At 48.6% G+C, this 140,093-nt stretch overlaps 6 protein-coding genes and 1 non-coding gene across 21 annotated transcripts in view; 4 read left to right on the top strand and 3 right to left on the bottom strand.

Moving 5' to 3' along the window:
* Positions 1-34,227: 34,227 nt before the first annotated feature.
* Positions 34,228-48,555, bottom strand: UNC5CL (unc-5 family C-terminal like). Of its 4 annotated transcripts, XM_066359466.1 has the most exons (10): positions 48,440-48,552; positions 44,107-44,215; positions 42,889-43,311; positions 42,153-42,453; positions 40,899-41,161; positions 40,066-40,167; positions 38,650-38,717; positions 37,738-37,838; positions 37,465-37,578; positions 34,228-36,087 (listed from the first exon to the last, which is right to left on the bottom strand). In XM_066359466.1, exons 3-10 carry the CDS (start codon positions 43,271-43,273, stop codon positions 35,859-35,861), a joined length of 1,563 nt encoding a protein of 520 aa, XP_066215563.1. In that variant the 5' UTR covers positions 43,274-43,311; positions 44,107-44,215; positions 48,440-48,552; the 3' UTR covers positions 34,228-35,858. The 4 variants fall into 4 exon arrangements, with proteins under 4 accessions (XP_066215563.1, XP_066215561.1, XP_066215565.1 ...); XM_066359464.1 differs by lacking the exon at positions 44,107-44,215 and having other exon boundaries at positions 48,440-48,555; XM_066359468.1 differs by lacking the exon at positions 44,107-44,215 and having other exon boundaries at positions 48,445-48,552.
* Positions 48,556-51,590: 3,035 nt separating this feature from the next.
* On the top strand, positions 51,591-52,723 carry TSPO2 (translocator protein 2). Its single transcript, XM_066359469.1, has 3 exons — positions 51,591-51,763; positions 52,127-52,268; positions 52,500-52,723. The coding sequence occupies exons 1-3, from the start codon at positions 51,591-51,593 to the stop codon at positions 52,704-52,706; spliced, it is 522 nt and encodes a 173-aa protein (XP_066215566.1). The 3' UTR covers positions 52,707-52,723.
* Positions 52,724-59,693: 6,970 nt separating this feature from the next.
* On the top strand, positions 59,694-59,769 carry TRNAA-CGC (transfer RNA alanine (anticodon CGC)). The gene has a single exon. It is a non-coding gene; the product is annotated as a tRNA-Ala (tRNA).
* Positions 59,770-63,431: 3,662 nt separating this feature from the next.
* Positions 63,432-74,839, top strand: APOBEC2 (apolipoprotein B mRNA editing enzyme catalytic subunit 2). Of its 2 annotated transcripts, none has more exons than XM_066359479.1 (3): positions 63,432-63,725; positions 71,537-72,086; positions 74,423-74,839. In XM_066359479.1, the coding sequence occupies exons 1-2, from the start codon at positions 63,592-63,594 to the stop codon at positions 72,078-72,080; spliced, it is 678 nt and encodes a 225-aa protein (XP_066215576.1). In that variant the 5' UTR covers positions 63,432-63,591; the 3' UTR covers positions 72,081-72,086; positions 74,423-74,839. The 2 variants fall into 2 exon arrangements, with proteins under 2 accessions (XP_066215576.1, XP_066215575.1); XM_066359478.1 differs by having other exon boundaries at positions 74,407-74,788.
* Positions 74,840-76,670: 1,831 nt separating this feature from the next.
* OARD1 (O-acyl-ADP-ribose deacylase 1) lies at positions 76,671-83,394 on the bottom strand. Of its 5 annotated transcripts, none has more exons than XM_066359483.1 (6): positions 83,283-83,394; positions 82,348-82,427; positions 81,146-81,290; positions 79,756-79,814; positions 78,656-78,768; positions 76,671-77,327 (listed from the first exon to the last, which is right to left on the bottom strand). In XM_066359483.1, the coding sequence occupies exons 2-6, from the start codon at positions 82,384-82,386 to the stop codon at positions 77,225-77,227; spliced, it is 459 nt and encodes a 152-aa protein (XP_066215580.1). In that variant the 5' UTR covers positions 82,387-82,427; positions 83,283-83,394; the 3' UTR covers positions 76,671-77,224. The 5 variants fall into 5 exon arrangements, with proteins under 5 accessions (XP_066215580.1, XP_066215577.1, XP_066215579.1 ...); XM_066359480.1 differs by lacking the exon at positions 83,283-83,394 and adding an exon at positions 82,948-83,184; XM_066359482.1 differs by lacking the exon at positions 83,283-83,394 and adding an exon at positions 83,031-83,181.
* NFYA (nuclear transcription factor Y subunit alpha) lies at positions 83,242-113,350 on the top strand. 7 transcript variants are annotated; one of them, XM_066359472.1, is made up of 10 exons: positions 83,242-83,369; positions 93,078-93,224; positions 94,925-95,011; positions 98,402-98,548; positions 102,755-102,886; positions 103,081-103,186; positions 104,515-104,681; positions 106,161-106,334; positions 107,599-107,700; positions 110,819-113,350. In XM_066359472.1, exons 2-10 carry the CDS (start codon positions 93,150-93,152, stop codon positions 110,870-110,872), a joined length of 1,044 nt encoding a protein of 347 aa, XP_066215569.1. In that variant the 5' UTR covers positions 83,242-83,369; positions 93,078-93,149; the 3' UTR covers positions 110,873-113,350. The 7 variants fall into 7 exon arrangements, with proteins under 7 accessions (XP_066215569.1, XP_066215570.1, XP_066215571.1 ...); XM_066359473.1 differs by lacking the exon at positions 83,242-83,369 and adding an exon at positions 83,516-83,791 and having other exon boundaries at positions 94,928-95,011; XM_066359474.1 differs by lacking the exon at positions 83,242-83,369 and adding an exon at positions 83,516-83,791 and having other exon boundaries at positions 104,533-104,681.
* A 21,552-nt stretch (positions 113,351-134,902) lies between these two features.
* Positions 134,903-140,093, bottom strand: part of TREML1 (triggering receptor expressed on myeloid cells like 1) — a 5,382-nt gene continuing 191 nt past the window's right edge. The window contains exons 2-6 of the mRNA XM_066361423.1: positions 139,210-139,542; positions 136,814-136,937; positions 136,324-136,409; positions 135,787-135,839; positions 134,903-135,446 (exon numbers count right to left, since the gene is read on the bottom strand). Of these exons, the coding sequence (XP_066217520.1) occupies positions 135,135-135,446; positions 135,787-135,839; positions 136,324-136,409; positions 136,814-136,937; positions 139,210-139,542 (908 nt within the window). The 3' untranslated portion in view covers positions 134,903-135,134. The remainder of the gene's footprint in view (positions 135,447-135,786; positions 135,840-136,323; positions 136,410-136,813; positions 136,938-139,209; positions 139,543-140,093) is intronic.

Here is a 140,093-nt window from a genome sequence, read left to right as displayed (position 1 = left end):
GCAGCACGAATTGCCTTGGGGGAAAGAACCAGGTGCTGGGAGAGAGAAACGGGAGAGATCCTTTTTGCAAACCTTTTAGTGCCCTTTCCATTGTTACGCACCCTGACACATCACCTAGTCCAAAAAGAAACCAATTTAATTTTTTAATTGTTTGAAAATGTAACCCCGATGAGCCAAGACACAGAATCCATGCACTTGACAAAGCCGAGGAGAGCAGGACATGACAGCGGCCTCAGGAGAGTCGACTCGGGCAGCCAACCCCTTAATGAGAGGTTCGGAATGGTGTGAGCTTCATTGCTCCCTCCCCCTAGCTTTAAAGAGGCAATCCTATCTCTTCATTCACTCTCGGCAATGACATCAGCCCTCCCTGGGCACTGCCAGCGCCAGGGATCAGGCCACGGTCCGTCGCCATGTGGACACGGGTTCATCAGGATCAGTAGCCTTCACGTCCTCACCAGCACTCCCACCTGTCTGGTCGTGAGGCCCACCAAGGCCACAGTGGTCATAGCCAAGAGAGAAGTCGTACTCACCAAGCATCTTATCAACAAACTGGGACAGAGTGTGAAGCCCGGCCCCTCTCACCCGAGGGGAGGCTCGCCCGAAAGCCTGGAACATACGCAGACTTCCAGCCCAAGCCCTCCCCACCTCTCCTGGCAGGTGTTGCCCCTCCCTCGGGCCTCCTCCCCCGCAAGCCTCCTGGACCGTCATGCCGCACCTCCTTGGCCTTGTGCAGTGACCCCTGTTAGTGAGAACATAGAAAGCCGTGAGACCCCAGTGTCCCGGAAGGACACCAGCCCTCACAGTGAGCCAGCACGTGGCCAGGGTAGGCTTTGTAATGGCCTCTTGATGTCCCAGCCCCCCTCTCTTCCCAGCAAGGGCCCTGGAGGCAGCTCTGATCCCCCCCAAAGACCCCTCATCAGTCCTCAGCTCAGAACCAGCACATGGAAGACACCCAGTACTAATTATTTAGCCAACGCTGAGTGTGTAAGGACTTAGCGGTGCCCCGGTTTATTTAATCCTGATGTCAGCCTTAGGAGTCACGTGCTGATATTCCCAGATGGCACTTGAGTCACAAAGAGCTTAAAGTAACTTGTCCAGGAGCCCTCAGCTATGAAATGACAAAGGCAGGACTCAAACCCAGTTGGCTCCAGAATCCATTAGCCTAACCAAAACACTTTCCCATGATCCATACAAGAGACACTGTGTGTGTGTGTGTGTGTGTGTGTGTGTGTGTGTATGCGCACGCATGCGTGTGTGTGCATGTGCGTGTGTGTGTGTGTCGAGGTGAAGATGGGCGGGGGTAGAAGGAAAAAAAAGAAGAGGATAAATAGAAAGAAGGGAGAGAGGACCAGAGCTCCCTAGGTCCCAGGCCCTTGCTGTCCAGTTGGAGAGGCAGCAGCAATATTCGGTCAGTGCCCTGGGGGGTCAGGACTGACCCAGGCTGTGCAAACCCTCAAGAGACTCATGAATAAACCAGCATATCAGTTAGTTTCCGAAAGAACTATAACTTCCAAGAAAACTAGGACCCCGTGCCCACTGGTGGGAAGCCAGCGTGTGTGGGAAATGAGTTATCCTCCCCGGAAACCTGGGTAGTAAGCAAGGACTCGGTGCCGCAGAGCAGCGGGGTGCCTCTAACGGCTCGTGGCGGACAGTTATGACGCTCCAGCTCCTCTCAGGCCACCCGTCAAGCAGAGCAGATGCTTCTGCCAGCCAGATGGGCCCGCTTCGTCCAGACAGCACAGGAAAAACACTGACAAATCACCGCTCCTCGAGGTCCCCTTCCCTCGACGATGCACAGACCACCCCCTTTAGCTAGCATGTCTGTTTCCCAGACCACACATTGTGATCGATTAGATTTCACAATTGATTAGGTTTCACAGTCACAGATGCTTAACTCCATGATGCATAGATTCTTCTTACCAGCGCTTCTCGCAGAGGATAGCAAAATTCTGCGGGGAAAAAGGTGGGGGGAAACACTCTTCTGATCTATGGGCTGATTATACCTTATTCTCAGGCCTGTCGCTGCTTTTGGTCCCCAAGTTTGTTATGGGTCCCCATTCCAGGAAAGACTCCAACGTATGTCCTCCCAGTGTGAATATGCTGGGCACTGGTTGTAAATGGAATGTGATGGGATGAGGTGGAAACCGTGCCTGGGGTGAGTAGGCAAATGAATGAACTGTAATTAAAAATAATTATGTCTCCAGCTTAAGCGAGTCTGATTTAATCCTGGCTACATTAAGGCTGAATAATATAAGAGATTTTCTCTGGTATGAGAACAGACTCAGACTCCCTGAGCAATAGCAGAAATTTCCAACACCACCGCTAAGAGTAATATGTAAGTAAACTTACCGAACACCCTTCATGTTCTAGATGTTATATGACAAGCTGTTGCATGCATGTATCAGTTATCCATTGCTGTGTAACAAATTACCCCAGAATTTAGCAACTTAAAACAACACTCATTTATTGCCTTATAGTTTTTGTTGGCGCAGGTACAACTTATCTGGGCCCTCTGGCTCTCACAGGCCTACAGTTTCATCTCAAGTCTCAGCTGGAAGGACCTACTGTCAAGCTCGCTCACTTGGTTATCGTCCAGATTTACTCCCTCCTCAGCTGTTGGACTCAGTTCCTCTTGCAGCTCTTGTGATATTCTGGCCCGAGATCTCCACAGTTTATTACCCTGAGCCCCTTTCTACAGAGCGCCTTCTAACAGGGCAGCTTGCTTCAGGAGAGCCAGCAAGTGAGAGTTCCAGGGAGAGAAAGTGCTAGCCAGATGGGAGTCACAGCCTTTTGTGATCTGATCATGGAAGTGACACCCCATCATTTTGTCGCATTCTGTTGCGTGAAGAGCAGGAGGCAGGGATTATTGAGAGCCATGTCAGAAGCACGTGATCTCTTTGAGACTTGGTCATAGTACATGATCTACACAAAGCAATCCTAAGAGATACATGCTAATGTTATTCTCTGCATTTCACTAGTACAGAAACTGAAGCTCAGAGAAGCTAAGTAAAGTGTGCAGGGTCACACAGCTCATTGATGGTAGAACCAGAACTCAAACACAAATCTATTTTTGTAACCATTCACGGAGATTCCACCTGGTCGGGGAGGAATCTGTCGTCAAGTGGTTTCAAGATCCTACCAAAAAAAAAAAAAGGCCACCCATCCTGTCATTAGGTAAGGTTGGTTGTCTCTAACATAGCACAAGACTAATTTGAAGAGAACCCAAATGTTGATGGTCAAGCATCAAGACCAGCATCAAGACCAAGATGTGCACCTTTCCCGTTCTAGGCTTTTAACCTCAGACCTACGGCAGGGGTGGCCTATGGCCTCTCCCCCGGCTTTGCTGGCAAAAGGCAGTGCCTGACTTTTGGTCACCACCTCATCTCTCTAGCCTGTCATTATTGCTTGCGAATGTATGTAAGTTACTCACCTTGGCAACCTGCCCAATACAATGACTCTGTAACTTCCTGACTTAATTCAATAATATCTTGTAAACATTATTAAATACTACCATGTGTCAAGCATTGAGTGACACAGGGGAAAAATCAGACACTATTCTATCTTCAAGAAATTCACAGAATTTCTTGAATCAAGCACTGCGCACTGTTCCATAGAGTAGCTGTTGGCCATGTATGGCTACGGAGTACATGAAATGGGGCTGATCTGAAAAGAGATGTGCTGCTACTGTCAGTGGATTTCAAAGGCTCATATGAAAAATTATATCGCCTGACCAGGCAGTGGCGCAGTGGATAGAGCATTGGACTGGGATGCTGAGGACCCAGGTTTGAAACCCTGAGGTCGCCAGCTTGAGTGAAAGCTCATCCAGCTTGAGCGCGTGCCAGCTTAAGCATGGGATCATAGACATGACCCCATGGTCGCTGGCTTCAGTCAAAGGTTGCTGGCTTGAAGCTCACGGTTGCTGGCTTCAGCAAGGGGTCACTTGGTCTGCTGTAGCCCCCTAGTCAAGGCACATATAAGAAAGCAATCAACGAACAACTAGGATGCCACAATGAAGAATTGATGCTCCTCATCTCTCTCCCTCCCAACCTGTTTGTCCCTGTCTGTCTCTGCCCCCTTGTGCTAAAAAAAAAAAAAAAAAAATCTTTATATACAAGTATAGGTACTTGATTTTTTTTCAATCATTTTGGAGCAGTAAGGTAGGTAATTACTATTATTATTTTTTTGTAAATCAATCATAATTATACCTATTTTTTTTTTTTGTCAGATTGGCAAAAAACTATATCCTTTGGTGTGCCGCAGAACTTCAGTCATTAGTTTATGTGCCCCATAAGGTGGAAAAGGTTGAAGCTCGCCACGGTACACTGTCCCTGTGTGGTCTGCATACTCTGCATCTTTCCTGAACTCTGTGGTTGTTCCTGCCCCTTGGCACGGTTGGCCGTGTTCCTCCCTGGGCCTGCGATGCACCCTCCAGCCCCCTCTGCCCCTGGGCGACCTTGCCCTTCCCTCGGGACCAGAGGACATGAGGTGACCTGTGGCACTCAGCAGGCATCGCTCCCAGCTGAACGGACCCCCTGCCCCCTTTCAGCTCTCAGCGGCTGTCCCAGCTGAACGGACCCCCTGCCCCCTTTCAGCTCTCAGCGGCTGTGAACTTTCGTGTGGTTCTCATCCGGCCAGGCTTCTGTGGCAGCCCTCCCAGGCCTGTGTGGTCCCCTGTTCTGGAATGAAAGCTCACAGAAGCAAGGACTGCATGAGAGATACTCCCTGTTGCCGTCCTTTCAGACCCGAGCTCTGCTACTCGCTCTGTACCTAGGAGGACGTGTCCCCGAATGTGTTTGAACACACCACAGCCGCTCGTCCCCGACCAAGACCAGCGAGCCGGCCTGCCGAGAGGGCATCGCCACAGTGCCGTGCGTCTGATGCCACGTTAGATACCAGAAGAGAGATGAGTAGCTCCTGCCGCTGAAACCGATGTCATGTGCGGAGTCAGCCGAAGGGCAAACAGGCCACATACAACTCTGTGGGGAACGTATGTGTGATCAGGAGTGTGCGGATCCCTACAGTCCTCTGCGCAGTCTCCAAAACTGAGTGCGGAGAACGGATCTCAGCTCTGCCGAGATAACTCATTCTCAGCCCATGGGCTAGCAAGGGAGGCCCGGGCTGGGCTGGAGCCATCCGCCCCAGGCGAGCTTCCCAGATAGCATTTCTGTGTGTCCATGATGAGAAAAAAGGCTTGAAATGGCCCACATCAGAGCCGTCAAATTCCTGGACCCCTAAGGTCTAGCATTTGGGGCGTTTAATCCTGCAAAGCGCTTACACTGTCATAGTGATGACAAAGGGATTTGTCAATGAAATGAGAAAAGATAAAGATGAAAATTGTAATGGAAGGTTGTGACAGATCGTAAGTAGAATGGGCCGGACGAGAAGCAGTGAGGACGGGGCAGGTCTGGCGTGAACTGTGGCAAGAACAAGAGGCGATGGGTCAGCAAGGGACTGAGTGGGACTGGGCTGAGCCAAGGCCCTGGGGCTCGGGCGGGCGGCAGGCAGCTTCCGCAAAGCCCAGCGGGCTTCCTCCGGTCTCCCTCCCCCCACCCTCTCAGCAGCCTGACTGATGGTCGGGCACAGAGGAGCCTGGTTCCCCGACATCAATGTCCAAACAACACGACAAGATCTGCCCTGCCCTGTTGCCTCTATTTAAGGCCATGTTTGTGATCGATCCAGTTCGGGAAAATCCCGTTTATCATGAAGATCTGATCCTTCATGACCTTCTCTCTCTCTCTCTCTCTCTCTCTCTCTCTCTCTTCTGCTTTACTATTTCCTAGCACTGCATGTGACTTGAATATCCCCCCTACTTTTTAAATGCGCCATGTCCGGCGGCTGTCTCCACACCGAGCTTGCCCTTTCTCCTGCAGCCCTTCCCAGGGCTGTAAAAGAGCCACGTGGCTCAATTTTTGTCAGTTCTTTTTCTGTCCCTGTCACCACGGGGCCTTCCACCCTCCGTCTCCCTCTCTCGGCAGCTCGGTGTCCTTTCCAATTTAAGCTGAAATCGGACTTCTTCTGTCTTGCCTTTGCTTTTCCACTTCCCGTGGCCTCTTTTGTCATTTATTATTTAACTCAGTCCACCCTATTCTACACGCACAAGAACTGTGTCTAAATACAGCCAGTATGAAAAAAAAAAAAAGTTAGAATCCAAACCGGAACCAAGCATACCTCTTCCCCACCCGCCTCCCCGCGGCACCGCCATCCTGCTCCAGACCTGAGCCCAGTGCCCCCAGAGCGCCAACCGGTGGGCACAGCCCTGGCTGACAAACCCTCCAGCCCGATTCACTTCTCAGGTTGGACACAGTGGAAAATTTCCGGACAGCTACTTAGAGATATGCCTCAGTTTATGTAAGAGATGTCTTCCCAAAGGCAGACGTTTGGGTGAAATCCATACTTTAATTCCAAATGCGATAAAGAGAGCGGAAAACACGTAGGTTCATTGGTTCAGTGACCCATGTTCTGTTCCTCAGTTAATGCTCACCCTCAGCTGACTCCCGGACTTTGAACCTCTCCACACCTCAGTTTTCTCACCTGCAAAACCAGGAAGCTAGACCATGGTTCCTCAAATCCCTTTCAGTGTCAAAGTTCTAAAAATCAGATTTCCCCCAATGAGCCACAGAATTCAATTATAGATCTATGTCCATCATTAAAATTCACCTCACTCCTAATCAGTGGGTAATAAGGAGTGCTTGCTACGCTGCGGCTCGTCATTAAAGGGGGCTGTAGATTAACCTGGTGAACCCCGCATTGTATAACTGACGAGGCCCGAGCCCAGAGAGGAGAAGCCGCTTAACCCAAGATCACACAGCCAGTGAGGCAGAGTCAGCCTCGAACTCACAGCGCCCAGCTCCTTGTGCGATGCCTTAAGTCTGACTGTAAATATTCTGACCCACTGGGAGGTGGGTCTATGTCCCCGACTTGTCACCTGCCGGGCCTCTGACTGCTTCCGCCAATGGTGAACAGTGCGTAACGTCGTTTCTTTCAACATGGTTTTGTTAGAGGTGATGAGATGCCGTAGGACCTCAACTGTTGTTTGTATCAGTGGTAAAATTGGTTTCATTATATGCCGTTTTGCTTAAGCCCACAGAGCCTATCGATGATGTTAAGTGAGAGCTGGATGAACACAGACGTCCTGCTATGTGGCTAAAAGGGCTGTGCAATTTCTGCCACGCCCCGAGACAAATGACTTGCTCTTAGAGCTCTGAGCCTCCATGTAAGAGGTCTGACCATCCTGAGGTCTCTGTGCTGGAAAGGCCACATGGTCTCCAACAGCTGAAAGCACACCCACAAAGTCCTACCCTCACCCCCGTGGTGACCACAGACACCAAGGAGCAAAGAAGAGCCATCCCCTGTGCCCTGGTCTAACTCCTGACCCACAGAAGTCTGAGAGCATGGTGTAATGGTGGTCGGTTTATGCCCTAGATCTGGGGGTAGTGTACAAACATTTATACATAGCCACAGATGACCTAAAGAATTGTAAGCTCTCATACTGGCTAACAGCCTAGCTCGTGGCTCCCTCCACTGTGTGACCAGTGCTGGAAGTCTGTGATTCACGGCACCTGTGCCAAAGGTGACATCTCACAGCCCAGGCCCCGCCCTGCCTCCACTGCAGCCATTCACACGCGTTCAGCCCACCCCTCCAGGCCAGTTCTCTCTCCTCCCACAGTCCTTTGTGTCTGTCGAGAATGTCAGGCTCATCATGCTGGATAACAGCTGACTTATTTATGTCTGTCTTCATGAGACTGAGCTCTGCGGGGCACAGCTGTGTTCTGTGCATGTCCCAGGCCAGTGCCTCGCACAGAGTGGGCACAAAATCGACGTGCATGGCATGAAGCTGTCCACGACTGCGTAGAAACAGCTTACCCTACCCCTGGCCCTGTTAACAAGCAGCAGGCTCAGAATGCCTCCTTGTCATCCTCCACAGTTGTTTCCTCTCCAAGCAGGTGCCATCTGCTTCCCATCGGCCCCAGAGCCGGCAAGGGGCATCATCTTGTGCGCCGGGGGTGGAGGGGAGGGACAGAGGAAGCCAGAGAGAACGCAGCAGCTGGGACCTGCACCAGGAGAGAATCGATCCGTTCTGGAGAGCGTGTTTTGTTCATTGTTGACTTTATGAATGTACCTGTCCTGAAACCCTGGTTAATTTTCTTGTTTAAACATTGGTTTGAAATTGTCAGCTCCAGCAGAACACTGTCATTCAGCAGGTTCCCTTCTCAACTTCACAACTCCCAGGTCTGAGGCAGAGACGAGCTGAGAAAGTTCCCGGTTGCTAAGAGACCAAGAGAGCAAATTACCAGCTCACAAAAGACCCACCTAAGACCAGTAAACAAAACAATACAAGGTAGGAAATGGGTTTCCTCAAAATCGAAACAAGGTGAATAAACGGGCTAGAAAAAAATGATTGGTAAAGACAATTGTCAACTGCCCTGGCTCTGAAATGTAAGGACGCGCTCTGGGTAGCTCTACTCTGTCTTTGTGTTTTTGTCACTTGAAGGAAACAGCGGGAGAGCCCCTGTCCAGTCCTGAAATCCTGTCTGTGAGTCAGAGGAAAAAACAAACTGTCCCAGTTGATAAGGAGGAAAAAAAAAAAAAAAAAACGTGAAATAAGGCTGCCTCTTTCGTGGGCCAGGGAGAGAGAATGGGCTGCTCGCAGCTGTGGCCCAGAAACATCCCCGAGGCAGAACAAAAGCCTCCGCCCAGAAGAGGTTTCCATGGCGGCTGGTGTGTGCCGCCCCCCAGGGGAACAGGACAGACACTTCGGGTTCCAGCCTGGGCTTGCGGCGAGGGTGAGAACCGCGGGGGGCCGGCCGTGGGAGGAGCAATGAGAAAACTTCCCGGCGGGCCCCGCGCATTTATTTATTATAGTTAAAGTGCCTCTATAAACATAATTTTTAGTCCCTTCTTTTCTGGCCGGATGATTGAATAAAATATTAAAATTCTTTTTAATGACGAAGAGAAAGAAGCATGCGATTCTGTTTCCGGGTGAGTCAGCTCTGCGGTAGAAATTCAACTCCTCGGACAGAAAGACTTTCTAAGGCCCCACCGTTCAGCGGGACAAGAAGTCGGAAAATCTCCTAGGGGAAAACTACCAGCCTCTTGGGAGACGAGTTAGGTGACCACAGAGTCACAGTCATCTGGGTTTTGGGGAGCGGAGAAGAAATGGAGTGGGAGGGAAGAGGGATAGGGGTGAGAATGGGGTCTCGGGGAGGCGGGAAAGCGGAGAATATGAAGCCGGCCAGGCGGTGGATGTCCAGGAGTTCCGGAGGGATGTGGCTAATAGCTGCGGGCTGAGCAGTTTCCGCTTATCAGTACTGGTTGGGCAGCCAAGGGACTTTAGGATATGATGGATCCAGCAAGCATGAAATAATCTTTAGGGGGGAAAATATTCAATTCCGCACACGGCAGCTTCCCTCAGACCTTTCCTGACAGTCCTGCTCGTTAGGCTGGCAGCAGCACGCAACCACTGTGTCTGGGGCGGAGACCGTAACCTCCCGTGAAAGACTGTATTCTTGTCCCTGTATTCTTGTCCCTGTATTCTTGTCCTGCGTATTCACGGGGAGAAATTTACACCTCCACTATGTTGTATGTAGTCGTGTCCATGTGTCTTGCTTGGGCCCCTTGAGCAGAAGTCACACAGGTGACTTTTGGGTCTAAGTTCTTAGAGCTATAGCACATGGTTTTCCGTTTTTTGTTTTTTTGTGTTTTGTTTTGTTTTTGCCCTGCAAGCATGATGACCATTCATGTGCTAGATCAGGGGTAGTCAACCTTTTTATACCTTCCGCCCACTTTTGTATCTCTGTTAGTAGTAACATTTTCTAACCGCCCACCAGTTCCACAGTAATGGTGATTTATAAAGTAGGGAAGTAACTTTATAAAATTTATAAAGCAGAGTTACAGCAAGTTAAAGCATATAATTGTAATTACTTACCAAGTACTTTATGTAGGATCTTCGTTAAGTTTGGCAGAATAAATCTTTATAAAACAACTTACTATAGTTAAATCTATCTTTTTATTTATACTTTGGTTGCTCTGCTACCGCCCCATGAAAGCTGGAACGCTCACTAGTGGGCGGTAAGGACCAGGTTGACCAGCACTGTGCTAGATGATGCCTATTCTAACAGCCGTTGTCTCCCAGAAGAGGAAACGTGGAGTGGAGCCGTAGCCGGGTCACAATGGACGTGTGGCACAAGTGAGAAATGAAGCTCCGTTGAAAGCCGTAGAGATAGGCCCTGGCCAGTGGGCTCAATGGTAGAGCATTGGACCTGCATGTACAAGTCCCGGGTTCGATTCCTGGCCAGGGCCACCCTCTCCAGAGTCCCAGCTCAGCTATGAGCTGAGGGACAGGGTGGGGAGAAGAGTTGAGCTGGGTGTGAGATTGGAGTTTTGATTTAAGCTGGTCTGGATCTTTCTATGCCTGAAAGAGGGTTAAACAGCCAAAATACGGCTAGTTGTCATAACTGCTGTAGGCTCTGCCTGAGATCAAATCAAGATTAAGGAAGAGAAATGCAACAGAGGGCTTGAAAGCAAGAGCTGGGGGAAAAATAAAGCCACTTCCTCATCATACTGCTTGGAGTCAAATAGGTAAAATGAATGAATGAATGAATGAATGAAAATGAAAACCCTCACCAGGAGGGGAAATTTACCAACTAGAGAAATGCTCTCCAGAGAGTGTGCACCTTGAGCCACTGTTATTGAGGAGAGTTGCTGAAGGATGTGGGACATGTGATCCTCTGTGCCGTCAGGGACAACAGGGCCCCCGACGGGGAGAAAACGGGGCCCGAGAAGGGAAGAGCAATAAATCTTAGCTATTGCAGAGTTTTGTGATCCTCAAAAAGTTCAACCCTACCCAGTAAAATGTTATGACTTAGTGTTTAATTTACGGAGGCCAGAGAAGAATAAAATGAAATTGATGTCCAATTGTCTCGTTAGGGGAACAGCAGTGAAGAAAAGTTCAGAAACGGTGGGATAGAGAGGCAGACAACGCGCCTCGCCAATCCAGAGCTGGTGCGCGCACAACACTTTCCTGGCTCCACGTTACGCTGGTTTCCCTGAATCTGCTTTGATGTCCTGCCATGGGACATCATCCTGCCGTGGACGACATCATCCCGGGTCTCTCGGGCGTATTTCTGCGAGGACCCAGAGGACAACTTCCTTTCAGGTCTCACCGTGAAGAAAAGCGGTGCTTCGCCTGGATAGGTGGTTTGTTTACCTTTTATGTACACTAGAAAATCTCCAATTAGATCAAGTTTCCCTCTTTGCTTCAGCCACAAGGGGGCTCAGGGCACCTCCTGCAACATCTACAGAGCAGGAAAATATGCAAATCTGAGACGTCTTAACTTGCGTCTAGTATTTCTCTACGTGTAACTCTGCCATAGTTGTCTCAGCTCTGTGTTAACTTTTTCCCATTTCACGTATTTTTACTAACTGCCTAAAACCCTTTGAGCAATAAGTGGGGTATAAATAAATCAAGAGGAACACTTCTTCCCTGTCCTGCAGGTCTCTCCTCCACTCAGTTACCGCGTCTCTCTTAGGCAGTTGCTGTTTTGCCATCGGCTCGGTGTAGAACTGACGCCTACCCCATTCATTTTCGTCCTGGTTTTCCAGGTAGCAAGATCCTCTTGAAAACTGAGCCTGTGCCCCGATGCATTTTCCAGTCCTCTTGGCATTGCGTCATCGTGGTGTCCAGGAGCACGCCCTCCGTGTCTCCATCCCAGTCAGCGGTAACAGTGTCAGAGGTCACAGCGAACACAGGTCCCTGTGGCATGCCGCTGGAGACTCCCTTCCAGCCAGTACCTACACATCAGTCACCTTTTCCCATTGATGTGGTTGGACCAGTGTTTAGTCTCTCACATTTCTTCTCTCTGTCCACTGGGATGGCTAAGAGACCCAGTCAAGCACCTCTCTGGACTCCAAGAAGCATCTGTTTACCCACAACATTCCTCAGACCTGTCATTCTCTTTTTTTTTTTAAGTGAGAGGAGGGGAGATAGTGAGACAGATTCCCCCATTCACCCCGACAAACCACCTGGTAACCCCCATCTGGGGCCAATGCTCGAATCAACTGAGCTATCCTCAATGCCAGGGGCCAATGCTTAAACCAATCAATGAGCCCACTGGCTGTGGGAGGGAAAGAGAGAGAAGGAGGAGTGGGAAGGGGAGAGATACAGATGGCCACTTACTTCTCTTGTGTGCCTGACCAGAAATTGAACCTAGGACATCCATACGTCAGGCCAAAGTTCTATCCACTGAGCAAACCGGCCAGGGTTCAGACCTGTCATTCTTCATACCTCCCCCAACGGGAACTAGATTAGCTCTGGATGCCGGGAGCTCAACCCTGCTGCTGCTATGTCTGATAGGAATTTGACGTGGTATCCCTAAAGCCAGAAGCCTGGGCTACCAGCAGCACCAGTAAAATGCATACCCCACGCAGAGCTTTGTACCTGCTTCTAAACACAGCCTCCTGGGGGCGCTTCTCACTGATGAAGCCCAAGTCACATGCCTGACCCCAGCTACAGAGGATGCTAAAAGCCTCGATTCTCTCGGTTCCGTCTTGGGACAGCAGTTTCCACACGTCAGGAACTCCAGCAAGCCCTAGAACAGTATTCAAAGGGTGCCAAGCAGGCAGACAGCATGACACCTGTCCCTACAGCCCGAACAGTGGAACAGGGCTGTCACGCAGAGCCTGGGCTCTGCCCGCAGATCACAGGCCGGGCCCCAAGCACCCCGGATAGGGAACCTGATTGGCTGACCTTGGATCGGATGTCTCCGCAGGCAGACTAGCTGGGCCGGGGCTGTTGGGCCACACAGCGTGTGAAGGGTGTCAGTACGCCACCTGCGTCCCCTCAGAGCCCTTGACCTGCTCCTGGTGTGCGTCCGCCTGAGCCAGCCAGCCCCTGAGTCTCTCTGTCAGAGGACCGTTCTCAGGCCGCCTCACCCCAGGGAATTCACCCCCACCCTGACATGAATCAAAAAGTGACAAAATGAGAAGTAAGCATACTGCAGTCCCCTCCCCGATCAGGACAACTCTGAACTGAGACACACTATTTACAGATGTCCCTGTGGGACGGAGCCAAAGCTTCCATGGACTTTGTTTTCTGCTTCATTCTCTCCCCCATCCCACTTCCCCACACCAGGAAAGGTTTGTCCCGAAACCCTTTCCAACACTTCACACAAAGACTTGTCTCGGGTCTGCTTCTGGGAAACTGGACCCGGGACCGACAAACACGGCTGCCGGAGAGCCACAGAGGTTTTTCAGGTATCACTGCAGAAGGAGCAACGAGCAAACCCCTTACATGCCCATCTTCCCCCGGTTTTGACCCTTTCCAGACCGCCCTGGTCCTGAAAGTGAGGACCAAGCATCCAGATTTCTGCCCTGGCCCTGCCCCAGTCCAGGGCCAGAGCTGGGACTCAAAACCAACTTTCTCGAAGGTGCACACACCTTCCCACACCCCTGCTGGCGACGGCGAGAGCATCCCAGCCCGCTGCACTGGGACTCCAGGACTCACCCTTTCCCCCTTCTTGAATGTCAAGAGCACATATGCCCATCTTTTATTTTTGAGCACAAATCCCTTCCTCTATAACAGTGGTTCTCAACCTTTCTAATGCCGTGACCCCGCAATACAGTTCTTCATGTTGCGGTGACCCCAAACCAAAAAATAATTTTGGTGGCTACTTCATAACTGTAATTTTGCTACAGTTATGATTCAGAATGTAAATACCTGATATGCATTATGTATTTTCCGATGGCTTTAGGCGACCCCGCCGGGGTCGCGACCCACAGGTTGAGAACCGCTGCTCTATAAGTTATCAAAGAGTAATGACGGTGACCCTGAAATCACATCAAGTCCCCCCAGGGCCACAGGATGTAATTCATCAGGTGCAGAGCCCCGAGCTCACGCCTGCTGCTGCAGCCGGCTCCCCTACCTCCAAACCTGCCCTTAACTCCGGCCCCCTTTCCAGGGCTCCCCGCACCCTCCCCGATGGAAGGCCCCCTCTTCCTCCCTGGGGAAGGAGGAGGTAAACTAGTCATCGGACGGCGTTGCCCTCACGTTGTCTTCTGCCCCGAACACTAAATCGTTTCCTCAGAGCAACAGCTGCCCTTAATCATTGCGCGTTCAACAGGGACACGTAGGATTCCTCACAGAATTCACAAGTCTTAGCTCATCCAAGGCGTTAGCCCTCCTGCCTTGGTTCTTACAAATAAGGACACATGAATGGATTCAGCCCTCGCCCTGTGTCATTTAGGGGTTTCTGAGGGACCTTTTACACGAATCTAACCTCCACGGCCACTTCTGAATCCCAGACTAACTGCTTTGGGACCCAGCATGCTGCTTCTTTTGCTGACAGTTTTTTTGTTGTTGTTTGTTTTTGTTTTGTTTTGTTTTTGGTGACAGAGACAGAGAGACAGAGAGAGGGACAGATAAGGACAGACAGGAAGGGAGAGAGATGAGAAGCATCCATTCTTTGTTGTGACACTTTAGTTGTTCATTGATTGCTTTCTCATATGTGCCTTGATCGTGGGGCTACAGCAGACTGAGTGATCCTTTGCTCACGCCAGCGACCTTGGGCTCAAAGTGAGCTTTGCTCAAACAAGATGAGCCCGTGCTCAAGCCAGCGACCTCGGGGTCTCAAACCTGGGTCCTCCGCATCCCAGTCCAATGCTCTATCCACTGCGCCACCGCCTGGTCAGGCTGTCTGTTCTTTATCCATTGTCATCTCCCTCCTTAAGCTTCTGTCTAACAGTTCGTAGTCACCATGTTTGGCCCATACTCCAACCCACTTTGCCTTAATTCCTGAAGGCGGGGCTCATGAAATCGCCCCTTCTGTCACTTTGGGGGGAGGTGCACGGGTCCCCACCTTCAGGAAGCACTCATTTCCTGCAGGGTCAGCCCCCTCTGGCCTGCGTGTCCCCTGGGTCCCCTGACTTCTGTTTTACATGTCCCTCCATTTCCTGCTACTATGTTTTCTTTCATTTTCGTCCTCTTCTCTTTCAATTCTAGACCATATGGGAGATTCCTGTAGTGTCTTTCAGTGAAAGTCCCCTTTTCTCTTCTGCTGGGTCAACGCAAGGGAGAGTATAAAAGAACCTAACGAAAATACTTATCGGCAGGAGGTGCATAGAAATATAGTGGAAACAGTAAAAATGAGACGCCTTCACATATATTCCTTTTCATGTATTTTTATCAATCATCTGTTTTACATGTTTCAAAAATAAAATGAAATCGGCCACTAACTCTATATAAAATCTTAGTGAAAAAAAAACCCTAATTGGCGTAATTTTGCACACAGCGCCCTCTGACTTCACACCTTGCACGAGATGCATTCTAAAGCAGTGGTCCCCAACCCCTGGGCCGCGGACCGGTACCAGTCCATGAGCCATTTGGTACCGGTCCGCAGAGAAAGAATAAATAACTTACATTATTTCCATTTTATTTATATTTAAGTCTGAACGATGTTTTATTTTTTTAAAATGACCAGATTCCCTCTGTTATATCCGTCTAAGACTCATTCTTGACGCTTGTCTCGATCACGTGATACATTTATCCGTCCCACCCTAAAGGCTGGTCTGTGAAAATATTTTCTGACATTAAATCAGTCCGTGGCCCAAAAAAGGTCAGGGACCACTGTTCGAAAGAGAAGAAGGACTGTAGCGAAGCCTCCAATCTGACTGAGTGGGTCTGTCATTTGTGGCGTTTCTGGGGTCATAATTCTAGAGTACGTTGTGCGGACTGTTGGCTAGAGAAAATCAGTAAGTGTACTGACATCGTTGAGAACCAAGTTCTCACGGGGAGGAAAAAGGCAACGTCGCTGTGGAATGTGACAATGGGAGGTGGGCGCCATGGCGCTAGATTGGAACTGGTAGTAACAAAGTGAATTCAAGGTTCGTTTTTCTAAAAAAAAAAAAAAAAAAGAAAGTATTTCCTAGCTCTGTCCACCGGAAAGGCCTAGAAACAACAATCCCCCAACTATAATGAGCACACCGAGTCCCCGGGTCTTGGATTTTTAATACTATTCTCCATTCAATGAAACCAGGCAGCGTTCCTTGAAGAAATGACTGATTCAAGTCTGCAGCCAAAGTACAAAGTGAGCCTAGAATATCAAGTTATACTAAAAAAAAGATTTTTTTTAAATGGTTAAATTTGAATGAAGACATGTCAAAGAAACACAAAAGCCAATTTGAAGGGGCTCCCACTGGCAAAATTTGGGATAATTTAAGCTTTAATATTTGTGATGAATTATGACATATTGAATTATTTTAAAGTTCATGGTGACATTCAAAAGGATGGAAAAACTCTTTTTACAGAAGAAAGTGTCAAGGAAGTAGAAGAAATGATAGAATTAGGAGAATTACCACTTCTCACATTACAATATAATAATCTACTCAGCTAAGGATCATCAGTGTACTTACTCTCCTACCAGTGAGTAAGAGGTTGGTAAGATGTTCACACTGTCAAAATATAATCCCCTGAGATTAGTTGTTAATGGAATGGGTACAGTGGGGAAATACGGTGGATACCACTGATCAGCTTGGCATGACAAACAGCAGGACCAATAACATGAAATGACTCCCACTGCTCTGCATGGCAAGTGCAGCCCCCCTGTGCACTGTTCTTACCAAAGAGTGGACCCTGGAGTCAATCAGAGGAAACAGCCAGAGCTAACCAGAGCATGGGACACTCCCCCTTAGAAATGGTATGGAGTCTTCAAAAATGTCCAAATGTCAAGAAAAGCCAAAAAATATTGGAGGGCACTATTCTAGATTCGAAGATAAAAAGGAGACATGCAATGCAGCATCCCTGATTGGAAGGGGGGCGGGGAAGGGTGTTATAAAGAATGTTTCGGGGGAAATAGAGGCAATTCGAATATGTGGTATATTAAATAATAGTGCACCGGTATTCCATTTCTTGAGTATAATATTGTATTGCGGTTATGTGGAGGAGTATCTATATTTAAGGGGAAGTATTATAATGTCTACAAATTAACTCAAACAACTGTGTTTAAAACGTATCTGAAAAGAGAGAGAGATTGACCTGTGCGACAAATAGACTCGAAAGTCACTAGGTGCTCATTGTACCCTTCTTTTAACTCATCTATAGATTTGAATGTTTTTCTAGATTCAGAGTTGAAGTAGGGGATGTCTGGTCCCCACCTCAACCATTTCAACCAAACTCGCTAGCTCTCCAGTAGTGTTTACCACACAGGTAGCCTTGAGAACTGCTGACCTACATGATTCATGATGGCGACCTTGACCCCCACCATCCGCCCTCAGCCTCTGAGCTCTGGAAATAGGTCCCTGCCAGGTCACAGGGGCATCTGGTCTCAAGCTGGCCTCAGCAGCTCTGGCTCAGAAGCTGGAGAAGAGGAGGAGATAGACAGAGTCAATGGAGAAGCCTCGACTTCACACAAAGAAGCCTGACCACAGGAAATTGAGGTTTGGGTCCACCTGGCTCCCCCTAGCTGAAGGCCTCTCCTCCTTCAAGGAGCTCTGTGGTCAGCACCTCTGCCCTGTCCCTGGGGGCTGCCTTGGAGAACCCCGAGGCCAGAGGTCGTATCTTCCTTCCCCTGTGCTCACATAGCCTCCGGCCAGGGTCTGGCCTGGCACCCCTTCAGGAACCATGTGCCAGAAGGGTTCATGCACATAATTCTCCCCATCCCCTCCCTGGGGAGAGGTGAAAAAGCACATAGTCTTAAAAGAAGGAATTTTTACTTGTCCCTAAAAGCCCAGAGGCAGAAGGTCAGAAAAGAAACAACAGAAAGGTGGGACCTGAGAGTCTCCTCCAGGGAGCAGACCTCCCTCGCGCCCACTGGGCCCTGGCTCGGAGCAGCAGACACGGCAACAGGGCTCTGCCCGTGGTATCTCACGAAATCCACCCAAGAAGGTAGGCGCTACTGTCGTCCTTGTTTTATGCCACGAAAAAGGAGGCCTAGAGAGGTTAATTAACTTGCCCAGCATCACACAGCTTTGACAGGGGAAACTCAAGAGTTAAAACTTTAGCTTGAGTAATGGCAGCTTTGGTTACAGTCACTGGGCATGATGGTTAATGCAGGTAGAGGCTTTGTTCCAGGAGCTGGGATGCCTGAGCAGGACTGCGTGACTTCACAAGATCTGCAAGTCGTCCCTTTCTATGCCCCGGGAGTCTGCACGCAAAGCCTTTGTACTCCAAGGTTAGAACACCCCCTGTCTGAGACCCAATTAGCTTTGACTCTGATCTGACTCACTTGAAATTCCAAAACTCTTGCCTACCCCTTTTTTCCCCTTATAAAAAGGTTAGGCTGGGATGGGAAGTTGAGACGACTTTGGGAACATAGCCCCCATCTCCTCAGATCTCCGGCCATCTGAATAAAGCATCCATAAAAGATTCAATTCCCATCTCCACTTACTTGGCTGAAATGGTGACAGACAGCAAGAACTCTGATGTTTCCGGTTTCAACTTCAACCCTAGCAGCCCGGGACCAAAGCCCGCATTCTTAACCACTGTGCTATCTATGCCTTACTGCCTATGCAGGGGGCTCTAAGGGAAGGGAAGGGAAGCAAGAGCTGACATTTATCAAGCACCTGCTAAGGCATTATCTTGTTGAACTCGCCTGCAGCTCCATGAAGTAGCACTTATCTTCTTCTTTGGAGGAAGCTCCCCCACTGGACTGTGAGATAAAGCGATTCGGTTCTGTCATGTTGCAGGAGGGCTAAAAGCCGCCACCCCTGCACTGTGTTCCGTGTGGCTGACACACAGGGTCTGACAGAGGACCAGACGCCTCCTGGAGCTCTGCGATGCGGGACCCAGATTGTGTTGCCCGGGGTTACACGGCCGGTTAGCAACCGTCCCAGGATTTGATACCAGGATCTCTGGGACCTCAGCAATCTTTAGTGCTCTCCTGGCTTCTCATAGCATGGCATCCCTTCTCTTGCTCTCATTCTTTCATTCTTCCGTCCATTCAATAAGTATTTATTGAATCACTACTATGTTCTAAGCACTGGGGATGCAGCTCTGAATACAACAAAGTCTCTGCCTCCATGAAGCTTACATTGGAAACAAACATGCAAATAAGTATATATATATATATATATATATATATATATATATATATATATATATATATAATGGCATTAAAAATAGTGTCCTCCGGTGACAGAGATGGGAAGCAGCTGCCTGGATGAGTTTGAAGCTCAGCCCAGAGAGAGGGGAGATCAGAACCATGAACTCGGGAGTCCTTGGAGTCCAGGTAGCCTTTGGAGCCACGGGGCTAGATGAGATCATTGAGGGAGGAGATGAGGGGGAACCAGCCAGAGGGAGAAGGTGTCGCAGAAGCCCAGGCTGGAGAGGTCCATGAGGACATGGGGAAGAGGGGATTGGAGAGAGCGAGTGTAGATGGCCCCCGGTGTTAGGGCTGCTCACTTCAGATAAGTACCCCAAATGCAATGAGAAGCCCCCAATGGCATGTGTGTGTTTCTTCTCTCTCTGGGTCTCCCCAACACATCACTAGTTCTCTGTCAAAATCTTCTGAATTGAAATCAGTGAAAATGTGCTTCTGGATTTAGGAAAGGCCAACAGGTACGGGAAAAGGTGCTCAGCATCTGTAATTACTAGGAAAACAGTAATTACAGATGACACAATGAGACATCACCTCACTCCTGTTAGAACGACCATCATCAAAACACAAGAGGTAGCAAATGCTGGAGAGGATGTGGAGAAGAGGGAACTCTTGCACACTGGCGGTGGAAACGTAAATCGGAATTTATACTACGGAAAACAGATGAAGGATCCTCAAAAAATTAAAAATAGGACTACCACATGACCCAGCAATTCTACGTCTGAGACTAGATCCAAAGGAAACAAAAACACTAACTCTAAAAGATATCTTCACCCCATGTTCACTGCAGCATTATTTATAACAGCCAAGACATGGAAACAACCTAAGTGTTTGTTGATGAATGGATAACAAATACACACACACTCATGTGCTGGAATATTATTCAGTCATAAAAATGAGGTAATCCTAGCATTACTGACAACAAGGATAGACCTTGAAGGCATCATGCTAAGTGAAATGAGACACACACACACTAAGATAAATACTGTGTAAAGCCAGCGGCCAAGGCCAGGGCCACTATCATATCACAGCAGCCGCCTGGCCCATGCAGGTTCGCATTGGATTCGGACAGTCGGCAAAGAAACCATGGAGCCAAAAACTGGTGGGCCATAGCCTTTAATCCTACCTTGCACCCGGCGGGCAAGTAAAAATACACACTGGGCTCCAAAACCCAGTCACATTCAGTGCTCACAAAGCCACTGACTTATCCGAGTTTCCTAGAATCAAAGGTTTCTAGCTCACCAGCCTTATTCTCCTCAGTTCCCCATCTCCTTCCTTATCCCAGATACAAACTCTACACAAACTGGCATCTCACTCAGCACTCCGCCATTATGGCTGCTTCTCCTGGCCTCCTCCACATGGCCTCCTTCTGCTCTCCTCTGCTCTCTCTTCTAATGATAATCTCAGGAACCAAGAGCGCAAAATCCCGTTTTGCCCCCACTTTATACTGTAGCTTCACAACCTCTAATCCAATATACAAAGTAGGGAAGTCTCCAACCCAAAGTCACAGTCTGAGGCATGATTGGATTGCACCACCCCACATCAAAAAGGGTGGGAAAGGCTTAATCCCAAAACCAAGCCCCAGGCTACAAGGATTCCGCCTGCCTTTAGCCCACCCCAACACACATTAATATCACCTGGGCGACGGCTTCCTCGTGTTATCTTTAACAAAGTGAGCATAATACATTTTATCTGCCCAACATACTGTATATCTCACTTACGTGGAATCTGACCGGGGGACAGAAAAAGAGACCAGCCTTGTGGCTGCCAGAGGCAGAGAGTGGGAGGATGGGACACGGACGAAGGTGGCCCAAAGGTACAAGCTCCCCGTTATAAGTGAGTCCTGGGGCTGTAACATACAACACGGAACACGGTGACAGGAGCCAACACTGCGGTGTGACATAGAGCAAAGCTCTTGAGAGAGTAAATCCTACAAGCCCTCGAGTCCTCATGACAAGGAGAAATTCTTCTTCTTCTTTTCTCCCTTTCCTTTTTTTTTTTTTTTATCTCTATAAGGTGATGGATGTTAGCTGAACCTATTGTAGTAATCATTTCACAAAAAGTGTAAGTCAAACCGCCATGCTGTGTGCCTGAAATGTATCTAATAACATACGTCAGTTGTTTCTCAGTAAAAATGGGGGGAAAGGTCCTTCTGTTTGTGGCCGGGTATGTCCCTACTTCTCAAGCCCCTGCTTCAGGCTCCAGAGACTCCAGGGCTGGTGAGTCACCATCTCCCCTCCCCCTCCCCCCCTCCCCCTCCCCCCTCCCCCTTACAGTGCTCTGTCAGGAATGTCAGCACCTGTGTCCTGTGAGGCCTTTGATGGCCTCACACAACAAGAGAGTCCTGTGGGCACTCCAGGATCCCCAGTTAACCAAAGAAAGGAAAGAAGAAATGAAGGAGCAGGGGACTTGGCTAAAATGGAAGAAAGAATTAAAGTCATTGAACAAAATAACAGCAACAACAATAACAACCATTTACTGAGCTCTGGTTCCATGCCAGGCACTGGGCCAAATGCCGTACATGTGCTGACATCGTCTCTCTGAGCTCGGCTTGTCTCCATTCATCCTCGGCCATACCACGAGGATGACATTCTAATCCCCACTTTCCAATGAGTAGCTCTCTCTGCCAGAGGTCACGCAGTCAGTAAGTTGCAAGGCTTGCCTTTCTCTACCACCCTGCAAAGGTTCTATTTTATCATCGAAAGGAGGAGAGGATGGGTGTAGGAATATCGGAGGATAGAGACAAAGCCACCTCCCACGTCACCAGTTCCTTCCACGTCTTCAGCCCCATTGCCACCAGGCTGACCGCCCTTCCCAGCATCCTCTTGGCTGGTGGGATGTTCAGGTCAATGGGTGGAGGGCTGGGGACAGCGACTAGAGAGCCGTCTGTCTTAGACACTGCTACCACAAAGGCGGAGGCTTCTAAACTAGCTCCTGACGCTGTCAGGACCCCCTCAGCCAACCTTCTCACGGTGGCAGCTGCTTCCACAGTGTGCTTTAAGAGGCAGAACACACACCTACATGCCTACACCGTCTCAGAACGATCTCTCCCACGGGATAAGCTTGGCCCCTGAAATTCCACCGTGTTAAGATCCAGTGGAGATCCATGGAGTTGTTACTGTTTATCACTATGAACACTGCACCTCTGGGAAGCTGAGACTTCCAAAGCGAAGAGCTGAGACAAAGGAGAGGTCAGCTGTGCTGGTGGAGGGAGGAGGAGATGCCACAAGGTGAGTCTTGCCAGAGAAAAGGCAGCCCCAGGCAGATGAGAAGCGGGCAGAGGGAAGGTCAGTTGATAGGGTGGAAACCAAGCATGGAAGAGAGGAGGAGTCAGAAAGGTCATTCTCTGCTCCCCTGGGAGCTGTGGTTTGGGGCGGTGATTGAGTATGGGATCAGACAACCAGGGCTCAGCTCCCAGTGATGCCACTGGGTCCTAAGAAACTAAATCCCATTATCTCCACTCTGTATCCTTAAAATGGGGATAATGACGCTCCTCATTTTGCAGAGTTATCTGGAGGCTTCAACTAGGTAATCCATGTAAGGTGTCTAGCATGGTGCCCGGCACTGAAGAAACGCACACTCTCTGTTTAATATCATTAATATTTAGCAAAAACCAGTGGCCTGTCTCCACCACCAACATCTCCAGCTGTGAGCTTCCTTTGGAGTCTTTCAAGGATCTTGGGGTTCATTGATGCTCTGGGTGTGAATCACTTGTAAGCAGATGCATACGTGTCTTTTGTTTGGGGAAAGCATCTCCCCTTTTTCAAGCTGCAAAATAGGAAGTGACTGCCCTGGTAGAGGGAAGGGCGGAGAGCAAGAAGACAGGGAGTCTCTGCCGGGGAGCAGAGCGAAAGGAACGTGTCCCAGGGCACATCCCCCTGTCCTTCAGTCCTTGAGCGGGGCACCTGCTCTGGATGTCAGGACACAGAGGAAGGCGCCCTGGGGACGTGGACATTGACATAACCACCACAGAGAGCAAAGGGCTAAGAACTTTCAGATTTTCAAATGCACATCCCACCTTTGGCCCAAAAATCTCACAACTATGATTTTTTATATATATAAATATGCTCACGTAGGTGCAGAAGGATGTCAGTGCAAGGTTATTCACCACAGTATTATTTGTTCCAGCAGAGATTGGAAACGATCTAAATATCTATTCATCTGTTCAATAAATGATGGTTCATCTATACAATGGGATATTATGCAACTGTAAAAATAAAATGTGAAAAAAAATTCCAATGAACCGATTATGAAAAGAGCTTAAGATCCATCATGAGGTGAAGAAGCAGAGCCCAGATCGATGCGGGAAACAGTAATACACCCGTCTCGTTACTATGCCCAGAGTGACTCGGAAGAACACTCAACAAATGATAATACTGTCTCCAAGGGGGAGAACCAGGAGAGCCACTGACCTCCCTTTTACACATTTTAAATTTTAAAATGCTGAAAATACATAAACTTTTGTTTAAGAGCATAGACCTGGATTCAAAACCCACGTCCTCTGGTTGTGTGATGTCAAGTAGGGTCATTTTAGTCTCTTTGAGCCTTGGTTTTTTTCTATATGGAAAGGATGAGAATAATGCTCACATCTCAGGGTTGTTGTGAGTATTCCCTGAGACGTGTCAAAAAGAAAAGAAAGAAAATCCCCATGTAGAAGTGGCTACAGCAAAGATAGCTTTCAATAAACGTAAGACGAATCTGAATTTATGCATTTACTTATTTATTTTTGCTCATTTGTTTAGTTATAATTTTTATTAAATCTATTGGAGTCACATTGGTTAATAATATTAATCAATTTCAGGGACACAACTTTATAATATGATATCTGTATGTCATGCTGTGTGCTTCCCACCGACATCCAGCCTCCTGTCGTCTGGAATTTGACCCCCTTTGAGCCCTCTTTGTCCTCCCCACCCCCCTCCTCCTCTGGTAACCACAATTCTGTTGCCTGTAAGATGCATTTGAATTTCTTTTTTCCTACATGCCCAGGAGAACATGGCAGGATGAGGTTAGGGACTGACCGTGGATGGAATAAGAGAGAAGGAAAGTGAGAAGTATCCATCCCACAAGTAGTGGAAACAGTAGGTCCCTTTGTGCATGTGTGCTGCTCACAGTGCCATGGTTTGCAGTGATCAGTCCCCACATCCCAGATCATTGGATCCTCACTAAGGATCCTGTGACGTGAAGAAGACAGAGATGCATAGCGCCACTGTAGAGATGACACTGTCCCCGGAAGCTGCTCTGGGCCTGATGTTATCCATCCTGCAGACACCCATGGAGAGGCGGCACGTCGAGGTGCAGAGCACATCAGTTCTGGGGAGAACACACAACAAATTCTGGCTGGCCAACAAATGGCCTGGGCCTCGGTTCCTGCATCCACAACATCATCACAACACCTGCTTTGCAAGATGTTACATGAATGAGAACTTCAAGCACTCTGGAAGGACATGGTAGGGGCTCAAGCCATGAGAGCTATCATTATTCATGTGGGGTTATTATTTGGGGAGGTTAGCATGCATGGGTACCCAACAAGTGACTTAACAATTCAAATAGAGAAGCTTTGCCTTCAAAGAGCTCACAATCTAAGGAGAGATGTTAATAGGACCACAGTAATCTCTCTCCCGCCAAGTTCTCCATAAATAAAATCCTGATTTGCACATATGTATTTCTGTGTACTATGGTCTCATGTGTGCAACGCAAGTTGCTCCCATTGGCAGCGATTTTAAAATAAGGAGGCGGGGGTAAAGAATAGAGAAAATAATAAGGCCAATGCGAAACAGGGGCGCAGTTTTTCGCAAAGATCTTTGGGAAAATAAAGAAATATGGGCAAGAGTCCAAAGGGGCCTGGGAGGAGCTTCCTTTACACCTTTCCGTAGCATCTGTGAGGGAGGGCAGCCCTCGGCTGGGAACCGTCTCACGGCAGCTTCCCGGCAACCCGGAGAGCAGGCACGGCTTGCATCGTCCCCATTCTCCAGGCGGAGAACACAGGCTCCGAAAAATGCAGTTATCCTTTCTGTTCACGGCCACACAGCTAGCCACCCCGTGGAGAAGTCAGATTCCAAACCAGACCTGGCTGATGACCCAGGCTCTGTCTCCTCCCCACAGCACCGCCAGTGTTTCACATACTTGTTCCGGCCATGAGGCAAAAGATACTGAGGTGTGGTAAAATATCGTAGAATTATGCACAAAGACGTAGAAAACAATGAGCGCTTGTGAAAGTTAGTGAAATCCAAGTCCGGTCTGCGGTCTGGATGATCGCGCTTCGCCAACGTGAATTCTCGGGTTTGGGTGACGCACGGTAGTTAGCAAGATGCCACCACTAGGGGGCGCGGGGGGTGAGGCTATCAGAGCTCCCTGGACTCTTGATGCAACTTCTTATGAGTATACAATTCCTTCAAAGCAAAAAACTAAAAAAAATAAAATAAAAACAAACGCACATAGAAACATCCTGTTGAAGATCCAGCACCAGGGTGGGTGTGGGGAGGTGGCAACAGTTCCCAGCGAGTAAAAAACAGACAAGAACAAGAATCATGCAGTAGGAGCCCTCATTCCAAGCATAAGAGGTACAAGATGTCATAGCCGCCCCCTTACTTTGTAGACTCATTTACGTTAGGGTAACCCTAGTTTTCCAGCCATCTCTGTTGATAGAGGGGCTCACAATAACAGCCATCCTCCCTATTTCAGCAGTTTCTGCTCCTACTCCCTATTACAGAGCTCCCACCTCACCCCAAATCTCAGCCGGTTATTACTGGGGACCTCTGGAAGTTTCTGGCACGAGCCCGCCCGTCTCCCGCTGTGTTCTGCTGCTCTCTGTCCCTTCACCTGGAGATGTCCTCTGCTCTCAGGAGCTCCGGGGCGCTGCCTCACTGGGGTGCCTCTACCAGGCAGGGGGGTCACGAGGGCGTGGTTTCAAAGAGCTACCTCTCAGTATCAGCAAGCCTGCCGCTGGGTCCACTGGACTCCCCTGGCCTGAAGCCTCTCCATGTCCCATGTAGGAGGGTAGATGCCCACTCCAGGACATGCTTGGTCCCCTGGGCACAGGGACAGCAGCAGGGCAGCCCATGTCCACCATTGTGAAAATTGCTCCTGAATGCTCCACTCAGAGACTCAGAAAAGAATGTGAAGTTCGGATACACGAATAGAATCACAGTACGAGGGAACATTTACTGAGCATTTACTATGTGCCAGACCCCATGCCAAGCAGTGGATGTGGGTAAACTCATCTAATCCTAAGTAGGCTAAGCAGGCTGCTGTCTCTACAAAGAGACCCAAGAATAACCCAGTGGCTTAAATAAACTGGAAGTGTGTCTCTCTCTTGCATAACATCGGAGGGAGTCCTTCTGGCCGGCGACAGCCCTGCTGCAGACAGAGAGTCCGTGGCCCAGCCTCTCTCCAGCTGGCCTCCCCGCCACCCCCCACGAGGTGGTCCTCGTCCTCACGGTGGAAGCTGGGTCGTCGCCGTGCCCGTCTCCAGCCAGTGGGAAGGAGAAAGGGAACGTGGGGGAGGCACCCCGATTGCCCTCAGGCGCTGGGCCTGGCGTCTCCTCCCTCACCCCACTCACGGTCTGTTGGTGAGAACTTTGTCACACTGCCTCAGCTAGCCGCAGGGACCCTGGGAGATGAGTGCCCGATACAACTCATCCACCGTGAAGAAGAGGGAGACACGTTTCGTTGGACATCTGCCAGCCTCCACTCCGTCGCACCCACAGGTGACCCTATGGATAAACATCCGCCCTAGGGGAGAGCTAGCTCATTTGACAATTTTAGCCCCTGATAGAGAGCTGGATCCCCTCCAAGACAAAATGTCTGTTTTGTATGTTTTGTTTTTTAAAGAGAAGACTCCAGTTGAGCAAGTCTTTAGTTTGAATTAACTTTTTTTTTTTTCATTGATTTAGGAGAGAGAGAGAAGCATCAACTCATTGTTCCACTTATTCCGTGGTACATTCATTTGTTGTTTCCCGTTATATGCCCTGACCAGGCATCGAACCCGAGACCTCGGTGTGCTAGGATGACTCTATCCACTCTGCCACCTGGCCAGGGCTCGCAAGTTCTATTAACAGGGACCTAGTAGAGATGCAAGGCTCAGCTCTAACCGGGGTAAGGATTTGGGCAGACTTTTCAAGCAGCGTCATTGTCCAAGGTTCAGAAAAAAAGAAGCTTGGGTTTGGGTCCAGGGCCTTCACCAGGGAAAAGTCACCAAACCTCCCTCTCGGCTCTCAACTCTCTGTAGAACAGAATCCAGGGAAAGAATGACTGTGGCATGGTCTGTTAAGCTGAAAAGTGTTGTCACATGTCAAGGGATTATTTCTGGTCTGAGGGGATCCTCACAGCCTACTAACACAGCTGCCCCCTGGGAAGGGCACAGGTGGCGCTGTCCGAGGTCTGGGCTGCAGATGGACAGGTTTCCACAGGTGAGCCGGAAGGAGCTCGGCAGGAGCGCGTGTGGCTGCTCAGCCAGCTGGGCCGCTAATCATTTATCCTCACGGATGACTTGATTTTTGATTGAGTTAACAAGTGCCTATTGAACACGGTTTCCTGAAGGCCTGCGGTAAATTGGATGCTGCACAGGAACCCTATAAATTTTTACAACCCTGCATTCTTCAAAGATTGGGATCCTATAAAGACAACTGGGAAGGAAGGGGAGAGGAGGAGGAGCCATGGGGATGTGGGTGAGACCAGAAGGGGGAGGGTTGATTGTCGTGCTTGTTTCTAAACATCAGAGAGTGCTTCACCAAAGAGAGAAACCAACCCACTGTGCAAGTCACTAAAATACATATTCATGACAACAGCTTACGTTTGCTGAGTCCTTAGTAAGTGTCAGAGACTATCCTAAGTGTTTTATAGACGCTGCCTCATTTAACCCTGACAATCCTGAAGACCGACGCCATTAAATGGAGGCATTCTTCTTAGCCCCATTTTACAGATGCAGAAATGAAGGCAGACGGACAGAGCAAGCAATTCACTCAAGGTCACACAGCTAGGAAATGGCAGAATCAGGTGTGAAACCCAGGCCTGTCTCTTTCCTGACACTGTGCCCTTGATCTCTGTGCCTGACTAACCAACGCCTTGCAGCCATAGACCTCAGTCTCATTTGTGAAACGGGGTCACTACCTCCAGCCCTGCATGCCCTATAGGGTTATTGTGAGGATCCGCTGAGAAATGATTGACAAGGAGTACCTTGAACTTTCAAAGCCTTCTGGAAGAGGTCAAACAGCCTTGCTCCGAGTTTTGCTAAGATGATCCTGCTTTAGGCAGCTGGAGAGCAAAACAGTTAGAATTAGCCTCCCCGCCTAACCAGGCAGTGGCACTAATTTTGGAAGTAATTCGTTATACAGCAGCAGGTAACTAGGTTATTTCATAGCTTAAGTAGAAGGTTTCTGAGTGTTGTACTGGACTCTTGGTTCCAAGGGAAACCAATTCTGGCTAATGTAAGCCAAAAGGGAAATTTCTGGGAGGGGCCCCTGACAATCTGGGGCAAAACAAAACAAAACAAAACAAAAAACCCCATCCTGAATTCAGAGAGAGGAATACCCAGCAGGCCCACTAACCACATCCTCAGGATACTTGAATAGAGTCCACAGACCGGGGGGCTCACACAACACGCATCGGATTTCTGCAGCTCGGGAAGCTGGGAAGTCCAAGGTCAGGGGGCCAGCGACCTGGCGCCTGCTGAGAGCCCTCATCCTGGCTTCACATGGGCATCTTCTTACGTCTCCACATGGCAGAGAGCAGAGCAGGGAGAGGGGGAGCAAGACCTCTTGGGTCCCGTCTCATAAGTTCACTAGTCTCAGTTACGAGAGCTCTCCCCCCCACAACCTGGTGACCTCAAAGGCCCCACGTCCTGATGCCATCTTACTGGGAGTTTGTATTTCAAAATAGGAATTTTAGGGAAAGATAAGCATTCAATTCAGAGCAAGTCCTCAATCTCCTATCCCAGGAGTCAGTGTCCACAGTGATGGCTTGGATCATGTCCCAGCCGCTGCCTACACCAACGGCAGGAAAAAAAAAAAATCTGTCTCTTGGGTATTGTCTGCCCCTAAGATTACTCCCAGCTGGGAGAGATGATTCCTGAAAGGAAATTGGAGTGATGTTGGAGAGGGGATGGGGTGTTCTACAGCCAAAATCAATAAATGACCTCAGGGGTCACCGCAGGGTGTTACAAAGAGAAAGACGTCAATTATCATTGCACCAGACCCAATGCAGGCAGTGGGCTGAGTGTTTCACAGTCATGGTCTCATCAGACAACAGTCTTTCAAAGAGGTTGTTATTGTCCCCATCGTCCGGACAGGGAGCTGGAACGTCACACGCCGTGATAACTTGCCCAGGTCTTCATGGAAAGTCAGAGAGCTGGTATTTAAGTTCAAGTCTGCGGAGTTTCAGGGTCCTTCCCGTGTTCCGTATTACCAGGCTTCCAAGCCTGGGCCTCAGGGGAATGGAATCACCTTCTGCTTTGGAGAAGTGAAATACCTGAACAGAGTTCAGGGAATGAGACAAAGGCGGAAGGAAGGGGGTCACCTGATCTGCCCTCATGGGGATATGTCCCGGAGTCTTATCTGAGCAGCTTGGCCCAGAAAGAAGGGGGTCGTCACAGCAAAAAGGATAGCCCAGACACACACAGAAGGAGGGTTTCCAGAAGTGGGAGCCTCAAAGGGCTCAGACCATGGGCACAGAAGGTTGTCCACCTCTGCCACCGGGCCACACATGGCCTCCTTATCCCCAGCTTGAGAAGCCCAGCTTTGGGGAAGCCATGGGTGGGGATACGAGAGCACAAGCCAGATGTGAAGGTTTTCCTGGTCGATCTCTGAGATGACTGATGCCACTGGGCCCCTTTCTCTGTCACACACACTTCTCCTGACTCCCAGGGATGGGAGGACCGACCCCTCCCCCGATCAGGGGCTCAGTTCTTCCCCATCACCATCTCTACTCTCTACCCCATTCAGGAATTTTTCTAAAATCCCTTCTTCCCCCACTTTAGCATTTCCTAAATATTCGTCTTAATTTTCTGATTGCGTCCTCCCTAGTTGGTGTGAAAAATAAACCTATTCCCACCCGAAGGCTGCTATCTACTATAGAGCATATTCCTGTCCTCGGGCTAATGTCTTTATGACATTCTGAGACTAACCAGCTGGTATGGATGCTCGCTGTTTGTTGGCCAGGAGCCACAACACCCCCACCAACAAGAAAGTAAGGTAGGCTAGAATTGAGACAGCATGAGAAAGATAACCCAAAAGATAAGAAAATAAATTAAGGGAACACCAGGATCCTAAGCACATAATAAGTAGTCAAATATGTGCTGAGTAGATGAATAAACAGACCCGTGCAGAGCTGTAGAAGGTTAAGGATGGTGCACACCTCATAAGAGAGCAGTCCCGGGCTTCCGTGTGTCAAAGAGGAAGCATTAGTTTTGTTTTAATTTGGGGAGAGGGAAATCGACACAGGATTCCTAACATTTTACGTGGCCAAGTAATAACATTGTTAGAAAACTATCATCCCTATCACCATGTGTTCATAAGATAACAGACCCTCTGACACCAACCAAGAGAGCAGGGCAGAATCACAGAGTCAGGGGCGGTCTCTCCAAAGGAAGAATCAGGGCACATTGGGGAGGGGTCTTCGCTGGACACTGTAGACCCCCTCTCTAGCTAGTTGAAGCAGAAAATGTGCCCTTATGGAATCTAGATATGCCCAGAATAATTAGAAGGGCTGAAGGAACAAACTTGAAGCAGAACTTCCCCAAACCTTGTCACAGAACCAGGCGACCTAGGAAGCTGCCCCATCAGGAAGGTGCTGCCCCACCTGCTGGGCCTTCGAATCCAGCTCCTCAAAACAAATTCCCGCTTTGTACCCTGTTCCCTTCCCCACACTATTTATGTTTAATGCCAAATCAAGGCCCCATGTGAGATTGGCTGATTGGCAGACCCTAAACATATCTAGATCCCCCTCTGCCAGGGAGGCTGGGCAATGGGGGCTTACTTTTCAGCCTCTTCCGTACGAAGTCACGTGGGGCTGGAGAAGGCAAATCAGTTCATTACTATGGCTCAGCTTCTGCAGCATCTCCTGAAATATGTCAAAGTCTGCTTCTGGACTGGGCAGGGAACAGAGGGGTGTCCTGAGGGATGCGCGCAGTCCTGCTTTACTGGGGAGACTCTGAAGGTTGGAGAATAACATCAGCATCTGCGGAAGTCATGGCTCTTTCTGTGAAGAGACTTGGCTGCCTGGGGCCACAGCATCAGCTACACCCTGGCTGTCACGGAAGCCTTCGGATTCACGGTTGTCCATCAACTTCTGAATACTTCTTTTCATATCTGGGAATATTTGCAGGTAATGAATCCTACCTTCCCGATATTAAAGTCAAAGTTCAAATTTCCAGACTCCTTTGCAGCTAGAATTCAGCATGCAATCAGGGCACTGACAGTCCGATGCCCACGCTTGAGACTGATCCAGAAATGGTTAGCCAGTTCAGTGCGTGGAGTTTCCAAGTTTGCTAACATGGAGAGCGGCAAAGGCCTCAGCTTTCAGAGCTGGTTGGTGAGGTCTGATTCCCACACGGCCGTGGCAGTGGTGGGGCAGGAGAAGATGCAGTTCTTAAGATCTAGTGCTCGCTAGCCGCAGCCATAGTAATACCAGAACCTCCCCCTTGGGCTAGTTCTACACGGCATAGATCAGGGCATCATTGACGGAAAACTTCACCTCAATTTTATTTCCCTGCCTTCCAAATTATTTATCCTTCAGAGTAAAATCCCCTGCCTGCCTCACCAGCCAGAGTGAATTATGTCGTCAGCAGCCGAGGACTCACCTGATGTGCTGGGTGAACCGGGAGCACCCGACCGGGTCCCCGACCTCTCTATCACGCCGCAGTGCGAGCCGCACCGGCAGCAGAGACGGTCTGCCTGGGCCTCATCCATTTCCTTCCTGAGTCAGGTGTGGAGAGGGATGGAGGAAAAGTGCCCTGCTCGCTGATTGCCACCATTCCTGGAGCCCCTACACAAGGAGAACGCTTTTCTCCATTGAAATTTATCACCGGCACTTGGTGCAGGGCGGGTAGTCAGCAAACATTTGATGAATGAACGAACGGTCAAGCACACCGGAAAGTTATGCCCAGGTGAGTCCAAACCCGTGCCTGCGCTGTCCGTTACAGCCCGACCTGCCGCGGAGCTACCGAGCGCTTGAAATGTAGCCGGCACTGTTGAGAGACTGTGTTTTTATTTTATTTTGATTGATTTAAATTTTCAAAGTTATACACCTAATTTCATTTTTGGAATACTTTTTAGCTTAACTGGTATATGTAAATGTACTCTTTTCTGCTATAAATTTTATGAAAGCTAAGTACGGATCAAGTATCTCCAATAAAAATTTAGCACATTTTCAATGCAAATTGAGATGCACTGTAATCGTAAAATACACACTAAATTCCAAATACTTTACAAAAAAAGGGGGGCCCTTCCTTTTCCGGCATATTAAAATATGGCATTATTAAAATTTTTTATATTGATTACATGCGGAAATTATAATACTCTGGATAGATTAAGTTAAATAAAATACACTATTAAACTGACTTCACCTGTTTCTCTTACATTTTTTGATGTGACTACTAGAAAATATAGAAGGAAATGTGCGGCTTTCATTCTACTTCTGTTGGACGGCGCGGAAGGACCCTGGCGTGAACGTCCCCTCAGCGGCACGCCGGGTGCAAAGGCCACATGCTACCTCAGATCACTGGAACCTCTAACCTCCCAGACTGAGGCTTGACCTCTCCTGCTCATTCCCCTTCCAGCTCTAAACCCAACAGGAACAAGGTTAGGCATGGCCTTCTGCAACATGCATAGAAAAAACAAGAGTCACAAATTTCGTGTTTTCAGCAGATAACCTACCAGGAAAGGGCTGGTGGTAAGGCCACAGGCAGTGACCAATTGCTCCATTTAAAGACAATACGCAAAGAAAAATCCCCAGGGGTGTGCCCCCTGGGGTCACCAGTGTGCATGCCCTCTCTGACTAGCCTGTGGAATCAAAAGGAGACCCTTGGAGAGCCTGGAACATAGCCACCTAGCCGCTTCTTTCTAAGGGTAAAGAGACGGCAGCCAGACAGCTGAGAGCTGTTCTCACTGGTGCTCCAGCCAGGGCTGAGCTCTGAGTCTCCTCACACCCCCAGAACACGTCTCTGCTTTAGGTGCCGGCAAACACATCTGCCCTACAGGAAGCAGGCAGCCTGCCACCTACCCCCAGATCCCCAAGTCTCCCTTTCTCGGCACTTTGAGTACAAAAGAATTAGGGTCGGGAGGGGCCGGAAGGCATTGTTCCGTCACAGAAACCCTCATGGCCTCTATTCACATTTCCAGAAGACCTGAAACTCTTAAAATGATTTCATTTTCAGGGTAGGGAAGAATACAAAATAAAGTTGCCTTTGTCTAGTGTGGAAAGCAAGGAAGAGATGATGGGAGAAGAAGGGGAAACCGTGCTGGGATTCCAAGGAAGAAATGCTCTTAGCCAGTGGTAGTCAACCTGGTCCCTACCGCCCACTAGGGGGCGCTCCAGCTTTCATGGTGGGCGGTAGCGGAGCAACCAAAGTATAAACAAAAAGATAGATTTAACTCTAGTAAGTTGTTTTATAAAGATTTATTCTGCCAAACTTAGCAAAAATCTGATATAAAGTACTTGGTAAGTAATTATTATTATATGCTTTAACTTGCTGTAACTCTGCTTTATAAACTTTATAAAGTAAAGTTACTCCCCTACTTTATAAATCCCCATTACTGTGGAACCGGTGGACGGTTAGAAAATGTTACTACCAACAGAGATACAAAAGTGGGCGGTAGTTATAAAAAGGTTGACTCCCCCTGCTCTTAGCAGACCCAACCTGAGCCCAGTGCAGACGAAGGAGGCCAAGGCACCAACCTGGAGCAGCTGGCGGCCCCTGGTGGGGTGGGAGGGCTAATGAGAAGGACGGGAGAGGATGGGAGGGGCTAAGGAAAGAGGGCGATGGTGGGAGGCACCCCTCCCGCTTGCTTCTAATAGAAGGAAAACTGCCCTGATTTACCACTCTGGACCCAGACAATCCACAAAACGCTTCCTCCAACCTGCCCTCGTCAGTACAATTTTACCAAATAAAACCATGCATACCCACAACCAAATGCATCAATCTGAGCAAAATAGTACCAAAGAAAGGCAATTTTCATATTTTATTATACAATATTGTTCATCAAAAAAAGGGGGGTCTTAATGTTCGTTAGTTAAATACAGAAGCAAATCATCTCGTGTTGCCAGAGAGATTGTTCGCCTGCCCTTGAAAAAAGTTAATACCTGTTTGCAAACAAAAGAATTGCTAGAGTGTAGTCAAACCCTTTGTTCTCTGTTCAGGACCCAACTATTAATCTCTTTGCTACATAGTGTCTAACACGTAGTAGGTGCTGAGTAAATATTTGTTTGACTGGCAGGACGATCTTGAAACCCTATCCTTTGTTTCCTGACCCTGCGCTGGATCTTCAGTCATGAGGTAAAACCCCACCCATTCATTCCTAAGGTAGGCCAGTGCCTTTCAACGGCCTTTGACAGAGAACATTGCTTTAGAGACACTTGCTTGCCTGAGGGGAATGACTGAGGGTTTCAGAGAAAGAAACACACAAAGGCAGGCACAGCGCGAGGTAGAGACAAAAAGGGGCCAAGGAGAGACGGATTCAGGGAAGGAGACCGCAGGAGACAGTGACAGCAGAAGGAAGTCAGAGAGACTGCAAACTCACCCAGTTTGGAATAAAGAGATGACAAGGTTGGGCAAGAACGATAATCTCGAAGTTTCTTTGCGGCTTTGATGTCTTATAACAGACATAATGGTATCATAGAGAGAAAGACGAGGCTGGATACAGAAACAAAAGAAGGCAAAGGAGACAGGTGGACAGCAACCTTTAGATCTGGCCTGGAACCCTTGGGGACCCTCTCCTGACACCCGTGCGGCCGGGCCCTCCCCGTTCATTGTTGGCTCCAACTGTCAGCCCAGTCACCATGTCCCCCTAAGCCCACCTACATATCTCTGGACCACTCTGTGTGTGTCCAAGTCCCCTCTCCAACGTCCTCTCTGCTCCAGCCCATACTCAGCTCCCTCTCTTCTCAACCCCTAAAACAGTGCGTTCATACCACACCCACAGGCCCTAACCACAGGACAGACAGGCTGGGGCAAAAGTAGGTTTGCAGTTGTTCGTAGGAAAAATAATACAATAGTTAATAAATAATAATACAATAATAAACTGTGTCACACACTCCCAGCTGTATGCCTTGCTTTAGAGTTTGCCCTCAGCTCACACCCAGCGCATCTTGACTCCCACGAGAGAACTGGGGGCTTGTCCAGGCTCCAAACTCTCTCATCTAGTCCAGTATTCTACATGATACCCGGTCCACTCCTGGGCGTCTCCAAGTGCTCAGTGAATGCTGTGGACTGACCAGCCCCCAAGGGGCTTCAACACCACAACCTAACAGTTCACTGGTCTGTTGAATAGCTTCCCCCGAGGCTGGGCAGGCAGGGCCATCTCCTGGGCTCCTGCGCCCCCTGCCATCCAGGAGGAGATCTGCAGGCAGGACAAAGCGGGTCACAAGGCTGGTCCTGGCCCTGGGAGACTGGCGATGGTAGTCCAGGCTCACAGTGTCCCCGAGCACTGTCTGAAGGTTCTGATGAGGTTGGTGGGCACAGCGAGGCACATCTGCTACATTCTTGCTAGGTGTCCGGACACAGCCCAGTGCCTAGAGTGCTGCAGACCACAGCCCGCCCCGCCCCGCCCCAGGGGGCACTCAGAGCTTCTCATCCAGCTCCAGCTCCAGGCCCTGGTTCTCCCAGGTGCCCCCGCGGACCGGGGCCGGGCTGCCGCCCTGCGTCCCGGTCAGGTAGCTCTGGATGACGGAGGCGCAGTCCAGCCGCTCCATGTGGGTCACGAGGTAGTGCAGCTCCTGCAGGCTGCCGTTCTGCTCCTCAAACAGCTCCAGGACGGCGGCTGCCGGGCTGCGCTGGCAGGACAGGAACCTGGCCGCAGGGGGCGGGGGCGGGGCGAGAGGGCACTGCAGCGGATCCGCACCCTCCACAGCTCTGGTCCTGACCCTGTTCTCGCCTGCCTTCTGGGAGCCCCAAGGTGGCAGGCAGGAGGGCCCAGGGCTTTAAAATCTGAGATTGCCCTGGCTCCAACTTCACTCCTTTCTAAGCCTGGGTCTCCTCTTCCTGCACCCAGGGCTTCGATGAGAGGTCCTCTCAGGTGGCTTCCAGCTCTGACCTCCTGTAACTGTCCCCTCTGCCACCCACCCACCCCCTCAAACACACTCCCCCTTCCCGTTCCTCTTTCCCAGGCCACAGCATCCCGCCACCAGTGGAGAAACAGCTGTTCTGAGCCATGGCTTTTACCAAGACCCTCCCCTGCTCGAACACCCTCCAGCCTGTTTTGCCCACTGCCCACGCTCACACCCTCCCTGACTTTCTAGCTCGTCCTGCTTTTCTGACTGTTTCTTCCTGTTCCCACCCTGAACCTTCCTTCTTCCACTCACCATCGACCACTTTGCACACAGCCCACCACCACCTCCTGCTGCTCTGCCCAAACAGAATGGCCGGTCCCCCTTGCCACCTCCCTGAAGCCCTTTCTAATTCCCACCTCCCAGGGGAAGGAGATCCTCCTGCTCCCCTCTGTTCAGACTTCTGATCATAATCTCCGCAAGTTGCTATTATTCTTGCTCTAGCTATATTGTGCTTCTATCTGCCTTCAGCTTGCTCTGCGATGCGGGATACATACAGTAAGGCACAAGGAACACTTGCCTTTATTTTGTGAAGCTCTTTGTGACCCTTATTAGGCTGTGAGCTCATGGGGGTTGGGACCATTCATCTTGTGTCCCAAAGCTTAGCATAGTTTTCCAGGACATAGTAGGTACTTGATAAATATTTAATAAATAGGTGATTTTAAAATCCACCCTGTTTTCAGCTGGGCCCAGCTCTAGTCCCATCTCCTGGGTGTAGTCTCCCCTGTGCTCTGCACTCTTAGTCTGGGTTCTGGGGCTCAGCTGGGAATCATTGTTCTCCTAATGATTTCTCTCGACAGAGGCCACGGTGGCATTGCCCCCGTTATTGCCAACATTTATTAACATGTGCCAGGCACTCAGCTACAGGCTTACTCACATTACCTTACAGTCTGCCGTGCTACCCCTCAGGGTACAGCATGTCAAGCACTCAATATGTAACTTACATGCTAACTGATTTATTTTCAAGTATTTATTGCGCACTTCTTAGAAGCCAGGCATCATTATAGGCACTAAGAACACCATGATGAATGAAAACAGCTGCCCTTTTGTGGTCAGTCGGATGGGAGTGGCCACCGTCCTGAGAACCCGCAGACCCACCCGCAGACCTAGTCTCTCTTACCGGATCTTCATGGCGCAGAGCCCCAGGTGAGAGGCCAGTCTCCGCCAGTCATTGCCTGTGATGCTGCTGGGCTCCAACAACATCTGCAGCTGCTCGAAGAGCTGGGGGGGCAGCCTGAGGTCGGGAGACAAGGTCTTCTCAGAGCAGAGGGTCAAAGGCACCAGTCTGGTTCTACACACCCCCAAATGCTGTTCCCGGCTGTAGGCGCTAGGCACTGGGGTGGGCGTCCCGAACCCCCCCTCCAGGCAGCAGCTCGAGCAGCGCCCCCCTCACCTGTTGCAGGGGGCTGGCTGGGAGACTGTGGGCGGGGCTGCCCAGGAATCCTCCTCTGATGCCTGGAATCTGAGGATTTCCATGTACTTGGTCTCCAAGCCCTGCACCAACAGAGGGGCCGGGAACTCACTTAGGGATCAGAAGACATCCCGGAACCTATCTCCGTTTCTCATGATGTCTGTTGGCCTGTCACTCAGAGCTGCTTACCAGGAGGTGCAGCCTCGCCCCACCCAGGAGCCCCCCACCCTCTGCATCCCTCTCCCCGGAACCTCCGGCCTTCGTTTGCCTACTGAGCTCTTTGGGACCTGGGACATGAAGACCAAACAGAGTGCATCCTAAGACACCGGGAGAAGTCCTGGGTGGTCCTAACAGGGGGGAATTCGTCTAGAAATAGAGACACTGATCTCAGGCGTCCAAGTCCCCTTCCCTCCACTCCTCCTTTCTTTGGCTCCTCCTCCCCAACGGACACCTGAGGGGTGTCTGCCTGCTCTTCACGAAGCTGCCACCATGGTTCCCCGCAGTCTCTCAGTCCTGATTTCTTCATATCTCCCCTTGGGAGAGTAGGACCCCTACCCCCCATCCCGCCTACTGAAGACCCCCTGCTGGTCACGCTCCACACCGAAGATACACGACCCGCTCTCTCGGACGGAGACAGTCAGCCTTGCAAGAGCCCACTCCTTCTTGATGCCCGAGACCCCCTGGGCTGAGGGAAGGCTTGGTTCTTTCACCCTCCTACTGGACTCACCCCTGACCAGACCAGAGAGAGTCAGGGGTGGAGGGTAACTCAGAGGTGCCATCTTCATCTGCTTGATTACATGATTAGGGCCATACTGACGGGGTACCAGACGCCTCTCCCACTCTGCCCAGCACTCCCCCAGGGCCTGCTCTTCCTCTGCCCTCCCGGCAACTCACATCCTGGAAGGTGTGCATGGTGACAATGATCTCATTGGTCAGTGCCGAGCAGTCTTCATTCTCGTTGGCTACACAAAGGAGAGGGCAGGGCAGGTGAGGGAGGGAAAGGCCTGGCATGAGGGGGCGGGAGACCCAGAGGAACCCCACAGTGAGGCTTTGGAATCTGAACAAGCTGGACAGGACTGACTCCATCTTTCTCTCTGCAAAGATCTGTTTGGCTGCTCGCCTTGAACAGGTCTGCATGCCGGGCCGAGTGTGGGGCTGCAGAGCTCTGGGGTGAGCAGGGGGGGAGTGGAGGGGAGAGAGGAGAGAGGAGAAGGGGGAGGGGAGAGGGGATGGAGAACTGAGAGGGGAGGAGAGAGGGGAGAGAGGAGAGAGGAGAAGGGGGAGGGGAGAGAGGGGAGGGGAGAACTGAGAGGGGAGGAGAGAGGGGAGAGAGGAGAGAGGAGATGGGGGAGGGGAGAGAGGGGAGGGGAGAACTGAGAGGGGAGGAGAGAGGGGAGAGAGGAGAGAGGAGAAGGGGGAGGGGAGAGGGGATGGAGAACTGAGAGGGGAGGGGAAAGGGGAGAGGGGAGAGAGGGGAAGGGGGAGGGGAGAGAGGGGAGGGGAGAAGAAGGAGGGGAGAGAGGGAGGGGAGAACTGAGAGGGGAGGAGAGAGGGGAGAGAGGAGAGAGGAGAAGGGGGAGGGGATGGAGAACTGAGAGGGGAGGAGAGAGGGGAGGGGAAAGGGGAGAGAGGAGAGAGGAGATGGGGGAGGGGAGAGAGGGGAGGGGAGAACTGAGAGGGGAGGAGAGAGGGGAGAGAGGAGAGAGGAGATGGGGGAGGGGAGAGAGGGGAGGGGAGAACTGAGAGGGGAGGAGAGAGGGGAGAGAGGAGAGAGGAGAAGGGGGAGGGGAGAGAGGGGAGGGGAGAACTGAGAGGGGAGGAGAGAGGGGAGAGAGGAGAGAGGAGAGAGGGGAGGGGAAGGGAGAGAGGGGAGGGGAGAACTGAGAGGGGAGGAGAGAGGGGAGAGAGGAGAGAGGAGAAGGGGGAGGGGAGAGGGGATGGAGAACTGAGAGGGGAGGGGAAAGGGGAGAGGGGAGAGAGGGGAAGGGGGAGGGGAGAGAGGGGAGGGGAGAAGAAGGAGGGGAGAGAGGGAGGGGAGAACTGAGAGGGGAGGAGAGAGGGGAGAGAGGAGAGAGGAGAAGGGGGAGGGGATGGAGAACTGAGAGGGGAGGAGAGAGGGGAGGGGAAAGGGGAGAGAGGAGAGAGGAGAAGGGGGAGGGGAGAGAGGGGAGGGGAGAACTGAGAGGGGAGGAGAGAGGGGAGAGAGGAGAGAGGAGATGGGGGAGGGGAGAGGGGATGGAGAACTGAGAGGGGAGGAGAGAGGGGAGGGGAAAGGGGAGGGCAGGAAGTGGACTCGGGCGCCTGGACTACCTGCTTTTCTCCGGAAGCAGAAGGAACGGAAGGGGCACTTTCCATGCCAGATGTGGAGATGGGGAACCACCTGGCAGCTACTGTCATCCACATTCTCCCAACCTGGGGAGAGACAGAGAGCAGAGGGCCTCAGAGAGCAGGGCCCTCCAAGTGTTTACGGAAGCCCGCTCCGCGGCAGGTGCCAGGCTGGGTGCTGCGATGAGGGACCAGGAGAGAGCAAAGTCAGGATGGGGGGTCTCAAGGGAATGGGAGTCCCCAGAGCCAGGGCAGGGGGCCCTGTGAGCGGTCTTCCTTCTACCGCCCATACTTCCTATACACACCCAGACCCCCACCCTGTCCCCTCACCCTCTCATCCACCGCCCCCAGACCATACTTCCTATACACACGCAGACCCCCACCCTGTGCCCGCCCCTCCAACCCCTCACCCTCTCATCCTGTGCCCCCAGACGCAGCTGTGCACGTGTGCCCATACAAATGCCCTAGGCCCCCGGGCAATCCCCACAGCCTGTGCCACATAGACAGGGACTCCCTCACACAGCTCCAGCCACGTGGAACAATAGAGGCCTCCCCCGCCCTCCGGGGGTGCCTCACCTCTCCCCCCCCCATCACCCTGACCCCCCAGGGAGAGTCGAGGGCTGAGTGAGCCACAGGGAGAGGAAGAGGGCAGAGCATGGGGGCTCCCCAGGGCAGCAGCAGAAGCCAGAGGGCCCGCCCAGAGTCTCCCCAGGAGTCTCCAGAAGGAAACTGAGGCCCCCAAATGCCCACCCCATGGGGAGGCCCCGGCCCCTCCCTCCCTAGCGGGCTCCCTGTCGCCCCGCCCCAGCCGCCCTCACCCTCAGAGATGTACTTGAGCTTCAAGCACTGGTCCCCGCGGGCCCCCGTGAAGTCGAAGAGCTGGCAGGGCCCGCGCAGGCGCCCGCCGTGGGGCTGCTCGTTGGTCAGCGCCCACTGCAGGGCACAGGGCGTGTTGTTGAGGAAGTAGACACGCAGCTGCAGGTGGGTCTGCCCTGGTGCCAGCGGCGAGCAGAACATCGCCAGCTGCAGCCACTTGCGAGCTTCGTGGCCCGCCGGTGCCTCCAGCACGCAGGTGTAGAGGCTGCGGAGCAGAGGGGAGACAGTGTCAGGGGCCGTGCAGGGGAGGCTGGGACGCCAGCGCATTGGCTGCTGTGCGGGAGGCCTATGGGGGGGAGGGAGCCCCCAGGGAGGCGAGCAGAGCAGGCCAGGGCCTGTACAGGAAGGAAGTGGGGGGGAGGGAGCCCCCAGGGAGGCCAGCAGAGCAGGCCAGGGCCTGTACAGGAAGGAAGTGGGGGGGAAGGGAGCCCCCAGGGAGGCGAGCAGAGCAGGCCAGGGCCTGTACAGGAAGGAAGTGGGGGGGAGGGAGCCCCCAGGGAGGCCAGCAGAGCAGGCCAGGGCCTGTACAGGAAGGAAGTGGGGGGGAAGGGAGCCCCCAGGGAGGTCAGCAGAGCAGGCCAGGGCATGTACAGGAAGGAAGTGGGGGTGGGGGATTGGTAAAGGGGTGAAGAGTGGGTCACATGTGGTGACCATCACAGAGTGTGGAGAAGAGGCAGCAGTCCGCCGGCCTATGACAGTAGGAAGGTGGGCTCAGGGCCACCGTGTTTGGAAGGGCCCCCCGGATGGCTGGTTCTGTTCTGACTAATGAGTATCAAGGAGAATGAGAGGAAGAAGGGCTTAAGATTCTAGAAAAACAGAGCCAAGGGCAGACAAGAGATGAGATGGCGTCTTAGAGCACTAGGGGGGTCAAACAGCCCTAGACGGTTGGGGGACAGTTCTGAACAGGAGAGCAGGACAAAGACAATCTTGAAGATACAAAGGTGGAGATTGGACAGGACCCCTCCAGAAAGAGGGCTGAGGTTAAGTCAGACCCTTCTAGACAGGCAGAGACACCCTGGGGGGATGTCAGTCCACAGGGCCGAGCGACACAATGTCAGGCACTTGGAAGAGGGGCTGAGGAGGGACACGGGGGAATGAGGGATTTGCAGGCCATCTGGGACAGATAAAGGGGCAGATCCACGCAGAGAGAGGAGGATGGGACAGACGGAAAGGACAGGCCACGGGGCGCAGGCTACCTGAAGTGGGAGAGGTGGATGCGACACTCGTCCAGGGAGGCGTGGACCCCCGACTGCCCCAGGGGCTCCCAGGCCTTAGCATCGAGCAGGTTCGTGTTGCTGCTGTAGGTGCGGGCGTGGCGGGGCTGCTGGGCGCAGTGCTTGAAGGTGAGGGTGCAGGGCTTCAGGAAAGAGGCCCCGTGGGGTCCGCACGCCACCACGGGGCTCACCAGCGCCTGGGCTCGGGACAGTGACGGGCCGTCCGACAGGTCCCACACCAGGATCAGTGACACCCGCTCCTGGCGGCCGACAGCCACAGCCCCTGGGGAGACAGACAGGCGTGACATGGCGGGTGGGCATGACAGGTAGGCACACCCTGCCGCAGGGGAGCCCAGGCCAGGACGGGATGGTGCGCAGGAGCCCAGGGGAGACGGTGCCTTCCTCACGGAGCTGCCACCAGCCACAAAGCGCCTGTGTGAATGTGCAAAAAGTGCTCTTCCTCCACTTTACTTTCCCTTATTGGAGGATTGTCATAACACACTGTTCATTAGAACAAGGCGCTTTGTGTCCACCTGCCAGGAAGTTGTCACAAAAATATATAATACATCCGTCTTTGGAGCCGATCAAGTCCTACTAAAAATACGAACAACGTTCAGGCTTAGGAAGAGATCCGTGAAGGACGCGTCCGTCCATGCGGCGCCCTGCACCACACGCAGCCTGAACAGCTACGTGCTGAGAAGCGAGCGGGCGCTGTTACCTGGCGGGATGAGCAGAGAGATGCCCGCGTCCTGGAGGATCAGGCAGCCGCCGCGGTGATCCACGTCCCGGGCGGAAAACACCAGCAGCTTGTGCATCAGCTGACGGACGACGGTCTGGCCCTGGGTGGGCGTGTGCAGCTCCTGGTAGAAGGCGGCCATCTCCGACAGCGTGGCCGGCGGGCACTGCCTTGGGGACTCATCTTCTGGTAGGGCGGCGGGCTTGAACTCCGTCTCCTCGTGGGTTTCCAGCTTCCAGCGGGCCCGCAGCGGCCAGCGAGGACAGTGCCATCGAAGGCACTGGACCAGAAGGAGGGCACTCGCCACCAGAACCCCCAGCAGCAGTAGGAACTGGGCTGGTTGGAAGGAAGTCTCATGGGAGCACATCTGCCTGGTCACTTGATGCTGCCTGCTCCCCTGCACCCCTGTAAGAGCCAAGGCCAAAGGTGGGGGGAAGGGGTCAATGCCAGGCTAAGCCTTTTCAATGTTGTAGGGGCCAGACTTGGCTTCCAAACGACGGCAATGAGGGAGCGAGTGGCCCGTATTCCCGTGCGCCCCAAACACCCCAGACGGGTCAACTCCTCTAACAGAACTCCGCCTCTCTCTCACTCAAGAACCTACCACGGCTCCTTGTGACCTAAACGTTTAATTAAACTGCCCTGAGGCAGAAAGAGCTGGGGTTTAGAGGATGTGAGCTCAACTGCCATCTTGGTCACTGGCTGAGTGAGCTTGTCATGTTGCCTAACGTGCCTCGGTTTCCTCATCTGTCAAAATATCTACCTTGATCTGCAGTTGCTGATACAGAAAAATAATCTTTAGGTAGAAAAGCAATTTCTACCAGGGAGCAAGACATCCTCTGTTCTCATTTATGTAAATAAGAAAACTATATACAAGTATAGATACCTATTTTTTGAGTGTCTATACAGGGTTCGGCGAAAGTAGGGTTACGCCCTGGCCAGATAGCTCAGTATGTTAGAGCCTTATCCTGAAACCCCAAGGTGACAGGTTGGAACCCCTGGCTGGGCACACTCAGGAATCAAGCAGTGAGTGCATGGATGGGTGGAACAACAAATCAATGTTTCTCTCCCTCTCTTTCTCTCCCTCTCTCTCTCTCAAATCAATCAACAAATGTTTTTGAAGTAGGTTTACATAATACAAATAAATAATACAATAATTGATAACAAATAATAGTACAAGAATAAACTCTTTTGCATACTCACAACTATAGATCTACTTCTGACAACCTTGGATGTTAATCACAGAGAAAGAGCTGGAGCAGTGACATGCAGTAAAAATATGATGTGAACCACATACGTAACTTGAAACCTTCTAGCAGCCACATTAAAAAGGTAAAAAGAAGCAGGAGAAATTAATGTTATTAATATATTTTGTTTTACCCAATATATTCCAAATACTATCATTTTGACAAATAATCAATATAAAATCATCAATGAAAAGTCTACATTCTTTTTCCACAGGAAGGCTCTGCACTCTGTGTGTTTTATACTCAGAGCACATGCCCTGGCCGGTTGGCTCAGCGGTAGAGCGTCAGCCTGGCGTGCGGGGGACCCGGGTTCGATTCCCAGCCAGGGCACATAGGAGAAGCGCCCATTTGCTTCTCCACCCCCTCCCCTCCTTCCTCTCTGTCTCTCTCTTCCCCTCCCGCAGCCAAGGCTCCATTGGAGCAAAGATGGCCCGGGCGCTGGGGATGGCTCCTTGGCCTCTGCCCCAGGCGCTAGAGTGGCTCTGGTCACGACAGAGCGATGCCCCGGAGGGGCAGAGCATCGCCCCCTGGTGGGCAGAGCATCGCCCCCTGGTGGGCGTGCCGGGTGGATCCCAGTCAGGCGCATGCGGGAGTCTGTCTGACTGTCTCTCCTCGTTTCCAGCTTCAGAAAATATACTCAGAGCACAGCACCACCGGGACTTGCTCTAATTCAAACACTCCGTAGCCACATGGGCCAGTGATTCCTGTCTTGGAGTTTAGGGCTGGGAGGGTACACCCCAGCCTAGTCTCACTGGTTACTACTGAAAGAGACAAGATATTGAGAGGATGAGAGGTGTGAACCAGGACCTTCAATGTTTTGTTTGTTTCTTTGTTTTACTTTACTCAAGTGAGAAGCAGAGAGGCAGACAGACAGACTCCGCATGTGCCCCGACTGGGATCCACCCATCAGGGGCATTGCTCTGTTGTTCGGCAACTGAGCTATTTTAGTGCCTGAGGCAAGGCCATGGAGCCATCCTCAGTGCCCAGAGCCAGCTTGCTCCAACCAAGCCATGGTTTCAGGAAGCAGAGAGAGAGAGATAGAGAGAGAGAGAGGAGAGGGGGAGAGTTGGAGAAGCAGATGGTCACTTCTCCTGTGTGCCCTGACCAAAAATCGAAGCCAGGACATCTACAAGCTCGCCAATGCTCTTCTGCTGAGCCAACCAGCCATGGCTGACCTTCAATGTTTTTAAACACTCTTTTTTCTGTATCCTTTGAACTTTTCACACCAGGCATTTATTTTATATTAACTTAGCAACTCTTTTGAAAATGCTATTACAAGTGGGAAAAAAATGGCCTCTCCAAGCGATCGTGAGGCTAACATGAGATCATGTGAAAAGCATCTGTAGATGATAAAGCACTATCCAAATAGGCTTGTTTATTTATGCCCCGCCTTCTTCCAGAGAGGCCAGAAGGGAGCTCACAGGGATACGTGAGAGACAAGAGTAACAAAAGCGAAAAGTGAAAGAACAGAAGTGGGGGGCCCCAGGGAGGCTGGAGTGGGGCAGCGCTAACGCATAGGCTGACCGTGGCCCACCTGGCTCCACGGCTCCCCGGCCCCCCACTGGGGGGGGTCTCAGACTGGGCCCCGGGCCTTCCAGTAGCCCCTGCACAGATGCCAGGGCTCCGGAGGCCCCCCGGAAGCTGCTGCCTCCCCCCCCCTGCGTTCCCTCTTCCTCCCTTGATCTCTAACACTCTCCACTCCAGCCGGCCTGAGCTCCTCACACCTCATCAGCTCTCACCTCTGGCTTTCACTCATGCTGGTCTGTTTCCCTCCTCACCTGTGCTCCCCACCTGCCTCTTCTCCAGACCTGGGCCTCTCTCGCTCAATAAGCCCCCACCCCCCACCCCCGGCTCCCCAGCCCTAGACAGTCTTCTGCCTCTACAATCTCTCTCCACTACCATCCCCTTATACTCAGTAACTCCTGATTTAATGTTGTCACGTGTGGTTTTGCCACTCAAACATTTTCTGAGGACCAGCTGTGTGCCGGGCACTGTGGGACGTTCAGTCTTACTCGGCTCAAGGAGCTTCCGGGGGAACGGGGCTCATTCACTCCCTGGTCCATTCACTTTCCTCCACACGCCCTCTTCTCAGATTTCCCACGGGGAGCTGGGCTCTCCTAGCCTCCTGGTTCCCCACTGTCCACCGGCTTCCTTCCTCCCTCCCTCCCTCCCTTCCTTCCTTCCTTCTTTCCTTCCTTCCTTCCTTCCTTCCTTCCTTCCTTCCTTCCTCTTTCCTTCTTTCCTTCCTTCCTTCCTTCTTTCCTTCCTTCTTTCCTTCCTTCCTCCCTCCCTCCTTCCTTCCTTCCTTCTTTCCTTCCTTCCTTACTTCCTTCCTTCCTTCCCTCCCTCCTTCCTTCCTTCCTTCCCTCCTTCTTTCCTTCCTTCTTTCTCTCCTTCCTTCCTTCTTTCCTTCCTTCCTCCCTTCTTTCCTTCTTTCCTTCCTTCCTTCCTTCCTTCCTTCCTTCCCTTCCTTCCTTCCTTCTTTCCTTCCTTCTTTCCATCCTTCCTTCTTTCCTTCCTTCTTTCCTTCCTTCCTTCCTTCTTTCCTTCCTTCCTTCCTTCCTTCCTTCCTTCTTTCCATCCTTCCTTCTTTCCATCCTTCCTTCTTTCCTTCTTTCCTTCCTTCTTTTCTTCCTTCTTTCCTTCTTTCCTTCCTTCCTTCTTTCCTTCCTTCCTTCCTTCTTTTCTTCCTTCCTTCCTTATTTCCTTCCTTCCTTCCTTCTTTCCTTCCTTCCTTCCTTCTTTCCTTCCTTCTTTCCATCCTTCTTTCCTTCCTTCTGAGACCCACAGAGCCTAAGCCCCCCTCTGAGCTGCTCCCAGACAGAGACAGAAGCTCCTCCGTATCCTGAGGATTGAGGACTGGGGTGGGATCTGTCTCCCCGTGTCCTGGTTGAGAACGTAGGCAGGAAGGGAAGGTTGGGCACCATTCCCTTTGCCTTGGGACCCAACTGTGCAGACAGCGCTGCGGGCTGCTTGCAGGGCACACAGGTGAAGGGGGTGAGTTGGCAATGCCCCGAATTTGGTGGGCACGGGGCCGGAGCAGCAAGCTTCCCTTTGTGTCCCACCCACGCCTGTGGGTTCTTCCACTTTAAAGATAACAGGAATCGTGACTGATAATAAGCGCTAACATTCGTGGGGCTGTCCTCCGCACCACGGTGTGAAAGCACTCTACGTGGCCTCTCGCCCTGGGTCCTCCCTGCAGCCTCACGAGCTAGGTGTTACTTTTATTTCCACTTCACAGTGGAAGCAAGGAAGCCAGCTTTTCTCCGCACAGTGAGGACGGGCAGGAGATTGTTAAGCCACAGCAGAAGGCAGAAGGGAGGATGAGCAGGGACGACAAGGACTTCTAGAAATGCTCCCTTTCTCTTCCTGCCCCTTGTTTTCCCCTGGGGTCTCTTTTTCTGCTTCTAGTAGAAATGAAGTTGGAAGAGAGAGAAACAAAAATAAAGTGAAAATAAAGAGAAGGAACTGAAGGCACATCCTTTGTGCCCCTTCCCCGCCCCTGCCCACCGAGGTACCAGAGGCAGAGCCTGGGCCATGTGAAAGGAGGGCGTGGCTCTGCTCTGGTTTACAGCAGTCACATTCCTGGGGCCTCCAGAGACCAGAGTCCAAATCCCTCACCCCACTGCGTGGTGCAGCCGAGTCCCCCGGCCCAGCCTCCCAACCTGGAGCGCTGGGGGGTGTTGCAGCTTCCCAAAGCCCCGCTGGGCTTCTCCTGTGAACCCCTTTCACTACCTGGCCCAGGACAGGTTGGCTCCTCCCCCAGCACAGCCCCCTCCTCCCGGGCTGACAGCTCTCTGCAGGCTGCCTCGGCCCTCACTCCGTCCTCCCCGTTACCCCAGGAGGGTCCTGAGCGGACAGCGTGGCAACCAGGTCAATGTAGATCAGAGCTTCCCAGCCCCATGCCTGACCCCTTATTACCCACGCCTCCAGCGCCCCAAGATGAGGGTCCTCTGGAGTGCAGCTGTTACCTGTCCTGAGAAAGCCACCTCGCCTGATCCCACATCACTGGACATCTCCAGTCCTTGAAGGACATGAAAAGTACCGAGATGGTAAGTCCAGACCCCCATCATGGGCAGCATACATGTCCGCAGTGCACAGAATCACCCGCCCGGTCCTCACTGCCGCTGGGCAGTGGCGTTTCGCAGCCCCTTCCCCCTCTCCTGCTCCAGCAGCGGGTCTCCCCTCTCTGGCAGGCTTGGCTGAGCTGACCTGACTCCTCTCATGAGCCCCAGGTGACCCCATCACAATGCCCTCCCCAACCCCAGCTGCCCCAGGGCTGTGCTCACCTTACCACGCAGGTGCTCCGTGACGTGACGCGGCCAGATTAGCTGGGAACAGTAGTTTCTTCTCTGAGAAAAAGAGAGGTCAGCCAGACCCTGCCACCAGGCCAGCAGACAGGTGTAGGTGGGCGGAGAATCAGGCGGGAGTGGCCCAGTGCTTCCTGGCAGAGTCCTGCCTCCCAGCCAAGGTGAGGGAGTAGCCGAGGATCCCAGAAGTCCGTGGACTTGGCAGCATAGGTCTGGAAGGGAGGGGACAAAGAGGACACAACCTGGGGACGGGTACAGCACCTGTGTACAGGAGAACACCTTCCCTACAGTGCCCTCTGCTGGTGAGTGGCCCTCCCTGGGCAGAGGCTGCGGAAACGCCGGGAAGAACCCTAACCAGAGCCTCCCAAACTAGAATGTGCACACGAACCACCCAGTGATCTAGTTAAAATGCGGGATCTGGTCCCACAGGTGGGGGTGGGGCCTGAGATTCTGCATCTCTAGGAAGCTCCCAGGTGCTGCCCATGGGGCCAGTCCAGGGAGTCTGGGACAGAGGCGCTGAGAGGGTTAATGATCACAAGCTGCCGGTGGAAGTAGGGTGTACCCACATCTGCTCCCCACCTGGTGCTCTTCTCACCGCCCGCACTCCGGGCTGGCGGGGACACTGGGGGAGGGCCTGAGACCCTCCTTAGGAACCCTGTCTAGGAAAGACGGGCCACTGGGGGGAATGGTCCTTGTGCAAAATGATCTCTTTGTAGCTGTTTGCTACTGCACCCTCAGCTCCTGGACAGCCTGGCCCATTGTAGGTGTTCCACACAGGCTTTTGAATGAACGAGTGGACCAGCTAAGAGAAAAGACGCACTTGGGACCAGACCGCCAAGGCTCAACCCAGGTGCCCCACCTGTCAGCGAGGTAATCTTAGCCGAGAAGCTCGGCCTCCCTGAGCCTCGCTGCCCTGGTCTGTCAGATACAAACGGTATCTGTCTTGTGAGGGACTATCATTGTCATTCCTGAGCCCATAGATGGAAAGCGCTCGCTGCACACCGGGTGCTCATTGAATGGTAACGCTTATCTCCAGGGGCTGGCCGCCTGCAGTTGAAGAACCACGATGAGCTCCCCCAGCCACCCCCCCCCCCGTTATTATCTCCCATAAAAAATAAGTAACTGTTGCTACTTTCATCTTAGTTAATGATTCTCTAGCCTCTTGTGCCGACTGCAGCCCCTCCCTTCTGCTGCCTTCCCCGGGGTGGAGGCCAGCGCACTCCCGGGGTCCCCAAGGTGGAGAGGCCGGCAAGAGGGGTGTGGAGAGCGGCCAGCCCAGAAGGGGACTCGGGCCCAAAGCAGGAGCAAGGGAGAGTGCTCAGAGCTCCGCTGGGGCAGAGAGAAGAGGCGCTGGTCTCTCCTGGCCAGAGCTCCGCCTGAGCCACGCAGAAGGGTGCCTTCTCCTCTGAGTCAGAGTCTTCGTGGTTTGGGACAGGTCTGCCAGCTTGAGTTCCAGGTCAGGGAAGGCCAGGCTGACCAGCAGGCTGTACCCAGGGGCTGTGCCCATGGATTATGAACTCACTTCTAAAGCAGGTGCTTGGGGTCAATCACAGTTACAGGAAGGTACTGGAGAAATCCAAGCCCCCCCACCACCACCACCCCTTTGGACACAAAGCTGGTTCGCGGGATGCAGAAAGCAAAGCCACCAGTAGCCTTGCAGCCGGGGGTTGAGCTGTCTCAGGAGATCTGCGTCTCATGGTGCCAAAGGGTCAGCCGTCCATCCAGGGGCCTCTCCAGAGGCACAACTGGCAGACTGGGGGACCCTGGTCTGAGAGAGACCTTCAGGGCGATGCAGGCAACTCCCGGGGCTCCCAGCCAATACCACCACCCTTGCCATTGGAGAAAGGCGGGCCAGCTGGGAGCCCCACTCCACCCTGCCCCCTCCCCCGCCCGCCTCTGCCTTTCACACATCATATATCGCCGGGCACCCCATCTGGGAGGTGTGCTGCCTGAGGTAAGGGAAACGCAGGCCGGGAACAAGGAGGCTCCGGAGATGGTGGCGAGCAGAACAGAGGGTGGGTGGGAGGGTGAGGTGGGTCCCAACACTGGGAAGATAATAGAAACCACGGAGCTAGAGCGACAGGAAGGCAGAAGACGAACAGACAGACAGCAAGGAGCAGAAAAAAGAGACATAGAGGGTGCGCAGGCCGGCGGGCTGACCAGCCCCGCACCCAGGACTTCAGGACGTGGCTGGGGGCCACGGCAGGAGGGCGAGGCGTAGGCAGGCAGTCACTTCAGAACGCTCAGAATAACCACCGTCTTCTTTTCCTTCCTTCCAATCCTGTCGGTCATGTGGAGGAGGCTGACATGTCACGGGGTGGGGGCCTTGGTTGGAGGAGGGTCTGTCCCACATGAGAATGACACGCAGAGTGACATGCAAAGGAGCGTGCATCTTCTTCATAAAAGATCAAGCACTTGTTTCCTTGAAAAGTCGGGCCAGGAGAAATGTGATTGTGAGTGTTTGTGGCACGGAACCTCTGGAAGTGGACAGATGTAGGAAGGACCTCCTCCAGCCCCTGAGGGGTAGCTGAGACCTAAGGCTTCAGAGAGAACCCACAGAGTCACTCAGCTGAGTTTGAGGGCGGCAGGCACTCAGGCTGGTGGGCTGCTGGAGTCTGCCAGTCTGGACGGTGAGATAAGCCCTGGGCAGACAGGCTGCCCCACTGTTGACCAGAATAGACCTTCCAGGATCTGAGGATCCCGCCTTTCGAACGCGGTCCTTCCATATCGGTTATATCAGCTTGGTCAGGTTCAGTTTAATGCACTGTCCCCATCCAGGGCCTGCCGAGAGCTGCCTGTTGTAGGACCCGAGCTCCATGATTCAGACACACCTTGGGGGAGAGGAACCTGTAGCTCAGAGTAGCTGTCAGCACTAGGCAGTATCCTGAGTGCCAAATGAGAGGTGTGGGGAGAACAAGTCCGCGGAAACCAGAAAGGGGCAAGGCGGTGTGGGCTCACAGGAGTGGCGGGATGGTCCGAGCAGGGGAGATGGCTCCCATGCCTAGACCTCCCGTGCGGGCAGGGGGGTTGCTCAGGCCAGGGACTAGTGTCAGAATGGAGGAGACCCTGGAGACACAGGAAAGGATAAGGGGAAGACTCATCACGAGCATGTTCTCTGCCCCCCAGGCCAATGTTGCCTCAAGGAGCCATATTCTTGGCCCTGCCCCAGCTGGGAACCGTCCTGCTCGGGTTCCTCAGCCCTCAGAGGTTATCTGGTTGGTGTGGCAGCCCGAGGAAGCTGCCCTGGTGCCCGGGCCACAAAGCCTTGCTGCTTGTGTGGACAGTCATCTACTTTGTCGTGGGGTAAGCACCCATGTCCCATGCCATGACCTTGGGACCCCAGGGGTGGGAACAGTCCCCTATATCTGAACTTCTGGCGCCTACTCCAAAGGGATGGCACCCATTTGCCCGTCATCATTGGGTCCCTTCTACTCCTGCCTAGGAAGCCAGCCAGCTGGCCCCAAGCCCCCCGCCCTCCCCCACCTCACCTTGCCCAGCTGCCCCACCATCTCCTCCCAGCCCTCCAGTGATGCCTAGACACACTTGCCATCATTTCAGCCAGGAGGGTTCTCTCTTTGTAACCAGGAGTGCTCACGCCAAGGGGCTTCCTCCGTTTGCCATGGAGCGCCCTCCCTCTGAGCGTTTTCTGCCGCTTTCTCTCCACAGCTATGCCTCCTACCTGGTGTGGAAGGACCTGGGAGGGGGCTTCAGGAGGCCCCTGGCCCTGCCCTTCGGCCTCTACGCTGCGCAGCTCGCCACCAGCTGGGTCGTCCTGATTCTCTTTTTCGCAGCCCACGCTCCTGGTCTGGTAAGGCGCATGGAGAGTGAGGTAGTAGCCGGGGAGGCCGCCAGGCCCAGGGACAGAGAGCACAGCGGGTCAATCAAGGGCGGGCAGGTGTCAGGCGGGCTGACTTCTCTGAGCTCCCGTGGAGAGCCCAGACCCCAGGACCTTGACTCGTGGGGCCCAGGGTGCCGCAGAGAGGACGGTCGGGAGCCGGGTTCTCGGCCGGCCGCCCTGACCGCCCTGCGCCCTGCCCAGGCCCTGCTGCACCTGCTGCTGCTCTACGGGCTGGTGGTGAGCACGGCGCTGATCTGGCACCCCATCAACAAGCTGGCCGCCCTGCTCCTGCTGCCCTACCTGGCCTGGCTCACGGTCACCGCTTCCATCACCTACCGCCTGTGGAGGCACAGCCTCTGTCCACAGCACCAGCCCCCGCCCCCGCCCGCGGGGGAGGAGGGCGGCTGAGGCGCCAGGGAAAAGGAGGAAGGAAGGAAGGAAAGGAGGAGGAAGGCCAGCGGAGGTGGAAGAGCCTGCAGGCAGGCAGGCTGCGGGGCTCTGCGGGGGCGGGGCCGGGGGCGGGGCCGGGGGCGGGACTGGGGGCGGGGCCGGGACTGCTGAGGCCCTGCAGGAAGCTCACCCCAACGTGCTCACTGCTCTGAGTCCCCTGGTGCTCGTTTTCATCAGAATTCAGAGAAATGGGAACGAGGAAGGAAACCACTTTACACTTACTGTAAAGTCAATAAATCCTGTATTAGTAAATATTAACATAGTAATATCAATCAATAAACTCCTGAGGCTGACTCTGAGGAGGTGGTATGAGCGTATGTGTGAGCGTGGGATGTCTCGGGCCGCAGAGTGGGAATAGAAGTGTCTGTACGTGTGTAAGGGCGCACATGTGAACAAATGTGTGAACGCATGTATGAAGAGGGTGACACGCCATCTATCTCTATGCCACTCCCACACCCTCCCACGTGTGGCCCAAAAATACAGATTTAGGTTTTCAATTACCTGAAGAACAAAATCTTTTTGAAAAGTCACATAAAAGCAAAACAGTAAAATAGATAAAGTAAAAAAGAATAACTTTACACATCACATTTATATATTATATTAATTATATATTATATTACATATATTAATTTTATTTAATTAACTTATTTTAATTAGCATATTATATTATGTTAATGACCGTATTTACTACACAATGCCGTTATGAAATATATTATACATTATATATGCCATACTAAGGCCTTCTGTGATTAATATAAATAATATATAGATTATTTCTTGTTTCTATTTACTCATCCCATTAGTTTTTTACATCAGTAACTATTATATATAGTATATAGAGAACTATCAATAATGAATAACTATTGTAATATAATAGGGAAAATGCCGCAGAAGAGGGACATGTAAGGCTCGGTGAATCCAATAGGAGCGTCGTGGCCCGTCTGCTCTCCTGCTTCTCTTTCTAAACCTTCCCGTTGGCATTTTTATTTTTGTCTCCCCCACCTCCTGTTTTCATCTCCTCTTTTTTCAAAGCTCCCGTGGTATACAAGGGGTGACTGATCCTGTGGCTACGCCGGAATCCTGGCACGGCCAGCTGGATGGCCCTAGGAGCTTTTACACATATTGCCCGGGCTCTCTAGGGATGGGCCTGGGCACCGGGGTTTTCCACGCTTCCCCGGGGAGTGCAGGGGGTCTGAGAACCACTGCTGAGTGTGTGTCAGAGCCATCGGGAGCTTATTACAAATGCATATACCTCAGACCCTGCCCAAGACCTAGGAGTCAGAATGTTGTGGGTGGGCTTCAGACATCTTTAGATTTAACAAGCTCCTGCCACTCCGGTCAGCCGCTCGCTACGGGGAACTTTTCGCTTTGATAACCTGTGTTTCTGTGACCCAGGCTCTGGGGCTGGAAACAACTATGTCTTAGCGGGTGGAGGCCAACGACCTCACAGGGGGAGAAGCCAGTGGACACCATCGTCTGGAGAGTCTGTCTGTGTTTGAGCTCACCGAGGAAGAACAGGAGAGAAAGAAGCTGCACCCTCCCCCTGCACACTGGCACGCTCTGCCCAGCGGGCTGGTTGGTCACCTGTGCTCCCAGAGGGCACGCTCTGCCCAGTGGGCTGGTTGGTCACCTGTGCTCCCAGACACACTGGCACGCTCTGCCCAGCGGGCTGGTTGGTCACCTGTGCTCCCAGAGGGCACGCGCAGTGCCCCGCCCACCTTTGCAGCTTCAGCCCCAGTGCAGAACAGGGCAGAGAGCAGGAGGCAGTCATACATCTTTGTGATTGATTGATTGATTGATTGATTGATTAAGTGGAGACATTGTCCCATTAAAAGAAAATGCTGACCCGTACCTCACTCTGGACTAATTGAAAAAGCCTCTCTTAGAGGAAGGGAAGGGCATGAATAGTTTTTGAAACTTCTCAGGTGCTCCGAAAGTGCGGCCATATTGAGAACAGCTGCCACAGGGTGGTGCTTCTCCAAGCGTGGCCCAGTGACCTCCTGGGGCACTTGCTGAAGGCCAGGAGTCCAGACCCACAGAATCATCCGGGGTAACGAGCTACCTGCCGGGTGCCATGGTTCGCTGCGCCAGCTCCAGAGACAGACAAACCTGGCCTTGGATACTGACTCTGTCATTTACTGACTGGTAACCCAGTGCGACTTACTTCACTGTCTGTGTTTAGTCTCCTCCTCTGTGAAATAGGAACCTCATAGAAGAATTGTTGGAGAAAATAAATGAGATTATAGATAAAAACACGTCCAGCACAGAGGAAATGCTTAACTAATGTTAGCTGTTCTAGCAGGGGAACCCAGGGGGCCACCCATTTAAAAAGCACACGTGGTTCTGATTCATGTGACAAGCAGAGACCCACCCCAATCACGACCCAGTAGCACTTCCAAACTTCCTGAGAGCCAGGAGTGTGAGCGCCCTGTCCCTCAGCTCCGTGGACCGGCTGCTGAACCAGTGACAAACACGCAGTCTCTGACTCTTTCTCACACGTTCATATAGGCATCATCTTCACCTCAATTACATTTTCAAATGCTGTTTTAGTTGAGTTTATAACCTCACTTATACATATAACTTTTAAATGTATAAGTGTTTTATAATTGAATTATTGGGGTGCCATTGGTCAATATCACCCAGGTTTCAGGCCTACAATTCTGTAGCACATCACCTATATATTATATTGTATGGTGTCCACCCGCCCCCAGTGAAGTCTCCTTCCATCACCATTTATCCCCCCTTAACCCGCTCTACCTCACTTCACCCCCAGCAGCCACATTACATGGGTTCTTATCTGGGTCCACTATCGCTGTGTGACCTCAGGTAACTGAACACCCTAGAAATATTTGTCATTATTATCATCATCATCTTCTCATCTAAGCATTATAAATATGTGCTACCAATTTTATCCACGTTACCAACTAAGCCTAGGAGTTAAGCGGACCCTCCAAGACGATGCACCATGCCTGTCGCGTGACTTTGGCCTCTCCAGGGTGAGCTCATGCCACAAACCCAGGGGTCTGGAGGCCTCTCGTTTTGGAAACTTGGCTCTAGAAGGAAGCTTCATTTGGGCAGTGTCCTGAGCCCTGGAATAGCATGGCTACTACAGGGCTTCCTGGCTTAGTGCAGAAACAGATGGAAAGGGCAGGATCCCAACCCCAAACTCTCATCCCCTGTGACCCCAAAGCCGTCCTTAAAATCCTCCCCTGCACCAGTTCCTTGGTGCCGGGGTGGGAGCTTCTAATCCTGCAGCCTCCCAGCCCGCCTGGGCCTCTTCCCCTGTGCCCCACCACCACCTGCCCCAGTCCCAGACCTGGCCTGGAGCACATGTCGCCCGCGCCTCCTCCTCTCCTATTACTCAGAGTTGTGCCTAAATAGAGTCGGAGCTGCCTCCTATCATTGCCAGATGTGTCCCGGGACTCCACCATCCAAATCATGCGTGTGTGCTTCTCTGTCCTTGGGCAGTGTTTTCCATCTGCCGCTGAGCGGGCACATGGTGTCTGAAGAGGACAACTGCGTGGGCAGGAGAGACGGCTCTTCTGCCTGCAGCTGTCCCACCCCGGGTCTGGGGGGTAGGGGGGAGCAGCACCAGGTAAAATAGCAGCCCCAGGGGTGGTCTGTCTCCTCCTACTGTGTTCCAGTTCCTCCTTTCCTCCCCTTTGCCAATGTCTGCAGGACGGAGATGCCCAGAGGAGAGGTGAGGAGGGCGGGCCAGAAGGGGTATGTTCAGAGGGCAGAGTGCAGACTGGTTTTCTGCACCTTTCTGGCCCCGCCCACCTGCGGGCAGGTGGAGGTGATGCTATCGTGGATGGTAAAGCCCCCCATGTGTTCTCAGGCCCAGACCAGGGCTCCATAGTCTTCCTTCCTTTGTGGCAGCCGCCACCTCTTCTATCTCCGAGGGTTTCCCTGCACCCCAAGCCCACTCTCAGCCTCCCCAGAGTTCCCCTTTCTTGCGGTTCCAGAAAACAAACACAGGACTCTTTCGTTCTAAGGATTTGTTGCTGATCCTCAACAGTGGCTCCCACGTTACAGAGGCGCCTTCCCGCTTCCTGGCTTTCAGGGGCCCTTCACACACTCAGCGTGCAAGCCAGAGCCCCTCTGTCACACCAGGAGCTTCACTGGTGTCTGTTCGTCTCGTTTGTCCCCCTAGTGTCTATATCTTCGAGGTCCCCAGTACCGCCAGGAATGGTGAGCACCAGAAACACCCTCCCACTCCCCCCTGCACCTACTTCAACACATTTCTAAGGGTGAAAATCCTCCTCTCAAAAGTCAATTGTAAAGTCTCTCGCCTTCTCCCAGTATGTTCTTTGACCGTGCAAGCGCCCCTCAGAGAGGAACACTATTAGTCACCATACTGTGCAGGATTCTTATCAGATTACTTTCCTCAAAGGCACCGCGCAGGGAGCCGGGCAGTGCGGGGAGTGGTCACTGGAATGGAAGACCGAGGTGACCAGGACTAAAGTCCCGGGTGTCACCCTTTGGCTCAGAGCAATGTGTCTTGCATAAGAGGACAATGAGAATCCTGTCCTCCCCTGTGGTTCTAGTGCTCCCTCCAATCCCAACCTCAGACCGGGGGAGACCCTTGACGCCCTCCTCCTACCCAGCCAAAGCTCCGGACACCCCCTTGTTTATGTCAACAGAGCGGTTGCTGGAGGGGGCAGGCTCCTGTCCCTCAGGGGGTGTCCAGCCTGTTGTTTGTGTACCTCGTCTCAGTAGTGACCAAGGGGATGGCACTCGCGAGCTGGATCTCTGGGGCAACGCGCTGTTGGGGACCCACCTGTCCCTGCACATAAAGCACCCGCTCCACCACCGTGCTCCCGCGGTGTCTTGTTTCACAGGGTGAGAATTTAAACCTTCCCCTGGTGAGGCTACTATGATATTTTCCACCACCATCCCCACCCCCAACCCCGGCCTCTCTACGCCCTCCCCCATGAGGGCAGCGCGACGTCCAGCTGAGACCCAAGGGATAGCTGTCCCTGGCCCTCTTCCGGCCGCCGCCACTGCCAGCACCTCTGACTGTTTCCTGAAATGACCACGGGAAATGGGACAGGGAGAGACAGGCTGCGGCTTCTTCTGGGCCTAACCCAGCTCCTTCCAGCCGCTGCCACCTGGCGCTAATCTAAGCAGGTCACACAGATTAACTCACTTAGTCCTCACAAGGATGTCAGGGTTGGGAGCAGCATCGTCTGGACAGAGGGGCTGGGGCCCACAGGGACAGACTAGGAGGATTCCCTCACTGGTCTCCTTCCACCAGCTGGCCGGTGCCTCCATGCCTATGCCCCCCACACGCCCCAGTTTCTTCTGGAGCAGAGCCGGTCTCCCTGCACGGACCCGCAGCAAGAGCTGAATGAATGGTGAAGGAGGAGCGCACGGCTGTGGGAGCACAGAGCTCTCTAGCTCCCACAGCCACATGACTTTGACAAGTCGCTCAACCTCTCTGGCCTCGATTCCCTCACCCCAAAAATGAAGATACTACTACGACCTGCCCCGACATCCTTGGGAGGACTAAATGAGTTCATTTACGTGACCTGCTTAGACCATGTCAGGCCCCCTGTCAGGGCTGTGCCCTAGAACTGAACTCCAGGCAGGATAACACAGTGGGGAAAGCATGGAACTTGGAGGCTGGCAAACCCGGGTTCAAACCCCAGCAATCCACTGACTCCTTCTATAATTTTAAACTAGATACCGCCCTCGTTTCCCAGTTTCCGCCTTTGCAGGAGGGCCATATTGATAGAAACTTACTCAACAGCGCTAACATGGGGAGGGGGGGGGTCCTGCCCTAAAAAGAGTCGAGCGGCAGGTGCAGGAAGAGGAGCTGGGCTCCCGGCATCTGATCCCCCAGATTAGCTGCTGCATTCCGGGGCCTGCAGGGGAAACTGGTCTGACTCGGAAAGAAGAGCCAAGGACCAGCCTGGAATCCAGGCCCCCAGGAGGCGCCATAAATAGCCGGCGCTGTCAGAGGGCCTCCAGAGGCGGGGGCGGGGGGCTGGAACCGAGCAGTGGAAAAAGGAAGCTGTCAGTCATCAGACCAGGGGAAGGTCTAGGGCAGTCTCTCAAGTGTCAAAGGAAACAGGGCCTATGGGTGTGGTGGGGTGAGGGGTCACCTCAGAGAGGACCAGCCCGGGCCCACCTCTGCACTGCCTCCCGACACCCTTCAGCCGGAACATCTTCCCCACGCTGTTCCTCTCCACCCTGCAGGTGCTCGGAAGGAGCAGCCCCGCGTCCTCACTCCCAGCCCTCTGGCCACCCCGCAATAGAGAGCAGTAGCTCGGACTGCATCCCCGGTGTGAACGCTGAGGCCCAGAGATGCTAAGTGATGTGGCCAAAATCACACAGTGAATCAAGGCCTGAGATGGGGATAGAAACACGGCAGTTTTTTTTTTTTTCTTTCTTCCCCATCCAGGGCTATTATATTATACATGACAGCCAAAATATAAGAAGCTGTCCTCAGGGACGACGTTTTTCTCGCAGGGGAACAGTGAGTGGAAAGGACCCCTCCGCCCACTGTCCTCCCCCCGACATTTTACTCTTCCTCCCTCGATCCAGGCACATCACTGTAGCTGCGATACCGATAATGGTATAGAGATATATTCATCCGCGCTGGCCGGGTGTAGCCCTGAAAATAAGAATTTAGGCTCAGACCTGGACCTAACTGCTCCCGTAGTCTTGCACAAATCCCTACGCCTATGTGAGCCGCTGGTCGCTAACAAGGCCCATAATACACGCTCATGGGAGACAAGTGTGAGGACTGCGTGAGCTAATGCACGTAGAGTGCCTGGTGGCGGCCCAAACGCTGTAAGGACTGGGAGCTCCTGGTGAGGCAGTGCCTTCTTCTTCTCTGTGTCCTTGGTATTCGCTACCGTGCCTGGCACACAGGAGTCCTCCATAAACGTGGGAAAAATAAGAGAAGTCAACTCTCTGCACTTAAAGCTATGTGTTTGGGCCCTGGCTGGTGGCTCAGTGGATAGAGCATTGGCCTCGCATATGAATGTCCCAGGTTCAATTCCTGGTCAGGGCACACAGAAAAAGAGACCATCTGCTTCTCTCCCCATCCTCTCTGTCTTCCACTCCCGCAGCCAGTGACTCAATTTGCTAGAGTGTTGGTGCCAGGCACTGAGGATAGCTCTGTTGGTTCAAGTGTGTCAGCCTCAGGTGCCAAAAATAGCTTGGTACTGGAGCATCAGCCCCAGACAGCATTGCCAGGTGGATCCTGGTTGGGGCACTTGCAGGAATCTGTCTCACTATCTCCCCTCTTCTCACTTTATATAAATAAATAAATAAATAAATAAATAAGCTATGTGTTTGTGTAATAACAAAAATGTGTGCTTGTTGTTTAGCAACTATTACTACCTTTTCTTTGTGAACACAGACACTCCTACCACCATCTTGTGCTTTATGCCCCTGGAAAAATGCCTGAGAAAAATAATCTCTGGATAAGAATGCTTTTGGTAATAAGCCCAATAGGTAAGGTGACCGTATAGTTTTTGTCCACATTGGGCCAATCTGGAAGTGAATGGGGCACAAGTAGTAATTATGCCTGGATGACAGGTATCAGTATGACCATCCCAGGCAAACAAAAATGATTGGGCATCTTTGGGCACCATGCTTCTCAGGACTCTTTGGAGAAGAGAGCCCCAAACCCTCCAAGCCATCCTGACTCCTCTTCTCTAGTCAGACCATGAAAAGGTTCCTCTACCTTCTTATCCCCACCAGCCAAATCCACTGGGAGCTATGTTCAGCCCAGTTCCTCAGTGTTCTAACGACCCTTATTTTAAACCTCTAGGTGATGTTGACCCCATCCTTCTGTTGCCCCGAGAGTGTTCTAGAGTGTTTGCAGTGCCCCAAACATCTAAACCTGTGGGCCTGCTAAGCACCTGTCATGTTAGCTACAAGAGCATCTTCCAACACTGTGCCAGCTCAAGGGCTTCTCTAGGGTTCATCTCTCATTGGTTTCAAGGCTTAGCGCTGCTGCTTCTGCTTCTGCTCTTTCCCACCTTTGGTCTATTCTCAACCAAGCAGCGTGAGCGATTATGTAAAAACATAAGTCAGATTAGGTGTCTCATCTGTTCAAAGACAGTGGCTTCCCATCTCATGCAGAGAGAAACAGCCTATAAGGCCTCAGCCTATTTAGCCCTTATTTATCTCTCTGGCCTCATCTCCTAGGACTATCCAGACACATAGGTATGCTTGCTTGTTCCCACCTCAGGGCCTTTGCTCTTCCCTTCCTTCAAACACTTTCCCTTTAGATATTCATATCATTATTTTCCTCACCTCCTTCGGATCTTTTCTCAATTGCTTCTTTTCAAAGTCCTTCCCTGGCCATCCCGTAAAAATGTGACACCCTTCCCTCATCACTGTTCCCCCTACCTTTTTCCTTAACACTCAGCTCCACCAAGTAGATCGTATGTATTATTTATCCTACTTATTGTCCAACCCCCCAATCTTTGTAAGAGCATGAATTTTCGTTTGTTTTGTTCTTTGCAATATCCCTGATATCTAAAACAGTACCTGGCACATAGTCAATGCTCAATAAATATTTGTTAAATGAATAAAGGACCGACTGAGAGGAAACATAGCATTGTGCTTGAATGTTTGGCCTCTGGAGTTAGAAAACCTGAATTTTAATAAAATACATAGGAGAAAACATAGGTACTAAACTTATGGGCCTTGGTCCCAGAGAGGGTTTTATGAATTTGATCCCAAAATCAAGGGAAGTAAAGGCATAAATAAATGAATGGCACTGTATCAAACTAAAAATCTTCTGCACAACAAAAGAAACCATCAACAAACAAAAGGGCAATCAACTGAATGGGAAAAAATATTTGCAAACAACACCTCTAAAAACTCACTAATATCCAAATTATAGAAGAGCTCATACAACTCAAAAACAAACAAACAAAACCCTCAACCAATCCAATTAAAAAATGGGCCGAGGACCTGATCAAACACCTTTCCCAGAATACCTACAAATGGCCAACAGGTATATGAAAAGATGCTCAACTCCACTAGCTATAAGGGAAGTACAAATCAAAACCACAATGAAATACCACCTCACACCTTTCAGAATAGCTGCCATCAATAAGACAAGAGAAAGTTAGTGTTGGAGAGGATGTGGAGAGAAGATGCTGATTCACTGCTGGTGGGGATGTTAGTTGACACAGCACTATTGAAAACAGAATGGAGCATCCACAAAAAAATAAGAATAGAGCTACCATATGACTAGCAATCGCTTTTCTGGGTATCACCTAGAAAAACAAATTGAAAACATTTCTTTGTAAAGATATATTGTACTCCTCCCCTATGTTCATTGCAGCATTATTCATGGTGGCCAAGACATGGAAACAAGCTAAGTGTCCTCCAATGGATGACTGTATGAAGAAGATGTGGTACACATGTACAATGAAACACTACACAGCTGTCAGAAAATGATGGAATAATGTTGTCTGTAATCACATGGATAGATCTTGAGAGTATCATGCTAAGTGAAGTCAGTCAGATGGAGAAAGGCAAGAACCATAGGATCTCTATCATATTTTGTGGGATATAAAACAGAAAGCAACAAAAGAAACAAACAAACAAACAAACAAAAACCTTACAAACACAGGCAACAGTATGGTATTAGTATTACCAGAGGAGAAGCAGGGGAGGTTGAAGAGCGTAAAGGGGGTCAATCAAACACACAGTGACAGGACACTAGACTGTGGGCGGTGAGCACACAACGCAGTATGCAGGGTGGGGCAACAGTAGGTTTCCAGTTGTGAATACACAAAACAGAGATTATTTTATTTTTTTTACAAACAACCGTAAACCTTTTTTGCCCCACTCTGTACAGATGATATACTATAGAATTATACACTTGAGACTGATACAATCATATTAACCAATGTCACCTCAATAGATTTAATAATAATGTTTCAGAAGCTGTGTTTTAATCCTGGCCCTGCACTTCCGGGCCGAGGACTCTGAGGAAGGCCCTCGTGTGCGGGTTTCCTCCTGGGTAACACGGGGTCATACACAGTGCCTCCCAGGGCTGTTGGGAGCATTACGCCCGCCCGATTCCACATGCACACTGCTCAACTCACCGCCTGGCCTATTTCAAAAATCCCAGGCTTCGTAAATGGCGGGCAGCATTGTTACTGCTGGAGGTTCCCAAATTTAACGATGCATTTTGTGTCCATAACAGGCAAGTCAGCATCTGTTCCCCTTGGGTAACAATTCAAAGTTTCTTTCCAACTTGGCAGTTCTTGTCCCAACCTCAACCCAACTTTCCCCAACCAATCTGGCCTGGGTCTCCGTGCCACTACCCCAACACAGGCCCCACCCTCCTCAGACCGCTGAGTGCCTCCTTCTCAAATCTCCCCCGCCTGCCCGCCCTGGGGCCCTTGCCACCATCCCCACCCCCCAGGAGCTGGGAAAGCGGGTGAGAAACAAAGGGGAGAGTCTCAGGTGAGGGAAGTGGGAGGAAATATGAATAGAAATGAGGCCAGGCAGGGGAGGGAGAGCGGGTCAAGCTGTCCCCACCTGCCAGCTTCCTGTCTTTGCCTACTGATAAATAGGGGATGCTCATGGCCAGATTTTCCATTCCCCCCATCCTGGCACTGCTGTCACTCAATTAAAAAAAGATAGAGAGAGCAAGCCTGGGGGAGGGGCAGGCCTCTGCTTATAAAGCCTGTGGCGAGAGGCGAGCGCACTCAGTCTGGCCTGCCTGGGCCTCTGCCTGTCATCCCCCAGCAGATTTAGCTGCTGACAGCTGCTGGGGACTTGGCCGCCAGGCCCTGGCCCGGACTGCCACCGCCTCTCTCGTCTGCCTCGGTGACTCCCGGCCGGCCGCAGCCCCTCCATGGCCCAGAAGGAAGAGGCCGCGGAGGCCTCTGCGCCTGCCGCCTCCCAGAATGGCGAGGAGCTGGAGAACCTGGATGACCCCGAGAAGCTGAAGGAGCTGATTGAGCTGCCGCCCTTTGAGATCGTCACAGGGTGAGAGCTGGCGGGGGTCGGGGTCGGGGTCAGGGTCGGGGTCGTCCTCCCTAGAAGAAGAGCACACACAGCTGGGGACAGGCTGGGGGAGTTCAGGACAGTAATAGTGGGAGTCAACCTGAGGGAGCACACATGTGTGCACTGTTGCAGCTGCCGAGGTCACAGCAGCAAATCCCACTTGGCTTTGCGGGGTCAGGCATGTAGGAAGGGCTCCTTGGAGGCAATGAAGCCACCCCTGAGGCTTCCTGGTCTTGGGACACCACCACCTCTCTGGGTAGAGGCTGTGTAGTCCCAGGGAATCTGGTAAGGACACTGGCACATTGAAATGTGGCCCCAGCCAAAAGACCTCCCTACTCTGCTTCTGAGCGGGGCCCCTTCTCCAGCTGCGTGTCTCTTGTTCTTTCTTTTAGAGCTTCTCTCTGGAGGAGAAGACCCTAAAACAGGGGAGACGGGCCCATCCTGTCCCAAGCCTGAGTGAGAAGCAGTTCTGTTCCCGTTTAGTCTTTTCTGAGTTTTCCCAGGGGTGTCGACATCCACCCCCAGGGAAACAGAGAGGTCACAGCACAAGTAACACAGGCCAGGGCCAAGAGCTTCCGGCCAGAGGAGGTATTCCAACCCCTGCAGCCACAGCCTGCAGGGACCAGGACCCAGAGCAAAGGGTCTCCAGGCCCCAGAGAGGGGCTGCATGCAGGGTCCCTCTGTTGTGTCCACATTGTGCCATCTCCAGGAATAACATCAGGTGGTCTTCTGCCCCTTCCCTCTGTGTCCCTCTAATAGAAGACCCTGCTAGGTTCCTAAGCCAAGAATAAGAAGGGGGTGGGTGGGGCCACATTTCCTCCTGAGCCCCAGGGTTTCCTTCCTGGAGTCCATCAATGCCCACAGGCACAGTAGGGGCCGCACTAAGAAATTTCAGGAAGAATCGAGGAGTGATGCCCTCAAGGGGCAGAAGGAGTGGGTGGCAATTTGGGCTTGCTGTTCTTAGCTTAGCAAGTAACTTTTCAGTCCTGGCCTCGGTTCTTTTCATTTTTAACATGAGCAAATCACGGCTAGCTCACTCCTAAGATCCCTCCCAGCTCAGGTATTTTCCAATTTCTAAGAGAACCTGAGGGAAAATGTACCCGAATTCCGGAGGCTAGAGCAGGTTAGAGCCCCTGAACTTGTGCTCGCTGTGCCCAACCGACTAATATCGTCCTCCAACTGGGATGAAAAAGGCAACAGGCACAGAATGATGGAGGCATAGGAAGAGCCTAGAGCCACCAGGCCAGGAGAGTCCTCGGTTCCAGGAGCTGCCTATGGAAGGTCTTTCCCCAACACCAAAGCACACTGGTCCCTGCTGTCCTGGTCACACAGATGTGCTCACGCCCGCCCGCTCTGGGCGGAGCTGTGCTCTCCCCAGCACAGGGACAGGGGCGGTTCCGAACAGAACTAGACTACGTCTGTTCAGTGGAATAGGCTTTGGAGTGCCAGGGTGGAGGGTCCCAAAGGATTAAATCCTCTGGTGTAACTTGTGTCTGTCCAGGGCTTTATAATCAGGGCATATTTCCCCAAGCATGGGCTCCTTCCACCCTCGGCGCTAGGAGAGGGAGCTATATTATTGCCACTCTCAGATGGGAAAACGGAGAGTCGGGGAGATGGAAGGACTGGTCGGTCCAAGGCCTCAGAACCAGAGAGTGGCAGGCACTCTGACTCCAGCCAAGTGTCCTTTCCACTGTTCTCTTACGATGGTTCTGGATTTACCCAACAGACCTCCCTCCCGCACCTCCATCTGCAGGGCGCTGTGGTTCCGAGGCTTTCCCTGGCCCAAGGCTCAGAAAAAGAGGCACAGGGGGCAGCCCATGGGTGCTCTGGAGCAGCTCAGGAGCGAGGCGAAGCCCTGGGTGTTTCCTGGCTACAAGTAACAGCTGTGGAGATCTGTCTCCTGGGCCTCTCGGGGTAAACAGACAGCTTAAAATAGCGCAGAGGTGTGGCTGTGTCTGCGCAGGGACAGGGTGAGGGGATGGTGTCCTCCTGCCGCTCCTGCTCGGTGCGCTGGAGTGTCAGGGGTCCCAAGCAGATCCCCTCCCAGCCTGGACCACCCAGGGGCAGAGTCTGTCCACACTGCTCCTTAGACGGGGCCACAAGCTAGCGGAAGAGCGGGTGGCTTTTCAGCAGACAGCCTAGGTGAGGAGGGAGGACAGGGTAGGAATAGAGAGAGAGATTACCTGCTCGGGGTTTGAATAGGGCACTGGGGATAGAAGGCAGACCTGAGGACAGTAACAAAGTCACGCGCAGGGAAGTGTTAGGAAAGGGTGTGACACTGCAGTGGTGTGCCCAGGCTGGCCCACATTGGCTGAGTCGATTGATTGATTGCGTGTCTCTCTTCCCAACTCCGCATCCTTGACATCTCCATAATGAGAGTGTTTACAGAAGTTGGCAAAGTTAGAAATCAGCGGTTTTTTTCTCTTTCCTCCCGTTTGCTGGGTGCTGAACTAGCACACCGCTGAAAGAGAGGACCCTCTGAAAATGGAGGAAGGGGAGAGAGGGATGAGGTTTGGTAGCGCTTAGGAAAGTGCACTGAGGAATGAGATTTGAGGCCCCAACAGGGCACCATCCATCAATACTAGGTTTAATTTCTTGAGTGTCGACAATTGTTCAACATCTGAGGAGCTGGATTACTCAACCTATCCTTCCAATGAGGAAACCAAGCCTTGGAGGGATGAGTAATTCGCCCAACACTAAAGGATGGAGCAGGGTGTGGACCAGGACTGACTCCAAATCATCACACTGTGTCTAAAAGAAGCCAGAAAGAGGAGTCTTTTATAGTCAACAAGTACTTACTGACCAGGAATCCTCTCTTTACTGCCCATTTCCTCCACTGGCATTTAAATCCCATGAGGACGGGGGCTTTGCTTTTTAACTGCTTTATCCCCACCAAGAGTGGTACCCAGCTCCTACTAGATATACATATGTGCTTTTGAATAAAGGCATGAGCTGATGAGGAGCACCCACTGTGTGCTGGGCTCTCTGCCAGGGGTGGGGATTGGGAATTAACTGCGGGGAGAACTCGCGGAGAGGATCTCAGGCTATATGGAGAGCCAGCAGCGCTAGGCTCAGAAGAGAAGTTCACTGGTCCGCGGCTGCCCCTGGACTGAGCGAGCGTTAGGGAAGCTCTGGGGGACCAGAACTGGGTGTCTCCCCATCTGTCCGTCCCAGTAATGAGTGCAGCTCTGCCTGGCAGCTCCTGCGTTTGTCTTTGTCTCTCCTTCCCTTGTGTATGGTTTTGCACGAAGCTGAGCCTGCTATCAAAGGGGTTATCGTGGAACAGAGAGAGATGGCATGGACAGTGATTCCCCTTCCAACCGCTTCTGTAGCTTCCATTAGTTTACTCTGGCCATGGGAGGAACACAGACGGACAAGGCAGGGTTCAGAGGAAAAGGGACAGGCAAGGAGTGACGGGCCTTCGACACCATTGTCAGTGCCACAAGCCCCTCACACCCCTTGCCTTAAACTCCAGAGCATGCTGGAAAGGTTTGTTCCATAAAGAGAAGTCAGCTGCTGACTCTGACCACCCCAGTCTCCACTGGGGGCCAGGGAAGGTCATAGCTCAGTGTACAGATGGTGCTGCCCAGGGAAAAGGGGCGGGCTCAGGGGCCCAGGGCTGCCAATCAAGAGCAAGCAGCCCATCAAACCCCTTGGTGGCTCTAGGAAGTCAGTCTGTTAGAACTCGCTGCTTCTCTGCACTCACCCCACCGACTGACTAGGCCCACTCCTTGCACCCACTCTGAGAGTGGTCTGAAAAGGGAAAGGAACCGGAAACAGGCAATTCCGCCTCTTTCAAGCAGGTCATAAAAGGTCTAGCGAAAAAAAGCTGAAATGAACCAGCACGCAGTGACCTGTGAATGGATTTTCCACTCCATGGATTATCTTGGAGCAAATGTTTAAACTCAGACCAGCATCTCCTGTGCTCCAGGTTGCTTCTCTTACTGTATAGATGTAAGCAGAGGCGGCTCTAACGGCGGGCGCACCGGGCACGCGCCCTGGCCCCGACTTCTGAAGGGCCCCGCAAAAACCCCAACTTGACACTTTCTTCTAATGACACAGTACATAATATTTTTTACTTATTTAAAAATATGGTTAACATGTATTTTTATTTTCCCTGTCTCTCTCTTTTTTTTAAGGGGCCCAATATTTTCTTCTGTGCCCGGGGCCTCAACCAACCTTAATCTGCCTATGGATGGATGCTTAGGAAATGCAAATGTTTTAAAATGCAAACACAAAGAAAATAATATATATATACATATGCACACACACACACACACACACATGCACACATTTACTCACATCTCTTCCCCCTTCAGCAAGCAGACTATTGTCCCATTTTTTTTCTAAATTTTTCTGTTTCCTCCCTAGGGAATTGCAATGCTCAGTAGCCTGGGTCTAAGAAGTGTGAGGTGTGAATGGCTTTATTTGCAGAAAGTATGAGGAAGTGGTACTTAAAGAGGGACCATTTGAGGCTGGGGGTAGGAATAATGCTGTTGGTTCCTTTGCCTGACGAAGTGACTGAGCCCCCCCACAAAAAATCTACTTTAGCAGTAAGATATCTGTAGGGGTTGAGAGGCTAAGTAAAAATGGTCCTCAAGCATAACATGCTACTAGAAAATAAATGTTTGGGATCATTTAAGAAGTGTCACAATTTCCTTCCTTCTACTAGTGGGCATAAAACTGTTGACTTACTCTGTGACTCTACAATATCACCCAAGATAACCCTGTTGTCTCAGCTCCCTGGGGAAGTTTCAGACCTCTACCGACTCTGGTCCCTGGTTTCCCTCAAGGGCCTAGCTGTTCCAGTCTGTGGGAATTCCCAAAGAACCTCATTCGATCCTTGGGCTCCTTCCAGAAGATTGAAAAGGAGAAGCCAAGCAAACACAGTCTCTGAGGAAGCCCAAAGGGAAGAGCAGGAGCCAAACCTTCCCTGACTTGCCTTTGCCCCTTGAAAGCACCTCCCTTCCCGAGGCATCCCTGTGGCCTTACACTATTGTCTCTGCTGAAGGGCAGGGTAGACCATGAGGCTGTTGCCAGCGGCATTGGAAAATGATATTTATAGAGGTGAACGTTCTTCCTCTCCCTTGGGTTTCACATTTCTACGTTTCTCTGGGTCCTCTCCCCTTGCCGCGGAGAGAGGAGGAAAAACATTAGCACTTAAGAGGGGCAGAGGACAGCAGGGGTCTCAGACCACTCAGCCAACCTGCGGTTGCACCCTGGGCCAAATTCATCCTCTCGGCTGGGCTGTACATGGCCAAGTTGAGCTATACTTGTGGGAGTTCCAGAAAGAAACCTGAGGGACCACGGACAGCCATTGCTGAAGCCCCCAAACTATCATGCAGTCATGAATACAACAGATTCTTCCAATAACCCCATTTCTTTCAATGACATTTCATTCATTATAACGTTGAATGAGATGCCATAGGAACTTAAGTCTGGTTGATTATCGACTAGCCTACGGTAAAATTGGTTTCCTTATATGTTATTTCACTTAAGAGAACTTACTGACAGTGTTAAGTGAGGACTTCTGAGAACCCATCATACAGGTGGCTCTGGATCAGACACGGGGTCGGGTGGGGTGGTCTGGCGAAAGGTCCTGAAGAGTGAAAAAAAGATGTGCGCAGGAAAGGTGAGCTCTGCGCCTCCAAGGAGGAAAAAGCCACTCCCGGAAGAGAAGGGATCGTTTCACAGCGGCAAAGTTCAGGAGTGCTCTGGTGGGGTGAGCTTAATTAGGGAGAGCTAATCCCAGCGGGGAATGAAAGAGGAGAGGGGAACCATCGGGCCATCCATGCTCCCAAAATGTTAAGTAAATAATAAGCACATCTAAGCAGGGACAGAGGGGGCTTAGGGAGCTAAGTATAGCACCCAGAGGAATCCCTGGGGCTGGGTCCTCAAACACATCCGTCTCTACAGTGGAAACTTAACTTGCCAGCAAGGGACATGGAAACTTGGGTAGAGAAAACTGGTGCTGGGGGCAGGGAGCACTGCAAGGAGATAGCTGGAGTTTACTCAGCTCCTTGGCACCTACTTACCCTGAAGAAGCCAAGGCCGAGATACCAGGGATTCCCCAGCAGCCCAGGGAGTTAGTTAGGTGACCGCTTCGGGGGAAACAGAAGGCAGGGAGAGAGAGAAGCAACAGCGAAGTCAATGGTTGCACAAGATATCTTCTGTGGGGCCACAGAGATTACATTTTTATTTTGACTTTTTATGAGTTTGTTTGAGCCAAACTGACGACATATGCTAGAGAGCAAGATCTCAAACACTCCCCAGAGAATACTTTTTCCTTTTTTTCCTTTATTAATATTTTAGAGAGGGAGCAAGAGGGAGAGAGACAGACGGACAGGAACATCAATTTGTTCCTGTATGTGCCTTGACCGGGGAGCAAACCTGCATCCGTTGTGAATCAGGACGATGCTCTAACCAACCAACCAGGGCCCCAGAGATTGCATTTTTTAAAAAGAAAACATCCCACGTGGCCAGCTGGTACTCATCCCCTGCTCTCCGTCTGGCATGTTCAGTCTCTCCTGTTCAAGCCTCCTCCTTCTCCTTGGCCTTCAAACCTGCGCCAACCGCCCTACTTCAGAAAAACACACGCATACACGTAAAGATAAAAACAGTCTTCAGCTCTGATGTCCGCTCTGGTCCCTCCGCCTTTTCTCCCCTTCCTCCTACTACCATTTCAGAACACCTGGCCTTTGCCTGCTGCTTCCATTTCCGCATCATCCGTCCCCTCCTTGCAGCCACTGGAGGTGTTCATCCGGGTCTGGTTTCCTCAGACACCGGGCGGCTGCCTTCATTGCAAGTGTCCTCTGCTTCACTCCGTTCGCCTACAGCCGCCGCCGTCCTCTCCCGCGGACGTGACTTTTGTTATGTCTCTCTTTACTCCAGAACCTGTAATGATTCTCAGTTGCCTCCTGAGTCAAGGCTAACCTGTCAAGAGGCTTTGTGTGTCCTTCACTCTATCTACTCATTGTTAGCTGTTTTCTATGGTTCTCAGCTCTCTTATTTACATCTTCCCTGTCCAGCTGGAAGGCAGCTGCTACATGATAAACATCTGGAGGGCAGAGGCCGCATCTTCCATGATTTTGAAATGATTCAATACTATCGACAAGTTAAATCAGATCAAGATACCCTTCGGTAGTGTGGCCCCAACGGTAAAAGTTCTCGGGACACGTACGTTTCAATCTTTTCACCCGAGGGAAAAGATAGGCTTGAGAAAGTCACTAGGAGAGGATGGCACTGTGAATTGTAGGCCATTCCATCGAAGACGCGACATAGCGACAAGGAAGAAGGACGAAGGCATAAAATGTTCTGCGAAAACTCTCGTTCTGAGAAATTTTGCATGCTTGCTACTTTGTAAAATTAGTGTCTGAACACTGCTTTCCAAGCCTGACCTCGTTAGAATCATGCAGCGAGCTCCTTAAAATGCTGATGCCTGGGATCCCCACCAGATGTTGATTTAATTGGTTTTGTGTGGGGCCCAGGCATTGTTTGTAGAGTCTTCTAGGCAATTCTAGCGTGGAGCCCGGTTAAAGAATCATTGATTTGGAAATGTAGGCATGTGCCGTGTATCGGGAGCGCTGGTGCAGTGTTTGGGGACCCCTCCTAGGGGGGTGATCAGATGATGCCTCACTCCAAATTCTCTTCCCTCCAAATGAACCCTTGGGGATTCTTTCATGCCTTTTTGTCACTAATGTTGAGGCTGTGCTGGCTGCCCACTCCAGGCTGGCCCTAGAAACAAGAGCTCACCATTCTCTCCTTCCTTGTCCCTTTGTCTCCTTGACCCACAGGGAGAGACTGCCTGTCAACTTCTTCAAGTTCCAGTTCCGGAATGTGGAGTACAGTTCCGGGCGGAACAAGACCTTCATCTGCTATGTGATTGAAGTGCAGGATAAGGGAGGCCAGGTGCAGGCAACCAGGGGATACCTGGAGGACGAGCACGCGGCTGCCCACGCAGAGGAAGCCTTCTTCAACACCATCGTCCCCACCTTCGATCCGGCTCTGCGGTACAATGTCACCTGGTACGTGTCCTCCAGCCCCTGCGCAGCCTGCGCCGACCGCATCATCAAAACCCTCAGCAAGACCAAGAACCTGCGCCTGCTCATTCTGGTGGGGCGGCTCTTCATGTGGGAGGAGCCCGAGATCCAGGCCGCGCTGAGGAAGCTCAAGGAGGCTGGCTGCAGACTGCGCATCATGAAGCCCCAGGACTTCGAGTACCTCTGGCAGAATTTTGTGGAGCAGGAAGAGGGCGAATCCAAGGCCTTTGAGCCCTGGGAGGATATTCAGGAGAACTTCCTGTACTACGAGGAAAAGTTGGCTGACATCCTGAAGTAGCCTCAGGTAAGCCCGGGCACCGTGACTCCATTCACTGGGTTAGAATAGAAGGCTTGAGGTCGAGTGGATCCAGTCATGCTTTGGGAAGGGCTTCATTTTTCTTCTGTGTTGATTGTAAAAACATCTTAGAAGATCCCGTTTCCTTTTGTCCTCTCCTTAAATCCTTTTCCCTCCTACCCTTTTACATCAAACTAACTTTCCCCATAACATGGAATCCTTTAAGGTCAACAGGAATCCGAAAGCTTTGATGAGACAGGACCTTCTCTAGTAAGATTTTGATGGTGCAACTGCCCGCTACTGCACAGCGGGCCTAGAATATTTGTCCCCTGGGCACGCCCGAGTGCATGTGTCCAGAATTAGATGTCTTGCTCGCAGTCCATTTGCAATTCTACCGGTTCCTTTTTTCCCCCTCTAGAGCAGGTTTCATTCCATTGGGGGCAATTCCTTTTTTTTTTTTTTTTTTTCCATTTTTGATCATTTTGAAATTCCCCTTTTTTGGTCAGAAAAGCTTTCAGGATTTCAAAAAAATAATAAATCGGCTTTGAGGGAGGCCAGTAATTGCCGTGTGAATGTATAATGCAAGAATATTTTTTCTTATGTTCAGAAGACCTCAGCAGAACTCACAGAAAAATGAGAATGCCGGAATGGGGATGAGACAGCAACAAAATCTTCCAGGCAGGGATGTTCAAAGGGTTAAAAAGATGTTTGTCAGTTAGGCAGTCTCTCAGAAGTAGCCTCCTACAGATACCAAGATGTGATGGAACTGGAGGTAAAAATTAGCTATTTAGCAAATAATTAGGACACAATTAAGGCCAATCTGGCCTCTTGCTGAGGGTAAATTAGACTCTTAACAGAAACAGGCTGATCACCCTCAGGAAAGAGGGTAAAGAATTCTATAGTATCTTTTTTTTTTTTTTTTTTAATTTGGTCTACTTTGCTCCCGCAGCAATGCTATGACTAAGTCCCTTTACAAGGCCTGAGTGACTGGGCAAAGTTCTCCAGTAGCTCAAACTGAGTCTTCACCACCCTCTTCAACAACCTCAATTCTGGAATAACTCACTCTTACTACAGTGCAAAAGCAGCGTGCTCCAAGAAGAGGCTCAGCTTATTTCGGGTGTCTCTCACTCTTAATATTCCTAAGAGAAGATGCCGCTTCCTAAACACGTTTTGAAAATATCAGTGTTCTGAAGCTGATGGTGGCAGGTGTTTGCTATTAGATGTGCACTGAGGGTTGGTAACTCTCCAGCTGAGCATTCACCAGTCCACATGGACACGACTTGCAGCCCTTCAGTAAATTCAGTGAGACTAGGGTCAGGTAATGTCACCTGGCACTTGATGGTGAGTGGTAATAACAAACAGATCCCTCAGGGTGACCTCTGAAGATACAAAATCACCTTTTAAATGTGAAGGTTTTATTAGTATAGGTACTATCACTCACTGCAATTACAAACCCTACATGGATTTCTACAGAATGATGACTGGTAGTCATAATTGAAACCGTAGCATACTTTCTTCTTAAACACCTTTCAGACTCACGGGCCCCTCTTCCAGCTGCCTAACAGGCAAGTCCTCAGGGTGTGTGTGTGTGTGTGTGTGTGTGTGTGGTTGTTGTTGTTTTCCCATTAAATCAAATTAGACAGTAAATCTGCTCTAAAGATTAAGCCATTCAAGGAAGATTTTAAAAGCTTTTAATTTTGGATAATTGAGGGTTGTACCTTATGCTAATCTAAACAGAAGTAAAATAGATAAATCGGTTTGATAGAAAAGTCCACTTTTGAGTCAAATTATCATTAATAAAATATACTGGCCATGTTCTTCATTAGACACCCTTTCCATTCGTGTACCTGACTGGATCATTGGGACCCATTGTTCGCATGCTTCCCTGAGCTCTATTTGTCTTGCTCATGTTGCTAAAGGAAAAAGTTAAAATGTACCAAGTTAAAAAAAAAAAAGTTGGCATGAAACAGTGCTGTTCTCTAAAAGCCCAAAAGAACAACTCTGCTTAATTAAAATATGCCCAAGAAATGGGCATGATGAGAAAATTTCCCCCATATTTCCTATTCCATCTTTTTAAAAAATGACAGAATAAAATTCAACCATGTATTCAACACAAAAGAACAGAGTTAAAGCAGATCTCTTCTGGGGCTCTCTCTGTGTGAACCAAAACACGAATGGAGCCAGTCCAACTCTGGGTAAATGAGTAATCGCAGGCAACTATGGAGAGAGTCAGGGGCTTGGGGAAGGCACACAGAAACCCGAACTCAAAACGAAGACGCTTCATTACTGAGGGCAACAGGGCTCATTCATATTTTGTCTTCTCATCAAGGTCTTTCTGCTGCCAGGAGACAGCGGTGACACTTATGGCCATTTGAAACATACTAATACCACTTGGAGCTGGACAACATTCGACACCAACCAATCCCACTGCACAAGGCCCTCCGAGGACTGAAACTACACTGCTCATGCTGAAATCATGTTAGCTGTCTCTCTCTCTAAGGCTGCTCTTGGGAAAGAAGAAAGTGAGTTGTAAGGAATAATACCAACCAAGTATGGGCACCTGGCATCATGGGGCCAAAGGTCTTAATTTGTCCCCAAAATGGGCTGCTAAGGCAAAGAGCCACAGACCCACAATCTGTGCCAATCTTTGAAATACGGCCAGAAATGCATTTACTGTATGTTAAGGTGGGTTTTGGTGTGTGTGTTTTTTTTTAAGAAAAATAATCAGCAACAATAAAAGAAGTGGTGTGGTTTTTCTGTGACCAGGTTTTTTAAGGAACTTGAATATTTATAGGTTAACTACACAGTGATCAAATCCCAGGAACAGGGATTTCCCAGGCTATGAACCAAGCCACATTATAAAGTGGGAGAGAGGCCTGGAACAGGACTTGTCTAGGCAGCACAGGATACGAGCTCTCCCAGAAGGCTTTGCATCCTGGTCTTGACCTTCCTAAAACACTTCCTTCCGAGGTTCCTTGAGGGCCGTTTGACCTCTCTGCAAAAGGCATGGGAAATGTTTATAAAATATCCACATCCCAACAGCCAGTTAATAAGCGAGGAGCCTCTTGATTAATCAGAGGTGGTGAGGAGGCTTTCAATGTTCAGATACACGATATAAGAGCAGTCAACATGTAATACTTGACCATGATAGCAGGACAATGTTAGTCTCATTTCTTAAAAGGTTTGAGTTCTACGTAGAAGTATAATTTCACATGTGAATTTCTGGGTGTTTGCCAACCTCCACCTATGTTCCAGGAATAATGTGTTCATTCTGATTATCGGGCAATGCCGTTCCCCATGCTTTCAGTGTGGTAAGTCATTGGAATTTGACCCCAAGACTATCTGCAAATGACAAAGCACTTTATCACATCCTTACTGAGTCCCAGAATTCCACTTACAGCTGGTCCTCCACAAGATGAAGCTTTGTTATAAGCATCATCAAGGTTCAACCTCCATGAAAAACATTTGCCCTAATCCCCTTCAATGTAGAAACCTTCAAAACCAATGTTCTGACTCAAGTCAAAATATTTACATTAGTAAAACACTTTAAGTCTTCTCTTATCACCCACTCTCATTTTCAGTTTGTTAGATATTCTTTCCCTTCTTTTTTCCTCCCTTAATTGTACTACTAATGAACAGAAGCAAAGCATCAAGAGAAGCCTTAGCGCGGAGGGTTGATCGTGAACTTGATCCCAACAACACGGAGACCCTGTGTTCCATGCACAGGCACACAAGACCCGAAACACCTTTTGAAACTGCTGCTTCATATCAGGCTGCGATGTGATAAGAACATGAGTCCAAAGTCCAAAGATTCCATTTAGTGCTCTCCTGCTGCTTCAAAAAGCCCATCCTAAAATCCAGTTCTGTCCCACTTGGGAAAGCAGGTCCTATGAAGGACCAGAATTCACTAAAGGGAGAAAAATCAGTGGCAGGTCTGGCGGCTTTAACTCGTAACACCGCAGAGAGGGGGAAGCAAGGAGACCACACTGGTTTTCCCAATACCACTGATAACGAACCGCTGGCTAAATCCACGAACCTTCTCCCGCCACGAAAACGAGAGCCAAGTGCTGCTCTCTTAGGTTAAGAAGGGGACTAATAATGACCGTTCTCCATCCCAGCTGGTGCCACTTGAGCAGCCTCCAGAGCTTAAAAACACAAAACAAGCTGGCCATCTTCCCCCACCCCCCACTCCCCGGCAACCCAAACGGAATTTTTCTGGAAGTGAGTCTTTTTTTTGTTTTTTTAAGAAGATTCATATGGATTTTGTTGGGAACTGAGTCATTATTCTGCACTAAGCACTTGGCCAGGCATTTAATATGTCTAGTTTTGTAACTGAACGCACACTGGTTCAGCCACAGACACCATGCAGTGGCGAGTTCCCGGAGGGATTCTAAGCCTGCCTCTCCAGCAGTGGGTCGTGTGCTGTCCCTTCTTCCTCCCTGCCACTCTCCTCACGGGACACCCTCTAAGTGTGCTGTCCATTCTTCCTCCCTGCCACTCTCCTCACGGGACACCCTCTAACTTCCCAAATGAAGTTAGAGGCAACTCCTCCATTCTGTAAGTCCAGAACAACAAGTCATGTGTGTACCAAACTTCACTGTAACCCAAGAAAAGATATTTATTTTCCCATTTTGTCTCCACAAACTCCTTGTCAACAATGTAAAAACCTAATTTTGTAATTTAAACAAACAAAAAATCCCCCTGAAAATTCTCTTCTAGAATGAGTTTTATGAGATAAGGATAATACCAAGTAAATGCACAAATGAAAGAAGAGAATTAACTGTAATGTTCATCCTTCCTGAAATTTCTTAAACAGCAGAGAAGCAGAATCAATGCTGCCACCTAGTGGTAAGCCAAACCAACCAGGCAACCTGGAACAAAACCCATCATAGGCCCAATATCTGGTTCCCTGTCTAATATCAGGCCATTATCTACCTTCCTGGAAAAAAAAATCACAGCAACATTTGCCAAGCAATCCCTCCTCCAGTCCCAGTCCAGTCATGGAAATACAGACACCCATGCGTGGCTCGTGACACAGACTTCACAGGAAACTTCCCTCTGACAATGTTTACGGTCAGTTTGCACAGTCCTATGGCCGAGTAGGGGTGGCAGAGGAAAACATGGACACATCCAAAATGCTCGTCTGTTCAGAGTGTGTACACCGTAATCCTGATGTCTGTGGCCTCAAATACCTCCTCAATTATGGCGGATACATTTTCCCATTGCAGACGGTCAAGACCACACCCAATCCTGAAAAAGACAACACATCTCCATTGGGTCAAGGAACAGATCCAGGCCAGCGCTCTCCCTCTTCCTTGACGTCGCGTTCACCCCCAGCTAAGAACAATAATCAGAGCTCACACGCTGGGCAGCCAGAGTGGGAGTCTGGAAGTTAATTCCTGTTGTGAGTCACCCACGGCGGTTCTTAGACAGCCCGAACATCCCACAGCTGTCACTTCTCAACATTTAGAAATGTGTGACTGCCGTGACATGGGAGACCCACTACACATTACATTTCTGTGTCTCCTAATGAAAACTAGCTGTGGGTGGAGGGTGAAGGCTGGTATTTTAAAAGTACATTATGACAATGGAAGTTAAGGAAGATCAAAGGGAGAAGATCAAGGACGGGATTTCTGCCCCAAAAAAGAAGATGGAATGTTGAGAAATGCCCGGCTGACTGCAGTTCAGGTCTCCACAACACCCTGGTGAAGGGCCTTAACCGACCCAGAAAACTAGTACCTAGCACCTTCCGTCTACGATGTCCCTTTACTGACCCTCAATTTCCCTAGAGGCTTAAAATGGCTAATTTCATGTCACGTGATTCAGTCCCTGAAATAGTTGTGATTAAAGTGTTTGATACATAATCCATACATAAATCTATGAAAGGAAGTGTCAGATGAGGGAACCTGTAGCCACATAACTTGGAGCTCTGCTTAAACCTGCAAGCAGGGTCAGCACGGACTCAAAGCCAGACGTCAGGAAGAGAAGAGGCGACCCCCAGCCTATTTCCTGAAAGGGGAGCACAGGGACACTGAAGCCCCAACATCATTCCTTAAGTTCCCAATAGGTAGGGTCTAAGACCCATAAGGGACGTATCCTCTGGCTATTGCCCAAGATGACCACCAACAAGCATCAGGATTTGAAAGTAGTGATCATTTACAACTTACTTGCACAGGATTAACAGGTTTGGGTCACCTGAAGTGGCCCAGAGGAAAGTGACAATTGTTCGATCTTGGTTCTTGACCTTACATTGCTTCAGGAATAGAGGCTAAGCTTCAGGCAGAGGATACCAGAAATTTAACAAACGTGACTGAACAATGGCTCCTCCCTACTACATAGGTTGAGGCCAGTGTATGTTTTAAATTAATTATTGTCCTGATTCATTCAACCCAGACTAAAAAATGGGCGTGCCTTGGCCTAAGGTCTGACAACTGATTCACTGGCAATTATTCAGTTTTGAAATTTGTCCACCTTTAGGTCTGTGTTTTGGACTATACTATTAAGTCATTTGTCTTTGTGGGTAGACAGTAAACCCCAGCAGTCAATTAAGTCTTTATTTAGGACCCTGGTGTTCTTGCCTGGGCATAGAGACGTCCGTGACTCCATTCTTCAGACAATGGGACTTCATGGCCTCTAAACTCTTCTGTAAGTTTTCATAAGTTGGCTTCTGTGAAGCCCTTTTCTTTGTGATCTGAGTATAGAGAAAGAATTCAAACTTCTATTAGTCCAAAATGATAGCCAAAGAAAAGCCGTAACAATCTGATAAAACATGAAGTGTATTTATAGAATAGTCTACAGTAGATGAGATATGTCATTGCCCCTTCTAGTTATGGGAGGCCCTGAGGAAAATCAATTAAATAGCGTCTGGGAAACCCAGACACTGCCATGTAATGTTTTCTTTTCTCAAGCCCAGCAGGCTAACAGACTGTGCCTATTGTGCATTGTTTTTAAGCAAAGTAGGTGAAGGTCTTTGTGCCACTTCCAAGAGATAAGCTGCATATCTGTAACAAGGAAGAACCCATACCACTGGAAAATTTCCCGTTAAGTCTATTTATTTAGAAACCTATGCTTGCTTGCTTTTTGATTCTCTATAAAAGGACAGGGAGAAAAGAGAGAAACTGGTAGCATACAATATAAGTCGCATCAGCCCATAAGACAGCAAAGATATGATCCTCCTTAGTGTGCTGTTCAAATCAAGCTTAGAGTGGGCTGGCTCTAAGCCACCCAGCACCATCACTGAGACGCCACACTCTGGGGCTGAAGACCATTTGGACAGCGGAAGAACCCCACATTGAGCAGCAGGAGGAAAGCAGCTGAGTGCATTTGATAGGGAAGAATGAGATAAACTCCTTTGGGCAATCTGTCTCTTGAAACATTATTGTTTTTCTATCTCACAAGTAAAGAATTAAAGAATGGGTGGCATCCCTAACTTTTGCAAGTCTTAGAACACGGGCCTTTGGTAGATGTCACAGTACTCCTTCCCATGGAGCTAGGACACAGCTTCCTCTCTGACCCAGAGCTCCAAGCAGCCATCACCCCTGGACCTGACCTGGCATGAGATCAGAAGTTTCCCAGCATCTGTGGTTGTCCAGAATGGAGTATCACCATCAAAAGGAATTCAGCGCAGCTCATCTGTTCACCAACCCTTAGAGCATATCAAACTTTGGTCCCATCTTACCAAGTAATATATGTATCGCCCATCTCTCTTCAGAACAGCCACTTCTCCAGACTTCTTTTCTAAGAGAAATTTATTTAATAGAAAAGAAAAAAAATAAAACACTGATCTCCATTCTTAGATTTTAAATAACCTTCAGACCTGTTTACCGAGAACTAATTTTCTACTCTAAAGAAACTTGTTTTCTGTGAACACTCCGCTTTTTATCAGTCTTCCTAAACACTATATATTCCTTAGCTGCCAGGTTTTTTGTTTTGTTTTGTTTTTTTGAGAACAGGGAAGATAAGAGACAGACTCCTCCGTGTGCCCTGACCAGAATCTCCCTGGGAACCCCCGTCTGAGGTCGAGGCTGTGCCCATCTAGGGCCACTGGCAACTGAGCTATTTTTATGGCCTGAGGCAAAGGCTTGAGAGAGCCATCCTCAGGGCCCAGGACCGATGTGCTTGAACCAATTGAGCCATGGCTGCAGGAGAGGAAAGGAGAGAGAGAGACCGGGAGAGATTGGGAGAAGCACATGGTTGCCTTTCCTGTGTGCCCTGGCCAGGAGTCGAACCTGAGGCTTCTATACCCCCTCTGAACCAACTCACCAGGGCTGGCTGCCAGCTTTCTTAATCATGTTTTCTCAACCATGTTTTCCTCACAAACCACCTTCTATCCCTTTCCTATTTTCAAGTACACCTCACTATTCACTTAAAAAAACTTTAATGTCTATTGCCTTGAAAAGTTTATAACATATAGCATCTTTCTTTTGCCAAATGTGTGTTCATTCAATAATAATCTTTTTACATACAAGAGCTAGTGTTTAAGCATTATAAAGAACATAGGCATACAAAAAGGTTCCTCATGGTAACAGTTTTCAACCAAGAGCAAGTGTCATGTTTACATGTAACTACAATACAAAGCACTAAGAAATAGCTTTGGTCAAGGCTGGGATCAGCATCACCGGTGGAGCAGCGGACTAAGCCTGGACTGTGGTCTGAACACTGTTTCTGCAGTGCCACATGATTCTCACACACACTCCGGTTTAAAATCACCGGTAGTAAGTGATAGGAGGGATCTGTAATAGAGAGAATTCAAAACTCCTAAGTACCATATGGGTGAACAGCGGACCTTGAATGCTAAGCTAGTATTTGTGGACTTTGATAAGGACTTCAGTTATTAGTTTCCAGCGAAGTGGCAGAGGAGGAAGAGGGTACGAGCCTTTACAAGATTTCAAGCTTGATGTGATAAGGACCCACACAAGAGGCTATTTTTTTGGAGGAAAAAATCTGGTAAATTGGAAGTACTCAGTGGTTAGGAACCTTTTTGCACATAGCTTGTTTAATAAAATATAACATGAGGTCAAAAGATGCTCTAGCCAGGGCATAAAAGTTAAACTATTTCCAAAACTCACGTTGATTTACCAGTTCCTGCACCCCTCCAAACTTCTTCTTGAAGAGTACAGCTATCCCAGCTCCCATTCGACAATCCTCACTGATACAGTGGGCTAGAGAGTCTGTTTTGGGGCATGCAAAAAGGTCTCCTTTCACGTAAGAGATCTAAAGTATGCAAAGGCAAAGAAAATGTTTTATTAGATACAGTAAAACACTAATCTATTTCTTTGTTTACCTTTCCTGTCTTCCACCCCTCCCACTGTCTTTTTTTTTTTTTTTTTTTTTGTATATTTCTGAAGTTGGAAACAGGGAGGCAGTCACAGACTCCCGCATGCGCCCGACCGGGATCCACCCGGCATTCCCACCAGGGGGCGATGCTCTGCCCATCTGGGGCATCGCTCTGTTGCAACCAGAGCCATCCTAGCACCTGAGGCAGAGGCCACAGAGCCATCCTCAGTGCCTGGGCCAACTTTGCTCCAATGGAGCCTTGGCTGCGGGAGAGGAAGAGAGAGACAGAGAGGAAGGGGAGGGGAAGAGGTGAAGAAGCAGATGGGCACTTCTCCTGTGTGCCCTGGTCAGGAATCGAACCCAGGACTCCTGCACGCCAGGTGGACACTCTAACACTGAGCCAACCGGCCAGGGCCACCCTCTTGATTTAAAGCAGTGGTAGTCAACCTGGTCCCTACTGCCCACTAGTGGGCGTTCCAGCTTTTATGGTGGGCGGTAACAGAGCAACCAAAGTATAAACAAAAAGATAGATTTAACTATAGTTGTTTTATAAAGATTTATTCTGCCAAACTTAGCGAAAATCCAACACAAAGTACTTGGTAAGTAATTACTATTATATGCTTTAACTTGCTTAACTCTGCTTTATAAATTTTATCAAGTAAAGTTACTTTCCTACTTAATAAATCACCATTACTGTGGAACGGGTGGGCGGTTAGAAAATTTTACTACTAACAGAGATACAAAAGTGGGTGGTAGGTATAAAAAGGTTGACTACTCCTGATTTAAAGCCACATCCTCATAATTTAAAGAGTTAACAAGGAATTAAAGCACGTGTAAAAGGAAAGTGCTGGCTGGTCTCTGACTAGATTGTACTACCCTTTCTTTAGTAAAATAGCTAGACAGAAAAAAAGACAATTATTGCTTTAATAATAAAGTATGCTTTTGATCGCAATTATTAATTTCAGTTCACCGTAAGTTATTAGTTATTACGCACTCTGCTTCCTTCTGCATCTTCATTAGGGCTGCCGGCCATGATACCGAGTTGCTATCTCCAGAATTTAAATGTTTCTTCAGCTATGAGGAGGGAAAAGGAAGGGAAAATGCTTAAGCAGCCTGTATATATTGATATTAAGATAGCCCTGACCACCCACTTTATTATTCTTCCCCTTAACATTTATCACTGAATGTGATTTCGTTCAGCCTGTAGAAAGTACATAATACAAAATTCTCCCGGGGCAAGGAAGAGGGAAGATGCATTAGTTTCGGAGGCGGCCGTGCCCCGCTCGCACACCGCGCTTCCCCGGGGCGCCCGCTCCACCAGCGAAAAGGCGGCCCTAGGCCACGCCTCCTGCTTTCCCCGCGCCCGCGCCGGGCGGATTCAGGACAGTTCTTAGACTCGGTGGGTTGGGCCTAAAAGAAAAACGGAGGGACGTGGGGCCACCACTAGGGAGTGTACCGGACGGGGGGGAGTGTACTGCCCGGCTCAGGGGGGAGGAAAGGAGGTGGCGTCTTAAGAAAGGCTTACACCCCTCTTTTTTGGGGGGAGGAGGGGAATGGGAGGAGGAGTCTAGAAAAGTGTCCTACAATCTCCTACCCCAGCGTGGGTCAGCGAGGCTGCAGCTGATCCTGGGGTCCCGTGGGAAAGAGTGAGGAGGCTCGCTCAAAGCCCCAGCGTACCGGGGTTACCCTTCACCTGAAGTCGGCCGTTAGGCGGTCCCACCCCGCGGGGAAGGGCTCCAGATCCAGCCCTGGTAGGTTGGGAGCAGCCAACGAAACCAAATGCGGAACCAATCCCGCCACAGCCTTTAAGAGCACGCATCTAAGATGGCCGCCCACCTCCCCAAGAGCGACGCGGAAATGAGTCCCTCTAGCTAGCTAGCCGAACCGGCGCTCTTTGGTGATGGCCGCCGAACTTCCGGCGGTAAATACCGTGGAGTCTCCCGCCGCCTCCCGAGCATGCGTAACGAGAGAGCCGACCACGAACGGGGAGGAACGGCGCCTGCGCATTGACCCGGGGTATGCCTCCAGAGGTCGCGTAGAAAGGGGTGGGAAGTTGGCAAAAGAGCTAGTTAGCGCCTGCGTAGTAATATGTTCAGGGAGGTGTTTAGGTTGCAGCGTCTAGAACGCGTTTGCGTATTCCTTTCGTCGGCAGCGGTATCTAATCTGGGGAGCGGGCGTGACTTCAGGGAACGCCTGCGCAGTGCTTCTTCAGCGGGATGGGGCGAGCGAGCCCAGAGCGGGGAGGATTGGGGGCGTGGTCTTAGGGGCGCCTGCGCGGAGACGGTTGGAGGGAGGCCCGATTCCCCTTTGTTCGGGTTCGCCATTTTGCGAGGCAGCGGCTGTGGCGGCGGCAGCGGCGGCTGGAGCCTCTGATTGGGTTTCGGAGTCCGGTACTGGAGCCAATCAGCGCGGGCAGCGAACCGGGGGAGCGAGGCACGGTGAGTGTGAAGAGCCAATATCCAGCGGCCCAGCGCCGGCCCCAGCGCCCCGATTGGCGGGTCTCACTGACCACTCAGGAGAGGCCCAGGTGCCCGTCGAGCCCGGGGAGTCGAGCTGAGCCTAGCCGAGTGGGGCGGCTAGCGGCCCGGGTCCAGAGCCTGCGAGCGTCCCGGGGCACTCCCGCTCGAGGCCTGCAGGGGGCTGCCCCGCGCGGAGATGGCGCCCCCGGAGGCAGGCACCTCGGGGTTCAGACCCTTGCACGGTGCCCGTGCCAGTTGGGGATGCGTCCCGGTTCCCCCGACCCTTAGGCCAAGGGTCTCGGGCCCCAGGCTCAGGAGTGGCGGGTTTGCCTGGCACGGGTGCCCCTACACTCAGGTACACACACGCGCGCCTCCGTGGTTGCCTCCTGGTGGTTCCGTCCTCACATCTAAGCCCGTCTAGCACTCCGCGCTCCGGCCCCAAGGACGGGCAGCCTGCCCCTGCGGGGCCCGCGAACCCCGTTCCTCCGTGAGCGGTGTCCGTCTGTCCGCAGGGAGGCCTGGGGAGGACGCGCGCCGCGGCCCCGGGGCCCCCGGTGCGGCGGGCAGAGGGACCGGCCGGTCCCCGCCGGGGCGCTCTGCGGGGCCTCCCCGCCGTCCCCGTGGTAGGGGCGGGGGAGCCGGCCGCCTCCTTCCATCACGCCCGGCCCGGGTCCCCGGCCGGCACCGTTACCACCCCCTTTGGGCTCGTCATTTCCTCTCCTCCCCGCCCCGCTCGCCGGGGCAGAACCGCACGCTTCAGTCTTGGAGCCCAACCAAGCGGTCTCCCCTTTCCTGCCGGGGCGCTAGGGCCAGTCGGCTCGGGGCCCTCCGCCTCCCTGTCCCCGGGCTTGCCCAGCTGGCTTTTCATGTTGCCTGTTGTGAACTCGCCCTCCCTTGGCAATGCTCAATTCGTGCTCCTTCCACCTTTCTGTGTCACTTCGAACATGCCAGGCTTGACTCACTTGCTGAGTGCACAGCTCTCTAATGGGTTATTTTATTCTACTATATATTCTAATTCCATATTAACGTTGTTTTCAGTAGCTCTTGTGGGGTTTCATTAGGGTGAGAAGAAATCTCTGTTGATAACCAAGTATGGAGCAGTTAGCATGTCCCGGGCATCAATTTATGTGATAGGGAGAAAGTGGGTAGATGTAAATAAGAACCTTCCCTGTCTGGTGGATAATGAAGGACAGCTGACTAGCTAATGTCCCACGGTTAGTGCTATAACGGAGCCAAGTTCTGTGTGAGTACAGTGCTGATGGGTGAGCTGCCCACGCGCCCACCCCCAAGTCTTCACACAGCCGCAGTTTGGATTGGCCTCGAGGATGATGGGTTTCCTCTGACGAGAAAGGAGAGCCTGGCTCACAGAAGAGCATGGGCAAAGGCTCCACACGGGGCTGTATGCCAGAGACGGGAGACAGAGTAAGGCAGTGGCAGATGGCAATAGTGGTGAGAGGTTAGGGTGGATAAAGAATATTTTCTAAGATTGGGGGGGAGTTTCTGACCTGTGGGGTTCTGCCCCATAACAGTGCCTTCTTTGGAGGAAGAAAGGTTTCCCCTAGGACTTTAAAAAGTGTTTATGTGAGAGCATCTAGTGCAGTCCCCAGGGTGCAGGGCAGGTCTTCAGTATGTGGTGCCTATTTTTCTAATTACATTTACTAAGGTCACATACTGTTGCGGGAAAGCGACCCAATGAGGCCAGACACTCAGATAACTTTATAAGAGGAAAAGAGAATTTATTAGAAAGCCGGCGGCAGAGCACGCGGAGCTAGTGACTCCAAAGACACATGCTCCCCAAAATTAGAGATTTCTTACATCATATATACCCTTTACAGGTGTAGGGTTCACATACAAGGTTCTCATGACCCCTTAGAGGTACACGGCAATCACACGGATTTCAGGATGGGAGGAGGTTTAAGTGATGTGGGAGAATAAGCACTGGAAATCGCCCATTAAGATCTTAAAACTTTTAAGAAAAGGGGAGAGGAAGGGGCTATTCAGATCTCCCTTCCCCCTGAGTTCCTCATTGCTTCTCTTCCTCCTCAGTGAATAGGAGAGGGTGAGGTCTGATTTCTCCTTTCTTTCTAATTTTCTAGTAAGAAAACCTCTCCATTAGCAAAATAATAGCTCTTCCCAAGCATTGGGACCATTGTTAGCTGGTGTTGCCTAGCCCTCATTGTAAATCACACAAGTATAAAAACCATATTTACAAAATTATTTGACCAACATTTTACTCCTTTTTCTGCATTCGCTCTCTATACCACAGACATTCCAATGCAAGTCATATAATTACAAAAGTGTCCTTTACAAAATATCTCTGAACGCTTGGCCTAAAACATAAAATGTCCTTTGTTGGTCAAATATGTTTGTAAATATGATATATATGTTTGCTCACTTATAGTTTGTATTGGGTGTAGGGGACAGGCTGTAAGCAGGCCCGGTGGTTATAGCCTAAGGCAGGGTTCCCCAAACCTTTTACACAGGGGGCCAGTTCACTGTCCCTCAGACCGTTGGAGGACTGCCACATACAGTGCTTCTCTCACTGACCACCAATGAAAGAGGTGCCCCTTCCGGAAGTGCAGGGGGTGGGGTGGATAAATGGCCTCAGGGGGCCGTAGTTTAGGGACACCTGGCCTAAGACTTAGTTTTAAGACTAAGCTTTTCCCCACACCCTTGACTGATTGCATGATGTGGGGTGCACTCTCATGAGGAATCCCATTATGCCTCAGATAAGTGACTTTGTATCAGAGACTTCCTTGTTTTGTATATTGGATTAAAGGTTTTGATTTCTATAAAGTGGGGCAGACTAGGAGCTTGCTCTCTCGGTTCCTGCTATCACCATTGCAGGGGCCTCCCTGATCCCTTGCCCTTCATGGGAAAAGCAGGTTTTCTGCTTTTCCCTTGTCTTCTCTTGTGGCTTGCCTGTCTTAGTGAGACACCAATAAACGGAATGGCCCACCATCCTCCGACTCCGCCATTTCTTTACCGTCTACTCGAATCCAATGGGAACCTGCATGTGAATGGCCACGATGGCGGCTCCTGGCCTTACATCCTTGAAGCCTCTTAGTTTGGGGAGGGGGGCTTTCTTCCTCAATACAACTGGTAGATTTCTTTAATTCTTATTGTCCACGTTAATAGGTGGTGCAGGGTCTCTTAGTTTTTTTTTTTTTAAACACCTAGTCACTTTAAAACTACCAAATATTTTTGCTAGACTTTCTAAAAGACAGTTATAGTCTGGTTACCTTATTTTTTTCATTTTTGCTAAACACCTAGAGCTCCCACTTATCTGCAAAAGAACTTATTTGCTTGGAATTATGAGAAACAGTTGTCTGGCCTCATCTGTCACTTGACTTGTAGAGCCTTTCAGTATGCTATTCATATGCTGAAATGTTTGTGTCCTTGTTTCTGTGCTGGCTCTTCATTTGGAGTACTCGACCACCTCCCACATCATCACAAATATAAATCCTGCATTTAACACCAGGCCAGATGCCACACTTTCCTAAAAATCTTCCTTGATTTATGTATCCCTAGCTGGAACAAACCTCTGTTCTCCAGATTTCCTTATTACTTTCACTTAGGCTCCAGTATAGATTCTTACTTTACTTCTTAAAGATTCTTTGGCCTGATCTGTGGTGGTGCAGTAGATAAACCGTCGACCTGGAACTCTGAGGTCACCAGGTTTGAAACTCTAGGCTTGCCTACTTGTTGGTCAGATAAGTTTGTAAATATGATATACAAATATTGATCGACTTACAACCTATGCAACTTACAACCATTTGACTTTACGACCACAATTGCTAGCCACGACTGCTCCGCGTCTGGCAGCACAAGCATTGCCCAGCTGGGCTTATGACAGTGCGGACCAGCTTCCAGCAGCACTACCATCTCTGCGTGCACCATTTCAGCTGTTATCCCAGACTCCGTACAGCAATTTGTGTTTTGTGTCTTGGATATTTTTCATCAAACCCCTCCTAAGATGTCTACCAAGAGGAAATTGTCTTTGCAAATATTAAACCAGTTGTACTGGTAATGCAGGGTTTTACTTAAACCTGACAAATGTAAAAATAAGAAACAAAATGGTGTAGAGATGATACAAATGGCATAAAATGAACAAAGAAAATTATGATAAAATATGACTTAAAGATTTTTATAACATCATTTCACAGTACTGTACATATAGCCTACTCAACTTACGACCAAATCGTGTTATGACCAGTCTGTTGGAACCAATTGTGACCGTAAGTCGAGCACTAACTGTATAGGTTTGCTGGCTTATAGTTTGCATTGGGTGTGGGAAGACAGGCTGTAAGCAGGCAGAATTCTTATAGCCTAAGGCTTAGGGGTTTTTTTTGTTTTTTTGTGTTTTTTTTTTTTTTTAGATTTTTTTTAAAATTTTTATTTTATTTATTCATTTTAGAGAGGAGAGAGAGAAGAGAGAGACAGGGGGGAGGAGCTGGAAGCATCAACTCCCATATGTGCCTTGACCAGGCAAGCCCAGGGTTTCGAACCGGCAACCTCGGCATTTCCAGGTCGATGCTTTATCCACTGCGCCACCACAGGTCAGGCTAAGGCTTAGTTTTAAGACTAAGCCTTTCCCACCCTAAGTGACATTGTATCAGAGACTTCCTTGTTTGTATATTGGATTAAAGGTTTTGATTTCTACACTATAAAATGGGGCAGACTGGGAGCTTGCGCTCTCTCTGTTCCTGAGATTAGGATAAGAGAGGAGAGCAGAGAAAAGCCACGAGGAGAGGAGAGGAGAGGCAGGCAAGATGTGCTGAGGGAGAAGCCAGTTTGTGCAGAGAGAAGGAGATGGGGAACAGAGGTGAATAAGGCTGGTGAGGTAGAACCTTTGATTCTAGGAAACTCGGATAAGTCAGTGGCTTTGGGAGCCCTGAATGGAAAGGGAAGTATTTTCCCACTGTGTGTATTTCTTGCTCACTAGGTACAAGCTAGGATTAAAGGTAATGGCCCACCAGTTCTTGGCTCCGTTGTTTTATTACCGTCTGTTCGAATCAAATGCGAACCTGCATGGGCCAGGCGGCTGTGATGGTGGCCGTGGCTACTGGCTTTACACTGCTCAAGGCCCATATGCTCCTCCCCCCTTTCCCCTCTTCTCTTTCTCTCCTCCCCTCAAAATGAATAACTTAAAAAAAAATCTTTTAAAAACAGATTCTTTGAAGTTAGGATCTTTGTCAGAATTTTTTTTTTCTAAAACCTTTAGGGTAGTGTCTGGGCCCTGGTACATCATTAGTAGAGAAAAGGAGCAAATTAGGAACTCGAAAGCAGAAAGCTCTTGGACACTGAGGAAGCTAGACAGCTCAGTTCTCCAGTCTTATCGAACAAAGATCAGGACCCACTTGTTGAGTTGTAAAATCAATTTAATGGGTTAATGCTGGTGATTTTTAATAATAAAATAAAAAACATCAAAGTGTATATCTTATATTATAAAAGATAAGTACTCATGAAACTTTTGTTTCAGTTACTTTTTTGATGTTACATGTGTAGTGATTTGGGATACAAAAGGTGAATTGTGCTCAAAGAAATTTGAAAGCTACTATTCTAGGCTTTACCTGGTAGCAATTGTCAAATATGGTCATTTTGAAGGCTTTTCACATGCTTATAGTTGACTTTCTGGAGGTTTTAGCCTTGAACGATGTGTGGGTCCACATAGAATGGATCCCTAGTAATAAGCCACATTTCAGGTCCTGTGCCTTGAAGTGGGAAGAAGAGAATTCTCATGTTAGCCAGAATAAACATACATTCCCTTTGAGGAAAAAAAACATTCAAAACTTTGAGGCAGAAACAAGAGCTAGACAGACTGAATCTGGCTGAGTTGATTTTGTCAGAAATCTTGGGCAGAGAAGCAGTCAGGAGAGGCAGCGTCGGTCTTGTTGCCGTTCTGCGAACGGAAGCTCACAGGGGCAGGAACCTGCGGCTTCACGGAAGCCAGTTGTGCTACCGCACCCACCCTTGGCAATCTCAGCGTTCTACCCCAGGCCGAGTCAGTTTCACTGAAATGGTTTTCATTTGGAGCACTTGTGTTAGGGGATAAATGAGTTAAAACCCTTATGACTTATTAGTACAATAATTCATGTGCAATTTGAGTAAGATGTCAATATTTGGAAATTAGTGGTCAAGGAAAGAATCTCATACAGTAAGAGGATTTTGGGTGGGAAGGTGTTGAAATAGAGGACATAACTTCATGATCCTTATCTATTAAATCAACTTGATTGAGATATATTGATAGTTTACAAAGGGCAGTTATCTTAAGGTTACATTTTGATAAGTTTTGACAAATACATCCACCTGTGGAACCACCACCACAATGAAAATATATTTTCATTACTCCAGAAAGGTCTGGGTGCTTTATTCCAATCAACCTCCCACTTTCCCTCCCTCTCCCCCACCCCCTCCTTCTCCAGTCCCAGGAAACCACTGATCTGCTTTCTTCTTCTTCTTCTTCTTCTTTTTTTGTGGCAGAGACAGAGAGAGGGACACACAGGAAGGGAGAGAGATGAGAAACATCAGTTCTTTGTTGCGGCTCCTTAGTTGTTCATTGATTGATTTCTCATATGTGCCTTGACCAGGGGCTACAGCAGACCCGAGTGACCCCTTGCTTGAGTCAGCGACCTTGGGCTCAAGCTGGTGAGCCTTGCTCTAACCAGATGAGCCCAGAGCCCACGGTCAAGCAGGCGACCTCAGGGTCTCGAACCTGGGTCCTCCTCGCCCCAGTCTGATGCTCTGTCCACTGCGCCACCACCTGGTCAGGCTCCACTGATCTGCTTTCTGTCTCTAAATTACTATTGTGCTTTCAGGGTTTTTTATGAGTGAAATCATATCCTCTTTTGTATCATGACCCTTAATTCTTTAGTTGTATGTATGTATCACGTGCTCCAGTTAGAAGCACGGTAGAGTTTAGGGAGGACTGTTGACTTCCCTGGCAGAGCCACTCTGTGTGGTTGAAAACCGGACTTCCTATACCTGTTCCAGCTTCTTTGGAGCTGACTCAGTCAGCCAATTCAGAAGGGACTGATGAACAGATCAGTGACATTTTGTTAGTATGTCATGAGACAGGAAGTATCAAACTTGTGTTGATGATCATATAAGCTCCTTATTGGCTAATCTTTATGTAAATCCAAACTAAAATTAGATATTTGCTTGCTGGATATTTATCAGAGCAAAGGTAGGAGTTGGAAAACCGTAATCTCAGTTTCATGGTGCTCTGATGACATAGTGATCCTGTTACTTATTTATGTCTCTTATATACTTACATACCATTTTGGTTATGAGTGATAAGCTTAATTAATTTTTGTGGGATTTTTTTCTTCCAACATTTTAATGTAAAAATTTTCAGTCATAAAGTTAAAAGAATTTTTATAATAAACGCCCATGTAACCACCACCTAGAGTCTGCCATTAACATTTAACCTACCATACTTGTCAGCTATCTATTCATCTTTCCACCCATTTGCCCATCAACCTGTCTTATTTTTTGGTACATTTCAGAATAAATATTCAACATCAGTACACTTCCTCCTAAATACTTGGACATGTACTTGAATATATTTTGATTTCTTCTTTCACACAATATTGGGACACCTTACAAGTGATTAATCTCATCCACCATGTGTGGATTTATGGGAAGTGGTGCCTTATTTTGGTGCTATAATGAATGTGCAAACTTAGCTCACAAATTTATCATTCATATTTTAGAATTTACAAAGGTCTAGAGAAATATTGAGGGAAAAGATTTATCTGCATTTTGATTATTTTATATACCTGTGCCTTCCCCCTATTTCCAAGGCCAATTACCCATTTCAGTTTACATAATTGCGTCCTTATTTCAAAAAGGGGTCTTCAACTGTTAAAGTGTGTAAGAATAGTAATATTTAATGTTTAAAATGATATTGTAGAGATACTATCATTGTGACAAAATGGTAAAGGCAAAAGAATCTTTACTCTGTAGAGGTAGATGCTGAAGTATTTATGGATTTGGCAATAATATGGTGTCTGGGATTTGCTTCAGAATAACCCAGGGCAGGTGGAAAGTGGTTAAGATATATGTGAAACAAAATTGACTGTGTTGAGAATGGTTGAAGTTGGGTGATGGCTATGGGCGTTCATTATAATGTTCTCACTACCTTTGTATATATTTGAAAATTGCCATAATAAGTTAAGATACATTCACATTCAAGATTGGGGAAAACTTAAGTTCTTTTTAGAGAAGATCATAGCCGTTTAAAATTTTTCCTTACATCTCAGCTGTAAATAATCGTTTTTGCCATTAGTATACTTTCTTCTTATTTCTTGCTCTGGATTAAAATGCAAACTCCTACATCTCTGCTAGGGCTCTCTTACTTGGTGCCACTTAATGGAGCTTTTGATAAACAAAATAAACATTTGGCTTCAGGTCTGGGTAATTTACTTATAAATAATAAACCCTGAAGTTTTAACTTGCCTATTATTTGTTGGGAATGAGAGTGCCATGTTTGGCAGGCAACAAATGTGTGTTACAGAGAAACTGTTTATTCTCTAAAGTACATGTGCAGACTTTAAAAATCAGTGTTTAACATGCCTTGTAACACAGTGATATAACTTATTAGTATTTCTGAGGTGCCCGTGTTTTTTGTTTGTTTGTTTGTTTGTTTTTTTCTGAAGCTGGAAACGGGGAAGCAGTCAGACAGACTCCCGCATGCGCCTGACCAGGATCCACCGGCACGCCCACCAGGGGGCAATGCTCTGCCCCTCCAGGGCGTAGCTCTGTTGTGACCAGAGCCACTCTAGCGCCTGGGGCAGAGGCCATGGAGCCATCTCCAGCGCTCGGGCCATCTTTGCTCCAGTGGAGCCTTGGCTGCCGGAGGGGAAGAGAGAGACAGAGAGGAAGGAGAGGGGGAGGGGTGGAGAAGCAGATGGGCGCTTCTCCTGTGTGCCCTGGCCAGGAATCGAACCTGGGACTTCCGCATGCCAGGCCAACGCTCTACCACTGAGCCAACTGGCCAGGGCCCCATGTTGTTCTTTTAATATTGAAAGGTAAAGTAGACAAGGAAATGACTAAAAGCATTTTTAAAATGTGAAAGAGCATTATGATATTGTCATGATTGTGCCATGTAAACCTAGTTAAAAATAAGTGTATATAAACATTTTCTATTTTCTGATGCTGATTTCTTACAAATAAAAAACAGTGATAAGTGATCAAGATTAATCATCTAACAAGGTCTTTATTGACAATCCTGCTCTTGTTTCTTCCCCAACATTTCTAACAGGAGTGCATCTCATAGTCTTCCGAATCTGCAGAGGGAAACGCGCTGCGTACAGGATTCTGTCACGGACGGACCATGGAGCAGTATACAACGAACAGCAACAGTTCAACAGAGCAGATTGTTGTACAGGCTGGACAGATTCAGCAGCAGGTATGGAACCAAAGCTGCTCTAAACATCACAGCAGTGGAACTGATAACAGCACTACTCAATTGGGAAATTATTTTACAGGATCTTATAAATGACGGATCTGATGATTTGTGCTGGCATGCTTTTTGAAGATTCAATTTGTTGTAATTTCTCTCCTGTTTTCTGTGTTCAAAACTGTATATCCAGTCTTTGGCCACTGAGAATTTGCTCTTCATGGAGTCTGGTTTAGTAGCACATTTCTGCTTTTATCTTATTAAAAGTCAAAACAATTAGTCTGTTTTCAGAAGGAGATTTGGAATTTTTGTTTTTTCTGGATTCAGTTTGGTTTCTCTTTTTATTCATTTTTTAAATTTGCCATTGAATGGGGGGGCATCAACCCACTGTTTCATTTAGTCGTCCCATTTAATTGTGTACTCATTGATTGTTTTTCCTATGTGCCCTGACCAAGGTCAGACCCGTGACCTCTGACATGCTGGGTCAGCACTTTATCCACTGAGCCACCCAGCCAGGGCCTGGTTGTTTCTCTTCTTGATTAAGCTAGTGTGTGGTCTTCTAAGGCTTTGGCTGCAGTACACAAACCAAGAGACTCCACTTCCAAGAAATCCACTGTCCTTGATTTGAACCACCACAGTATTCTGGAAAGTTCTGGTTTACTGTGGGGATAACATTCAGACTGGAATAGCACATTAGAAAGGACCTCCCTGCTGCTGGATTATTCCTGACTCAGTGGGTTGCTTTCTTAAATTTATCAATTTCTGATGTGTTTATACCTGGCTTTAAGGAAACTTCATTTGTTTATCTCCCTAGAAGAAAAATTATTATGCATCAATTTAACCTTAAACCAAGATTGGGAATATTTTGTTTCCAAAATGGATCTTAGATAATATAAAAAAGTAGTTGGTGGGGAGGGCAAAGGAAGTTTTGATGGTGAGTTGTTGCACCTAATGGTTGAGGGAGGGAGCTCCTCTTGATTCAGGAAGCAGTTATTTACATTCCTTGGCTCGCCTGTCCTTCCTGCAGCTGCCGTGGCTCTGGCAGCCCCTTCAACAGCCTTCTTTGTAAGGGGGTTCCACAGAGGGCCCTTCATTCACGCCAGTGCTGGGGGGGGGGGGCACTCTGTTGGAACTTACGCTTACAGGATGTAAACCTTAGGATGAAAATTGCTTCTGAGGCAGTCTGGTTGAGTAGAAGTAATCTTAGTTTGGGGACATGGGAACAGTGGCCTCATGAAATAATTTTGGTTCACAGTGATTGCTTTGTTTTCCCTTTCTGGTGATTGCAGTTAAGCCCCAGAAATTCTTTATTGTAGCTTGAAGGTTGTTAAAACCTTTGCTCTTGGGAACTCATTTGAAGAAATAAAAAAGAACATTAAAATAACTTTGTAGGCAAAAGGACTAAATGCCCGTTTCTGGAGGAAAGGACTGGGTAAAAGCGTTTATGTAAATGATGACAACTGTTTGATCTTTTCTGAGTCCTGAAAGCGTGTTTTGAGTTCCACTCTGGGAACAGAGGCTAATATGTTTAATTCTGCTACCTTCCAACACAACAGCTTCAGGATAGGGAGCCTCTACAGTCGACAGTCCCATGTGGGGTGGGCTGTTGACAGACCGCCCTCCTTCCCCTGGAAGAGGTAAGGTGAGCATGTCTTGAACCATACATTTCCTTCCTGACCATTACAAGCTCTTCCTGTTCCTGTTCTCAGCAGCAGGGTGGTGTCACTGCTGTCCAGTTGCAGACTGAGGCCCAGGTGGCATCCGCCTCAGGCCAGCAAGTCCAGACCCTCCAGGTAGTGGTGCCCTCTCTGATTCTCTGTAAGCACTGCATGAACCACTCCTTTCCTCATGTCTGGTGCTGTTTGTGGTAGGGTCTCCAGGAGGAATGGCAGAGTCAGTTGCATGTCTTTGATGCTAACTTGTCTTTGAGGCTTATAACATGCCAGTTTTCTAATGTCTCATGTCAAGTCACAGAGTGGCTACAGTGGGAATTTTCCGGTAAGGCATTTAGCTAGTGTGTTTCTTTGGGAATGTTTCTTTGGGAATTGTTATAAGTAACAGGAAGAAATTCATACAAGTGACATTAGAACATATTTAGAGCTCAAACTGTATGGTAAAATTTCATAGTAGAGAAGAAAAATGTATGCACATTAATTAGCTAGGCTAGATTGTGCTTTATTTATTTATTTTGGGGGGGGGGTATTTTTCTGAAGTTGGAAACGGGAAGGCTGTCAGACTCCTGCATGCACCCAACCGGGATCCACCCGGCATGCCCACCAGGGGACGATGCTCTGCCCATCTGGGGTGCTGCTCTGTTGCATCCAGAACCATTCTAGCACCTGAGGCAGAGCTCATAGAGCCATCCTCATCGCCCGGGCCAACTTTGCTCCCATGGAGCCTTGGCTGCGGGAGGGGAAGAGAAAGACAGAGAGGAAGGAGAGGGGGAGGGGTGGAGAAGCAGATGGGCACTTCTCCTGTGTGCCCTGGCCGGGAATCGGACCCGGGACTCCTGCACGCCAGGCCGACGCTCTACCACTGAGCCAACCAGCCAGGGCCTATTGTGCTTTATTTTTATTAAAGAGGCATATCCGCTGCAAAATAATTATTGTACTGGAAGTTTTATCTAATCACAAAATCTTATAATCTGTTAACTACTGCCATTTTACTGTTTCCTGGGGAAATAGTGATGTCATTTTATTAGATCTGCAAAGATTATCCTGTATCTCCTGGTTGAACGGAAGTGGGATATGCTTTCTGTAGGTCTTAGGTGTTATAGGCACTATAAGAATTTCTATTTAATCAATGCTGTTCCCTACATTATGTTGGCCAAGTTACATACCCTAACTTAAGGTGATATTTGGCCAGCTCCTATATAAAATTAGAGTAGGAGCATTAGTCTTCATGACCATATTTTTGAGAAATTGGCAAGACTTGGGTGCCCCTTTTTCCTCCATTGAATGGAAGTGGTTCAAAGTAGGAGTAGAATGTAGAACCGGCATCTGGCTTTGTTACTAGCACGGCTACCCTGCCTGCAGTTAGCTGCCCCTTGTCATAACCCTTTTACTTCACCCTTTCAGCCCCACACCGTATCTGCCACCCCTCGTGTTTGATGATGAACATAAGTTAGGCTGAAAGGACCTGAACTTGTAGGCTCTGTCAAACATTTGAACCTCAGATTTCAGCAGCTTATACTTCATGTTTTTCATGCTTGCTTCATCTTATTGATACGTAAAATAATACTGCCATTAACCACTTGTGGAATGGGAATGTAACATGCTCTCACCTGTATGGCTTTTTGTCTGATGCATGTGTCCTTGTAATCATTCATATGTTGTAGATAGTAGATACAGTGGGCTCTTTGGAGTCTGAAATGGTTTATTATGTGCACTTAGAGCACATAATAATGATGGATAGCCAGACAATTATTATAGTTGTGCCTTAGAACTTATGTTCCCTACCTATGTAAATTTTATTTAAAAGAAATGGAAATACTTTATGGAAATAATGGAAACTACTCCGTAAGGAAATTTTAAGTATTTCTTTCAGTTATTCATGAGATAAATATTCTGAACAAATATTTCCTGATAGAGCATATGCAGATATTGGTGTAGCAAGGAGGGGTGGATTTGGTATGGGGAAGTGAAGGAAGGAAAAAATATGAGAATCAGATTGTAAAGTCCTTAATGCTCAAGTGGAATTTCTCAATGAATGGTTTAACAAAAGCTAGGATTTTGCATATTTTTAAAGATTGTGGTACAGTTGGGATGGGGTGCTTAATATCTCATCTCCTCTAGGACTGATTGATCTTTGAAATGATTTTATTTGAACATTCTTTCACCGGCATTAAGAATGAATATTTTAGTCATACAGAGATTCTTTTGTAACGTTACAAGTAATTCCTCAAAACAAAGGTAGAATCTGAAAATGCAACTTACTTTTTGACTTTTAGCTATTCTTCTGAACATTTATTCCATTTCCCTTTTTTTATTTTTTATTTTATTTTTTTAGAGAGAGAGATAGGAAGGGAGAGAGATGAGAAGCATCAGCTCATAGTTGTGGCACTTTAGTTGTTCATTGATTACTTCCCATAAGTGCCTTGACCAGGGGGCTCCAGCTGAGCCAGGGACCTTTGGGCTCAAGTCAGCGACCGTGGGGTCATATCTGATCCCACGCTCAAGCTGGTGAGCCGGCTCTCAAGCCGGGCACCTCAGGGTTTGGAAACTGAGTCCTCAACATTCCAGGCCAATGCTCTATCCACTGCGCCACTGCCTAGTCAGGCTTTATTTCACTTTTTAAATGGCTTCTTTTTTGGCTTCTAGAGAGCATTCTATTAGGTGGGTATTTTTATATTGAGACTCAGGATGTTACAGAGCACTTAAAATATCCCAGCTTCTGGAATATTCTGTTTATTCTTGGGAGCTAGAAAATTGGGAGTTTTTTGGTATATTTTAGTGCTCTGTGTAATTTCCATATTTGTCGTTCCTCTGTTAAAGTTAAAACAACTGTAGGTATTACAGTTCCTACCACAGATACTCCAAACTGACCAGAAGATATTTCTAAGCAGTTTTTTACTAAAGGTTCTTTAAATAACTGCCAGACTAGAATTTCCAGGGTAAGGTGAAAAGGGTGAAAGGTGTACATTTCATTTATGCTTGAGAAACTGGGGAGAAAGGGTCTTCCTCATAAGGCTCCAGAGCAACTTGCTGCCCAGACTCCTGGAGTCAGTGGCTGGTTGCAGTGTGGTTACTCCCTTGAGGGTATCTAGAATCTGTACTTCCCCATCTTTACCACCATCAGCTACCCCTCTCATTGCCTCCTCTTCAGCCCTCACTAGAGGCCATTCCTGGATATTCGTTTAAGAAAGGCAAAGAGTCGTGATGTTCAATTAAATGCTTCTCATGGATTTAGCCTGTATTTGGTGATAAATGCCTTATATATATTGAGACTTACCAAAGATTGGATATATTCCATTATACGTATTTGACTATAACGCATTAAACTTGGCCTTTAGTCAGAGATAGCATAGATGCTTGAAGAAAACAACTTGAGGACAAGGACTTGAGACTTAGGGTCTCTCCTACCTTTCCCCTCTAACAACATAGCAGAATAGTCCCAGTGACTGCCTTTTAGTAGAAACCATTTTGTGTCTTATGTTATTTCATTGTTCTTATTTTATTTTATTCTAGGTCCAGGGGCAGCCATTAATGGTACAGGTCAGTGGAGGCCAGTTAATCACATCAACTGGCCAGCCCATTATGGTCCAAGCTGTCCCTGGTGGACAAGGTCAAACCATCATGCAAGTACCTGTATCTGGGACACAGGGTTTGCAGCAGGTGAGTAGTATGAAGAAGTGTTTAGACAGAATATTGGAATAGAGGTTTTTTAAAGAATAATTTATTACAAACTGTTTGACAGTTGATATTGTTATATTTAATTGCTTTCTACCTTCTATTCACTTTTAGTCACTATTCTACCTTTGTAGTACCAGTGATAGAGCAGAGCCATAGAGAAATTGTACAGCTCTGGTAAAGACTAATTAGGCATGATTTTAAATCAATGTAAAGAATACAAAGAGATGGGAATCTAGTGTAATAAAAGTAATTCATTGGGTGCCCTTTGTTGGCATGTCTAGACAGTTAGGGTCTTGTTTTTTGCTCAGAAATGTTACCTTTCCATTTCTTTCCACATAATTAATACTTTGACTTATCTAGTAAGTGATAAAAAAGAAAATATTTTAGTCCATACCTATCACATACACCTAATGCTGTTTTTGGAGCAAAATTTATAACCTAAATGCTTTATTCTTTTTTATTTGAAAATAAATGAATGGTATTCCCATAAGAAGTTAGGAAAAAAACAAAATGAGCAAAAATTGGTTAAAATTACTGAAGTAGATAACAAACAAGAATACGGAAAGGATAAATAAAAGCTATTTCTTTAAACAGATGGATAAAATAGATAAATACACTGAAAAGACCAATTCTGAAACCGAAAACAAAGATAAAAGAGACAAAGATGTAGAAGAGATTAAAAGAATAATAATAAAAAAAAGCGTTACATGTAATCCTGGCATCAGTTTTTAATAGTAGAAGGATTTTTATTAGTTTGGCAAAAATTACAAACAAGATTATATCCAGTTCTACAGTGGGCGTGGAGAACAGGAAATACTCCTGTTAGGTAACTTCATATTCTCAACACATTTTGGAAAGGCATCTCACTTTTAAATTTTTAATTTACCTATCCCACTTCTGAGAATCCTGTCGGAAGAAAAACATCAATGTGTAGGGAGAAATATGCAAAGACATTTATTGCAGCATTATACTACCAAAAATACTTTTTTGTAACCTGAATTTCCATTAATAAGAATAAGGAATTCGTTGAATAAGTCAAGCTATATTCATATGTGGAATATTAATGTTAAAAAGGATGAACTGTTGACATAGTGTAATGGTTAATACTGAAGTACTTTCAGTGAGAAGTAATTTGCAGAAAAACATATACTGTGTGATATCTTCGTAATGAATAGCCACACCCCTGTGTGCTTATTAGCATGGAAATTGGGATGAGAAAGAACTAGTAATTTTTTACTATCTACATATTTTGTTTTAACAGAATGATCACATTAATGTCTTAGTTTTTCTGGAGGAATTTAATACAAGTTTTAAAAAGTCAGCCATGATCATGCTTCTTAATAAATCAGACTTTAAATTTTTCTATATACCCTTGTCAATTTTTTTCTTTTTTCTTTTTGTATTTTTCTGAAGTTGGAAACGGGGAGGCAGTCAGACAGACTCCCGCATGCGCCTGACCGGGATCCACTGGGCATGCCCACTGGGGGGCGATGCTCTGCCCATCTGGGGTGTTGCTCTGTTGCAACCAGAGCCATTCTAGTGCCTGAGGCAGAGGCCATGGAGCCATCCTCAGCGCCCGGGCCAACTTTGCTCCAATGGAGCCTCGGCTGCGGGAGGGGAAGAGAGAGACAGAGGAAGGAGAGGGGGAGGGTTGGAGAAGCAAGTGGGCACGTCTCCTGTGTGCCCTGGCCGGGAATCAAACCCAGGACTCCTGCACACCAGGCCGACGCTCTACCACTGAGCAAACCGGCCAGGGCTGAAAAATTATGTTAACTTCAGTAAGGCTCTAGGTAAGATTCCATCTCCTTTCTTAGAATGCTTAAGATTTTAATTCTTGCCTGACTGGTGGTGGCACAGTGAATATGGCGTTGACCTGGGATGCTGAGGATCCAGGTTCGAAACCCCAAGGTTGCCAGCTTGAGCATGGGCTCATCTAGCTTGAGTGCAGGCTTGCCAGCTTGAGCATGGGACCATAGTTGCTGGCTTGAGCAAGTGGTCACTGGCTCTGCTGGAACCTCCAGTCAAGGCACGTATGAGAAGTAATCAGTGAACTAGAGTGATACACCTACAAGTTGATGCTTCTCATCTCTCTCCCTTCCTGTCTCTCTCTCTCTTTCTGGGGGAAAAATCAGTTCTTTTTTTATAAGAAGTTGCTTCTCATTGTTTTTTTAATAATTTCTTTTAAAAGAAAGCTTCTTAAACTTTTTTATATTGCATCCTCTGTTTTAGAATTCCAGTGAGATCCTATGCCCTCTTAGAAAAGATGCAAATGTCCAGATACATGGAAAATCTTGCATGCAATTTTAGGTTAAGATCTTTGGCTTGATACAACGGAACTGGAGTAGGGACCCAAGAAATAAGATTCAAGAATATTGGAAATGGGTATATAACAAAAATAGTATAAAACAGTGAAGAAATGGTTTAAAAATGAGATGTGTACAACATGGGTGTATGTAGAGGAGGGTATTATGCTAAGTGAAATAAATTAGGCAGAGAAGAACAAATATTGTATGATTTCACTTATGTGTGGAATCTAAAAAACAAAACTGACTCAGATACAGAGAACTGATGATTGTTAAAGGGGAGGCCAGCAGGGAGAAGGAAAAGAAGGTGAAAGGGGACTGAGAGGTACAAACTTGTACTTATGAAATAAGTCCTGGGGATGTTTTGTATGGTATAGGAAATACAGTCAATAATACCATGATAACTTTGTATGGTGACAGATGGTCATTAGACTGACTTATGGTAATCACTTCATAAGGTATATAAGTATCAAATCACTATAATGTACGCCTGAAACTAATGTAATGTATTTCAATTCTAATTTTTTTAAAAAAGAATCATACAGAAAAGAAGATTAATAGTATATACAAAATTACTTGTTAAATAGATTAAAGGTCTAAATGTAAAAAACCATATCAGGAAACTTTTAGATTCTTTTTACAGGAAAATTTCCTTTATGCTGTGGGATAGAAAAGGAATTTTTAAAGACATTTAAAAAATTGATTTGATTACAACAGTCCCCACTTATTCATGGGGGATATATTCTAAGACCTCAGCTGGATGGGTATTCCCAAACCCAAATCTTAATAGGAATGGATGGGTAGGTTACTGTATAGTTATCTAACTGATACTTTACACTAAATAAAATGAATTAACTAGTTCTGTTTAAACTGGCTATCTCTTGAAAACACTGTTGACTGAAAAAAGCAAATTGTAAAAAGATACAATAGGCACCATTTAAATGAAATTTATAAACTTATAAAACAGCACTATATATTTTTGTGGATATACATGTATAAATACGCTCTGTAAAGAGTGTCACCAGCTTTAGTATAGTGATTACCTTTTTGTTGGAAAGTATTAAATAAAGCAAATAAGGAAAAATATTTACTTGTTAAATCTGAACGGTGAATGCAGGGGTGTCAACTTTTCTGCCTGTTTAATGATTTTGTATATACGTTTTATATAAACCCACTTTAACATTGGAGAACTTGGAAGTAACTTTTTTTTCAACATTTAGTCATAGAACACTTCAAACATAGACAAAAAAAACATAGTATGATAAATCACCATACTCATCTTGGACACTTATCAACACGATCAGTCTTCTTTCTAGTTTTGTCTGTAAAAAATACTTCAGAATGTATTTTTAAACATGCTCTAAAAAATCATGTGACCATGTCAGCACTATCGTCTTTAAAACACTGATTCTTTAATATAATCCTGTATCCAGACAGTAGTCAGAACTTCCCCATTGTTTCATAAATGAAAAACAAGTTATCTCTCATCAATAAGAGCAGAACAAGACTTCTCTGTTTTGCCTGACCAGTGGTGGTGCAGTGGAGAAAGCGTCAACCTGGAAATGCTGAGGTTGCTGGTTCAAAACCCTGAGCTTGCCTGGTCAAGGCACATATGGAAGTTGATGCTTCCTGCTCCTCCCCCTTCTCTTTCTCTCTCTCCCTTCTCTATAATGAATAAATAAAATCTTTAAAAAAAAAAAGAAAAAGAAAAATATCTGCTATACCAAGTGTTGGGCAGATAAAATAAAATAAAATAAAAAGACTTCTGTGTTTCTCCGTCTTCACAGCACTTTTCGCTTTGTGGGGGAGTTTGGGTAACTAACACTCCAGGACCAAAAGAGCCCAGTGTTGGCAGGTGCTGACCTTCCTGTGTTGTCTCGCGCAGATCCAGTTGGTCCCTCCCGGACAGATCCAGATCCAGGGCGGGCAGGCTGTGCAGGTGCAGGGCCAGCAGGGCCAGACACAGCAGATCATCATCCAGCAGCCCCAGACCGCCGTCACCGCCGGCCAGACCCAGGTGATTCCGCCTGCGCTGCGGACACAGGGACACCGCTGTTTGGGAAGGGTCGGCCAGCTGAGCCACGTACTTCACATGTAGTAGAAATGGGAGAGAAAACCATCAAAAACATTTTTTAAGAAAGAGACTAAATGGTCCTATTGTCTGTGATGCCTTAGAACGTATTCGATCATATCCTGATTTATTTCCTGTAGACGCAGCAGCAGATTGCGGTCCAGGGGCAGCAGGTGGCGCAGACCGCTGAGGGGCAGACCATCGTCTACCAGCCAGTTAATGCAGATGGCACCATTCTCCAGCAAGGTACGTGTGCCCATTCGTTTCTGTTGGCTTTGGGGGGCATCTTTTTCAGCCTGTGAGCAAATGATGCATCAGAAGTTTTGTGGTGACCTCTGCATGACATATGTTTGACCCCAAAAAAAGATTTCCTCTAAGTCTCCATTGATTGTTGGTTCCTTGGCACCGATACACGACCGACGTCAGTTCCATTTGGAGGAATCTCTACAGTAGCTGTTAAAAGACTGATCCTAGGGATTACATAAGCTCTTAATCTTTTCCGGGAAAAAATGTTTCAAAATATATAGGAAGATTAGAAATAGTTTCTTTGTTGGTAGAGAGAAAAATGGATCAGAAGTCAAGTTGGCATTAGAAATATTGTTGCTGGAGGTATATTTATTCAGGGCCACTTTATTGTGAATTTATTCCAAAAAGACTTATTATATGCTTGCTGTGTATAGAACTTCACTAAGAAAGAAAGGTTCTTCTCAAAGAGCCTCTAGTCTAATAAGGGAGGCTTACACGCAAACAGAAATACACCACAGAGCCCTCAAAGGGGTATGTTCTAGGAATAGACGATGCACGAAGAAGGGAGAGATGATACAGGCCTTGAGAGGAGGCTGTACTTCAGAGAGGAGGAGATGGCTCAAACTGAACTTAAGAACTTTTGGAAGCATTTGTCCGATAGTTAAGTCTAAAAAGGATATCTCGGTTAGATTCCATGACTAACGGTTTGACTTGTGGTTGAAACTCAGCAATACACAAGATGCAGTGAGTACTGTAACAGTGTGTTCTCATGACCCAGGAGAGGGCCTGAACTGGGCTGAGCATGGGCAGGAGCTCGGAGAGGGTGCACACAGCCTCCTCGGGTGCTGGTGATAGTTTGGGAACTTAAAATGCTTGGTTGAATTTTAAGTTTTAGACCTGCAGCTGGCTGATTCATTGTCAGTTTAAGATGAACTACTAGAAGTTTATAAACTCTCCATCCTGCAGCAGATAGTTCATATGTATGAAACCATGGGTATAGCTATAGTCAGACTGTCCCATCGAAGGGGCGGCCTCCAAACTGTCTCACCATTGGAAACTATTACTGTAATACCCAGGACAGTATTCACGTCAGGGATAGATTCATTCAGAGCTGGAACCCAGACCGCTGATAGAATTCCAAAGATTGTGATCACATGGGTTTAATATAGTGAACTGGGCAGACAGGGAGTGACTGCTTTTTTTTCTCCTTGTGCTATTGAGTTTGTTTTTCCAGGGTGAACAAGTACGTGCCAGATAGAAGAGGGACTAACTGTGTTCCCTTCCTTCTGTGTATCTGTTTTTTTGTTTTATGTTTTATTTTCTTAAAGTTACAGTCCCTGTTTCAGGCATGATCACCATCCCAGCAGCCAGTTTGGCAGGAGCACAGATTGTTCAGACAGGCGCCAACACCAATACAACCAGCAGTGGACAAGGGACTGTCACTGTGACACTACCGGTGGCAGGCAATGTGGTCAATTCGGGAGGGATGGTGATGGTAAGAATATTGATTCTTCAGCTCACTATTGTCATCTGTAATTTATTTTTTTTATATATCTCTTTGTCTTTGAATTTGCAATGTGATATCTTTCATAAAGCCTGTTTATAATGTTGATCTCTTGAAATTGAGATTGATCCTCAGAGCACTTACAGAGATCTACTTTTTTTTTTTTTTTTTTTTTAATTTTTCTGAAGCTGGAAACAGGGAGAGACAGTCAGACAGACTCCCGCATGCGCCCGACCGGGATCCACCCGGCACGCCCACCATGGGGCGACGCTCTGCCCACCAGGGGGCGATGCTCTGCCCATACTGGGCGTGGCCATGTTGCGACCAGAGCCACTCTAGCGCCTGGGGCAGAGGCCAAGGAGCCATCCCCAGCGCCCGGGCCATCTTTGCTCCAGTGGAGCCTTGGCTGCGGGAGGGGAAGAGAGAGACAGAGAGGAAGGTGCGGTGGAGGGGTGGAGAAGCAAATGGGCACTTCTCCTGTGTGCCCTGGCCGGGAATCGAACCCGGGTCCTCCGCACGCTAGGCCGACGCTCTACCGCTGAGCCAACCGGCCAGGGCCCAGAGATCTACTTTTACAATAAAAATTACAGCGAACCATAATTTGGAGGACTTACTATGTGCTAGGCACTATTTTCAGCACGGGAGATATAGATATAGACAGATATAAACATCTGCTTTTATGTGCTCTTACTCAGAATTCAGATAATGAAGGGAGAATTAGACTATTAATCTGTGGCAATTGGAAAATACCTTGTCCCTAATTGATAGAACAAGAAATATCTAAAAATTGGAAAGATTATAATCAAAGAAACCAAAAAGATGTGTGCTCTGCATACATTGGGAAGATAAGGAAGGAGAGTTGGGTGGATGTGTGAAAGCTAAATCTTCACACGTCAAAGAAGGATATCAGTACATAGGATCTGAAATGAGGAAGGAAAGAATTGAGTAGTAGAAGCTACACAGAGTTAAGAAACTACCAGAAGAAACAGTACAGACATTTAAAGTTGTTGCAGTTGGAAAGGGACTGAGGCAATGGAGACTTTTTTTCCTCAAATATTTTGTACAGTGTTTTGTTTTTGATTGTTTAGAAAAATTAGGATGGAATTATATCGTAAATTAACTAAGTCAGCTTTATAACTGTAGGGATTCAGTAGCACTTGGTAAATTTGTACCTCTTTTTCTTTGTACTGTTTTACTGGCTTATGATTACTGTTCTGGACCAGTAGATGGCAGCAGACATTCCTAGAAAATGGGCCTGTGTGTGGACAAGAATTTGGACAGATTATGTCATTTCTTGGGCCTCCTGTGACAGACTCATCTGTAATGTTTGTTTGAAAGGCATTTAACAGAATTTTCAGCCCTGTAAAAGCTACTCTTGGTAGCACTCAGAAGAAAATAGATTAAGAAACTCTTTTTCCTATGTCCATACTTCATGTCACCATTTAACGAACTGGTTTTGTCTTCACACAGATGGTGCCTGGTGCTGGCTCTGTGCCTGCTATCCAAAGAATCCCTCTACCTGGGGCCGAGATGCTGGAAGAAGAGCCTCTGTATGTGAACGCCAAACAGTACCACCGCATACTTAAGAGGAGGCAAGCCCGCGCCAAACTGGAGGCGGAAGGGAAGATTCCAAAGGAGAGAAGGGTGTGTGCAACATTGGTATAGGAAGGGTGTGTGCAACATTGGTGTAGGAAGGGTGTGTGCAACATTGGTGTAGGAAGGGTGTGTGCAACATTGGTGTAGGAAGGGTGTGTGCAACATTGGTATAGGAAGAGTACCAGGGTCTGCTTTGGGAATTTACCTTTCATATGGTTTGTTTCCTTGAATACCTTTCAAACTAGCTATTAACTTTTTTTTTTTCTTCTTTTTTTATTTCTGAAGCTGGAAACGGGGAGAGACAGTCAGACAGACTCCCGCATGCGCCCGACCGGGATCCACCCGGCACGCCCACCAGGGGCGATGCTCTGCCCACCAGGGGGCGATGCTCGGCCCCTCCGGGGCGTCACTTTGCCACGACCAGAGCCACTCTAGCGCCTGGGGCAGAGGCCAAGGAGCCATCCCCAGCGCCCGGGCCATCTTTGCTCCAATGGAGCCTCAGCTGTGGGAGGGGAAGAGAGAGACAGAGAGGAAGGAGGGGGTGGGGGATAGAGAAGCAAATGGGTGCTTCTCCCATGTGCCCTGGCCAGGAATCGAACCTGGGTCCCCAGCACGCCAGGCCAACGCTCTACCGCTGAGCCAACCAGCCAGGGCAAACTAGCTATTAACTTTTATAAAAGTTTGCATTTGCTACTGCTATATGCAGTTGCAACTACAAAAAACAAAAACAAAAATAGTACTGGCTAAAACAGTTGTTTTTCTTATATAAAAGAAGTTTAGAGAGAAATTGTTCTGGGCTGGTAGGACATTTCCACAGTCCTCCAAACCCATTCTCCTCCTGTCTTATTCTGGTATTTTTAGTATGCTGTTCGTAGTCCAAGGTGGCTGCTTGGACTCCTGCCTAGGAGCAAATGGAACAAAAAGGTCAGCTTTCTTTCAAGGAAATTTTCAAGAAGTTCTATACATCTTATTAGCCAATATTTAATTCCATGGCCACACCTAACTGCAAATATGGCTAGGAAGTAGTCTTTGAGCAGCCATTTGCCCAACTAAGATTGTCTGTTACTAAAGCAAAGGAGAGAGACCTTTGGGGAGTCTTTTTATTTATTACATTCATTTAGCATTCACATCCTTATGCTCTATATGGTCAGCTGCTATCTTTTGTTTTTTCAAAAGCTTTCTCTATAACTTAAAGTCATAATTACCCCTGGTGGCTTTGATCACTGCTTTTCCAAACTATTCAAGTTGGAATTTGTGCATGAGATCGCTGGTTCCAGCTAGTAGTTGAAGGGTTTTGTTTCTCTTGTTTTAGAAATACCTGCATGAGTCTCGGCACCGCCATGCCATGGCACGGAAGCGAGGGGAAGGGGGCCGCTTCTTCTCTCCGAAGGAAAAGGATAGTCCTCATATGCAGGTAAGAAGACTTACATTACACCTTTCATTCTTCTTAGCACTTTGTCTTTTCTTGGGTGGAAGTTCTTGCAGGTCCTCTTGCTACTTTCACACTAGGGACTAACCACAGTCCCTGAATTGGATGCAACATTATATTTCTTTTGTCTTAAAGTACTAAAAAGGTCTTTACCCAGTGGCCTTTCTTCCCCCAGTCTTTGCCACTTATTAATATTATTTCTTGAAGTCTGTCTTTTCTTGATTTTCAAAGAACAGTAGCAGCTAACACTTGACTGCTATGTGCCAGCCATTATGTTTACTTTCTTTTTCATGTTAAGAATTTTTATAAGCTTTTTTTCCCCCTTTCACTGAATGTACATCAGCCTCGAGCGTCATGAGGTAAGAATTACATTTCCATTTTACAGTTGACTGCGGTTTAGAGGTTCAGTGGTTTGCCTAAGGTAAAATACTCAATGAAATGGTACAGCTGAAATTCAAACCCAGGCAGTGTAATTCCAGAACTTATACTGTAGCTGCTGTATTATACTGGTTCTTAGATCTAAAGCCACTGGTTTATTGGCATTGTGGAGTTAATATATCTAAAATAGAACTCTTGATTTTTTTTTTTAATACCTCAGCCATTCATCTAACCAAAAGACATGTCCATCCACCCAGTTACTGAAGTTAGAATCATCCAGCTCTTGATTTTACCTCTAAAATATAATCTGAATCAGTTTTACTTTATTCCCTCCCAGCTGCCGTCAGCTTAGTCTAACCCTTTGTATTTTGGTTCTATTAACGTAACAGCAGCCTATTGGCTCCCTTCCCCATTCCTGTGCCCCCTGTGGTCCTTTATCCACATCTTAGTATGATCTTTTTTTAAATATCTATCTTGCCTGACCTGTGGTGGCGCAGTGGATAAAGCGTCGACCTGAAATGCTAAGGTCGCCTGTTCGAAACCTGCACTTGTCTGGTCAAGGCACATATGGGAGTTGATGCTTCCTGCTCCTCCCCCCTTCCTCCCTCTCTCTCTCCCTCCCTCCCTCCCTCCCTCCCTTCTCTCCTCTCTAAAATGAATAAATAAAGTTTTTAAAATTAAATAAATAAATAAATATCTTATCACATCGCCATCTTGCTCAACCCTTCTGTCCCCGCTCTTTCCCATTTGCACTTAAGACTAAAATTCAAAGTGCATACCTTGGCCGACACGCCCCTACATGGTCTAGCTCCTGCCTGCCTCTGTCTTCATTTCCTCCTGCTCCCTGGTCTTGATGCTCTTGCTATACTATTCATTGGTCGGCCCCCGACATTGCACCTTTGTCTTTAAAATAGCCGATCCACAAAGCCTTTCCCTCCCCATCTTTTTCCATGACTGTCCTCCTTATCCTTTAGGTCTTGTTTTAAATCTGATAGGCTGTTCCTAGTCCGCTCTCTCCGGAGGAGGTCTCTCTTACTCCATTATTTCCCCACATCTTCCCTTTCTTTCTATTTTTTTTTTCTTATTCTTTTAAATTTAATGGGGTGACATTGATCAGTAATAGTACAAACGTTTCAGGTGAACATCTCCATAGCATTTGCACTGTTGATTGTGTCATGTACCCATCACCCAAAGTCAAATCATTTTCCGTCATCACGTATCTGTCCTTCTTATCTCCCCCTCCACATCTTCTTTTTAGTGTAATAAGTGAATTTTTATTTGTGTGATTGTTTGTGGTTGTCTTCTTCACTAGAGTATCAACTCTGTAAAGAGTAGAAGATTGTTTTGCTCTTAGCATAATGCCTTGTCCAAAACAAGCACTCAGTGAATGTTTGTTGAGTTACTGATACTTGGTTCTGTATGACCATCACATCCTACTTCACTGTTGCCAAATTGGTCTTTATAAGATAGTGCTTTTATAATTGTGTCAGGCCCCTGCTCAAGGGTGCATGCTAGTTTCTCATTTCTTCCTGCATCAGCTCTCATACTATTTCCGTCCACCTCTGAGCAACTTTTCCTCATGACGCCTCAGCAGTCATGCTGGGGTTCCTCAGTGTCCCCACACACGGGCACTGATGCCTTTCACGCTGTTCATTCCTACCTGTAGTCTGAGAGCTGCTCCTTTCTCATTCCTCTCTCACCCAGGGTCTGTATGTAGAAATGCCGCCTGTGCACATTGTGCAGGGAGCCCTCCTAATTCTCTGTGCCTGCAGTATGACCTCAGCCAAGTTACCTGTCCTCGTTCAGCCTCAGCTTCTGTACCTGTAAAGTAGGGTGCTGCTGCTACTTAACAGGAATGTTGGATGTCATGCAGTGAGTTACATTAGGCACCTACTTAGCCTGTGCGTGGTGTGCCTAGTGCATGATGAGAGCTCAGTAAATAAATGCTCTTATCGTTCTCACTCATTGATCAAGACCAAGCTCCAGTCCTACCACCTTCAGAAATCTATCAGCTCATCCTTGCATCATGCCAATTGAGGCTTCAGAGCCTTGGTGTGGAAGAACTGAAGGCAGTTATTGTGCTGTGTTGCATAAAAAACTCCCACAAACAATCCTAGCCTTGACACTGCAGGTTTTAAATGAGAAGCAACAGGCGGAGTTTAGTGGAGAGAATATTAAATGGACACCAGGAGATTTCGGAGTTAGTCCTTGCTGGGCTCCTGGCTCTCATCCAAGATAATTTACCCATCTGGGCATATGGTTTACCTGTAACCTTTAGGTTAGGTCACATTATAACCTTTTAAGAGAGTGAGTGCATTAGAATAAATAAATTTCAGTCACTTAACTCTGCTAAGTGCTCAGCATTTAAATATGATCTGAAAACAATGACACAAAATACAGCATGACATGGCTTCTCTTGGGCTTTTACTTAGCCACCTCTAAGGACTCTTTAACATTAAGGGTAGAGCGCAACACAGGTGTGCTATCAATCTGGGGTGTTCATTAATGGAGTGCCAGCCAGATTTTTAATCCTCTTAAGAGCAAGGTTTATTGTCTCTTGTTTCCTAATGGAGCTGCAATTTAATATATGCAGACTGGCATGGGAGGCCTTTGGTTTTCTTGGCAAAGTTGTATCTGTGTCCATGGTGATAAAGTGGTGAGAGCTACAAGTTCCTGTTGCTTTTGCAAAGGACTTTAATTGTTATCATGCTTTCTTGGTCTCTAGGATCCAAACCAAGCAGATGAAGAAGCAATGACACAGATCATCCGAGTGTCCTAACCCCAGGCCACATGGTGGAGCCGATCGAGGTCATGTTCTTTGCCACTGTTCCAGGAAATTGACCGATTCTTCCAGTGGGACACTCATGATCACATTCTGTCCTTTTCTACAGGACAGAAACCCACTTAATTTTTAATAAGTGGCTCAGTATTAAAATTGCAGCAGTGTCTGGCAAATTGAAGTTGCAAGCCTTTGGCTCACCCTTTCAGTCAGGACCTATTTTAGACTGTTGATGACATGGACATTCATGGATCAGGATGATGCAAAGGACTCATGCTAGCCCAGCAGTACCATACGCAGCCCTTCCGTCAACTGGAGAAGCCAGCCAGCTATCTCAGCAGGGAAAAACAACCTTCTCAAGCTCAATCAGGGAAGCTGCAGCCCACTCCTTCCCATGGAATCGAAGCATCATCCATCCCTCCGGTGAGGGATCTCAGGCTAAGTGAATGGACACTTTGTATTCAGAAATGACTTCCAGGCAAGGAATTGCCATTTCGTAATATGAAGATAATAAATTCTCTGAGATACATTCATCTAATCTGTGGAAATAATAAGAATCTCTGTCTACCCAGATGATAGGTTGGTGTTTTTGGACTCCAGCCAAGTAAAAGCTAATTCTGGGAATAGATTGGATAAAAGAATCAAGCACTAAAAATAATTGCTTCATCTTTTTTTAGCTTTGACCAGTTGTGGTCTGCTTGTCCATCTGTTGACAGATCTTCTGGACCGTAGTTCTTGCTATGGCTACTTTCAAGACTATTTAGAAGGTATTGGACCTTGAAACTTTCTTTCCTAAGTAGAAAACAAAACAGTCCAGCAACTTCTGTGCTGATGTGCTAAGGACATTTATAGTAACTCCTAAAAAGAGAGGCAAACAAGATTTTCAACCATAGGCCTGGTGACACATTTGGAAAACAGGAAGGATGTGTGTGTGTGTTTCAATCTAGCAGAGAGAAAGTATAACATGGTCATATAGCATGATTCTTCAGCAGATGGACGCCTGGGATGGATCATTAAGATGAAGAGAATATTTACATTTACACTAGAACCTTTTAACAAGAGTGGAAAGGGAGAAATCTGAGATTTGGTCCTTGACAGTTTCTGGAAAGCACTGTTCAGTCAAGCAGTCCTGGACGTTCTCCAGCTTACCTGCTCGAGCTTGAGGCGGATGTCGGCTTCACTCCCGCAGCGCTTTGTGCTGGCCCCAGAAAATGGACATTCTCGGTCTTCCCGCGGCAGCTGCCTCTTCGGTGCCAGTCTCCCTCTGTTCCCCCCTTTCTCCAAGGCCTCGTGCACGAAGGGTTTCCCATTGCACCACATTCTGGAGACAAATTCCAGACTGGATGCGAGGTGCCTGAAGTGTAAGGAATTGGGCCACAGTTCCCAGAATGGGTTGTGCCTCATTTTTTTCCCTAGATACTGAGCCCTGGTAGAAGTAAGATTGTATTTCAGAAGAGTTATCCATCTGTCCACTCTGGAAACAAAGAAGGAACAACTTAGTTCTTTTGAGGAACATTTGTGTTTTGACTTAAATACCAAGAATGGCTCCTTTTTTATTTTACTCATTCTAGTAAGAAAAGATATTTAACTCCCTAAAGAAAAGACCACAAAGGGAAATCATGGTAATGGTAGGAATAGAGAAGTACAGAGCTATGCAAAGGAAGCAGGAAGTGAAGTATCTTCCTAGTTCCTGGAATCAAATCATCTGGCTTCCAGATTGGATGGGAGAGTTGGGGAGGGGTGCTTATTCTTTGGTAGGATCACTAGAATTTCTGGCTCTTTTTGTGGGTTTCAGATGTTAACTTGATCCAGTAAGCCCCAAAACAATGAGGAATTTATATCCCTTGGTTTGCTTAGGAGCCTTTAAGATGCAGAGTTCAGAATGTAATTCCTCAGACCTAATTTCTAGTACTTAAGCCAACAGCAATTCTAAAATGCTATTTATTTGTGTCTATAAGTTTGTACATAGTAATACCAGCTTCATTGTTGCAGAATTATTTTTTCATGCATTTGAGTTTTGTTTGAAATGAAATGCTTCAGTTGTCATTGCATTGCATTTTGTCATTGCATTTCAGCTAACGCATAGCCCTTTTATTATGGTCATTTAACAGACCATAATAACCCACAAAGTGGGGGGGCTGAGGTTTGGATTTTTTATTTGTTGCCTGTAGTGATGACTTCTAGATGCAAAAAGTGTGAATGGGCGAGTGAGTGAGTGGTTTAATACATAGTTATTTCACTTCTTGAGGTTTTTTGTTTTTTGTTTTGTTTTGTTTGCAGGATAACTGTAAATGTATATATTTTAATTATACTGGTACATTGAACATGTCAGTGTCTAGACCACTGGACCAAGAACATTTTCTAGCTATTGGGTGCCTGATAATAATGTCTTGATTTCCCTTTGGGACTCCCTTCAGCAGGATGGGAGTACAGGTGATTTGATCATTGATGTCATTGCAATTGTTATTTTTTAAAATAAATTTATAAAAATACTAAAAAGTGACTTGAATTTTGAGTCTGCATCCCCTGGGTTCTAGGTCGCTTATAGTGTTGAAATTGTGCTATCTGCAGACAGACGTGAGCTCTGTGTGCAGTGTCAGACTTGGGAGTGCCCAGGACTCTCTTTTCCTTCCCTTCTGGCCCGCCCTCTCTGCTGATGAGATACTTTCTGTCACCTGTGGACTGATCATATATTTGGTTTTACTTCTGGAAGTGTTCATCAAAATGCAAAGAAGTGATTCCTTGAGTAAAATTAGCCCACCAAAATGGCATGTATTAATCATTGTAGAACCATAGATATAGTTAAGATGAAATTGTTAGATTTATTTTACTTTTATTTTTTTAATGGCTTTTTAGAGAGAAACATCAATTATTTTTTCTACCTATCCCTTCATTCATTGGTTGATTCTCGTATGCACCCTAACTGGATGGAGTCTGGATGATGCTCCAACCAGCGGAGCTACTTGGCCAGGGCTGAATCTCTTTCTTAGAGGGCCTACAGTATTTCCTTGATGAAGGAAAGGGATTCATTTTGAATTTATGCGGAAAAAAAAACAAAAATACTTTCTGATTGTTAAAAATCCACAACGTGCTTATCCTGGTACTGCTTTGTGTTCTCCAGGAATCTTAAGCAACAGACTGGCAACCTACAGTGTGCCATTATACAAAAGTCAGAACCAGGAATTAGAAAAAAAACAGTCACAGCGAGCCCTCCCATGAGAGACAACAGATATAGAAGAAACTCTACCCTAACAATTGAAATGGACTAACAGTAAAATAGCCTTAATCTAATGGTGTTAAATTTAAAAAGCATCCTGAGTTTGCTTTAGCAAAATGCCAACAGAACTTGTCCTTAGAAGTTCAGAGATGACCTATTTCTACCTGTCATATGATGCAGAGAACACCCTGTCATACTTAACTCAGATGAAGTATTTTGTCATATAAGCACCTTCACTATTCGCTTTTCAGAGGGAAAAAACTCGCACAGCGCTGTTATAAACACTGCACTTCCCTGCCCGGGCCCAGGAGACCAGAACAAGGGCGATGACGGCCGGAAGCAGGGAGGCGGGCTCCCGGCCGCTTTCGTTCAGCGCTGCCCTAAGTAAGCCCACGCTGATTGGCTTGTGGGAGGGCCCCCGCCAGGGCTATCGATGTGGATTGGCTGCTACACGGAAGTACCTTGTTTCTGGGAGCGCGGCGAAGAACCCACATGGCGACTAGGGACTCGGGGAGCCGTGTGTTTGGCCTGTGGAAGCCTGGTTGGCAGCGCTGCTTCCCGACCTGCTGTTCTGGAAGCCCCTGGGAATGGAACCGGAGCTGGCCATGTCCCAGGGCGGCCTCCTTGGCGTCCACGTGACGGGCGAGGGCGACGGGAGACGCATTGCTCTCCGCTCCGCCGAAGGGCGGCCGCTGGGCCTCAGCTCCTGGAGGTCGCGGCGTTTACCGCCCTGGCCCGGGGCGAGCGAAGGTGCGGTACCACTGCAGGCCGCCGGCCGCAGGATACTCGAGGCCGCTTTCAGAGCAGGAGGACGCCTTTAGGGATGATGTAGCTTGCTTAGCCCTTGAGTTCTCTTCAGCAGTGGTGCAGTTGGGACCCATAAAAGGGAAAGGACCTTTCTGGCGCCAAGCCGCAGACTTTGAATCCAAGTTTCTCCCAATAAGCATTTTCCAATAAGTCTTTTAAGCTCCCGCCTTTGTTCTAGGAGAGAACTAGCAGCTACTTTGAGAGTCATTCATTTAACAAATACCTATGGAGTGTATGTGGCATGGATATTGTTACATCCCAGCGAGATAGGCCACAGCAGACACAAAGTAAATTTTATAAGTTTTATTGCAGACCTGCGCAGGGACTGCAGGCAACCCACGCAAGGGAGCACTGCAGCCCCCCAAACCTGCGCAGAGACTGCAGGTAACCTCCACAGGGGAACACTGCAGCCCCCCAAACCTGCACAGGGACTGCAGGCAACCCCCACAGGGGAACACTGCAGCCCCCCAAACCTGCGCAGGGACTGCAGGTAACCCCCACAGGGGAACACTGCAGCCCCGCAAACCTGTGCAGGGACTGCAGGCAACCCCCACAGGGGAACACTGCAGCCCCCCAAACCTGCGCAGGGACTGCAGGCAACCCCCACAGGGGAACACTGCAGCCCCGCAAACCTGTGCAGGGACTGCAGGCAACCCCCACAGGGGAACACTGCAGCCCCCCAAAGCTGTGCAGGGACTGTAGGTAACCCCCACAGGGGAACACTGCAGCCCAGAGCTTCTAAAATGGCTCCTTTTTATAGGGTGGCTATCTAGGATGAGCAAGCAGTATAAAGAAGCTGATGTGGCTGTTAGCTATTGGCTAGGGAGATCGTGCACAGTTGGGGGGGGGGTATTGCTCAGTGGAGAATTTCAAACATAAACTTCTGATAAGGGTCTCTGACTCATAAAATGCAGGATGTTGCTGAACTCTTTGTTCTCGGCATCATAGGGGCCCTATCAGCACTCCCTGTTCCTTCAATAGTTACACTCTTGGCAGCCCCAACCTATCAGCACTCCCTGGATCTAACAGATATGACGATGAGGGATGCAAGGTGCCTGTACTCAAGGACCTCAAAATAATTAGTTCTCCATAAAATATTGATCTGTTCCCCATGTCACTGGTGTTTCTACCTCTCACATTGGGAAAAAGCCTGTGGGTGGAGGAAAAGGGGGAGCTGGCTTCAGATGAAAGGGGGCTTATGGGTGACCACCGTCCGCAGCTCCTGCAAACATGGAGAGGCGGCAGCCGCCAGCCTGGCCCCGGCTGTGTTGCAGAGCAGAATAATGGAATTCACGACTCCACGACATCCGCTTCCTTTACACTGGTCCATCGCGGAGGGAATGAGGCCTGAAAGTCTAGAATTTGCAGCTATTGGTGATTTCTGCTTTGCTAGTCAGGGTGTAGAGTGTTAATGGGCAGGTTCAGCCTGACCTGCGAGTCAGAACATGACATGGACAGGCTGGCCCACATCTTTAGTTGTTACGTTAGTGACATCGTGGAGCGTGAGTGACCATTGTAAGGGAGCAAGGAGGTGTAGTCTGGGCTCCTGAGGGTTTGTAACGGAAGGGGGCCTGGAGTACTTTAAAAGGGACACTGGAGGGTCATTCTTTCAGTGTTAATCCTCTTAGTTCTTCAGGTTGCCAGTGACAAGCTAGATCTTTGCCTGTATCCTCCATTCTACCCAGTCTCATCCTGTTGACTCAATGTTCAGAAATGGGAGAAAAGCTCATTTTTAACTTTGCATGTTTGTATTTTATTTCAAAATAAAGTATTGTCCTTCAGTTGTCTCTTCTAACAATAATGTATTGTGCCTCATGTGTATATCAGATAGAATTTGCAAAGCACCTCCCCACGCTAGTAGTATTGCATTTTAATCCTGTGAATTAGGAGTGAGTGTTTATTTTCTGCCATGTATTAAGCTTGTGCGCATTTGTCTAATCTGAAAAAGAAACTCCTTATTTGTACAGTAAACATGTTTTAAGTACCTACTCTGTGACATGGATTGTCATAGGTGCAGAGGGTGCAAAAACCTACTCTTGAGGAACTTTCAGTCTAGTTAGGCCTACCCAACAGAAATTACTCTGGGCCCCAGATGGGCAGAGCATCGCACCCGATGGGGGTTGCCGGGTGGGCCCCAGTTGGAGCACATGTGAGAGTCTGTCTATCTCCCCTCCTCTCACTTAAATGGAAAAAATTTAAAAAAAACTACTCTGGCCCTATACCCTTTAGAACTTATATAACATCCCCACTCTTTACCAACAGTGCCATACATATGTCCATCATTCTAAGAGTCACCAGAATATTTTGTGGCATCTTTTGGGTTGGCAAGAAAGTATTTTTGGTTGTCACTCATAGCATTGTAATTGTTTTGAAGGACTTCTGTCAGTGTTATGGTTTTTTTCCTTTTGACATTTGATATCAGTCACATTTTGGTTACTTTAGAAGCAAGTTGTGGATAATTTTGTTTGTAGCTGTTAGTTTAGGGTCAAGTTTAACGTGGAGTGCAGAAACGAACACTTTTGGCATGTTTTATTTTTTTATTTCCGTAGAGGAAAGCAAGCTGCTTAGGCTCACAAAAAGATATGTGGAGGTTATGGTGTCGATTGCATAACAGAGCACACACGTCAGAATTGGTTTAGAAAATTCTGTTCTGGAGATGTTTTACTCAAAGATGACCAACTTTCTGGTCAACCTACTGAAGTTGATGATGACCAAATCAAAGCCATAATTGAAGAGAATCGTCATATAACTGTTGGAGAGATTGCAGAGAGGTTAAATGTATTGCACACAACAATTGAAAATCACTTAAAATGTCTTGGACTTGCTAAGAAGCTTGATATTTGGGTTCCGCATGAATTGAAAGAGATTCACTTAACACAACGAATCAATATTTGTGATATGCATCTCAAGCGCAATGAATCCAACCCTTTTTTGAAAAGAATCATCACTGGTGATGAAAACTGGGTCATCTACAATAACATCATTCGAAAACAATCATGGTCCAAGTGTGATGAACAAGCACAAACCACATCTAAAGCTGAATTGCATCAAAAAAAGGCCATGCTGTCAAAAAGGTGTTGTGTATTTTGAGCTGTTTCCAAGAAACCAGATGATCAATTCAGATGCTTACTGAATGAAACTGGATGAATCAATCAGAGAAAAACGGCCAGAATTGGCAAATCGCCAAGGAATTGTGTTCCACCATGATGATGCAGAGCCTCACACATCTTTAGTAACTCGTGGGAAATTATTAGAGCTTGGCTGGGAAGTGATGTCGCATCCCCCATACAGCCTTGACCTAGCACCATCTGATCACCATTTATTTTGAAGTTTGCAAAACTCTTTGAATGGTAAAACTTTCACAAATGATGACCTGAAATTGCACTTGGTTAGTTTTTTGCTGATAAGGACCAAAATTTCTATGAGCTTGGAATCATTAAGCTGCAAGAAAGATGGCAAAAAGTCATTGAACAAAATGGAAAATATATAATCGATTAAAGTTTATTCTTTGTATAAAAAAATAAGTTTTAGTTCACATTATAAAACCGAAATTACTTTCTTGCCAGCCCGTACTTTAGAAACGATGATCTGATTCACCCGGAGGAACAAGTATATAAGGCTTTTCCATTTTTCTCACCAAGTTTCAATGAAAGGGGGAGATAGAAATTATGAATTAGGTAGGAATTATAACACCACGAACTGCTGCGTATACTAGAGATACAGAGGTAAATGAGGCACAGCACCTCACCTTCCATTCTAATGGGAGAGAAAAATAATGAGGTCATTGTAGATTATACATTCTACAAAGGAAATAAATGGGGAGTAGTGATAAAAAACGAAAACAGAATTGTAAGGTAAGAATGTCTATATTAGGGTAGTCATAGGTGATATTTAAGCTGAGACATGAATGATGAGATGAACACCTTGTGAAGAGCCAAGGATAAAGCACTTCAGATGGAAGAATACCAAGTACAAAGGCCCTGGGGTGGGAGAAAGCTTGGCATGTTCAAGGAACTGAGAAGGCCAATGTGGTTCAAGAGTAAGTAATGGAAGAACAGTGGCTTAAGGTGAGGTTGGAGATCATCAAGCTGTATAGGCCATAGTAAGTTTTGATTATATATGTTTGTACAAAGGGAAACTGGGAAAGATCTAGGAAGGGACTGATATGATCTGATTTACATTTTTTAAAAGCTCATTTTAGGTGCTTCCTGGAGACTGGATTACAGGGAGCAATGAAAGTTAAGTACTAAGAACAGAAACTGGAAGAGACCATGAGAGCAGTTGTAGAAAGATGAGGGAGCTTGGGTCTAGGGTAGTGGGTCTTGACCTTGGAAGCATATTAGATAACCACTTGGGGAGCTTTTAAAAACCCTGATGTCCAGAACAATTAAATCAGAGTATCTTTAGGTGATGCAGTGGATAGAGCATCAGACTGGGATGTGGAGGACCCAGGTTTGAGACCCCGAGGTCGCCAGCTTGAGCGTGGGCTCATCTGATTTGAGCAGGGATCACCAACTTGAGCCCAAGGTCGCTGGCTCGAGCAAGGGGTCACTTGGTCTGCTGTAGCCCCCCAGTCAAGGCACATATGAAAAAGCAATCAATGAACAACTAAGGTACCGCAACAAAGAATTGATGTTTCTCATCTCTCTCCCTTCCTGTCTGTCCCTGTCTGTCCCTATCTCTGACTCTCTCTGTCTCTGCCACAAAAAAAGAAAGAAATATCTTTAGGTAGACTCAGTAACCAGATTTTCAAGTTTCACAGGCAGTTTCATTGTGCAGTCAAGGTGGACATTTGGTCTCGAGATAAGGCAGTGGAGCTATGTGGAGATGGATTGATTTGAAATATATTTTGCAGTTTCCACAGACATCTCCTGTTGCTGATTATTGGATTTCATTGGGACATTGTGAGGAAAGGGACTCAAGTTTTCAGTTTTTGTGACTGAATTGACGGTAGCATCACTTGACATAACGGGAAAGTCTGAGCTTTGAGAAAGAAAATCAAGCCCTGACTCGTTGGCTCAGCAGTAGAGCATCGGCCCAGCATGTGGAAGTCCTGGGTTTGATTCCCAGGTAGGGCACACAGGAGAAGTGCCCATCTGCTTCTCCATCCTTCCCCCTCTTCTTTCTGTCTTTCTCTTCCCCTCCTGCAGCCAAGGCTCCATTGGAGCAAAGTTGGCCTGGGCACTGAGAATGGCTCCATGGCCTCCACCTCAGGCGCTAGAATGGCTCTGGTTGCAATGGAGCAATGCCCCAAATGGGCAGAGCATTGCCCCCTGGTGGGTATGCTGGATGGATCTCATTCGGGCACAAGCAGGAGTCTGTCTCTGCCTCCCCATTTCTCACTTCAGAAAAATACAGAAAAAGAAAAAAAAACCAGGATTCTGTTTTGAATACATTAAGCTTGAAATTATCAATGCATTATTCACATACAGAAATCAAAGTTAGGTGATGGACGCAGTATAGATGAAGAGATAGGGCCTAAGGGCTTGAGGAACTCCAGGGAAGGATCATGATAGAGAGGAGGAACCTACCAAAGAGACTGGAAACATCCAGGGAGAAGAGATATTCAGGAAACCAAAGTGGAATTAGTGTCTCTAGAAGAAGGTGGTGGTTAACTGGGTTGAAAATGGAAGGTGTTAGATACATTGAATTTAGCAAGATGAGTGCTGTTGATGATCTTGATCATTTTAGTGAAGTGGCAGAGATGGAAGTCAGATTGGAGTAAGCTGAGAACAGAATACTAGAGAAACAATTTGAATAGGATATGAGGAGAAAATTGTATATAGTCAACTCTTGGGAATTTTTATTTATTTTTTGCTGGGAATATAGCACAAACATGGCCCTAATAGCTAGAGAAGAAGGTACTATAAAGTCAAAAAAGAGGTAGGTCAATTTTGTTTTGTTTTAATTTTATTTATTCATTTTCCATAGGAGAGAGAGAAAGTGGAGAGGAGCAAAAAATATCAACTCCCAAATGTGCCTTGATCAGGTAAGCTCAGGGTTCCAAACTGGCAACCTCAGCATTCCACAGGCCAGGCTTAATTTTACTTAGAAAAACATAATGAAGTGACATTGATCAATAAGAGTGCATAGGCTTCAGGTAAACATTGCTGTAATATTTTAACTGTTAATTGTGTTGTGTACCCATCACCCAAAGTCAAATCATTTTTTATCACCATATATACAGTACATGACCTAAGAACATGTAGTTAGCAATGGCAGGAGTCAGATTTGAAATTCCTTTGACGCCAAAACACAGGCTGTCCCTCTCTCTTTTTAAAAATGTTTATTTTTGGTAGAGCGTCGGCCTGGCATGCTGAAGTCTCGGGTTCGATTCCCGGCCAGGGCACACAGGAGAGGCACCCATCTGCTTCTCTACCCCTCCCCCTCTCCTTCCTCTTGCTCTCTTCCCCTCCCGCAGCCAAGGCTCCATTGGAGCAAAGATGGCCCGGACGCTGGGGATGGCTCCTTGGCCTCTGCCCCAGGCGCTAGAGTGGCTCTGGTCGCAACAGAGCGACGCCCCGGATGGGCAGAGCATCGCCCCCTGGTGGGCGTGCCGGGTGGATCCCGGTCGGGCGCATGCGGGTGTCTGTCTGACTGCCTCCCCGTTTCCAGCTTCAGAAAAATACAAAATAAAATAAAATAAAATAAAATGTTTATTTTATTGATTTTAGTGAGAGAAGAAGGGAGAGAGAGAGAGAAAAAGGAGGGGACAGGAATATCTATCTGTTCTTGTATGTGTCCTGACTGGGGATCAGACCGGCCACCTCTGTGCTTCGGGACGATGCTCTAACCAGCTAAACTATTCAGCCAGGGCAGGCTTTCTCTTTTTTGAGGAGAGTGAATAGTAGGACTGACTGACACTTGCTAGTTCTATGGCCCAACATAAATCACGGAGCCTGTCTGAGCCTCATTTTCTCGCCTGTGAAGGTGACAAGTACAGTTCTTCTGTGGTCTCTGCGTGGACTTTAAAGGAGACGGTATGTAAGAGATTGCACTGGAGACGTGGACGTGCTAACCCCATCAAGATGGCCCTGACCAGTCGAGCATCCCCGGCAACCGCGTCCGTGTGTTCTCTCATCAGTTTGCAATGTTTTAGTCTTCAAACCTGCCTTCTCTTTCCCTAGTCATGGAGTATGTCACTTGAACCAGCATATGAGTCTCAAAAGCTTCCAGGGGTCTAGGGTACCTGTGTTACCCAACAGAGAGCTGGCTAAGAATTCCCTGGTGCACAATTCCGTTCTTTTCATCCTCCATCACTTCTCCTGATCTGTCCAGGCTGCAAGGCATTATATTTAATGGGAAATGGTGAAAACTAAAACCTGCCCAATCCTTCAGCATGGCCCTGTCTTAACTTGCCAAAGGCTCCGGCCCTGGCCAAAGCAGTTCAGGAGTAGCCCAGTCTAGCTCTCAGGCCCGTGGCCGCCAATGTGCCTTGGCCAACATAGGAAACAGTGTTCGATGGTGGCCATTGCAGTTGTTTGTGACAAGGCTCCTGCGCACATTCATCCTGGTATACCTGGAGGCACCAGAGTACTGGAGCTGTCCAGAATGACGTTGCTAAGTCCGAGCTGTTGTCTGTCCTTTTATTCCTTAGTCATGACCCTTTAAGGGTTTGCCAGAGTCTGGTACGGAAAGGAGACATCTATCTCTACCTGCAAGCAGACTTTCAGTGTTATCTTCTGAACTATACACTGACGTTTGTCACACTGCGCCTGACGAATACTGCAGAAACCCACTCTCGCTCAAAGTAGAATTATTTCTATTCCCTTTGAAGAACCTGCAGATTTTTTAAAATTTTTATTTATTTATTCATTTTAGAGAGGAGAGGGAGAGACAGAGGAGAGAGAAGGGGGGAAGGAGCTGGAAGCATCAACTCCCATATGTGCCTTGACCAGGCAAGCCCAGGGTTTCGAACCGGCAACCTCGGCATTTCCAGGTCGACGCTTTATCCACTGTGCCACCACAGGTCAGGCCAAACCTGAATATTTTTTATTAGATTGTCATTTTGAATGCTGATATGTATATCATTTTCCTGGTCAATCTTCCTTATCCTTCCAAGTTTTACACATGGATGGCCTGGCCAGACAAAAGAAGGTGAAGGAGTGTTTTCTTCAAGTGCTATACAGGAAGGGGGTACTTCCACTACATACCATTAACTCTTCATATGTGGAGAGGGCTTATGCCCATTTTAATCCATCCACATCGCGCCTTGACTTGGGCATTTCTTGACCTATCCGTTGATATCTTTCTTGTTTTATCTGTCCTTAATCTTGAATCCATCAGATAGCACAGCCTACAATAAAAGGTCTTTGCTCTTTTCTGATCCTGTTTCTTAATTTTAATAATTTAATTTAAAACAGTAGTTTCTAAATGCAAGTGGATAGCTATTAAAGTTCAGTTACTGATACTCCGGCCCCAGCCCAGAACGACGGAATCTGTAAGAGCAGAAGACAACGCATGCAGCCATTCCGGAAAGCAATCTGGAAGCAGCGAGTCAAAAGTTCAGAACGTGCATTCTCTAACTCCAGTAACTGCACTCCTGTCAACACGGCCCAGGGAGTCTGGTGACTGCAGTCTGTGTTCGTGGGGGCAGGGGAGGCACTGCGTGAACTCAAGGACAAGCAGGATAAAGTAGGATTTACAAGTAAAGGAATGGGTGAGAACATAGCAACACAGAGTGACGGTAGTAAACAGTCCTGAAAAGAGAGAGAGAGAGAAATAATGAGATCTGTAGTACAGCCCCGTTTATATGAAAACAGTATTCTCGACAAAGCAACTGTGCCCATTTTGTAAGAACAAATGAACGGTTCAATGATAAACACATTACAGTGGTTACCTGTGGCATTGGGGAACGTGGGCACTTCATTAAATAGGGAACGTGAATAAAAAAGCAAATACATTGTTTTCAAGTCTACGTGAGTGGGGCCCGGTAATTGGTGGCTTTAGCAGGCACTCCCTGGTAATCCTGATGTGCAGTCTGGTTTGGAAATTACTGGCTTAAAGTCCACTGCTCACAAAAATTAGGGGATACGTTATAGCTTCATATTCATTTTGAAATCTCTCCTAATTTTTGTGAGTCGTATACTACGTATTCCCACACAATTTGAAGCCCATGCACGATGAACTATTTGAAAGCTTTCCATTTGATTTGGAGATTATTTGATACTTGTCTCATTTTTTTTTCTGTTAGAGTATTTTTTTGTCCAAAGAAACTCAGTACATTTCTTCAAGAATTAAGATATAGAGGCTATATTTTAGATTTATAAAGTAAAATATTACCTGAAACTTAGGATACATTTTACTCTGAAAACCTCAGCCTGTGCTGACATTTTATTTAAAGTGTTGATGGGAAATTCATGATAGATTTGCAAAGCAGGGGGCTCCATTTCTAATCGGAAATTGTCATTGTCTCTTCTTTGCAGGTATTTCCAGGCCACTGGTTTTCCTCATTGACAAGGCCCAGCCTATGGAGCTAGCTTCCTGGGAGTGTTTGGAAGACTTGCTCCCCTTGTGCCCATCACCATGGTGATGACATTGACAGCAAACTCGCTGTTGAGAATGGCATGTTGGGAGCCGGGGGTGGTAAGCACCCCCAAGAGCTGCAGGTGTGAGTGGCTAGGACTAGCTGGGTACTTCATTAAGGGAAGGATGGCACTCGTGACCATGATGAGACCCAAGATTAGCTGTACAGGTAGACAGTCTCCTCGTAAACCAGCAAGGGGCTCCGTCCCTGGACTAACCACCAGCGCTTCAGAGGAGAGTTAGGACACGGGTGGCTGACTTCCTGTGTCAGTTATATGTGGTCAGGCCAGTCTCTCCCAGGCCATTTAGCAAAGAACCTTAGCTTCCTTTTAACATCAACAAAAGCAAAATAGTCAAGAAATAAAAGTTACTGCCAAAATACACATCAAAGCCCCCGGAATTCTTCCACGTTTCTGCGCTGCCGCTGCTTCCCTGTGTTAGTGTATATTGACAGCTGACTTCAACAGAAGAAGAAATGTTCCTGTTATGAATCACCTTATTATGAACCACCACGTGAAGGTGGCTCTCTCCACGTGGGCATCTTTAGTCAGCAACGCCCTGCTTCCCTCTGTACAGCTACCTTCTCCGCAGGTGCTCTGGAAACCCCCTCGACTGCGAGGTCCTCTGCCGGGACCTTCTCTCTAAGGACATGTGGCTCTTTCGTGGCCTACAGGAGGGGGAGGAGGAGAAGAGCAAAGGGGAGACCCTCTTAGGTAAGCTTAGCTTCCCAGAGTTCTGCCTGGTCCAGCTGCTTCACCTGACCCTTGTAAGGTACATGCCTCTTCTCTGCTGACATTACAGGTGAGATTAGGTCTCCCTAAGCAAACTACACAAATAATATGCAACTAGGGTGAAAATACGAAATTCCCGCCTCAGATGACTTGAGTCATCAACCCACTGGAATTCCTTTTTGAGCAGCGCAGGAGGTGGGGGATAGGAAAATAGGATCTATGAACAAGACAGTCCGCTCGAGGGACTTAGAAACACGAGAGTTCACTGGAGAATTGCCCATGACTAAAGAGAAGAATGACTTGAGGATTTGGATGGGGAAATAGGAGAAGGGAGGAGAGTAGAAGAGGAGAAAAGGAAGTATGTGTAGATCTAGAAAGACATAATAGATATAAGAGAAGTTAGGGCTGACGAAAGGTAAACAGGAAATGTGAAAATGTCAGATAGCATATGGTGCAGAAAATGTTAGTTTCCAAGATGAAATTAGAGAACAGGCAGGATGGGTGGGGTAAACCACTTCAAATGTGTTGTGCTCCATTCATCTTCATCCCTTTAGTTTCTTGACTAAATTCTTGTATTTTTGTGCCTTTAAAACTACAGTCACTGAGCATGGTGTTTCTCGCAATCACAGTTTTCTTTCCCTACAGCCAATGCAACAAAATCCACGATGTTTAGCTTTTCTCCTACCAGCTCTGAAGATCAGGAACCTTATGTCTGCATGGGCAAGGGTGATGTGAACACTGGGATGCACCTGCTTTTCCTCCAAGGCAGGGGGGCCCTTGAAGAACTCAAGTGAACCAGTAACACATGACATTGCAATTAGTAATTTGGTGGGTGATTGAATAAAAGTCTCTTACTACCATGCTAGCTGCGTTTTCTTCTGAAAAAGGAACCTGTCTTCCAGAGGTAAGTTCTGGCCCTGCGCAAAGTGTCCTTTAAAACATTGTGATGCTACTTGAGTAAGCCCTTTGTTCCTTCGGGTTTGACTGACGACCGGGAAAAGGTTTTTAGTTGTTTAATAACAATTATATCTCGAGTTTCCCTGTGTGCGTATTCCTGTGCCGAGGAAACAATATGCAAGGGAGAGAATGCTACTCAACATCAAGAAAACTCACGATGCCAGCTAGTGTCAGGACGGTGTTATACACTAGCAGGGGTTTAATTTTAAAGAAGTGCAAAATAAGTTTATAATGACTTCTGAGATAAAGAAGCCATTAGAATTAGGTGGGCATGATTGGGCAGGGATATTCTTTTTAGAGATGAGTTTCTCTTTTAATAGTCAAGTGTTTTGGTGGACAGTGTACTACATTCAGCCCTCTGGAGGGCTATGACGTGGAACAAGCGTACCTCCAAGTCAAGGATGGTCTTGCTGAGAATATGAGACATGCATACAAAATAACAGTACAGAACACCATGGAGTCGGAAAATCTGGAGACTGTGGCCCCTCCACTTACCAGCTGTGGAACCTTAGATAAATTAATTAGCTATGTAAATCTCACTCAAATGAGGGTAATAATAGCTCCTACCTCATGCGGTGGCTTAAGGATTAAATGAAATAAATTATGGTACATAATACATATGCAATGAATGTGAACTTTTATAAGCTATTCATTCTGGAGGTTCTAAGTCCATCGAGACCCGTGATGGTGAACCTTTTTATAAAAACCGCCCACTTTTGCAGTGCTGGTCAACCTGGTCCTTCCTGCCCACTAGTGGGCGTTCCAGCTTTCATGGTGGGCGGTAGTGGAGCAACCAAATGGCGTCGCGATTGGCCCACCATGAAAGCTGGAAAGCCCACTAGTGGGCGGGAGGGACCAGGTTGACCAGCACTGCAAAAGTGGGCGGTTTTTATAAAAAGGTTCACCATCACCGATCTAGACAGTTCATACTGCGACAACTGTGATAAGCTGCTCTTGGCAATGGCCTTGCTAACTTAGAAGGACACAAGGCAGGAGACACAGCATGCCTGCAGAACAGCAGCTGGTGGTTTCCTCCAATGGCAGTCCTCACAGCAGTGTCTACTGCTGTCCTCTGAAGCCTCGAGGAATGAGAGCGCAGTGGGTGGGTGCCTAGAAGCCTGTGCCCCAGCTAAAAACTGATATCTCTTATAACAGCCCTGGAGGCATAACTGCCAGGCCCTCCAGGGACATGACCTGTTATTACAAGATTTACTACAGCCAGGGAAGTCCAAAGCTGTGGCTTACCCCCAGGTATTTATAGCTTATTCACAGTTTTCCTCATCCAAATTCCGTTCCAAATCAGGATCACTTTTAGCATGAGCGATGTTACCTGGTAACTCAGCTAACATTCTAATTTTAGCAGGCTACTGAGAAAGTACTAGAAAGTTAACCCAAGGTCAGCATTGTCCACAGAGAAAGGAAAAAAGATTTGTTAAGTCATCAGTTAAAATTAATAGCATCGTTTGCAAAGCCTTGGACTAAATGAAAGACTAGATTGTGAAAGGCCACGTAAGTGATCAAGTTATTTAAGAAGAAGACTGACATGAGTATATTTGTACCTTCAGTATATAACCGCCAGTAGCAAGTATGTTATTGGGATAAGAATGACAGGAAATTGGAAATGTTCAAAACAGAGTTTTATAATGATCTGGGTGAAAATGACTACTTATACTGAAATGGTTTAGAAGGAAGCATATGCAAGAACATTTAGATACAGGATGAGTGGGTGACCAGTTACCGTATTTCCCCATGTATAAGACACACCTTTTTTTCGAAAAATTTGGGGTCTAAAAACTGGGTGCATCTTATACAGTGGTTGTAGATTTTTTTTACTTGCATTTCCCGCCTTTTTGCACTTGTTTTTGTGCTCATTGTTGAAGACAGTGATTTGTCATCAGACACAGATGAGGACAAGCTAATGGCTGGAAGTTTTGACAGCGATGAAGAGTTGTATGAATTTTATGATGAATAAAACTTGAGTTCAATAACTTTATGTAATACATTCTTTTTTCAAATTTTGGGCCCTAAAATTAAGGTGCATCTTATACATGGGAGCGTCTTATACATGGGAGCATCTCAAACATGGGGAAGTAGAGTAGTTGTGAGGAAAAGAAAAGCTTTAGAATTAATTCCAGGATTCTTGGCTTGGTGACTTAATGGTTCAATATGGACTTGTCTGAGAAACACAACAACAGTCTCAGCTTCTCACTCACAAGGATTCAGAGACTTCGCCTCCACAGTAAGAAGAGACACACAGATATCAGGAGGTGGTCCTTGCTCCAGAGCTCATGGCTGCCCCCTCATTGGGGCCGGACCCAGCTGAGACAGATTGCTAAATGATGGAAAAGCCTCTCCCAGACCTCTGTTTCAACATCTAGAATCCTTAAGTGGAGAAAGTCCCTCCTTGGTTCCAGTTCCCTCGAAGTAGCTGAATGGTCACCGAGGGACGAAGAAGGCCTTAGCAATCACAACGCCATGTCTATGAAGGTAAGTGGCAAGATGTAGGCAAGAAAAAGAGAGGGAAGGATGCAGTCAGTGCCTTGCCTCGTGGCCGGGCATGTCTCTCCTCTCACAGTGTCCGAGTTACATCTATAACTGCTGAGGACAGTCTTTGTGTTTGTGATTCTCTGTTCCTGTTTGCAGGATTCCACAGCGTGACTGATGTCAAAGAAAACAGGGATGAAGAAATTCAAGAATGTAAATGTTAAAACAAAACAAAACAAAAATCATCTGTAGGACCGCGATCCTCTTATTGTGTGTGACACAAAGAAATGCCCCAAGTTCTCCTTTTTAAGATAGACTATCTGACTTATATACTCAATACACTAGCCACCTACCGTCACCATTATCTATATCTTTGTCAAAATAAAAGCCTGTGTGTTTTTTTTTAACTTTTTTTTTTCTTGTTTTTTTTTTTTTGTATTTTTCTGAAGCTGGAAACGGGGAGAGACAGTCAGACAGACTCCCGCATGCGCCCGACCGGGATCCACCCGGCACGCCTACCAGGGGCGATGCTCTGCCCACCAGGGGGCGATGCTCTGCCCCTCAGGGCGTCGCTCTGCCCCGACCAGAGCCACTCTAGCACCTGGGGCAGAGGCCAAGGAGCCATCCCCAGCGCCCGGGCCATCTTTGCTCCAATGGAGCCTTGGCCGCGGGAGGGGAAGAGAGAGACAGAGAGGAAGGAGGGGGGGGTGGAGAAGCAAATGGGCACTTCTCCTGTGTGCCCTGGCCGGGAATCGAACCCGGGTCTCCCGCACGCCAGACCGACACTCTACCGCTGAGCCAACTGGCCAGGGCCAAAAGCCTGTGTTTTTGAAGCATGAAACTTAGCTCTTTCCTAACTCTAGACCAGGGGTTGGGAACCTATGGCTCGCGAGCCAGATGTGGCTCTTTTGATGGCTGCATCTGGCTCGCAGACAAATCTTTAATAAAAATAATAACGTTAAGAATATAAAACATTCTCATGTATTATAATCCATTCATTTCCTACTGCTCATGTTCATGGTTGTGGCTGGCTGGAGGCAATCACAGCTGTCCTCCGGGACATCACCAAATTTTTATTGGATAATGCGTTAAGTACATGGGTCATTGTAAACTTCCCTCCTTTTAATCAAGTAGTCAGCTAGCTAATTGCAGAAACCCTTTTGACGAAGAAGATGGTTAAAAGATGAGGAGTATCGTACTTTTCAGCAGGAATGGACAGAGGAATTCACTTTTGTGGAGAGAGCAGGTTCTGTAGTGTGTCTAATATGCAATGATAAAATTGCATCGATGAAACAGTCAAATATAAAGCGGCACTTCGACACACGTCATATTACATTTGCATCGAAATATCCAGCGGGGCACAGCAGGAAGAAAGCATGTCAAGAGCTACTGTGTAGAGTGCAAGCTAGTCAGCAGCAAATCCGTGTTTGGACCCAACAAGGTGACTGGAATTTGGCTAGCTTTGCTGGTGCTTTAGCAATTGTGAGAAACGGAAAGCCATTCACAGATGGGGAGTATGCCAAAACATTCATGCTTGATGTTGCCAATGAACTTTTTGACGACTTTTCAGATAAAGACAAGATAATCAAATGAATAAAAGACATGCCTATGTCAGCAAGAACTGTTCACGATCTTACCATCATAATGACAAATCAAATTGAGGCAACACAAGTGAAGGACATAAATGCAGCACCATTCTTTTCTCTCGCTTTGGATGAGTCAACAGACGTAAGCCATTTTTCCCAGTTCAACATGATTGCAAGGTATGCTGTCGGTGACACACTATGACGTAAGGAAAGTCTTGCTGTTTTGCCCATGAAAGAGACAGCAAGAGAGGAGGGTTTATTCAAGTCTTTCACTGAGTTCACTAAAGAAAAAAATCTACCAATAGATAAACTTATTTTGGTGTGTACTGATGGTGCTCCGTGCATGGTAGGGAAAAACAGAAGATTCATAGCACTTCTTCGTGAACATGAAAAGAGATCCATCCTAAGTTTTCACTGCATCCTACATCAGGAGGCGCTCTGTGCTCAGATGTGTGGTGAGCAGCTTGGTGAGGTGATGTTGCTGGTCATTTGGGTGGTCAACTTTATTGTTGCCCGAGCTTTAAATGATCACCAGTTTAAAACACTGCTGGATGAAGTTGGGAATAATTATCCTGGTCTGCTTCTGCACAGCAATGTGCATTGGTTGTCAAGAGGGAAGGTGCTCAGCCGTTTCCCGGCTTGTCTGAGTGAAATCCGAACTTTTCTTGAAATGAAAAACATTGAGCATCCTGAGTTAGCTAACCCTGAGTGGTTCCTGAAGTTCTACTATCTCGTGGACATGACTGAACATCTGAACCAGCTCTATGTGAAAATGCAAGGCGTTGGAAATACAGTCTTATCCCTTCAACAAGCAGTGTTTGCATTTGAAAACAAGCTGGAACTCTTCATTGCCGACACTGAAACAGGTCGTTTACTACACTTTGAAAAACTGGGAGAGTTTAAAGATGCATGCACAGCAAGTGACCCTGCTCAACATCTTGATCTCCAGCAGCTAGCGGGCTTCACATCTAATCTTCTGCAGTCATTCAAAGTGCGCTTTGGAGAATTTCGTGAGCGCGCTCATCTTTTTAAGTTCATCCCCCATCCACACGAGTGTGCAGTGGACAGCGCCAACCTGAGTTACATCCCCGGTGTTTCTGTCAGAGATTTTGAGCTACAAGCTGCTGACCTGAAGGCCTCAGACATGTGAGTGAATAAGTTCAAGTCACTGAAGATTTGGAAAGACTTGCACGACAGCAAGCACAGTTGGCGAGCAAACACAAGTGGGGAGAAATGAAAAAACTTCAACCTGTGGACCAGCTGATTGTCAAAACTTGGAACGCGCTTCCCGTCACATACCACACACTGCAGCGTGTGAGTATTGCTGTACTGACAATGTTTGGCTCTACGTATGCATGTGAGCAGTCTTTCTCACATCTAAAGAACATTAAGACCAACCTACAGTCACGTTTAATGGATGGAAGTCTCAACGCCTGCATGAAGCTTAACCTCACCACGTATCAACCAGACTACAAAGCCATCAGCAAAACCATGCAGCACCAGAAGTCGCATTAATGGTAAGAAGTACTTTATTCATCATTGGTTAGCAACAGCATAACAACGTTATTAAAAAGAATTCAGAGACTTATTGTACTTTAAAAGTGTTGGTCTTACATAAAATGCACACATTTACTTGTATTTAGTGTTAAACATATTGTATGGCTCTCACAGAATTACATTTTAAAATATGTGGCGTTCATGGCTCTATCAGCCAAAAAGGCTCCCGACCCCTGCTCTAGACTGCCATTCACACAGCTGGAGAGAGATTTAAACCAGGAGTAGACCAGCGGCCTGGGAGGCTCTGAGATGACCTGATCCTGTCTCATACAGAATGGGACCCATCAGCAGACAGAAAGCAAAGCATCATGAAGAGGCTGCTATTCCATGGGGTGGTGCATACACATGTAAATGGGCTGCTAAGAAAGCAAGGAATCTTTTGAGAGGTACGTACTGGGGATTCATTTCTCCTTTGTGGTATGTGATTTGGGCATTTCTATGTGAAACTGAAATTGCCAGAGGCCTATGACCTAGCTCTCTTCCTGAGTCTCCCGTTTTGGAGCTGCTGTCTTTGACCTGTATCTTTTTAACGGTCTTCCTTCCACAGAGGAGGACCTTCCCACTGATTTTTACACTTTATAACTCAATCATCTAGGGCTCATGAAGTCAGTTGACTAATGTTGTGATAGCTACCATTTCTTGTTTGATGACTCCTACTTGAAATACGTTCTTTAACTCCTTACAGCAATTCTTGTGAAGCAAGTATTTTTATTGTCCTCAGATTGCAGATGAAGGAACTGAAGCTTAGAAAGGTTTTACTCCAAGAAACACGGCCACAGAATGGCGGAGCCAGGATTCCAACACCAATTTATTCCCGGAGTCTATGCTCTCAGTCCCTGGGCTACGCAGGCTTTCACCGGACCTAGCCCATAGTCAGCTTCAGTATTCTGTTCACATGACGCGGATCAGAACTCTGGGGACCCACAGGGTCTGGGAGAGGGAGGCCTGCTCTTGCCCTTTACATCCTCCTGTCTGTCTGCATAGTCCCTCCTTCCCCATCCCCCTCACCCTTTTCTCCCTCCTCTTGTTACCCTTCTTCCTCGCCCTCTTCTCCCTTCCTGCCTCCCTTCCAGCTCTTACCCCCTCCTTCCTTTCTCCTCCTCTGCCAGACCTCTCAGGCTCCAAGGTGAGACAGAGCAGTGGTCAGGAGCCAGAGCTCTGGACTCGGACAGCCTGGGCTCAGTCTTCTTTGCCTTTTTTTCATGTATTTCTTACGATAAAATTTAGGTCAGTTGTTTATCTTAAAAGTTACTTTTATGACTATGACTCCGGTTGGCACTCATGGACTTTCTACCATGAGCCAGGATGAGATGAATGTATTCGCCTTCTCTCCTTCCCTCTTCTTCCCCCGCAATTGTTTCTCTGCCTAGTTACTATTTTCCTTGGAACTACTAGATACACTCTTGCTTCTGTCAGGTTCTGAAAAGTTCAAAATACATTTAGACCAGGGTAAGTTTTTCCCAGAAGCGTTCTTTTTAGACTTTTTTCTGCCCTTCCCTCTCATTCCCCACACCCTGCACGCCCGCCCCTCCCTAGCAGGCAGGTCCTCAGGCGTCTTAGTGAGTGCTTAGCTGATTGCTGGGCAGCTGCTGTCTCCGCAAGGGACAGAAGTAAATTTAGGTTCTGTCTCAGGCTGAGACTCTATCGGGGAAGCTCAGGACATCCTGCCAGAGGTCCCTAAAAATAGCAGCCCTAGGCTGACACAGCCCATGCCCGGAACCTGCTCCTGAGGCGCCAGGACCAAGCTTAGGGCCCCTCCAGATGGTGATAACCTCTGGACGCCTTGCTTGTTCTCAGTGATAGGACAGCGGGGTTCCTCCGCCGCTCATCCTCTCCGCTTCAGTCTCCCCTCTCAATATGGGCAAATATCGTCAAACTGAACTGTTTCAGAGGAAATCCAGACAGATCCGAAAGGCCCTGCCACCCGAGCCGAGCTGGCACCGACACTTAACCACGTCCGCGCCCTGACCGCCCATCCCCCTCACTGCAGCCCAGGCCTCTTCCCCATCGGGCTCTTCCCGAGCTCCAGGGTTCAGGCCGAAGGGCCAGTGCTACCAGGTGGCCGCCCAGCGACAGAAAGGCAGCCCTGGCAACACTGATGTCCGCGAAGACCTTCTATCTCCCGGCACTTGAACATCCTGTGTCCTGTCCCGCCCAGGAGTAATACTGACACGTATTTCCGTCTCTGTCCCCATTCCTGTTTCTTTTCAGTCCCCTCTCTCACGCCCCATCTGTCCTGAGTCTCTTTTAAGGAATTACTATCCCCCTCCGCCCACCATATGTTGTCATGTCAGAGGATGACACTTATTTACAAGGGGTACAGCAGAAAGCAAAAAAGAATTTCTAGGCTGAAGGACAGAAATCTGTACTTTCAGGTATCACGAGAAAGGCAGGAAAGACTTTCGAAAAAGCCTTCTCGGTGCCCCTTGAATCCAGCCGCATGCAGAGCAGGGAATGGCAGCGTCTCCGCACCGGCAGGAGAGGCCGGGGTCACGCGGCGCAGGCGGGAGAGGCCGGGGTCACGCGGCGCAGGCGGGGGAGGCCGGGTCACGCGGCGCAGGCGGGGGAGGCCGGGGTCACGCGGCGCAGGCGGGAGAGGCCGGGGTCACGGGGCGCAGGCGGGGGAGGCCGGGGTCACGCGGCGCAGGCGGGGGAGGCCGGGGTCACGCGGCGCAGGCGGGGGAGGCCGGGGTCACGCGGCGCAGGCGGGAGAGGCCGGGTCACGCGGCGCAGGCGGGGGAGGCCGGGTCACGCGGCGCAGGCGGGGGAGGCCGGGGTCACGCGGCGCAGGCGGGAGAGGCCGGGGTCACGCGGCGCAGGCGGGGGAGGCCGGGGTCACGCGGCGCAGGCGGGGGAGGCCGGGGTCACGCGGCGCAGGCGGGGGAGGCCGGGGTCACGCGGCGCAGGCGGGGGAGGCCGGGGTCACGCGGCGCAGGCGGGAGAGGCCGGGGTCACGCGGCGCAGGCCGGGGTCACGCGGCGCAGGCCGGGGTCACGCGGCGCAGGCGGGAGAGGCCGGGGTCACGCGGCGCAGGCGGGAGAGGCCGGGGTCACGCGGCGCAGGCTCTAGACACGAGTCGTTTCAGTTCACAGGTCCTGTGAATCGTCAGACTCGGGCCCTTCCCTTCCCCTCAACCATCAAAGGCTCTCTTATCATCATTCAGAGTTTATTTAGCCCAGTGGCGTTAAGGGTGGAGGAACCAGGGTGGGGGGCCTCCCCAGGGCACCTCACTCATACTCAGTCACCAATTTCAGATCAGAAAAGTCAGGACGTCACATTAGGTCCTGAAGTCCCTAGTTGCTTCTAATATGCTAAGGATGTCGGGCACGGGCTGGCTGGGCGGACGCACAGGAAGAACCCCGAGGTGGTCTCTGTGATCACACAGGGTGGTGGGCAGCTCAGCTGGGGGCAGCCTGGCTCCTGGGGGGATCCGGGGCTGGCTCCCGGGAGGCCCTTCCACCCTTGTCCCCTCTAGGGAAGATGACTGTGGCATACGTCACAGACTTGGAGCTGCTCAGGACCTCAGGAGTCAGGGGGGGCGATGAGGCTGGGGCTGGGGGCGGGGGGGTCCTTGCCGGGGGCTCAAGCGGCAGGCTGGTATAGGTGGTATTGTCAAAGGAAGGTGGCGAGTCCAGCCTAACATATGGCACGTCTGATGGCACACCTCCAGCCGGTCCAGAATCGTCCACGCGGGCCATTGAGGGGGGCGCCTGTAACGCAAGTCGGCAGGTCAGGCGAAGAGAGAACACCCTCCCGGGCCCCAGTTCCCTGTGGGGCGGAGCCCAGGGTCACGCTGGCTCTGTCTCAAACTCGGACTACATCAGTGAGCAAGAGAGCTTCTTGAAGACGGTCAAGCCCCAAGTCTTGCCCCAAATCTGGGAAGGTGGGAAACCAAGGTGGGAAGGCGGAACCAGCAGCCCCAAGTTCACTGCATTTAGGAAAATGGTTAGGACCCTGACTGGGGCCCAGTCCTCTCTCCACTCCATCGGCCCGGGACCTCTCGGTGGGGTGCCTGCGGGATTTGGCCGGGAGTCTGCAGAGGCCTCTTACCGTGTCTGGAGCTCTGCTGCTCTGGGACTGGCCACGGACCCCGAGCCTGCGCCCTGGCAAGACAGAGGAGGGCAGCACGGTCTGCTTCTGTGCCGCCCACAGTGCTCCCTTCGCAGCCTTCAGAAGCTTCTATTGGAATCCAGACTCACCTGCGTCATGCCCCCCCCCCCCCCACTGAACCTTTGCCCCTCGGACCCCAGAGCCCTGCCCGACCTGCTCTGACCCTCCCTTCCTACTCACCACTTCCAAGGCTGCCATCCAATCTGCCTCCGCACTCACCTAGCTCCAGAAGCACTTCCTTCACCTCTGTCCCTTCTCCCACTCCTCCAGACCTTCCAGCTCCTGTCTCCCGGGGCCTGCTCCCACTGAGTCTCCTCACCCCCCTCCGCCCCTCTGCCACAGGAATTCCAGCATTGAGGAGGGGGGCTTTCTAATGCCCAGACAAGCCCCTCGGTAGGGGCCCGCCTAGATTCCTGGCCTTGTCTGCAACACTAGCTACGGGGCCATGCTGGGCTGGGGGAATGGACCACTACCCACCTTTCCTTTTGGCCATCACAACAAACAGCACCGCCGCCACCACCAGGAAGCCCAGCAGGAGCACAGAGCCCCAGATCAAGGGGGTGCTGAGGGACACAAAGAGACAAGTGAGCCTAGCCCTGAACCCAGCTCGGAGCTGCTCCCCGGGAGTCCTGGAGCAGCCGCACAGGGTGCAGTGCTCGGTGAGCCCGGGTTGGGAGAGGGAGAGGGAGAGATGGAGGTGTTCGGAATGGAATGAGGAGGGCAGGCTCGGGAGGGCAGAACAGAGACGTTGTCGAGGTATGCTGGCTGAAGACCTTGCGGGATGAAGGGACCATCGCTGAACTGGAACAGAGAGGTCTGTCCGTCTGTCTGTCTAGCTGCCTGATCACCCGGTCCCCAGGAAAGGAAGGAACCATCAGGTTTCTCTTGGGTTTAGTCCTGGGCTCTAAAGAAGCCGTGTCCTCACCACCACCGCCCCCAGCCACCCAGAGCTCGTTCTAGTCAGCACCTCTTCTCATCCTGGCTGGGTTCCGGAGGGCTGGCACTGCCCACGGGGCCTGAGGAAGGCTCGTCCGCCAGACTGCCGGCCTCGTAGGCCTCCTCGTCCTCCTCTTCCTCTTCCCGGGCAGGAGCTGAGTCGGAAGGAAGTATTTGAGGATCACAGACCCATGTGGGCAGGTTCGGGGCCTGCTGAGGTCTGAGCTAGGTTGGGGTAGGGCTGAAGCTGCGGAGGGAGAGGTCTCCCGGGAGAAACACCAAGAAGGGGGCTTGGGGCGTTCCTTAGGGGCCCCTCATTCTGGAAGCCAGGGAATGGCATTCTTTGTGCTTTGCCTGACTGTAAACCTGCCCACCTTCCCCTCTACCGCCAGCCCCCACCCACTCCCCAATGCATTTCTCCTCCACACCCCTGCCACCTGTCCGGCCCCTGCAGGCTGGCCGAGCTCCGTCCCAAGCTCTGCCCTCAGGATCTAAAGACCTCCAGGCTCAGCCCTACCGTGATACATGCCAACTGGCCCTAGCTGAGAGACCTGCTCAGACCCTGAGACTCGGTTTGGTGACAAAGCTTCTGTCATCCCTACAACGTGCTCGATTTCTGGCGGAGGGACTCTTAGGGCTGGCTTTCCTGGCCCCGAAGGTCTGCCTTGGGAACCTGGCCTGTCATTCTAGAACACAGAGCCTCCTCACCCTGTTCTTAAGAGACTCACCATTCCTACTCCACACCCCCGGCAAACCGGGAAATGGAGGCGCTGCAAGTGTTCTGCTCTCCTGCTGCCTTTTAAGCCGCCGTGGAGGAACCTCCCTGAAGCTAAAGGCTTGCCTGAGCTGTCCCCACACCCGCCCTAGACACCACGCTCCCCCTGCCTGCCTGGACATCCACCCTCCGCAGCTGTTGGGACCTCACACCCGCCACTGCAGGTCCTGCCTCCCTGCCCTGCTCTTTAGACCCTAAGGCAGGGGTCCCCAAACTATGGCTCACAGGCTGCATGTGGCCCCCTGAGGCCATTTATCCAGCCCCAGCGCACTTCCAGAAGGGGCACCTCTTTTACTCGTGGTCAGTGAGCAAAGCGCGGCGTCGCTCACATACAGTACTACTTCCAGTGACGCGGGATGGACGCCTCTCGGCTCCGGAAGCGTGTCATATCACTTGTTACGGCTAGCAGTGACAAATATGGAACCGGACAGTGACCATCTCATTAGCCAAAAGCAGGCCCATAGTTCCCATTAAAATACTGGTCAGTTTGTTGATTTAAATTTACCTGTCCTTTATTTTAAATATTGTATTTGTTCCCGTTTTGTTTTTTTACTTTAAAATAAGTGCAGTGTGCACAGGGATTTGTTCATACTTTTTTTTATAGTCCGGCCCTCCAACGGTCTGAGGGACAGTGAACTGGCCTCTGTGTAAAAAGTTTGGGGACCCCTGCCCTAGGGGCTCTGCCGCATACCTAGAAACAATGGACAGTTCCCAGGCCTTAGACTGTCCGGGAGGGAGGAAGACAAAGATGACTAAGATTACCAGGAGTGTATTTATAATATGACATCGTAATCATGGACTCTAGATAAGAGGGATTCTTGTGACAACATAGTCCATTCTCTTAGTTAACGAACTGGGGGGAAAACCACAAGAAGGAAAATGCCTTTCTTAATTTAGTTGTTTGGGGAGTGGGCGCAAATTACTTGGAAAAAGGAAGACCCAAACATGAAAAACTGTCAGCATCCCTATGAGAACGCGAGCAGCGGTCTGAGCTTTGCAGCTAGCTGGCCATTTTCTCGCTAGGACTTGATTGTTTTTTAATCATCCTATTTTTTTTTTGAAAAAAAAAATTTCATACTTTAAAATTTCCTTTATATTAATGCTTAGATATTAGATTGTTGTAGGCTATGGGAATGAAACCTATTTTAAAAAGTGCTTTTTATACTGAAATTAGGGCTGAGACTATTAGCTTAAATATTAATGACACTTTTCCCGTTTTTAAACAAAATGAGTTGTAATTCAGGCACTACCGTAGTTTTTTAGGCCACCAAACCCATTATTAGAGGGATAAAAAGAAACTGGATAATATAAAAAAAATAATTCAATATTTAATTCCAATATGCCTGAATTAAAACTTTGTTTAAAACATTTCTAAGAGCAACATCAAGCATGTTGGAAGGGCTGGACCCGGAGGCCACGGCCATGGTGGGGGGGCTGCTGTGTGGACGGGGCAGGGGAAGGGAGCTGCATTTAGCTGTCTTATCTCAGACTTCTCACCCAGTTTAGTTTCCGTTCCCTGCAGAACCGTCAGTCAAAAGGATATCTCCCCCCAAGTCCTCTCCTCCAGCGCCCCCACCCCCCAGGGGCCCGGAGCAGCAGGTGGGAGTGGGAAGGGCAGGTGGGAGGAGCAGGGGCGGGCCTAGGTGCCTCACCTGCAGGGAGGATGCCCAGAGTCACCCTGTGCACGGTCTGCGGCCCGGAAGCTCCCTCCACCAGGCAGCCGTACTCCCCCGCATCCTCCTCCCGCAGGGCGATCATCTCCACCTCGAGCAGGCCGCTCCCCAGGTCAGTGAGGAACGTGCGGCCGTGTCCCGGGGCTCTGCGGTCCACTGCCGAGGACACCAGGGGTTGGCACCCCTCGGGCAGGAACCGGCACCACACCTTCCGAGCCCTGATGTCCTGGGGTCGGTAGAGACAGTGCAACCGAATGGAGCCTCCCACCGGTGCCTGTATCACCTCCGGGAGGATGTCAGCCGTGCCCTGGCCTAGGGAAGGAAAGAATGTGGGAATGTTCAGCAGGGGTTAGGGACACCTCCCAGCCCAGACAACTGGCACGGGGCACCGGGACCTAGAGGTCTACCTTCTGGGCTCTACACGTTATTGTTGCCACAACACTGTCAATTGTTGCCTGACCAGGCAGTGGCACAGAGGGCAGAGTGTTGAACTGGAACACGGAGGACCCAGGATGGAAACTCTGAGATCGCCGGCTTGAACTCAGGCTTATCCAGTTTGGGTGAGGGATCATAGACATGACCCCATGGTCACTGGCTTGAGCCCAAAGGTCACTGGCTTGAAGCCCAAGGTTGCTGGTTTGAGCCCAAGGTCACTGGCTTGAAGCCCAAGGTTGCTGGTTTGAGCAAGGGGTTACTTGGTCTGCTGTAGCCCCCCCTGCCCCGTCAAGGTACATATGAGAAAGCAATCAATGAACAACTAAGGTGCCACAACGAAAAATTGATGCTTCTTATCTCTCTCCCTTTCTGTCTGTCCCTCTCTCTGTCTTTGTCACACACACACACACACACACACACACACACAC

The sequence above is a fragment of the Saccopteryx leptura genome, chromosome 1, assembly GCF_036850995.1.
Source record: "Saccopteryx leptura isolate mSacLep1 chromosome 1, mSacLep1_pri_phased_curated, whole genome shotgun sequence".
NCBI lineage: Eukaryota > Metazoa > Chordata > Mammalia > Chiroptera > Emballonuridae > Saccopteryx > Saccopteryx leptura.
This window is presented reverse-complemented; position numbering and strand designations above follow the sequence as displayed.

Excerpts from the sequence above, each read along its gene's own strand:
- UNC5CL (XM_066359464.1), bottom strand. The coding sequence starts at position 43,273 with ATGTGCTCCCATGAGACTTCCTTCCAACCAGCCCAGTTCCTACTGCTG. Across the intron at positions 41,162-42,152 it reads ATCCACCTCTCCCACTTCAG|CCTCTACACCTGCGTGCTGG; the intron begins GTAGCCTGCGCC and ends TCTGCTCCGCAG. Across the intron at positions 40,168-40,898 it reads GCTCAAGTACATCTCTGAGG|GTTGGGAGAATGTGGATGAC; the intron begins GTGAGGGCGGCT and ends GTCTCTCCCCAG.
- TSPO2 (XM_066359469.1), top strand. The coding sequence starts at position 51,591 with ATGTTGCCTCAAGGAGCCATATTCTTGGCCCTGCCCCAGCTGGGAACC. Across the intron at positions 51,764-52,126 it reads GTCATCTACTTTGTCGTGGG|CTATGCCTCCTACCTGGTGT; the intron begins GTAAGCACCCAT and ends TTCTCTCCACAG. Across the intron at positions 52,269-52,499 it reads CAGCCCACGCTCCTGGTCTG|GCCCTGCTGCACCTGCTGCT; the intron begins GTAAGGCGCATG and ends CGCCCTGCCCAG.
- APOBEC2 (XM_066359479.1), top strand. The coding sequence starts at position 63,592 with ATGGCCCAGAAGGAAGAGGCCGCGGAGGCCTCTGCGCCTGCCGCCTCC. Across the intron at positions 63,726-71,536 it reads CCCTTTGAGATCGTCACAGG|GGAGAGACTGCCTGTCAACT; the intron begins GTGAGAGCTGGC and ends CTTGACCCACAG.
- OARD1 (XM_066359483.1), bottom strand. The coding sequence starts at position 82,386 with ATGGCCGGCAGCCCTAATGAAGATGCAGAAGGAAGCAGA. Across the intron at positions 79,815-81,145 it reads GCAGGAACTGGTAAATCAAC|AAAAGAAGTCTGGAGAAGTG; the intron begins GTGAGTTTTGGA and ends AATTTCTCTTAG. Across the intron at positions 77,328-78,655 it reads ACGGACGTCTCTATGCCCAG|GATTGGGTGTGGTCTTGACC; the intron begins GCAAGAACACCA and ends TGTCTTTTTCAG.
- NFYA (XM_066359472.1), top strand. The coding sequence starts at position 93,150 with ATGGAGCAGTATACAACGAACAGCAACAGTTCAACAGAGCAGATTGTT. Across the intron at positions 103,187-104,514 it reads TGGCACCATTCTCCAGCAAG|TTACAGTCCCTGTTTCAGGC; the intron begins GTACGTGTGCCC and ends ATTTTCTTAAAG. Across the intron at positions 107,701-110,818 it reads AGGATAGTCCTCATATGCAG|GATCCAAACCAAGCAGATGA; the intron begins GTAAGAAGACTT and ends CTTGGTCTCTAG.